General features: G+C 46.6%; 1 protein-coding gene and 1 non-coding gene across 9 annotated transcripts; one reads left to right on the top strand and one right to left on the bottom strand.

Moving 5' to 3' along the window:
* Positions 1 to 37,321: 37,321 nt before the first annotated feature.
* Positions 37,322 to 139,660, bottom strand: NOL10 (nucleolar protein 10). 8 transcript variants are annotated; one of them, XR_015725347.1, is made up of 23 exons: positions 139,483 to 139,660; positions 137,443 to 137,488; positions 135,140 to 135,238; positions 132,031 to 132,108; positions 130,568 to 130,605; positions 129,143 to 129,279; positions 128,364 to 128,429; positions 126,389 to 126,449; positions 123,214 to 123,299; positions 118,452 to 118,530; positions 117,085 to 117,234; positions 114,451 to 114,517; positions 107,291 to 107,343; positions 81,275 to 81,401; positions 79,223 to 79,302; positions 78,937 to 79,035; positions 77,190 to 77,279; positions 68,698 to 68,871; positions 68,191 to 68,438; positions 58,941 to 59,043; positions 55,541 to 55,783; positions 41,929 to 47,410; positions 37,322 to 40,793 (listed from the first exon to the last, which is right to left on the bottom strand). XR_015725347.1 is itself a non-coding variant. In XM_045775962.2 (21 exons), exons 1-21 carry the CDS (start codon positions 139,546 to 139,548, stop codon positions 55,664 to 55,666), a joined length of 2,067 nt encoding a protein of 688 aa, XP_045631918.1. In that variant the 5' UTR covers positions 139,549 to 139,660; the 3' UTR covers positions 48,135 to 55,663. The 8 variants fall into 8 exon arrangements, 2 of the variants coding, with proteins under 2 accessions (XP_045631918.1, XP_087719996.1); XR_015725348.1 differs by having other exon boundaries at positions 37,322 to 40,325; XR_006775943.2 differs by having other exon boundaries at positions 37,322 to 45,733; positions 46,128 to 47,410.
* On the top strand, positions 136,548 to 136,693 carry LOC123778585 (U12 minor spliceosomal RNA). The gene has a single exon (XR_006775954.2). It is a non-coding gene; the product is annotated as a U12 minor spliceosomal RNA (small nuclear RNA).
* Positions 139,661 to 144,179: the final 4,519 nt, after the last annotated feature.

The following is a 144,179-nucleotide window of genomic DNA, read 5'->3' as shown; positions in this document are numbered from 1 at the left end:
AAATTAAGTTGGGCCAGTCTCTGGAAAGTTGTGGAACACGGAGCTAAAGAACTTGTACTCCACTCCCCGCAGACCGATGACGAGTTTCTGGGTATGGGGTGAGCCAACCTCATTGTGCTCAAATCGTTCTGGGGGCCGATGTGTGGTGCTTAACAAAGTGTGTGCAGGACTGAATGGCTGACACAGGGCCCTTGACCCTGAGGGAACCACATGGCTCGTAGGGGACCATGAACCAGCCTGCAGGATCCCATCGCAGAGGCTGAGGTAGCCAATCTCGGGCCTCGAAGTGCGGAATCGCCGTTGCCAGCAAGCACCGGTCTGCAGGCGCTGAGACCAGACCTGGGAGAGGACATCTTTTGTTTTCTCTCTGCTCACCCCCAACCTAACACAGGTCGAGGAACCTATGCTCGGGTTCAGCCCTGCTGCAGCCCTCAGGGTCCCCACTGTCACCGAGCCCCAGGAAGCCTGCGCCAGGACTCCTCCTTTAACATTTATAACGAAAGTGCAGTCAAATAAATGCTCTCGTCCCAGCCAAGAGAGCATAACTGGGTGAAGACCTTCCAGAGAGGAATTAGCATTCACCTGCTTTGACCCAGGAAACTTGTTTCTGAGAAACTACTCTCAAGAAATAATTAGATGTCAGCAGAAAGATGTTCATCTAGGCATTGCTCATGACCATGAGAAGCTGGAAAACCTTCCAAATGTTCAGCAATAGGGAATCGCTAACTAGCACGATGTAATATTGAGCACCCACAAAAACTGAGTTTCAAGGAATGTTTTAATGATGGGAAAAGATTTATGACAATTTTAAGAAAAAAACAGGATATAAAGCTGTATGAATCAAATTTCATTAAAAAATATATACATTGGGGGTGTCTGGGTGGCTCAGTCGGTTAAGCATTCAAATGTTGATCTCAGATCTCGGGTCTTGATCTTGGGGTCGTGGGTTCAGAAGCTGCATTGGGCTCATGCAGGGTGTGGAGACCGCTTCTCCCTTTGCTTGCTGCTCCCCTTGCTTGTGCTCTCTCTCTCTCTGACAAATAAATAAAATCTTTTTAAAAAATAAAAGTAAAGAAAATAAAGATGAAAGTGGACTCTATAAAATAAAAACAGAAAGGAAACCAGTGAAACCAACACTTGACCTTTGAAACAATCGACAACAGTGACCGACGTTTGATTGGACTGACCAAGAAGAAAGGAAAGATGTCACCACTTATCAAAATCAGGAATGAAAGAGCGGACATCACTGCGGACTCAACCAAAATTAAAGGATTGTAAGAGAATCCCATGGAAAACTTCATGCCAAAAGACAACTAAGATGAAAAGGACAAATTTCTAGAAACACAAATGACCAAAACTGACTCGAAAAGAAAGAGATCATCTAAATAGTCTTTTAACATGTAAAGAATGTGAAGTTGTAATTTAGAAACCTCCATGAAGAAAAGTCCAGGCCCAGATGACTTCACATTTAAAGAAGAAATAACACCAATCTGCCACAAACTCTTCCAGAAAATAGAAGAGGAGGGAACACTTAACAACACTGTGAGGCCAAAATCACCCCGATGCCAAAACCAGACAAGGACATCATAAGAAAATAAAACTACAGACCAATATTTCTTATGAGTACAGATACAAAAATTCTCAGAAAAATACTAGTCAAACAAACCCAACAACACATAAAGAGCATTAGACACCATGACCGACTGGGACTTATTGCAGGAATGCAAGAAAAATGAATTAATATAACACATCATATCAAAAGGCTGTACATACGGTGAGGTCCTACCAAAATCCCAGCAGACATTTTTGCAGAAATTGACAAGCTAATCCTAAAATTTATATGGAAATGCGAAGAGCCCAGACTAGCCAAAACAATTTTGAAAAAGAAAAATAAAGTTGTGGGACTCATGCTGCCTGATTTTAAAACTTATCACAAATAAGTTATAATAATTCAGACAGTATAGCACTGATGTAAGACACACACACACACACACACACACACACACACACACACACACAGATCAAGGGAACAGAAGCAGGAGCCCAGAAATAAACTCTTACACTGTGGTCAATTGATTTTCAACAAAGATTTCAAAGGAATTCAAGGGTGGAAAAGAATGGTTTTTCAACAAATGGCGCTCAGTAATTATACACCCACACGTGAAAAGATGAATTTAGAACCTTAATTCACACTGTACGCAGAAATTAACTCAAAATAAATCCTAGACGTAAGTATAAGAGCTTAAACTGTAAAATTTTGGGAATAAACACAGAATAAAACCTTTGTGATCTTGGGCTGGGCAAATAGTTCTCAGATACAACACCAAAAAATGGAAGTAGTAAAAGGGAAAAAAAAAAGGATAAATTGACTTCATCAAAATTAAGAAGGTGCTTCAATAGACACCATCAGGAAAATGAAAAGACAAGACACGGACTGGGAGAAAACATTTGTCAATCATATATCTGACAAAGGACGCGTACCCAGAATATATTAAGAACTCTTACAACTCAATAAAAAGACCAAACAACCCAATTTAAAATTAGGCAAAATATTTGAAAAGACTGTTCACCAAAAAGGGTACACAAATGGCTCATCAGTCATTAGGAAAATGCAAATTAAAACCACTTCACACTGACCAGAATGGCTACAATTTTAAAAACTTGCAGTAATACAAGTCTCCGTGGCTGCTGGGAAGGGAAACCGGAGGCCACCTCAAGAGAACAGTTTGTCAGTTTCTTAAAAGTTACACGTCAGTTTGCCATACACCCCAGGGTTTCCCGTGCGCACGTACCCAAGAGAAATGAAGAGAGGGCGGAACAAAAGATCGTACACAAATTTTCTCAGCAGCCTTACTCAGAACGGCCCAAATGGAGAAAGTCCAAATGCTCTTCAATTGATAGACGCATGAACAAAACGCATTATCTCCATACACGGGGCTGATACTCAACAAAACAGGGGAACAAACTGCCGATTCGTGCTACAGCATGGACGCACCTCAAAGAAATTATGGTGAAGTGCAAAAACCAGATGTAGAAGACTGCATATTGTGCGATCCCGTTTGTAGGAAATGTCCATAAAGGATCAGCTTACCACAAGCAGATCTCGGCTGCCTGGGGTTGGGGGCGGGGGGTTGGGGAGTGAGAGCAAACAGGCACGAGGGATCCTTGGCGGTGAGGGATACGCCCCACAACTGGGTCGTGGTCGTGGTGGCACAACTCTGTAACTTTATTGGAAAGTATTGAATTGTGCACTTGAAACAGGTGACTTTTGCTGTGTGTAAATTATACCTCAGCGAAGCTGTTTAAAAACACATTCATGAAATACACAGAAAGACCGAAAGAAAATGTGCCAAAATGAGAAGTTCTTTTGTGTTTGGGCAGTAGGATCGCGGATGACTTTTCTTTTCTCCTTATTCTCTTCTGTGTTTTCTAAATCTTCTACAATGGGCCTGCAGCTCCTGCATAATCAGAAAAACGGCAAGATGTGTTTGTGTGTGTGTGTGTGTGTGTGTGTGTGTGTGTGTGTGTGTGTGTGTAGCAGGACGTGAGGCAAACTCACTTGCTTGCTTTGGTGAGGGAAGCTGTCATTTCACAGTTCCAGAGGCTTCTCCAGCAAGAAAAGCAAAGCTCGTGCCTGCATTCTGGGCAGGGGCCCCACAGTTGGCCTGCACACTTACACACACGGAAGAATCGCAGCCCCTTCCTGGACATAATCCTTGAAACACAGAGTTCAAGGGTCACGGCAGAGGTGGGCAAATTCATCAACAGTGGGAGACACTTCCTGGAGGAAAAGAGTTAGACACCTGGACCCCTTTCCTTTCCCATTTTCTTTTTTCTTTCTTTTTCTTTTTTTTTTTTTAACTCATAGCTTTTTTTTTTTAAGATTTTATTTTTATTTATTTGACAGAGAGAGACAGCCAGCGAGAGAGGGAACACAAGCAGGGGGAGTGGGAGAGGAAGAAGCAGGCTCCCAGCAGAGGAGCCTGATGCGGGGCTCGATCCCATAACGCTAGGATCACGCCCTGAGCCGAAGGCAGACGCTTAACCACTGAGCCACCCAGGTGCCCCTCCTTTCCCATTTTCGAAGAAAAATTTTCACTGACGAGAACCTACAACAGAAAAGCACACACGTTCCAGGTGAACAACTCGGTGAACTCACAAGCTGAGCCCAGTGCCCAGGGCAAGACACAGAATATTCCAGAAGCCACCTTGTGCCCCTCACAGTCACGAACGCCCCCGCAAGGGTAACCTCTCTTCGAACGTCTTCCATCGCAGACTTGCCTCTCTCCTGTTTTGGAAGTTCACGGACGAAAGCCCGGGGCGTGCTCTCCACGGCTCAGCTGTCGGCCCGCGGCTCACCCACAGAGAACCAGCACTTTGGCCGTGGCCGTGTCCTGTCCCGTGGTGTGACTCTCCCTCGGTTCTGGTAGACTGGTGGATCCCTGTGGGTATTCTTTCACACGCTTCTGTGCCCGTGTGTACACCAGGCCGTTGGCGGGTCCGGGACTAGCGGTCGGCTTCTGTCCGGCTCCAGTCCAGGGGCTGAAAGCTTCCCGAAGTGACTGCCCCCCTTTCCACCTCCCAGCAGTGATGACGGTTCCAGGCGCCCTGCGCTGCCGCCACCACCAGGCACCGTGTGTCTTTTCCGCGGAGCCACTACGGCGGGCGTGCGGCTTTTCCGCGTTGTGGTTTCACCGAGCATCCCCGGAGCGGATGAAGGAGAGCCCGATTCCATTCGCTTCATTTGCTTCCTGGCCATTGGATTTCATCTTTGGTGAGGAGCCTGTTCAAGGCCTTTGCCCATTTTTCTATTGGCTTGTCTATTAGTGGTTTGTGAGAATTTTTAAAAAATATACTCCCAGGACACATCCTTTGTCAGAAATATGTATGGCAGGTAACAGCTACTCTGTGGCTGCCCTTTCCACTCTCTTCATGGCGATGGCGTCTTAACTGATGACGAGCAGTTCTTAGGTTTAGTCAAGTCTGACTCTAGTCTCTTCCCTTTATGGCAGCGCTTTCTGTGTTTTGTTTAAGAACTCTTTGCGAATCCCAAGCCCATGAGGATGTGCTCCTGCTTTCTCTTCTAGAGGCTTTGTTGTTTCTCCTGTCACAGTCAGGTCTGCAGTCCACCTGGAATTGACTTCTGCAAGTGTGTGGAGTGAGGAAGGGTCAGCATCATCAGAACCTCCGAGGGTGGGAGAGACGAGACCCCACCAGGAGGGAGGGGACTTTGCGGGGTGTGACCGGGCAGGAGCTGGTTGAGCTCTCCATAGGCCTCCGACCAGAACACACACACTGCGGGCCTGGCCGCTGCCCCCCGGGACAGAGGCTCTGAAGTGCTAAGGGCTGGGACCCGGGGAGCACAGGTGAACCTGGGCGCACCCACTCTTGGTCTGGCACACGGCTGAGCCGTTGCAAGCAGAGACCACCCCTCCTTGCTGGTACCCTGAGGAGCCGCCGCCAGGCCAGCTGGGATGTCCTTGAGCCCGACGTGGGGAAGAGCACCGAGATGGACCTGTGTGTGGCAACGATCTTTCAAGTCCGCAGTGAAACCACTGCAGAGGGAAACCGAGTCAGCCTCTCTACAGCTGGAGGCAGAGGGTCTGGCCCTTTTGAACTGAGTCCCTGAGGCTTTGGGAGCAATGGTTCAGCTGACTAATTTGAATACTAAAAGGAGAAGTGGCCGAGGCCGTGGGTCACACCAGTAATGTATATAAATAAGTGAATCACTCCTCAGGCCATCAAAACAGCATGTTTACATGTGCTCAGCTGGAACTTCCTGCGGAAGAGGCATTCTCCACGCCCAGCCTAGCAAGGGAACAGCTGCTTTGGAAAATGTTATTCTGGGTGAGTTTCCACTATGCAGTATGGGCCAGTGCTCCTCATTAGTGTTCAGTAAAAGGTTGCCTTCTAGAACTTTCCACATGGTCTACCAAAGGAGTAACAGAGAAATTTAAGCCTTGCTCTCCATTGAACAAAAAGGCCTCTTCCAAGAGCTGTGCTTACCTTCCTTGTCCCACTTCATTTCGACTCTTACAATCTACTAGAAAGGGGGAGGTCATACCTACTGCACGGTCACTGTGGGCACCAGGAGAGGGGGCCCTCTCCATTCACTCTCTCCTCTCCCCCTCATGACAGCCACCACCTGGGTGTCTGCCTTTCTCTTAGCTTACAAAAGCCTAGAGGTCTTCTATTCTGTTAGAAAGTGGGTAGGATGGATTTTCCTGGGATGATTCTTGCCTCTGTCATTTCCTACTAACTGTGAGACTCTGGACATGTTCTTAATCCTCCTTAGCCTCGTCTTTCTCATCTGTGAAATGGGGACAGTGCCGATCTCATAGAGCTGTAACGAGGATGAATCAGTATAATGAATTTCGGAGTCCAAGTGTCTTTCTGGAACACGGTAGGCACTCAGTAATACCAGTTATTACTCCATTTTAAGCTGTCATCCCTGCTGGGTGTAGGCGCAGAGCCCACCCATTAGAACAGTCAAGAGACAACGTGTGGGGCTTTGGCCCAGCCTTCTTTAGAAATTCACATCACTTGCAAAGCTCCATTGTGAAATATCGAAACATTGATGTGGAAGAAAGGAAGACAAAGCCCAGACTCTGAATCAACCGGTAGGTGTAGCGTTTCAGAGACTCAACGGGAGGGTGGGCCCAGTGACTCACTGCGGTGCTCCTTTTACTTTTCCTAGTGACCAATCTGATTTTTCCATTACACGGCAATGATTCACCATTTACTGTCGCGGTTATGTAACCGGGCTGTTCGGAGTTGGGGTGTCCATAGCTATACTTCCATGTCACCCTTGGGGAGCTTTAGGAATCTTCTTTTTCACACGCTCTGTTACATGCTGTCATGACCACTTGTTGAACGCCATCCGTGAGAATGAAATAGCCTGCCTCCATGTTCTTCAAGAAGTGGGAAGACAAATGGCAGAGAGTAGCCTGAACTGGGCATCAGGAGTCCCTGGCCCAGGTTCACCTGACCGCAGACCTCCCTCGTGTGTTCCTGACCTCCTCTGGCCTCAGTTTTTCCACCTGAAAATGAGATGTAAGCTTTGATATTCCAAAAGTTACAGGATTGAACTTTTCTCCATGAGTGTTGCTAGACAAGAGATCCCAGAGTGTTTGTTATCAAATCCCAAGTGCACGGCACTACAAAGGTGGGCATGGAGACGAAGGTAATGGGCCAGCTGGGTCAACAAGGAATTTGTGCTAGACTTCTCAGTAATAAATTAATCCAACCTTGGTGGAATGGGGTTTCCATCTTTTCCTCCATCTCTCTGGTGTTGCATATAAAAAGCAGGAGGGTCAGGATGTTCTGGCCCCTCGGCTATCATTCCGATCATGGCCCTCTGCAGACCTAGGCCAGGAAAGAAGGAGTGGACTTTGCAGACACAGTTATCACACTTGTACTTGCTTTGTTCATGCCCCTGCAGGAGCTTCGCGTTTCAGGATGGGCTGAGTAACATCCGCCCTTGGGACATGTCGCTGGTCTACCCTGCCTGTTAAGAGACAGGGCTGTGATGAGCCCTCAGAGTCTGAACATCCTTTTCACTTTTGATTTTTCATCCTTGGCATTTGTTGGGCTCCTTAAATCTATGCATTGACACCTTTCATCAGCTCTGAAAAATTCTGAGACATTATCTCTTCAAATAATCGTCTGGCCCCATTCTCTCTTGCTTTTCCTTTTGGAATTGCAACTGAATGTATTTGGACATTCTCACTCTCTCCTGCCCATCCCTGAACCTCTTTTTCATGATTTTCATCTTTTGGTTTCTCTGTGCTGTCGTTTGATGATTTCTTCTGACCTGTATTCCAGTTCACTGATTCTCTCTTTGTCTATATTTAATCTGTTAAATCCATTTACTGAATTTCAAATTCCAGGTATTGTAGTCTACATTTGTATAAAAAAAACTACCTATTTTTATAGTTCTGTTTCCTGCAGATATTTTTAAGTTTATATTTTATTTCTTTTAACATACTAAACAGCTTTATGGTTTGCTTCCTATTATTCCAATAGATGAAGCATTTGGAGCTCAGTTTAGCTATCTATCTTTTTTCCTGCTTATTCTTGCTCTCTTGCCTTAATTCCCTTTGTGCTTTTTATATTTTACTGAGTGTGCTTACTGTCCTTGAAAAATTACCTAGAGGGAGTTTTTTGAGGATGGGATGAAATGTGGCTTCTTCCAAAAAGGATCTGAACTTGCTTCTGCTACGCACCAGGAGCACTTCCTCTCCAGAATTGCTGTGATGTACCCCTGCTTCTTGAAGTTTTTTAGACGCTTCAGGTAAACTGTATTTGGGCTACCTGTCTGCACAAGGCTTAGTATGTGGTCACAACTTCCCAGAGCTGAGCTTTTCCCCCGATCTGCTCGATGCCAAGAAACTGTTCTTTGTAGTCTCTACAGGGGGGGGAAGAAGGGAAGATGGACTTCTGGTTCACACTCATCCTGGGCGTGTGGCCCTTTAGAGTTCTAGAATAATGGGATCAAGATCTTCTAGTACAGTCCCCACCTTACATGGGTCTTGGGCTTTGAATTTTGAATCCTAGGTTCATTTTTCTCTTCTATGCATAGTGACGAGTCTACTGGTAGCATGCTAAATCTCAGAAAAGTATGGAAGGACTCGAGGCTCCTTGAAATGAAACTGATGGCATTCTTCCTGCTACACCAGACACGGTACTTGCTGGTGTTAAAGATCTTGGAAATATAAATGTTACAGGACCAACTTTAGAGAATTTTAGGGGAATGAGACATACAAGGTGAATCAGTTACGAATGCTTTCAACTACAAATAGTAGAGACCTAAGAGATAGGGGCTTACTCTTCTTACATAATAGAAGTCTAGGGGTAGACAATTGGGGATGTTGAGGCTTCTGCTCAAGAATGTCTTTGGGTGGAAGGCAGTCCAGGTTCTTTCTCTATGTCTCTCCCGTGTGCTGACTTTTCTTCATATTTATCATCTTATTGTTACAAAATGGCCGCCGTAACTCTAGACATCATACCCTTGTTTGAGGCAAGGAAAGAGGAAAGAGATAAAGTCCCATCTGTCTGTTTTTTTTTTTTTTAAGATTTTATTTATTTATTTGACAGAGATAGAGACAGCCAGCGAGAGAGGGAACACAAGGGGGAGTGGGAGAGGAAGAAGCAGGCTCCCATCGGAGGAGCCTGACGTGGAGCTCGATCCCGTAACGCCGGGACCACGCCCTGAGCCGAAGGCAGACGCTTAACCGCTGTGCCACCCAGGCGCCCCCCATCTGTCTGTTTTATCAGGGAGACCAAAGCTTCCCCAGCAGACCCTTCCCTGTGCATCTCACTGTCCAGGGTGTGGTCACATGACTAGCCCTAGCTATGAGGAACCCTAAGAAAGCAAGTATCCAGCAAGTGGAATCAGATGGTCACGATCACATAAACCCATCTTGGTTCTCCCCTTGGACCGAGCACACTCCTGCTCTGAAGACAGCCAAGGCCATGTTACAGAGGCAATGCGGGGCTTGTCCTTCTCGGAGCTCTCTGCGCTCACCGCCCCCCCCCCCCCAGCAAAGCAGCACAAAGCCAACCCACCGAGCAGAGAGCCTGCTGTGTAGGGGAGTTTCCAGAAGTGGGCTTCCCAGCTACAGGACAGCTCTCCCATCACAGTTGTTGTTGTTGTTGTTGTTGTTGTTTTTAAATCCCCAAAATGTCTGAGAGAGAAGACTGCCCTTGAAGAAGCTTCCGCTTGGATGCAGAAGAAGGCGGGGGAGTCCGGACGTTGTCAGGTAGAGAAAGCATGCAGTTTGCAGGCCAGGCCTCTGGGTGACGAAACCCATGAGGGTTTGCCCTTTCGGTGCCAGAAAGAGGTGTAGACAGTGAAACTGGAACCTGAGGAGCTTCCTGCCTTTTCACAATCCCTCTGGCAAGTTACACCCAAGCATTCTCTCCTCACATGAACATCAGATAGGGCGCACCTGCTGTACTTTGAAAGCGAGGTCTGATAGGCATCGGTAGCTGTCGTCCTCTTCTGGGTAGATAAAGGAGGACCTGGCCTGTCTTTTACAGCATTTTACAGCAGCTGGGCCTATCCTTGGAGACCTAAATCTGGAGCCCACTGGGAAAATATACAACAATGCCCTCCCGTTTCCATATTCCCAACACAGGCAACCAGTCCTAGGAGGCCGGTGAGTGACAGACCGGGCTTCCTGGGGCAGGTGAGTCGCAGGGGGAGGGTATGGAAAGGCAAAAATCCATCCCTGCAGGGACATTCTGGGAAGGAAGGAGCAGGCTTTTTCTGTGCTAGCCACATTTTTCTTTTTATTTCTCTCATGTGTCACATACTTCCCAGACCCAGGACCTTTGCACATGCTACTCTGTCTAAAACGTTACCTCCCAGCCGCAGCCTGATTTAGGTACTTCCACAAAGTCTTCAGATCTCAGTTTTGACATGAGTTCCTCATGGAGTCTCCACATCAGGTGGATGTTGCCATTATTTGGAAAGAGCCGCCTGGCAGCCCAGAGAAGGGAGGGCTGGAGAAGGGGAGGCTGGAGGCCAGGACACCCATGAGCAGTCTTGGGATTGTAGGGGTTACCCCGCTCTTTGGGCTGTTCTGCATGTCTGTCTCCTAGTGAATGTTTGAACCCAGCACCCCACAATTCCTCGCCTGCCGTGAGTGCTCAGCAGGGCTGAGGAGAGCAAGGTCCACTTAGGCCCCTCCTGTGTAGAGCCACAGGGGCCTGCCCCGGTCAAGGCCCCAGGTCGAGGTTGCCCCACACCCTGCTTCCTGTTCAAAGGGCACACCTTGGCACCACCCGGGTAGCTCGGGCCCTGAGGGAGGGCCACGCCCGGTCCAGGTCTTACAAGCTGTGCCGGTGTCAGCCGAGCAAGGGGAGGAGGTGAAGAACCTGGCACCGAGAACCGTGTGATGGAGAGGTGCAGCCAGGAGCAAGTGTTCTTGCTGGAGGGAGGCCAGACCGAAGCTGAGGGATGGACGGGGGCCCCCCAGGCAGCTGTGCACACCCTCAGAAGGAGTAGGAGCTTTGTCTTGGTGGTGCTGGGGCTCTGGGGCTGAGGGGTCCACGATGACGGGTTTGCGTGCGGAGGCAGAACAGAGGCAGGAAGCCTGAGTCTACAGTGACCTGGGTAGGAGGAGCTGGAGGTGAGAAGGGGGAGGAAAGATCCCCCCACACCCGAGATTTCAGAGCAACACTGGGAGGAGCGGTGATGACCCAAGACGGAGCATGGGGGGGCGTGTCCAGTAGCTGCTGCCATAGGCGCGCCCTCTGATCCCTGGAGGGATGGTGATGGTTGCACTGGGGGCCTCCCGCCTTCTCCAGAGCCTCCACCCCATCATATCCGCAGGGCCCCCTGGGCCACATAAGTCACCCTCTGGGGATTAGGGCCACAGGCCTTCGGGGGGCCACTATTCAGCGGACTGCATCTTCTGTCTGAAAAATGGGGGAAGTCAATCTCCTGGGCTGTCGTGAGGGTCCCGGGAATCACAAACAGGGTACTTAGAACTAGTGGCACAGGATGGACCCGGTGACCAGCGACGCTGCCCTCGCAATGCCCTGGGCTTCCTGCCCTTGGGTCTCCAGCAGCAAGTGGCCTCGAGGACCAGGGACGCCCAGCACAGCCGTGATGATGGTCCCTCCCTGCAGTGCCTCTCGGCACCCCGAGACTGCAGCCCATCACTGCGCACGGGGGTGCGGGGGAAGGCCGGGCCGCTCAGACCAGCCCGAGGTGCTGCGGGATGGGTGCGAAGACCCCCAGAGCCGGGGAGGCTCCAGTGCGTCTCCTTCGGGGCCCAGGCTGAGTTACATTTGTTCTGATCTCCACAGGCTAGCCTCGGGGGTTGCCAGACAGACCCCTACCACAAGGGGGTGTTTGTGTCAGGAGGTGGGGGGCCAGGGTGAAGCTGAGGTCCGTTCCTACAGGGCTTCACTGCCAAGTCGAGGGATTGAAATTGAGAGGTTTAGAACAACTGAGGCTTAAAAAAAAGAAAAGTAATAGGTTTTTTTAAAAAAATTTTTATTGGAGTGCTCTTAGGTGCACAGAAAACAGTGTGCAATATGACAGAGTTCCCGTACTCGCCCTCGTCCCCCACCAGTTCCTCCTTGTATTAATATAGGCCATTGGTGTGGCGCGTTTGTCAAATCGACGAACTCACGCGGACGCATTATCAACCAAAGTGCACAGTCTACTTTGGAGTCACTTGCGGTCGTACATTCTCGGGGTCTGGACGACCGTATGACGTCGTGTATCCCCCACGCTAGCATCATACAGAGAATTCACTTCCATAAAAGCCCTCTGTGCTGCATGCGTCCCTCCCCTTGGCACCCACTGAACTTTTTACCGCCTCCGTAGTTCTGCCTTTTCCAGAATGTCATGTACTTGGAATCATACAGTGATACCATTGAGGACTTCTGAATGGAGAGGCTTTAGGAGGGCAGTTTAGGCAGTGGGCCATAGAAGGGACGGGAAAGGGAGAGGCTGGGAGCAGAGAGACCGATGAGGAGCTTGCTGGACAAAGCGAGTGGCGAGAGCCCTGATGAGGAGAGGTGGGTGTAGCCGGCCTGGTGGGAGGGGTGCAAGGGGGCGAGCTGCAGGGTTCTGCCCTGACCCCAGATGCCTGGACCATGGGCGTGTTAGATGATGGGGTGGGACCGCGTGGTCACCTGGGTCCTGGAAGGCTCCAGACTCGCCACTTCTGCCCCATTTGTGGAAAGCCTGCTGCATGCTGGGCCCCGCGCAGCCGCGGAGTGCACTGCCCGTTTAAACCTGACCACAGCCCTACCACGTATGCACTGTTACCCCCGTTTTGCAGATGAGGAAACTGAGGCCCAGGAAGCTGCCCCAGCCAGCAAGTGAGTGGAGCTAGCGTTCAGCCTGCTGAGCCCGGGGCCCACGCTCCGTGTACTACGGTACAGTTACTTGGGGTCGGGCCTCAGCGTGTGGGAGCGACAGTCACATGGAGAGATGCCCCAGGGCAGGGGTACGGGGCCAGAGGGGGAGCCAAGAGTGAGTTCCCTGTTCCCACAGCCACCCTGCATCTTGGCCACATGAAGGAGCCCTTCCCAGACATTTACTTGGCCCTTCCGCCAGGGGCACCCCCTTCTCCCTGTCCCTGCACACCCCTTGAATCAAGGCTGGCTCTGTCTCGCTCCAGGAAGTCATCCGAGGCCGGCTGGGGATGAGCCGCGGGAATGCAGCAGGTGGGGCCGGCAGAGGTGAGGGCCGAGGGTCCCCATGAGGAATCCTGAGGCCGAGGTCTCCAGGTGAGCTCCCCCAAAGCCACCCTTCACGAGCAGTCGCCGGGGCTGGCGAAATGTTGCATGAGAAGGTGGCCGGCCGGCTCCCCTCCACTCACCAGTTTCTCTGAATCGTGCAGGTTTACCAACGGTTAATAACAATAGGTCTGCTGTGCGGAGGGCCGACCTGTGCCGGCCTGTACCTCGCACAATTATTACCTGCATTTTATGTCAGTGAAAACCAGGGGATCGGAGAAGCAGAGTGACTTGCCTAGAGTCACCTGGAGAGTAAGTGGAGCAGGCAGGATTGGAACCCAGGGCCGGGCAAGGAACGCACCCTTCCCTTTTGCCGTGCAGGAGCCCCTCTGCGACCCGTGAGCCTGTCCACCTGAGGGGGCATGCTGCGACTCTCGCTGGCCTGACACACAGGCAGAACTGACTTGAGTCTGAGTCTCACTTGTCCAGAAAACCAACCTGTCCAAGCTTCCTCTTAGGAGAGAAATCAACTGGTGTCCTGGGGGGGCCGCAATAGAGATTCACATCGATCTAGCACTTTCCGTAACTGCTTTCCACATTGAATCTCCTTTGAGCCTCATGGTAACTATTATCCACTTTGAAGATGAAGCATTCAAAAGGCCAAGCACCTTGCCCAAGACCATAGGACAGCAAGCAGGACCCTGACCCAGGTCTGACTTCTCATCCTGGATCCTTCCACCGTATCCCAAAACCCCTGGGGGGGTCCCCTGGGGAGTTGTTTCGCAGTGACATGAGCGGCCAGAATCCCAGCTGGGGCCCAGCCTCGGCCAGGCTGTGGCCCCACTGCCACCCGACAAGCCCAGGGACCCGTCCCAACAGGACCCAGGTCCGTGTGGAGACAAATGTGCCGTGACCGGTCACCCTGCTAGCACCATCCGAGGCACAGAGGGTTGGCTCCGGGGGTGGGGGCTGGGCTGTCTTCCTTCTTGTGGCGCCTGGGTTCCCCATCTGGCCGTTAATGCCAAATTTCAGCTCCAGGTACAGATGTGTCTGAGTTATAAACCTTTGAAGATGCAGGTTCCTAATGAAAACGCCGAGAGAAGCCAATTAGAGTGGCATGAACAGCCATCACTATAATAAGTGTAATTGAGTTGGATTTATTATAGCTGACGACGGGCTTTTTCCCCCCTTAAGTGAAGAAAATAATTTACTGATATTAAAACATGATTTAAGTTTTCCTTCACACCCCTGGGAAATGGTGTGGTTTCTGGAACTTCAGTTCAGACGTGAGGCTGGCAGAAAACAAGACAAGCTACCTTTAGCAACTTCACTTTCTCCCGTGGGAGCTCATCTTGCTGGAAAGCGTGAGTGAATGAACCCAGAAGAGTTTGGGAGGCAGGGAGGGAAAGTGGGAAGGACAGAAATTGGGTAGTCGCACTCTATCATTTACTAGCTGTGTGACTTAACAAGTTCCTCAGCCTCTTTGAGCCTTAGTTTCTTCATCTGTAGGATGGGATAATAATACTAACACTGCAGGGTTGTTGGGGAAATTAAATTAAGCTAAATTATATTAAATTTAATTAAATAAGGTATATAATATGTCTGGCATGTGGTAGGCACTCAATAAATGTTAACAATCTTCCCTAATAGTAGTAAGCTATCTATGGAAAGAGCCCAGGGCTCTAAAAGTCCTGCCATGGCCTTTTAATTTTTTTTTTAACAAGATAAAACTTAATTTTTCTGACATGTGAAGTTCTACAGGTAAGCAGTTTTGAGGTGACAGGGTGATTTCCCAATCTGCAGGCATATAGATATACAGGGATATATAGTCCCCCTTTTTCTCACTGTTCTGCCACCCTTGCAGGAAGCTCTCATCTCCTGGCCCAACATGGCTGCCAAGCTCCAGCCATTACATCTTATTTCCAGCTAGCAAAAAGGAGTAAGGGGCACAGTGGGGTTCTCTGCCTCTCTTCAAAGGGCACTTTTTGGAGTCACACACACGTTAGCTTATAGGTCTTTAGACAGAATCTGTCATGTGGCTCCTCCCAGCAACCAGGAATTCTGAGGAGTGTAGTTTTTATTCCAGCATCCGTGTGTCCCAATACAATTGGGGTCCTTATGCTAAGGAAGAAGGGGGAGGAACACTGGGGGAAAATAGGCCGTCTCTGCCCAATTGTGCCATCTGACAGATTGTCGTGTAAGTTCATAGAATAGTGTACGTAAAACTTCGAACAGTGCCTGCACCATATCAGGGCAGAACCAAGTCTCACCCCCTCTCTATGCTAGAAAACAGGCTTGTCTTCTGGAAGGGTCTCTTCTCCACTATACATCAGTGCCTCCAAATCTCTTGGGCCTGACTTGCTTGGCCCAAGGCAGACCGTGAGGCCAGCCAGTTCAGAGGCGGAAGTGGTGGAATGCAGGGACAAAGTGGCATTTTGTTTTTAGATATTTATTTGGCAGTGGGGATTTACCATGTGTTGGGCACCGTGGATAATTTAACCTCTAAACATTTAGGCTTAATAGGCTTAAATAAAGTGAATTCATAATTTTACTTTTGGATAATGTATATCGATGTGGGAGATTCCACAGAAGATTATATTCAGTTAAAAAAAAAAACTAGCGTATGAAACAGCAGGTGGTGTGACTCCAGTTATGACAACTTTTGCAAGTGACTTTTATACACTGAAAAAAGCCTAGGAAAAAACAGACCACCAAATATCTCCTATGATGGCTGAGATGTGTGATTATGAGTGATTTCCGTCTTCTTTGTTGACTTTTCTCTATTTTCTGAGTTTCTCACGAGCATGGATTACTTTCGTAATCATAAAAAGCAATTCACATGATAAACAAATATTAGCTAATGGTATCCGGGCCATGGTCAGGTGGGGCTGCTGGGGCGGGAGGAGGGGGAGGAGGAGGAGTACTTCTTTTACCTGGGCTGACTTTCAGGTTTGGGACAAACCCCAGGGGACCCAACTATGCCTTGTGCCAGTGGGACAACGAACACAGCGGCTCTGGGTCCCGGGAGGCCACTCACAGGGAGATCACCCCTCTGCCAGGTTCTCGTGAAAGAGGGCTACGCTTGGGCTGTGCCCCTGTGAGCCAACTGAAATCTCAAGCACCTTAGGTTAAACCCTTAGCAAGCGCAACGTGGTGGTGAGTGATTTCTCCATTTTTTGACTGCGGGGCTGGCGCATTCCCTCCCGAGGGCTGTGCTCTGCTCTCTCCCCGAGCTGTGCGTGCATGGGTTCTCATTTCCTCTTGGCACAGGGCCTCGGGGGCAGCATTTAGGGGGCCCCGCTGGGCAGCCTGACGCCGGGGGCAGGGATGTGCCCAGAGACGCTGGGTTCTGGTTCCCGCTCCAGGCCTCAGTCTCCCCACCTGTATAATGGAAGGGTGGGGCTATGCTTCCCGGGTTCTGGCCTGTCCCGGGAATCCGAGCCACTAGATTCAGAGACAGATCCCCTGGCCGGTTCGCTCCAGGTGGGCCCCGTGCCTTCCTTTAATTAGAAGAGCTACTTGGTCACCCTTCTGGGCCACTTCTTACCGACCTTTCTCCAACTGTGAAGGACACACTTCCTTCCCCACAGCCTATTCTCAGGGCCTGAGTCTCTGCACACCCTGCCCCCACTGGCTCCCCCTCCTCCCTCCTCTCTACTCTTCTGCCCCTCCCCGTGCCCCCTCTCTCCCCTCTCCTCCTGCAGATTCCTGGATCCCCCACCAGTCCCCTCAGGTCAAATTGCCTTCTCCCCTCTCTTTCCGGCCCAGAACCCCCAGGCCACTGCAGGCCAGGCTCCTCCCGGGATATGGGATATAAAGCCTGCATTATGCAGCCTCTACCTGCCCTCACCTCCTCCCCGCTGTGCCGCCAGAACATCCCTCTCCGACTCCCAGCCTCACCGTGTCTGTTCCCTTTAATTTACTCAAGATGTTCCTGCCAGACTCATTTTCTCCTGTGCTCACCGGCTGGCTGGCTCCGTCAGATGCGGGCCCCCAGATCCAGGCTTTCCTGGCCCAGCCCCTCCTGCCGGTGCTGCCCCGCATTCTGGGCCCCATCCTGCCCTCTCTGCAGCCCCCAGTCTGGCTCCTTTCACTAAGGCCTTGCCCTTGTCCCGGGTCCCCAGATGCCCCAGCGTGACTCCCACGGTCTCTGGCTGCCCAGAGCCCTGCTGGTGGGTCCTGTATGTGCCTGCGGGGTCTGTGCCCTCTCCGTGTTTCTCCCCTTTCCAGGACAGCCCCAACCCCGTCATGTTCCAGAAAGCCTACAAAGCCCGCAATTTTATACTCATGATCGTGTGTTCTTCTTAAACAGGGCTCCGCAAACTTGAGTAAGCTCCAGGCACCACATCACCCAGATCTGCCCATCTCCTGCACAGGCAGCTTTTGAGAAGCATTGCCCGGGGAAGGTTCTGTTGACCAATATTCCAACTGGATTTCAGTGCAACCGTGTGACAGAGCCGGCGCCGAGCTTCAGAGAGTGCTTCTGAGAACAGGCCTGCTCTAAGGGTGTGTTTTTTCCTCTCTCTCCCCCTCCTTCCCTCCCTACCTCCAAATAGAGGGCTTGGTGGGAAGAAGAGGACCAAGGCACAAACCAGCTCCCAGAGGGCTGTCCCTTGGGCCCCTCTCCTTTGCCTGCCCCCCGACACCCCTTCCTCCCCGCATCATTTCCCCTGGGAAGCTTGCCGTTGGCCTGTTTACTGCTCTTGTCTAATCACACTTGAGCCTTCGTGCTGTGTGTGGCACCAACACCGTCCCTTCTTGCTGGTTTAAACAGAAAGATCTTTACTGCAGGGCATTGGCAAGTTTACCCAGTTTCCGGGTGGCCGGGGAGCCCAGCTTGGCTGGGTCTAGCCTCGCACTATGGATGAGAGCTGCCAGGCCTGCTGCTTGGGATTTCCCTGTCGCCGCCTCAGGGCGAGGCCCCCATGGGTCAGCAGGGCCGGAGGCGTCCTTGGGGGCAGGTCATGCACAGCCATTATGAAACAAGGCTCATACTTTTCGTCCTCAGTCCCCTGGGGCTGTGGGCTGAATTGTGTCCCCCCCCCCCCAAAGATATATGGACGTCCTAACTTCCAGGGCTTCCGAATGTGACCTTATCTGGGAACACGGTCATTCCCGATGGAGTTCGTTAAGATGAGGTCGTACTGGAGTAGGTAGGCCCATAATCCAATATGATCGGTGTTCTTATAAGAGGACAAGAGACGTGGACACACAACGTGAGAACATCATGTGACGACAGGCAGAGATTGGAGTGATGGATGCGTCTAGAAGGCGGGGAATGCCAAGGATCGCCAGCAACCACCGGGAGCTGGTAGAGGCAAGGGAGGACTCCTCCGACAGGCTTCAGAGGGAACGAGGCTCTGGAGCGCCTTGCTTTCCGACTTCTGCCCCGCAGAACTGAGACCTGTGGCTGTTTCGAGTCACCTCATCGGAGGCACTCGGTACAGCAGCCCTAGGACGCTACCCAACTGGCCACAGGGCCTCCCCAGGAGGACGCGGCGTCACGGGCAGCAGGAGCTGGAGCACCGGGAGTTGAGCCACCCGCTCCTTCCATTTACCTGTGCCTTTGGGAACCTTCCTCCCAAGGCCGGTCTCACCCCTACCGGCTCCCCTGGTGATTAACTGCTGGACACCCCCAGCCTGTGCCCATGGCTCAGACACAAATCCGAGATGTCTAGCTCAAGCTCACAGTCACTCGGCGGCGGCCGTGCCTGACAGCCTTGGAGCTGTTCCTCAGCTGAAGGACCGTCGCCTGCTGTTCAAAGTGTGGCTTTTGCTCCTGGAGCACCATCTGCACTGTGACCCCTTCATCGGGGCTGACCTGGGTCCTCCGGTCCACCACCTTCTGGTCTGGCACAGACACAGAGGCCCCCCTGGCTCAGCACACGCTGCCGTCGGGGCTCAGCTCCCCGCACGGAGGCCTGAATCAGCTGGAAAGACTTCACTTGCTCTCGCCATGGCTCTTTAATATGTGGGACCGAGCAGCCCACGGAGATGGAATACCTGTTGTCTCCCAAATCCGCGGGGACTCACCATGCTTTGTACCCCAGTGCAGGCTGCAAAGTTCATGTCACAGGGGCGGTGCCCAGCAGTCCCAGGAAGCTTGCTCAGGCAGGAGGGGTTCTCACACCCTCAGGCACACACAGCTCTTGCAGATGCATTGAGACGAGACCTGGTACTTTCCGCTTGTCAGGTGCCAACAGCGCCGTGTTATCCGTGTCATGGCCCAGGCCGAGGCAACAAGAAGGGGTTCAAGTCCCTGTGGATGACATTATAGCAGCCCTGCAGACCCAGAACCCCACAGACCCAGCCCGGGCAAAAGCCTTCTCCGGTGCCATCTGCGTGGTAGCCTGCAGAGCGGCCGTTCCCACACCCATCCCTGCCCCAACCGGGGATCACTGCCCATATTGGCTCCAGCAAAGGGGCCCTGGAGAGCAGCAGCTGCAGGTGAAGTCCCCACCCCACTAAGCGCGATGACTCCACTGCCATTCTCCAGGACGCTGAAGTCCCTGCAAAGCTCAAACTGATAGGGTTTCAATCACGGTCTCTCCATCTTTTTCGGCTTGATGGTAAAAACAGTATCTCTGATGTCGGCAGGGATATGGTAGTGCTTTTTTTTTTTTTTTTAATAAGGAGAAGGAGCTTTGAGAGAGCTCCGTGTCGCTGGTTTCTACTGTGACGGTCCTTGTTCTGCGAGCCAGGAGGCCTGTGTGGGTGGGGATTCCAGCCACACCGTCTAGAAATTCCCCATGGCACAGGGTCTTGGAGCCACAAGGCTTATGTGCTGGAAGCATTCAAAGTTTATCACTGAGTCCCATAAACCAGTGTTGGGACTGGAGGGCTACGGTCACGAGACCCTACTAACTCGTCCTTGGTCATTAGAGCTCAGGATTAGTGTCAGATAATCCCCTCAACATCTTGCTACTTCTTTGCCCATCCCATAGTTCCCCGTGAAGGCCACAGGCCGCTCGGGAGGCGTTTGGCCGCTTTGCAGCCTTGACCCATGGTGTCATTTACCTGTCGTGTTATCTCGGGGAACTTCCTCTCAGGAATTCCAGGGGCTCTGAGCTCTGCGGGACGGGTGAAGCACCGTGACGCTCCACGGTGATGAATCAAGCCAGGTCTCTGCTTGTGGGCCTGGAATTTTCTTCGGTCGTACAAATCAAGGAGGACTTTAGCAGCTGTTCAGTTTTTAGGCCCCAGGAATCCTGTGATCAGTGGAAGACTTCTGCAGGCCAGCCCCTTTGATGGCCATTGATGGCCACTTGGGTCCTGCTGCCCATCTCAGGAACACCCCCACCCCCCCACGCCGCCCGGCCCCTCAGGGATCCCATGGTTCCCTCTGAAATCAGAGAGCTGGTCTCAGCAAATCCTAGGCGGTCTCAGCAGCCCCAGGGGTGGGGGGGGGGAGGAGATATTCCCTTCATCTCTCTTCAAAGATGCTGCGCTAACCTTGACAACTAGTCTCAGGCAGGTAAAGGGACTGTGTCCGCAGGGAGTCAGCCGGGGTGGGGGAGGGGCTGCACAAATCTGTCCACCCTTTATTTTCTGGATGTGTGTGGCTTCTTCGCTCCCCATTAGTGCAAGGAACCTCGGCAAGCTTCCCTTTAGCTTCGGCCGCAGAGTCCGGGGTCCAGTCCGTGACTGACCAGCAGCACCAGTCCCAGCGCACTTGGGGACTCCAGATTCTGGTCAGTGCAGCTATTTTAATAAAACCAGCCCAGTCTAATATTTGATTTCTTTTTTCCCAGTCTAATATTCTCAAATCCATTCTCACATATATTCCCTGGGTTTGGGATTACATAAATCGGCAAATATTGGGGGTTTGGTAGGGGAGGGGCACGGCCTTCCTCTTTCCTGAGGATTGTGCCCATCTCCCCCACCTTTCGTGGTTGGTGACGCGTCTACAGGCAGCAAGGGCTGGCGGGTGAGGAGGAAACAAAGGTCGAGCTTCATCAGCTGGGAGGGCCGGGGTGCTTTTGCCAGGGGTGCTTTGTGGGCTCCAGGGGCTTGGGAATCCCAGCAAAACAAACATTCCCAAAGTGCCCCAACAATTCCCAAGGTTCTGGCACTTTCCCTTAAGAGGCCCAGAGAGGCTACAAATTCACTTGGTGTTAAAGTCAGACTCTGCTCAGTTTTTGTTTTGTTTTGCTTTTAAATAATGAAATGGCAAGTGAATTTTCTTTTTCTTAGATTTATTTGTTCATTTAGAGAGTGCGCACATGAGCAGGGGGAGGGGCAGAGGGAGAAGCAGAGAAGCAGACTCCCTGCCGAGTGCAGAGCCCCATGCAGGGCTCCATCCTCGAACCCTGAGATCATGACCTGAGCCGAAATCGAGTCGCTTAACCGACTGAACCAGCCAGACGCCCCTCTGCTCCGTGGCGAGTCCCGTGAGCCAAGGCTGCAAAGACAAGCTCTGTGATTCTGCGGGCGCGTCTCGAGCCTGTCATTTCTCTCTTCAAACTGCATAATTAAGAGCAGCACTTGGCACAGCTCACACCCTTCACAGTGGTTCACCCCAGGGGAGCCTGGGGGGCTCAGTCGGTTAAGCGTGTGCCTTCCACCCAGGTCGTGATGTCGGGGTCCTGGGATCGAGTCACGCGTCGGACTCCCTGCTCAGCCGGAAGTCTGCGTCTCCCTCTCCCTCTGCCCACGGCTCATGCGCGAACTCTCTCTCTCTCTCTCAAATGAATAAATAAAATCTACAAAGCATTTCACCCCAGCAGCCATGCAGCCGGCCCCCCTGCCCCGGGCTCCCCAGGCCTTCATTCCAGGTGAGCACAGGCTGTGACCTAGGTCACCGCTTCTCCACGGTGGGCCGCACGGCCCCTTCTAGGGCTAGCGGGGCTGCTCTGCCTGCCGCTGACGTCTGCCCATCTTCCCTCTCCCCGCCGTGTCCCACCCGGCCCCACCCTTGCTCACAGCAGAAGCCCTTGGAAAGAATGCCCCCACCACCTCCTGGCAGATCCCCTGCACAGCCGCGGAGCCCACTGGAGGGCGCATCCAGCTGGCCTTGTGCCATACTTGGTGTCTCCAGCCAGGCGGGCCTGTGTCCTTCCCACGGGGACAGACTCACGGCCCCGAGGCGCCGCCTGGAAGAGGCACAGCATTTCCCGGGTGCGGCCTGCACTTGGCCCACCCTTTACATCGTCTGATGTTCCCCACGGTCCTGGGAGACTTAGAAGGCAGGGACGCCATCCCGACTCACACGTGGGGAAACCAAGGCCCGGGGTCTCGGGGCCTTTGCCAAAGTCACACAACTGGTAAGAACCATGGGCCCTTCCTGCCTCTGGCTGGTCAGCTGGCGTCCGTGCAGCACGGCCCCGCGAGCTCCCTGGAATCATGGGTCCTGCCCAGGCCTTGTGCTTGAGTCCCTGGGGGAGCAGATTCTCTCCCGCTAAATCCAGGTCTCTGGGGTGGGCCCCGGGCGACGGTGTTGCTTTTCAATCCCCAGGGAATTGTGCCTGTGGAGGACGTCTCTGGAAGGACTGGGGAACAATTGGTGCCCGAGATCATTTTGAGATCCTGAGTTCAGCTGGGGACACGGGACTCTGTCTAACCAGCTCAGAAACGGCCGAGCAAGACAAGACACAGAAGCGCGTGGGGCTTTGATGAAGACAAAAGAACTGTAATATTTACACAAGAAAAAACAACCAAAAAAAAAAAAAAAAAAGAAAGAAAGAACAAAGAACAAAGCATCCTGGATGGAGCTGCTGAGTGTGCATTTGCTCCAACGGCAGCCTTGGGAGATTTCCGTTTCTGGAGCGCCTCTCCTTGCCCTGCTCTGTCGCCGTGTTTCAGCAGGAATGTTCTGGATGCAGGTTTCCTGTCTGCCCTGCTCTGGTCTGTGTGCTCAGACTGAGGCTGGGGCCCCCTTCACACACAGTGAATGAATGTCAAGTCCCAGGAGGGTCACGGCCTTTGCTGCCTGCCCAGCCCCCGTCCAGCTGGTGGGGTTCGAGCAATTCGTTACCACTGGATTCTCTTCCTGGGGTCCACAGAGTGACAACCCCCGAGCCGTGCCCTGCAGGCCACTGCCACTGTCGTGGAGAAAACCCATGGCCTCGTCGGTGGTTTACACAGCATCCAGAGCTGCCTCCCTGTCCGGGGGTCACTCCCTGCATCCCCTCCTGCCACCCCAATGTCCTCTGCTCCAGGAAGAAGTCCCCGACTTGGTCTGGAGGGGGGCTGAAGTGCTGGGTGTAGATGCCTAGGTCCCGAGGACAGCCCCGAAACACGCTCATGCCCTCTGCAGAGCCCCTCGGGGCACAGACTCCTGACTTGGTCCCCAGGGCCGTTTCCCTCCTGGGGAAAACTGTCCCTAAAGGTTAGCTTTGCAGGCTCTCAAGGGTACATTGTAACATTCCTCCTAGAAATGTGGGCATGGCCCCCTCTGGCCTCATTAACCCTTTCCCACCTGCCATGTGAAGACTCGGTTTCTGCTCCCCCAAAACAGAAACCGTGCCCCCTCGACCATGGGGTGCAATAACATCGTGCTGTGAAAGCATCCTCCGATGGTAGGGATGGTGGCGGGGGGTGGACGTTGGGGAGGCCACCAGCTTCCTTTCTCAAACGTTCCCAATGAGGTGGACACCGGCCAGTGTCTGGGGCCACACGAGGCTCCTCTCTCACCTCTGACTCCGGGTTTTGGCCCCAACAGACCTCAGTTCAACTCTGAGCCCTGGGCTCTGACCTGCCGGGAGGCTCCAGGAGACACATTTCATGCCCTAAGCTGCTGAAGCCGAAAGGAAAGCTGGCCTGGGGACTAAGAAGGATAACCAGGATGGGAGGCCCAGAAAAGAGAAGGGCCTGGCAGGAAGGCCACAGATTCGGGCACGGGTCACGGTCCCCTGGGGGCCCTGCTGAGCTTCGGGGCTGTGGCTACAAACACGAGTCTGGTGTTTTGTGTCCTTCAGGCCCTCCCTCCAGAGTATGTTCCAAGCTCCACTCTTCCTTCACAGCTGCCCTGGACCCTGACGGCCCTGCTTGCTTGTCTGGCCTCTGGGGCCTGTGGCAGGAGCTCCGAATGGGCCTCAGGTCCCTCAGTCTGCGACTCGGGCAACTGGGCAGCATTCAGGCCTGCCGCGTCTGGTGTCAGCTCAGGCCTGCTCTTGCAAGGAGACGGTCAGAAAGAACTTGCTCACGCCAAGGCTGGGGCGATGGGGCTGACCAGCAGCCCTCAGGAAAAGAAGGCGACGCTTAGTTCACAGTCTGCCCCATGAACAGCCCAGCCTCCTCCCCCAGAGGCTGCAGAACAAGCCCTGGGCCCAACAGTGATTCTCGGCCTTCCCTCGGGCAGCAGTGCGAGCTGAGGACCAGGTTGAGAGGGCAGAGGCCCCAGCTCACAGCCGGAGATGCTGATCCAGGAGGTCTGGGGGCGGGGGTAGCGGGGAATCTGCATTTGGCCAGCCCTGCACGGGTTCAGAGGACAGCGGCTCATCTCTGACCACAGGCTGCGACCCCGGGCAAGGGACTAAGCCCGGAGCGATGCAAGCCGCTGCTGTCACCATTTTGCAGTGTGTCCTCATTTCTGAACCAGGGCCCCACATTTTTCTTCCGTACTAGTGGTGGATGATAGAAAATACATAGATTGATCTCTGGCCCTGGTTTCTTGGAACAGAGCTCCTAAAACCTTTGTAATGTCTTAAGTGATAAGAGCATTAGAAACATCCTTTGTTCAAATAGTTGGTCTTTGACCGCAGTCTGACACAGAGCTCCTAAATCCCTTGGGATTTCCTGGGTGACAGCGATGTCTCTGTTCCAAGGTGCGTCTGGGCCGGCTACTGGATGGGACCGGTCACCAGAAGACCAGGCCGCGATTAGACGGTTGGAATTTCCAGCCTCACCATCCGTTCTCCAGGGGAGAGGCTGGGGTGGAGTTAACAATCAATCGTGCCTATGTCACAAAGACTCCCTAAAGATCCTGCAAGTGCGGGGTTCACGGACCTTCCAGGCTGGTGGCACGTGGAGGTGCTGGGGTGGGGCCGCCATGCACGGAGGGAAGCCTCTTCCCACGTGCCTCACCTTACCCATCTCTTCCAGATTGGATGCTCACCCGTAGCCTATGTCGTATCCTCTTAGAAGGAGCCCGTCAACAGTAAATAAACTGTTTTCGTGAGTTCCGAGAGCCGCTCTAGCAAATTAATCAAAGGAGGTTGCGGACACCTGCGATTTGCCGCCAGGAGGCCGGAAACACAGGTGCCAGTGTGGACTTGCCATTGGCAGCGGAAGGTGGGGGGCACAGTCTTGTGGGCCTGAGCCGCTAACCCGTGGGACTCGATGCTCTCTCCAGGCGGGTGGTGTCAGAGTCGAGTTCAATGCTGGGACATCCAGCTGGTGTCGAGGAATCGCCCAATCCGGGGGAGAAACCCCCCGCCTCTGGTGTCAGAACTGTCGAGTGTGGCAGCGGTGTGCAAGCGGACGAGACACAGGAGGAACCGGGGGGCTTTCCTGAATTATTAAGTATGTTTTTGCAAATTCCACAGCTGGGCCCAGCCAGCGTGGCCAGGGGCCTGGGCAAGCCTGCAACCTGCCACGGGACTGGGCCTGTTCCCTCGGAAATCATGGGAGGCTCACGGAGAAGGAAGTGATGGTCAAATATCTGGAGGACTGGCAGAGAAAAGACGGCTCTAGGGCAACCCTGAGCGGGGCACGGAGGCTGGTGGCTGGTTGCAAGCAGGGAGGAGGCTATGGAACATCGGAGCCGCTGCGCGCTGCAAGGAGCTTTGCCCGCTCCCTTCCGGGGGTGCGCTCCGGGCTGCAGACACCTGGCTGAGATGCAGGGGCGCAGATTTGCCACCTGGAACATCCTTCCTGGCACCCAGAGCCTCTGTCGAAGGACCTGAGCTGTGTCTGGTGGGCGCACTGAGGGACCGCCATGGGGCACTGGGGGGAGTGGTGACTTGCCAGTGTCCTGAGCGTACAGCGGCCCCTGCCCGGGTTCAGACACAGAGAAAGCCTGATCACTGGACTCTTGGTCGTCACAAGTGTCATGTGGCACACGGGATCTTCCCCAGGTGGGAGAGCGGCCCCCGAAGCAGGTGCTGGCTGGGCCAGCGTCCCATATTTGGCACGGCTGCACCTGGGGACTCAGATAGAGAGGCGCCTGCTGTCCGACTCCTCCTCGGCTGTTAAAGGCCAAGGCCGGCCGGCTCTGCCCACCTCCCGGTGCTGCCCCGGCGAGGCCTTGTTAACAAATCCCCGACGGCTGGCTGCTCCGTGCCGCTGCTGTTCGCTTAGCTTCGTCTCCCCCCCCCAGCCCAGAAAAAAAAAAGAAAAGGGCCTTCCCTATCTCGGCCTTTGCAGACACACCAACAATGGAGCCTGCTTGTTTGGAAATTCCTTGCCCTGGAACCTAATATTCTTCCGGCTTTTAGCTTTGATCTTGCGCCTGGAAAACCTTTCTTTCTGAGCCTGGAGACAGTGTTGCAGTTCAGGCGGGGTCCTGGAGAAGAGGCTTCGTCTCTTCATTTCTGGATGGAGTCGGTGCTGGGTTGCCCAGAACTGTTTTAGCGCGAAAGTTCCCCCAGTCGCGCCAGACCTGTGGCCCCCGGAGCGGGGCTCGGGGATGTCAGAGTGGGTGGGTGGGTTACCCCGAGGACAGGCCTCCGAGGCCCTTCTTCCTCTCCCTCCCGGGCCTCCTGGGCCAAGCCGGCTCGGAGGCCCCAGCCCCGCAGCCAGGGCTGCGAGTCTGTTAGTAGCAAGTCAGAAATAAAATCCGTCTGGGGCTCGGCCAGGAGGAGACAAGTAAAGCAATAAACGGCACAGACAGCTCACAAATGGCTCCCTGTATACTCGGGCACTCGCTCTTCAGAAACGGTGGCCCCACAGACACGAGGGAGAGGGGCTCATTCAGAAAGTGGGGTTGAGAAAACTGGTCCTTGTTTGTGCAAAATAAGCCAGACTCCTCCACCTTACAGCACATCCTAAATAGGAGACTCCAGATGAAATAATAGCTTCATCACAAACCCGACACAGGCACACCTCATTTCACTGTGCTTCGCAGATACCGTGTTTCCTACACATTGGAGGTCTGTGTTGACCCCGCATCGAGCAAGCGTCCTGCCGCCATTTTCCCAACAGTGGCTCGCTTTGTGTCTTTGGTTTGTTGTTGCTGTTTTGTTTTTTAAAGAGTATTTATTTGCTTATTTATCTACTTATTTACTTATTTATCTGACAGAGAGTGATCAAGAGAGAGAGACAGAGAGAGAGAAAGCAGGAGCAGGGGGAGGGGCGCGAGAGAGGAAGAAACAGACTCCCCGCTGAGCAGGGAGCCCTACGTGGGGCTCGATCCTGGGACTCTGGGATCATGACCTGAGCCGCAGACGCCCAGCCAACTGAGTCACCCAGACGCCCCTCACTTTGTCTTTGCATCACATTTTGGTAATGAAATATTTGGTAAGTATTTCAAACATTTTCATCGTTACTATGGTTGCCATGGTGAGCCGTGATCTGTTACGTGGTCAGTGATTATGACTCACTGAGAGCTCATAGGGTGGCCAGTGTATTTTGGCAATAAGGTACTTTTCAATTAAGGGACGTACATTTATAGACACAGTGCTCGTGCATACTTAAGAGACGACAGTGTAGTGTAAACTGAACTTTTATATGCACTGGGAAACCAAAAATTTCATTTGACTCGCTTTATTGCAATATTCGCTTTATTGCAATAGTCTGGAACTGAACCCACACTATTTCTGAGATGTGCCTGGAGAAGGAAAATATCACAGAGAATCTGTGTCACCCAGAGATTGGAAAATGCTTCCTAAGCAGGACACCCCCATGCACACACTATGGGGAAAAAGAAAGATAAAGACTCTGCTTCACAAGCCCCACCCCTTGTGCGGACCACAGCCGTCCTCCCCACCCCCATGGCTCAGGACTCAGACACCGTCCCTCCAGCACGTCCCATCTCCAGGCCCCAGACTCCCCACATTCCCACGGCGTCCTGTGCCCCAGTGGTTGTGTTCCGCTTCCTGGGACAAGCCTCTCAGTCCTCAGGATCCTGAGTGATAGAGTGTCTCCTTCTCATGGTGATGAGGGAGTCCTGAAAATTGATGGTAGCAGATGACTCAGGATGGGGGCTGGCCACACCAGAATGACCAGCCCTGTGATTAAAGGGTTGGGGCTGAAGCCACACGCTATCAGACCCGACTTGGGGGGCAGGATGAGGAATTGGAGGTCAAGGTCCATCCCACAGCCAATGGTTCAATCAGTTGTACTTATGTAATTAAATCCCAATAGAAATGCTGGAACCCAGAGCTCGAGTGACCGTCTGTGGTGGGCAATAGTCTTCGAGTATTGTCACACTTGACTCGGAAAGAGTGCCATGACCCCCACGATGGTGGGAGCTCAGCACTCCTGGGTTCTCCCTGTGTACCTCTTCCCCTGGCCAGTTCTAATTTGGATTTTTGGCTGTAATACAGCTGTAACCATCAAGAGTAATACTTTCCTGAGTTCTGTGAGTCCTGCTAGGGAATTATCAAGACTGAGAGGGTCCGTGGGGACCTCCAAATTCGTAGCCAGCAGCTCTAAAGTGCAGGTGGTTCCAGGGACCCCTGAGCTTGTGGTTGGTGCCTGAAGTGAGGTCTGTCTTGTGGAGGGTGGCCCTTAACCTTGAGTCCGACTTGCCCCAGGGAGCTCCCCACCCTAAGGCACCACCCCACAGTTACAGCGCTCCCCCCCCCCAGCTGGCGCCCTGCTTCTCGTATCCCCTTCTCTCTGCGTCATCCTCCAATCTGCTCTCAGAGAGATCTCCCTAAACCTCAAATATTCCTGACACCTCCCTTGAGCCCGTCCTTGGCTCCTGTTACCCTGGGAGGAGAGTCGAAACTCCGTGGCCCCACACGCAAAGCCCTATGACCTGGCCTCTTGCTGACTTCTCTTCTGCCCAGCTCGACCTCAGGAAATTTCTCTCTGGGCCTCACTCCTTCTATTTTCTATTTTCCTGAATCTTATTATCCTAACATTGGTCATCTCTACCTTGACCTTCAAAACTCAGCCCGTGTATCACCTCATTCTGGAAGTTTATGTTTGACCCTTTTCCTATGACTCACGCTGATGTAAGGGGCCCCTGAGTTGCTCCCGGGCACATGTCATCACCTGTGATAGTGATACCTGATAGTGGGATTGTCTGCTTGCCTTTCTGGGTTGATGACCCAACTGTGAGCTTCTTAAAGCAACGGTATCTTCCAACTCCCTGAAACCCCAGAAGCTCCCCATACGTTTGTGGGATGAACGGGTGAATGAATCAATCAGCCTCAAGAATCCTCCCTGACTCACTTATCCCAAGAGAGTAAGATTTACAAACATGTATTTCTCAATCTGACACCGTCAGAAGGTTACTCCTGCGTGCAGAAGACGGGGAGCCCTCGCCCACATTTTGCCTGACCTTTGTCTCTTTAGCATCATGTGACATTTGCAGATCACCTGTACCCAGAACAGTCGGGATGGATCTATGGATTAAATGTCATCTGATTTTAACTAAAGTAACTGTCTTCAGATGGAGAAGCAGCTTCAAAACGGTTCAGGAAAAAAAAGGGTCCTAAAATTGAAAATAACCCTAATATATAAGCCTAAGTGAACAATGAATATGGTATTTGTCCCCAGTCCCCGGCACAAAGCTCCTAAAACCCTGGGAATCTCCTGAGTGTTTTGTATATATGCTAATGAGGTGACCCAAAGGGTGCTAGAAAGTTCCAGGGTAGGTGCTGGTCAACAGAAAGACCCTGCCATAATTAGGGGGTTTGAATTTTCAGTTCCCCCAGGGAGGGGAGAGGAGCTGGAGATTGAGTTCCATCCCCAGTGGCCAATGATTCAATCAATCAGACCTAAGTAATGAAGCCTCCATCAAACTCCTTTAATGACGGGGTTTGATGATTGCATTCATGTTCTGGGATGGGGGCACGCCCCAGTTCCTTGGGAACAGGGTTCCCATGCTCCAGACCCTTATAGACCTGGCCCCGCGCTGCCTGTTTGTACCCATTGTGATAATAAACCGAGACAGTCAGGAAGGCAGTGTCCTGGCTTCTGGGGGTCATTCCTGTGAGTTATTGGCAGGGTGGGAACCCCTGAACTTGGAGGCAGCTGGGCAGAAGTGTGGGTGCCTTGGAGACCTCACCATGGCTAAAGTCTGAAGCGGAGGTAGTTTCCCAGGGCTGAGCCTCTAACTTGGGGGTGTCTGACGCTGGCTCTAGGCGGACAGCATCCAAAGGGAATTGAATAGCTGGTCACCAGCGGGTGTCAGGGAAATGGGAAATCGGTTATTGGTGTGCAAAAGCCACGCACATTTCGTGTCCGCAGTGACGTCAGAACACACTGCACAATGGGGCACAGAGCTGACCAACACCCAGTGAAAACAATGCAGATAGAATCTGCTATGGCAGCAAATCAGCCAGTTTGGCAAACAGACCGAAGCTTTTGGGAATGCAGATGGCTATCTATGCAAATCGAGGGCCAGAAACCTTCCTCTGGGTCTCCTGGGTGCTGGCTTGTGTGACGCCTCTTCAGTTCCAGCACACTGGGAAACCCGGTGCCCGGAGCCCAAAGGACGCCTCCACCCTCTCCGTGATGTTGCTACTCCCTCCGGTTCCGTGCAAACTCTGGCACATTGGATGAAACATGTTTAGAAGCTTCTTCTGCATTCGATTTTAATAGAAAAAGCATAAGAGGCGTTACTGGCAGGCAAACACTGAAGTGGGTTAAATAATGCAATAGCAGGTGACAGCAAACACAAACACGTTTCTTCCCCGACAAATACTGCTGCCAATGCCCGCAGATCACCGGGGAAAGTCTGAGCAATCACTGAACCACTTACTCAGTGGGAAGTTTGCTGTACAATTGGGTAAAACTGCAGATCCTGTGACCGTATCTGGAAAAGATGATGTGTCAATACGTGAAATGCACAAAGAATTTTCTTTCTTTCTTTTTTTTTTTATGAGCCACGAAAGGAAGGTATTTTCTCAACTGTAAATGACCTCTTTCAAACAAGCTACGAGAGCTGCATTTTTACTTGGAATTTTTTTCAAAAAAGTTATTCCGGATCAGGTTACAAGATAGTGAAGCAGGGGATTCATTCCTTCCGTTGTTGAGGAAGGCAAAGAAACTGATGCCAAAACGTGCATGGGAGTATCAGTGGTTACTTTTATAAAAACAAAACCTTGGGGCGCCTGGGGAGGCTCAGTTGGTGGGGCGTCTGCCTTTGGCTCGGGTCACATGATCCCGGGGTCCTGGGATCGAGTCCTGCATTGGAGTTGGGCTCCCTGCTCAGTGGGGAGTCTGCTTCTCCCTCTACCCCTCCACCCTGCTTGTGCGCGCGCTCTCTCTCTCTCTCTCATGCCCTCTCTCAAATGGATAAATGATCTTTAAAAAAAATACCTTTAAACATAGTAGAATCTTTTCCATTTTTTGCGATGACAGAATGAAAAGAAAATCCTTTGTGCAGCAAAGATCTAAACGTGATCTTGCGACGGAACAGTTAAAAGGCCCATCAAGTTGAAGACAAACAAAAATCAAGCGTCCCAGCTTAGTGACCCTTTCTCTGATTCACATGACGATCGCCTGGCAGGCGCCTCAGACACGGCCACACGGGCGTGGGCACGCACACCATCTGTCCCTTCGGAGCGGAAGTGGCATTCTGATAATGCCAAGAAATCGCTTTATCTTGTACAGTTGAGAATTTTGGAGAATATGTTTGGAAATGTTACTGTTGTTTGATATTTTTTGGCGGAGGGGCCCCTGGCAATGTGTCAACTCAAGAGCTTTCATATCTGCGCACTCTAGAATCCCGGGCACGTAATTCTCCAGCCGGTTTACAGACCGTCCCCCTGAGATGCGGTGAACTCTGAACACATTTATTAAAACTATAAAACCTTCTGGTTAGTTTGTACAAACAACAGATGACAACGGCCCAGGTGGGAAGCTATTAGCCAGATTTTCACAACAACAAAAATATCTGCGTAATCGGTGGATTTAAAAGAGAAACATGATCTAGCCTGAGTGAACAATGAGGCTCTGTATTCATTCATCGATTTGTTTTTTTGTTATTATTTCTTTCTCTCGCCGCTCAGTGAAGAAATAATGTGTTCAGGGCTCATCCGCGCTGGGCATGGGTCAGAAGTGAGCCTTCCAAGTTGAGATCCCTCCAGACCCCAGCATGACCTTTGCTGTCCCAGCCAGGCTAAGGTATCGTCTCCCAGTGACGCCCAGCACATGCCTGTCTGACCCTTTCTTTGGGCATGCCATTTCTCCCTTCTGGAAAGTTCTTCCTTTGTTCTTACCTACTCCTGCCCTGCTCATGCCTTGGAGCTCAGCGCAAACCAAACTTGCTTCGGGAAGCGCTCCCCGATGACACCTTTAGCCCAGGCAAGAGCTGTCTGTCTCCTGGGGCCCCACGGCGCTCCTGATCTGACCCAGCACACCAGGCATTGTCCTCTGTGTGCACCTTGCTTCTCAGCCACATGGCCAGCTCTTGAAGGAACACTTGACGTTATGTTTCCCTGGTACCTCGGACGACCTCCACACCAGGCCATGCACACAGCGGGTGCCTGATAAGCCAATGAAAACGTGTGAGCCATAGTATAATTTGTGCTAAGTGTCCCCTGCACATTCCCACCAGCCCAGTCTGGGGAGTCACAGCTCAGCTCTGAAGACCAAGAGGCACCAGTTCCACCGGCCCACTCCTTGGCTGTGGGAACCTTGGTCAGATTCAGTTTCTTCATCTATGAAACAGGCAGACACTATGGGCCCACCAGGGTCAGCGTGAGCCACAGCTGGACACCACGAGTAGCATCTTACACAGGATCTATTATTCCTAAGGTGTGAAGAACACACTGGGGGAGGTACCCAGATGCCGTCCCATGGCCAAGGGTGTGCTTCCCTTACTCACCCTAACTTTGGGTTCTTGCCACGAAGCCAACCCCCCAACCTATGCGGCTTTAGCCTTTTCTTACGGGAGCACAACTTGGTGGCTGCAAGAATGAACTGAGTGCGAGTCCTTTCACCGGCAGACACGCATGTAACTCTTCCCCAGCTCCCTGACCCTTGTGACTACCTGACAGCAACCCCACCAAACCACATGCCCACCACGGCCGCCAGTCTCTGATTACAAAGAAGTAAAGAATTGGAAATGAGACTGAGTGTGGGACTGGGCTCCCCAGTCACGGGGTGACAAGGGAGCGTGCCGGCACCTGGGACCCGCCTGGCGCCCCAAGGACAGGGGTGTCGGATGCCTTTAGGTCAGAACCCACGGCCGCCTGCTTCCATTCTGACGTTCCCCCAAGAGCCGCGTCCTCAGGGGCCCGTGACCCCGTGTCTGGCTGACCCCACAGTTGGAAACGAGTCCCATTCCTAGAGATGGCTGCGAATAGGCATTCCTGGGTTTTTACCTTTCCTTGCTTTTTAAAGAATCGATTTTACGTGTTTCCTTTTGAATGACAGGAGTAGCCAAACAGGCTTTGAAAACAGAAAAACTATCAGATGTGTACAAAGGAAGATAAAAAGTATCCCCCACCACCCCTGGCCAGGAAGAAATTGCTGCTGTCAGGACAGAAGGGCCACAGCTTGTCCACCCAGGGGAGCTACCCCCCACCTCCGACACTCTGTCCCCTTCCATTCCTACCAGCGCACAGCTCCCCAGCGAGGGCGGTTTGGGGCTGCTGCGGCTCCCCAGCTCCGGGGGCCTGCTGTGCTTGTGGCCCCAGGACACACCGGAAGGCCTGCCCCACCGCCAGGGGCTGCCCTGTGCCAGGCCGTTGACCCCAGCCCTTCCTTCCTGGAGGCTTCTCCTGCCCCGGCCTCGGGCCTGCACACGGGCTCCGTCAGAGGCTTCATTCAGCAGCCACTGGGGGGAACTTCCCATCTGGAAAGATAGGATCTAAGAAGTGAGGTCAGCCAGACCTGTCATCGGCCTCACTTGGGTCCAAAGTGAGCTTGGCCCCCTCACAAAGGGCCTGTCTGCAGCCTAAAAGAAGTCATTTTTAGAACGAAAGAGGGAAGTGTCATCGGACAGAGCAGGAAGTTGCTGCCTAGATTGTGTTACTCCCTGGCTAATGGGCGTTTAAAAGGTGGATCAAATCAAATCAAATCAAAAGTTACTATGTGCCAGATGCTGAAAAGAATACAAAGAAATGTAAAACACAGTCCCTCCCTCCAAGGAAACTGGAAGTTGTGGATATTGCCATCAGTTGAATGTATCACTCATTCCATCTGGCAAAGTGAGGCAGAAGGGTCCAAAGCTGCATCATCCAATGTTCCGGAAGGTCAGACCATACAGGAGCTCCTCCCAGCTTTCAGAAACTCATCCCTCCGGTGTATCCTTTGTCCTCACAGCCCAAAATGGCTGCTGAAATCTGGCCGCTGTGCTGGAATCCCAACCATTCGGGAGGAGGCAGGAGATCGGAGAGGACGCCCCCTCCTTAAGAAACACTAACTCCCAGAAACGGTACTTATCATTTCTGTCCTATCCCCTGGTCCAGAACTTACTGACATGGTCGTACCTCCCCAGGGAGACTGGGAAGGATAGTCTTTATTCCTGGGGGTCCTGTTGGAAGAAAGGGAGAAGAGGTGTTGGGGATATCATATTGTACAATCCCAAAGCCCAAAGGAAACAGTGGTGTCTTGGAGAGCAGTGGCATCAGGAAGAAGCTGGGCTCACAGGTCCTTCCAGGGCATATATGATGCAGCCCATGGGGCCTGGGTGCTCCAGTCAGTTATAAGGATTCTTAGAATCATCAGTTGAAAGGCCCTGGAGGACCACTTGTTCCCGTACCTTCGGCCCCCGTAATGATGAACATAGCTTTGTATCATGCAGTTGCCCCTCTTCTGTTTGAACCGACCCCTCGACTGGCAGTCATCACCTGCTAAGGCAGTTTGCATTTCTTTGATTCACCTGGTTCTTCTTTTGGACTTAAACCTTCTGGAAATTTCTATGAAGTAATAATTAATGCAGCAACCCGATGGGGTGCAGGTTCTGTGCCGGTGTGAGGGGCACAGGGGACCACTCTGACGGGGCCCCCAATGTGTGCAGAGTGGTGCTGGACCCGGAGGCTGCGGAAGTGTGCCCAGCAGGTGAGCAGGGTGGTTGCCCTGAGAGGTGAGAGCCCCCCACCCCTGGCAGTAAAACCCTTTCCCAGCTCCAAAAGGAGCTGAGTGAAAGCCCCACATGGCAGCTCTGTTGTGAGGGCAGTGGGGGGCACCCCCAGTGTGGGTCCCCAGGCCCCCACATTACTATAGGCAGTGGGGAGCCCTCAGGCCCCCCTGAAATGACACTGCCCTGTTCTGTGAGGAACAACAGCTCTGCGGGCCATCGGGACAAAAAGGTTCAGGTGGGTCAGATGCCATTCCCCAGGCATTCAGGGGCTGTGGCAGGTGGGCCACGTTCCCCAAGGCCTGGCCACACCTCCAGGGTCAGGCGGCCTGGCCTGCGTGCACCCTCTGGCTTTTTCCATATTTCCCCCTGAGTGTTCATTCAAACAATGAAGAGGAAATACTCCCAACCCCAGCTGTCCAGGATACACGTGTCTGCAGCCTTTTTCCAGAGTGGGAGCGGCTGCTCTGAGGCTGCTGGTCACGGGAAGGAAGCCCATCCCGCATGACCAGGAAGTAATAATGTGGCATCACTGATTTCACGGCCCCTTTATTCTTCAGGCCATGAAAGGGAGGCATTGCTCGCATCCTTCCTCAAACATGGATTTGCGGCAGTCCCCGGGGGCTGCCACTGGGCTCCATCCATTGGCAAACAAGATCCAGCAGAGGTCGGCACGCTGGGTCATGCGAGGCTCGGCGGCGCTGGCTTCCTTTTGAACGCACGCATGCCCTTGCTCACAGCCCGGCTTGGAGGTGTTCAGGCTCCCTCTTGCCCGGGGCCCCTTTATTCTGACCTGATTCATAAGGCAGGCCTCAGCCATGTGGGATCTTTCCTCCCACTACCCCTGGGCGCCACGGGACAGATCACAAGAGCCGCAGGAACCCGCTTGCATCATCGTTGAGCCCCCTGGGCCCAGGGGGGAAGAGCGAGAAGAGGAAGAACAGTGGCTCCAGTTGGGGCTGCCCGCCATGTTGGTTTGCTAAGGCTGCCAGAACACAGCACCGCACGCTGAGAGGCTTGAACAACAGACATTCATCATCATAGGGATGGAGGCCGGGAGTCCAAGATCATGGTGTCGATGGTGTTGGTGCCTGCCAAGATTGATGGGGGGAACTGTTCCCAGCCTCTCCCCCCGCTGCTGGTGGTTTGCTGGCAATGCTTGGTGGTCCTCAGCTTGTAGAAGCATCACAGGGACGTCTGCCTTCATCCTCACACAGCGCTCTCCCCACGCACGCGTCTGGGTCCAAATCTCCCCATTTTATGGTCACTGGGGCCCACCCTCATGACTTCATTTTAACTCGATCATCTGAATGACCATATTTCCAAATAAGGTCACACTTACAGGTACGGGAGGTTAGGACTTCAACATGTGCATTTTAGGGAACACACTCAACCCATAACAGAAGATGACCTACAGGTTCCCAGTCACATGTGAATTTCAGTGAGTCCCATGCAGAAGTTGGGATATACTTAAACTAAAAAATTATTTGTTGTTGATCTGAAATTCAGATTTCACTAAGCAATCTGTACTTTTCTTCCTCTCTCTCCCTGTCTCTTTCTTTTTTCAACTGGCAACCCTCATTAAGCAAACCGCCCCTATGAAAATTCAGATATTCTCAACAGAAAAGTGGACTGATTCTTTTCTTTATGGAAAGATTAATCCTAGGACGCCTTTAAATAGCGAATGCCTCTGGAGACATTAGGAGGTCTGAATAAGGAACAGTCTCTGTGCAGACCAGGCAGAAACCCCGTGTCCGTTCCACATCTAAGGCTGGGACAGGGAGGTCAGCGTGGGGAGAAGAATGGAGGCTGGAATCCTGCTGGATTTGCACTCCTGGGTGTTTGAGCGTGTCAGGGACAAGCTGGAAGGGGGTGTGTGTGTGACGAGAGACCCACGCTCAAGCCCCAGTCCCATCTCTGGCCAGCCGGTCACCTGCCCTCTGAGCCTCGGACTGCTCATGAGCCTTCCATGTGTCTTGCTGCCCCCCACCAACTCTGTGGTGGCTCCCTGCCCCCCCCCCCACAGGCCCACCACATGGCACAGGGCGACGGCTTCCTCCTGAGCCTGGGACAGCTGGGACATCTGTGTTCTCCAGTTAGAGCAAGAGGGAGAACAAACCTGCCCAACCGGGCAGCAAGGGGATGGAGAGACCAAAGGGACGCAGAGGCAGGTGAGATGAGGGATGTTTGGGGGGCAGGTGCTGAAGGAGTCCCCAAGTCTAGCCCATACGTGGGTCCCCTCGGGGAAGTACACACGTCCTTCCTTCAGGTGAGAGGCCGAGAACCTCAGCCCCTCTGACGTGAGGCTGGAGGCCGGAGCCTCCGTTCAGTGGAACATGCCCGAAGAACCCCGGCCTGCACCTGGGGGCCCACCTGGGGCTTCCCCACACATCCAGCTCCTCATGGTCATCGAGAGGCACCGGTGCGGCCACGTCTGCTGCTGCTCTGAGATTTCTCTACTGAGATGATTGGAGGGAAAGTGGAGACCACCAGTATTCTGGAAATCCAGATTTTTCTCTTGTGGTCAACAGCCCACCAGGGATGATGGCAGGACAGTTGTTCAAACAGTTGGTATCAGATGTGGTTAGAACACACCCCGAAGTTCTTTTATGCCGAGGAGCTGAGCTCCACCGCAGCTGTGATATGAAATTAAGGTGTTGATCTAAGGGGCATTACACAACGTGACTCACCAGCAATTCGATGAGGGGCAGTTAGCGGGACCCGGCAGAAGTTTGGGGGAACAGGGTCCTGGCACCTTTGCCTGGTGGCTCAGGGCTGGCCCAGTGCCGTCCTGCTAACATGGCAGGGCTGAGCACAGCGGCGGAGCCAGCATTCACTCCTGGCAGCCACAGAGGCCCCATCACACCTGCAAGCTGTGTTAAGCACTGCGTTTGAGTCCAGGAGCAGGGCCCATCACTCTTGACTTGCATCCTTCCTCCGACGTGCTACTCACTACCTCTCACTTGCCAGTTCCCATGGAGTCTAAGGGGTTTAAATCCAAGCAGTGACAAGGAAGGCATGAATCCTTAGAGCCTGGCTGTGGGTGGCAAGCACCCATTAGATGAGGAACGGGCCGTTTGCACAATTTGAGGAATCTGACAAATAAATTGGGTGTGACTCTGATGGCTAAGTCTACCCTGTCCTTCCAATGCATCACACCTTGTGTAATAATACCGGCGTGGGTTTTACTCTTTTACATAACTATTATTTAATATCCATGCTCATTGCTTCCCTGGATGACGAAACTGCACCCAGAGATCCATCAAGCAGACTAAATCCGTACCCCCAGAGCTGGTTGGCATTGAGGAGCACGCAGGGAGCAGGGGGTGCAGGGAGGGGCTGATCAGGCTGAGCCTACGGGGAAGGACTGGGGGTGTTCGTGAGCGGGGAGCCTGATGCATGAGTGCGCCGACAGAGCGATGCAGGGACAGACTGTCCTCGGGCAGGGGGTCCGGAGCTGCCCTCGATTCACTTTAAAGGAGCTGAAAGCAGGGACTCAAGCACATACTTGTACACCCGTGTTCACAGCGGCATTGCCCACAGTAGTCAAAATATGGAAGCAACCTGAGTGTCCATCAAGGGATGAATGGATAAGCAAAATGTGTCTATGCAGGCAGTGGGACATTATTCAGCCATTGAGATGAAATCTGGGTACATGTTACCACCGTACAGGTAAACCTTGAAAACATCACGGTAAGTGCAGTAAGCCAGACACAGAAGGACAAAGATTGTAGGATTCCCCTTACAGGAGGTAGCTAGAATTGTCAGCGTCAGAGGGATGGAAAGTAGAATCGAGTTTTGCGGGGCTGATGGGAGGGGAGATGGGGCGCGAGTTCTTCACAGGCACAGAGTTTCTGTTTGGGGGATGAAGTGGGTGATGGTGAGGGCAGCACGGCCACGTGAACACACTGAATCCCACTGTGCTGTGTGCTCAGAAATAGCAGAGGAAGTCTCACCCATGAAACACACAGGCTGCTTGTACTTGTATTAAGAATGGTATTCCCAGCTCAGCAAACGCTCCCATGAGCAGAGCGAGGCTTGCCCAGCGCTGGCCGGAGCCCGGGCCCGGGAAAGGGCCATGTTACAACAGAGCGGGAGGCTGGTCCTGGGCCCCAGTGGGCCGCTCGCTCCTTCAGGAGCCGGCCTTGTGAGCAGACGGTGCCAGCGTGGAGGACGGGGAGGGAAATTCAAGTTGACTCATCTGCCGGATATGTGGATCCGGACAGGACCTCCAAACTTGGCAAGCTCGAAGGAAATGATTTTAATTTTTTTTTTTTAGACTTTCATGTAACCTAGACACTCAGCTGGGACTCTGTTTCCTATTTCAAGCCTTTTTCAAACACTTGTGTTTGCCGAGACCTTCATAAACACACGTCCAGGGGAAGGAACCAGAAGGAATGGGGTTCTCCCGGCCTGCCGCTCAATTCCCTGGGCTCGCAACACTGCTCAGGTGTTTGACAGGAAGGCAGTTGTGCGGACGCCCTCGGGGCAGGAAGCGGTGGGGTGCAGAAGCTGCTTTCTGGATCTGACCTCCAGGCATTGAAAAATAGTAAACTGGATGTGGATCAAGGAGGCTTGCGAGCATCTGGGCCTCCCTCAAGACTCCAAGCACGTTGAATGGAAGACAGTCGGGGGATCCTACCTGCACTCCCTCTGGCTTTGTGCTTTGATGCAGCCCTTCCAGCAAGATCTAGAAACAAATGTGTGGCTCATTCACGTACTCGTGCGCCCAGTGGGCATCTGCGGAGCCCTCCCGCAAGGCTGGTAGTGGAGGCTCAGAACCAGGGCAGGGAGGCCCGGCCTCCCCCCTCTGAATGATCATGAATTGTCCCCTCCTTTTGGCGTATTTGCGGGGCTAAGGACCCTGCTTACCTGACCAGGGCTGACAGGCAGGGATGAGGACAGGGGTCCAGACGGAGCCCCTCACTGCTCTCTCCTGAAATATCAGCCTCGCTCCTCTGTCCACACGTGCTGGGAGGTCAGCTGCCGGGGAGGCCGCCCTGCAGGGTCCGGGAGCTCACGCTCTGCTGCTTCCAGCCTGAGGACGGAGGATGCCCACACAGGGCCTTGGCCTTCCTCTGCCTCGACGAGCCACTTACTGTTTTGCCTTATCTCTTTTTGGTTTTGTGTTCTTTTGACTAAATTCTTAAAACATAGACTTAATTTTTTCAAACAGTTTTAGATTAACAGAAAAACTGAGACTATAGTAGAGGGCATCCCCATCTCCCCAGCACCCAGTTTCCAGTCATTACCATCTTAGGTTAGTTTGGAACATGTGGTATGATTCCTGAACCAATGTGGATACGTCGATATCAAGTCCATACTTGCTCAGATTTCCTTGGTTTTACCCGCCATCCTTTTCGGGTCCCAGGATCCCACTTAGGATACACGTAACTTTCAGTCTTCTGGTCTCCCTGGTGTGGACTGTGGTCCTACCTCGTTAGACCGGGCCCCCTCACAGTGCCCGGGGTAGCGCCTCGCCCCCCGAGGGCTCGAGTGTCAGCAGCTGATGAAGGATGAAGGGAAGGAGCTGAGCATGAACTCGCCCTCTCCCAGCAAATGTCACAACACCAATAAACTCTGTGAGGTCCGGTGATGCAACACCGTTGTCTCTGGAGAGACAGGGCTGGGGAGGGGGGTGGTGGGAGGGCCGTGGATTCCGCTTTCCTGGTTACATTGCTGTGATGTTTTAAGCAAGTCTTTTTAAATGATCTGCATGTCTTTCTTTTCCAACTGGAAACAATAAAATAAGCTCCAGCTGTGGGGCGGGGCCAGCGGGTCTTGCATCCTCAGCATCTCCCCCCCCCCCCGCCCCCACAGGAAGAGGCTGCTGCCCACCTAAGATGACCAGCGTAGGAGACGGGCCCAGAGCATGGGTTTCCTGGCTCCTTCCTGTCCTCACCCACACAAGGAATCAGAAAAGGCAAGGGCTTCAAAGCCTTTGGTATAAATGCAATCCAACACACGCGCGAACCACCCGTTTCCTCTTAAAGCATTTTGGGCCCCCAGCCCCCGCCTCGGAAAAGAACTGAGGCTGGATTAGCATCCCTTCTCTGGAGGTGAGGTGATCGGGGAAGCAGGCGGGTTAAACTGACCAAGTCATTCTTGGGCTCAAGAAGCTGCCCAGAGCCTCCACTCCAGGATGGAGGCCCAGCCCCTTGGGGCACCTGGGGCTCACAGGAAGCCCCCTGTCGCTTCCCTGGGCTGGGCCTGGAGTCTGGACGTTTAGGACCACCCTACCCTGTCATTGCCCTGCCCTGCCAGGCCTTTCCAGGCGGAGCTGGAGGGAGGAGCCTGGTCTTACTGTCTCTTACACATCCCACCCCCTCCCCACCCCATCCACTGTCCAGAGGGCAAAGAGCACACAGGGGCGCTCAGGGAAAGGCTTCCTTGTCGAGTCCGAAAAACAATCTGATTGAAGAATATTTTCAAGCATGATTGACATAACTTTCTGGAGGCCCAAGTCCTCTTTAGAGATCATGTCCTAATGAAGGAAGCTGGGAATGTGGTCAGGTGAACGAAGTCAAGGTCTCCAGGCCTGAGCGCCCCAGAGAGCTGAGGGCGGCCGTTTGGGGCCTTCCTCTGAGCCGTCCGCCCTCCCTCCACCCCCAGTCACTGCTGCCCCTCCGTCTGGCTCCTACCTTTAGATGTCATGGTGGTGACCACCTCCCAGCACCGGCACGTCTTCTGGGGGTGCCGCGACACACCGATCCTCCAGAAACATACCAGCCACACAACGTGCTGGGCCCCCCACAGTGAGATTTTGACACCGGAGATTCTGCAGCCTAGAAATGCTGGAAATATTTCATAAAAACTCCTGAGTTATAAGTCAGGTTCAGGTAGTGTGTGTCGTGATTTTTAAAATTTTTTTTAAAAAGATTTTGAGAGAGAGAGAGAGAGAGAGAGAGAGAGAGAGAGAAAGCACGAGGTAGGGGGCAGAGGGAGAAGCAAATTCCCCACTGAGCAGGGAGCCAGATGCAGGGCTCGATCCCAGGACCCTGAGATCATGACCTGAGCCGAAGGCAGACGCTTCACCGACTGAGCCACCCAGGCGCCCTGTGTTGTGATTTAAACCACAGATCTGCTTTCGAAAACAGGCAAATATTCAAAACCCAAGAGATTGGGATTCTGAAACCAAAGGGAGAAAGGATGGGGTGGAGGGAGGCATTGAAATGCTTGAATTGCATTCAAAGCTTGGGGTTTATTCTCATCCAGAAAACTGCGGGGAAATGAGAAGGGATTTTTCCACCTGGGGTCTTGGTAATATCCTAAGCGAAGGGAAGGAAGGTGCCGGCAGACCACCAGGCGGCCCGAGCCAGAAAGGAAGCATCCTCTGTTCTTGATCCAAAGAGATGACTCTGGAAAGATGGAATGTATCTGGCAGGTTGTATCAGGAGGAGGGAGGAACAATCTATTGGAGATTTTGGCTCTAACTGATGAACCAGTGGTGGTGCAAATGGGGCCAGGCAGTGGGGAAGGAACCCTGGGACTCCAAGAACCCTATTTCCACGGTTTCGGTGCCTATGGCCTGAGCGTGGAATAGGGCCTGGGACCTCATTCGGAGCAGGATCTCCCCTGGGTTGCCATCTTGTCACACAGTCAGGTGACTGTTCCGAGGGCAGAATGGCGCTCTGCAGGGCCACACCTGTGGCGAAGCTGGTCCACGCTGGGCAGGGAGGGGGTGATGCTGAACACCCACCAGGAACCGACCATATTCGAGGCACGGTTGGGTTCCTTGCACACTTACACCTCATTAAATGCCCCCACAGCCTTGTGAGGGAGAAATCATCACACCCATTTTATGGATAAAGAAATCCAAGAATTTTTAGTAATATTCCCAAGTTGGCAGCTTTGGTAAACGGCAGAACCGGTCACTGCCCCTGAGCGAGCATGTGCAGGTGGGAGGCCCGGTGCCAGGCGGCGGGGGGGGGGGGGGCCACGGTCCCTGTGGAGGAGGTTGCTATGGTTACCAGCAACCGGAAGGAACTCCATCACTTGTTTGCTAAAATGCACAAAGGGGCAGACCAGTCAGACCTTTTTGGAAGGGCACGCTTGGCAGTGACAGCTGTCCCTCGCCTTGCCCGATGTCACCTCGGTCACCAGGTCCCAGCCAGGAGCCAGAAGTGGGCAGAGGCACACTGTGTACACCCCGCAGTACCTCCCCCCACCCTTCATCTGCATCGGCTGAGAACCAACAGACACGGCTGACCTCCTGGGACCTGCTGGGGCTGCAAGTGGTTCACTTGAAGGTCAAGGGTAAAGCGGATGGATGGCCTCAGGAACGCAAGAGCTAAGGTCTAGAAAGTAGTAGTGAACACCGAAGAACAGCAGAGAGCCAGGAGGTAGGGACAGAACCCCTGGGTGGTGTAGCCCTGCAGACTCCACAGGCCGAGGGCGAGCTGGCCAGTTTTGGCCCCCAAACCAGAGTCTTTTCATCTAATTGCCCGTGGCGCCTGCCTCCGACTCTCCATGAAGTACACGCTGCGTGTTGTCCATGGGGGGCTGTGCTCGACTCCACGAAAGCCAGTGACCCCGCGTGCCAGGCCAAACCCCAAGGGGAAATAATTATTTCCCGCAGACATTTCTTACACGATTCATCAAAGATCCACCCTCCATCCCCCCTCTGCCGAGAGGGGTACCCCCTCCTAGCTGCAGAGAAGCCCACAGGCCTGGAACAGTCTACCGTTCACGAGAGCGGCCAGCCAGCCGGACCCTGCTGCCCCAGGAGCCCTCCCTCTCTGCCTCCAGATGCCCTCTCCCCTCCCCTGGCCCATCTCTCCCTCTCCTCACTCCTTGTCTTCTGCATCTCACCACCGCCTCGGGGCTTCTCATCTGCAAGAAGCCTCTGCTGGGAAAACCGGCTGTGGGTCTGTGGCTCTCAGTGGGGTGTGTCCCCTGGCCCCCCCATCCCAGCCCGGGGGCCAGGCTCCCGGGGCCGCTTCCGCAAGCTCTGGCCAATGGCTCATCAGCCGGTTCCCCGGACCCACTGGGACCCGTGTCCTTACGACAGGAAGGTCCACAGGTTGGTGTTGGCTCTGGGAAGCCATAGCCCAGCAGTGCCGCCTGGAGCTCCGGCTAACCTTAGACCCCCGTCCTTCCTCCTCCACCTCCAGCACCTTCTTCCTTAGTCTCCATTTCGAAGCCTGGTTCTCCTGAATCCATTCCTTTCTGATCATTTGTGGCATGTCCCCAAGAGCTAGCATTTTCCGGTCAGTTTAGGTCAAGTGTGGGAGTCAAGTCCTCATTGTGTGCCGGTAGTTTCAAGTTCTGCCATGTGCAGAGCCCCGCCGGGGACTCTGGACCCGCCCCCCCTCCGGCAAGCACGGGGGACGAGGCTAAGTGGGCGCACATGCCGAGCTCTAAGCCTGGCAGTTCCAGAAGCAGGAACCGGCCTGCTGGACCGCCAGTGAGGCCTTCGGGCCTTGCACACGGTTTGCTTTCCCAGGAGGGAAGAAGAACCCAGCTGACATGGAGACGGATCCTTAGAGCTGGAACGGACCCTTTGCCTCAAACCCAGACCTCCTCACTTTCCCTGTTGCGGATGAATTAGGAGCCGTGTTCTCTGCTCTCCTCCTTAATCTTCTTAGTCTCAGCTTTCCATCTGAAACTTCAGCAGTTTTTTAACATTTGCTCCCAAGCCTTCGCCGGTGCCCCGAAATACTGCCCAGGCTCTATGAAGCACTAGGCTGAATCCAGCAGCTTCCCCACACCCATTTGTCCAACGATCCATCAAACAAGGTTGGACCAAGAGCTTCCTGGGTGCTGAACTCCATGCCTGGCACAGAGTGAGGGCATGGCGAACGCCACTGTGCTGGTTAATGTCCTGTGTCAACGTGACTGGGCCCCGGGACGCCCACACATCTGGTCAAACATCATTCTGGGCGTGTCTGTGAGGGTGTCTCTGGATGAGACTAACATTTTAGTTGGAAGACTGAGTAAAGCAGATGGCCCTCCCTGATGCGGGTGGGCCTCATCCAATCAGTCAAAGACCTGAAGAGAACAAAAAGGCAGAGCAAGAGGGAACTCCTTCTGCCTGATGGCACCGCCGGGACACTGGTCTTCTCTGGCTCTTCTTGAGTCTCCAGCCTGCTGACCGCAGATCTCGGGACTTGTCAGCCTCCGTCACCACGTTAGCCAGACCCTCACAGTAAATCTCGGTATGTATCTCTTCTCTCCTCTGGGTTCTGTTCTCTGGAGAACCCCTAAGATGCTCAGCGTTACCAGTGCCAAGACTGTGTCTCCAATCCATGCAGCCAACCACCACCTAGAGCCTACAGAGTGTCAGGCGCTGTGAGTTCATTAATCCAGAATCACTCGTGAAGCGCCTGCTGTGTGCCCGGGGAGGAACGCTAATGGTGTCCGTGCTGCGGTGGACCAGACGCAGACGTCCCCAGTCGCAGTAATGGCTGGCCGTCAGTGCGAGACTCGCTCAGGAGCTAGACGGTTCTTTATTACAATAGAAACCAGCAAATTAAATTTACTTATTATTGTGAGATTTATGGCCACACCTTTTTTATGTGTTTTTCAAACAAATCCGTCGTCATGGTAACTCTCTTAAAACAAGATGCGACCTGGTTTAAAGAGCCTGAGAGCTAATTACAATAGTGCTTTGTATTTAGTTATACCTTTCTTCTGAGGGGTGTAATGGACCTCACTCATTAAGCTTCACAAACATCCTCTGAAGTCTTTAGGGGACAGATACTATTAAACCCATTTTACAGACATAGACACCAAGGCACAGACGGGTTAAGTGACTTGGCCACTGACTGGCAGCTGAGCCACGAGCAAGTCTGGGCCCGACCCAGGCCTCCCCTGGTTTCCTTCTGCTGTCTCTACTCACCAGACTCCATGCTGAGGTTTGAAAGCCCTTCTTCATGAAAGACTGTTTCCCATAGCGTGGTCTGCTGCCATCCATGTGCAGAGGAGGCCCCAGCGGGGAGGCTGCAGGGCTGAGGGAGGGAGGGGAGCAGGGGAGAGGGGAGGCGGGCTGCCAGAAGGCAGGAGCGCAGGAGGTGCTGAGCTAGGGCCGGGCCCTGGTGGCCACGCACTCGGTCCCATGTTCGCAGGGGTGGAGCGGCCGCAGGGGCATGAGCGGGCACTCAGTCACAAGAGTCTGCTCTTCCGTGCGGCCGCCTGGGGCCTCTGCTGTGGCTCAGTGGTCTCAGAGCACGGCCCAGAGCAATGGCGTCTGCCATGTTCCAAATCCGCAGAATCAGAAACTGTTTCACAAGCCCTCCGGCCTCCAGGGGCTTCTCTGGGATCTCTGCCTGGATTTTCCTGCCCGAGATGTCCTCTCCAAGATTGTCCTTCCCCAATCTCACTTCTCCATGGGCCTGTCCTGACACGGCCTCGCTAACGCAGCTGCAGGCCCCCTCCCGGCCCTGGTTGTGCACCCCACCTTCAGGAAGCTCGGCAGGCACCGCCGTCTCCCCACGGCCAGCCACGTGGGTTCCAGAGTAGGGCCCTCTGCTTGGTCCCTGCCACGGAGTGGTCAACCAACAGCCACACAAACCTCGATTTGTGACCCAAGAGGAGGGCTGAGGAGGAGGAACACGTATTTGGGTGGGTGGGACATGGAGCCCAGGAGTCAGGTCTTGGGCACGTTGAGCCTGAGGTCTCAGTGGCCCACACAGACGAGGACGCCAGTTGTTTGGTGCCTCGGCAACACCCAGGACAGGTGATCCAGAGGAGCTGATCTCGAGGGGGAATGAAGGGGTCAACGAAGAAATCCTGGAGCACGTCAGCACCTGGGTGGGTGGTGAGGCTGAGGAGTGGGCAGCGAGACCAAGGAGGCCAAGGGCCTGACAGTGTCCAACGTGACAAAGGAGTCAAGCAGGGTTAGAGAAGCCTGTTCTTAGATCTGGTAAAATTGGGAGATGCACTTCCGGCCTAAGAGCTACGGTCCTCAGTCCTCAAGTGGAGGCTGGAAGGTGGGCTCCAGCAGGAAGGACAGACTGTGGGGGGGGTGCAGATAAGGCAGGGGGCCACGAGGAGGGTGGAGACACTCAACCTGCAGAGTAGAACCGTGGGAGGCAGAACCAGCACGGGTGGGAGGAAGAACGAAACGGAGCAGGTGCGGAGGAAGATTTCGACTCCCCAGTTTTGAACTCACATCTGGAGCATCTGAAACGGGAGAGACCGATCATCAACGGGGTGTGTGAGCAGAAACGAACGGGACAGTGAGTGCACAGGGACAGGACAGTGGAATTCCAAGCAGGCAGGTGCCATGACTGAACTTGAAGGTTCCTTCGAATCTGGAGTCTGGGACTCATGATTCTGTCCTGGTCTGAAAGAAACCCAAGGCTACTAGAAAAATACAGGTGGCCTCCCCCGCACCCAACAGGAAGGCTTGTGGCCCTATGACTTGGAAGTTCCACCCCGGCACCCACCACCATCAGGGGTTCCCACTCCCTGTCCAGAGAGCCGGCAGAGGCCTATCTTCCACCCAGTATATGGTCATGCATGAGGAAGGGTACATGTTTTGAGTAGGGGACAGCACCCTAATTCCCAAAATAGTTCATTCAAACATAACTGCTAGACTTTTGTATTGCACTAATTAATTTAGGAAAATTCATACAAGCACAAAAACTGACTTTCAAGACTAAAAATTACTAGGACTGGAATTTTCCATGCATGTTCAAGAAGATGCGCAGCATCCTGGGGCGCCTGGGTGGCTCAGTCGTTAAGAGTCTGCCTTCGGCTCAGGGCGTGATCCCGGTGTTCTGGGATCGAGCCCCACATCAGGCTCTTCCGCTGGGAGCCTGCTTCTTCCTCTCCCACTCCCCTGCTTGTGTTCCCTCTCTCACTGCCTGTCTCTCTGTCAAATAAATAAATAAATAAAATCTGGAAAAAAAAAAAAAGATGCACAGCATCCTAAATCGGGTTATCATCCATGTCTAAACAGAAGGAAATTCCAAAGAGAAAATAATTCTGTATGTTCCCAAGGAGGAGAAAAAAAAATATGCCAACTTGGATATGGAAACTTTTTTAGGGATGTTCATAAAAATAATCAAGTATCTATTTACAGTACACACACACACACACACACACACACACACACTGTTTGCTAATGCTCTGTTCTTCTCTTTCAAAGTATCAATAGAATTCAGTCACTCCAAGACCCAACAAATTGTTTACTGTGGACTTTTCTTGGACTAAAAAATACATTACTTTTGGTATTCTCAAATGCAAAAGAGGACAAGTTTCCTACTGAATATGTAATGAGGAAACTGGTCTCTGTTACAAAGTGTCAAATGGTTCCGTGAGGCCTGCCATCTACATTCCCTCAGAAGCAATGAGAGGGTCAACTCCATGATTCTGATATAGTTTCAGCCTCATGGCTACACAGGTAAAGTGAAGTTTACAAATCATTGCAAAACCAAAATCAATCAAGTAAAACCCCTAACTTTTTAATGCATTGAAAATCTGCCTAAGAGCTATAAACTCTTTCACATTTGCTTATAAAACCACAAACAGTTTTCTTCTACAAAATCTCTTTTGCATTTATGGGGCACCTGGGTGGCTCAGTCCGTTGAGCCTCCGGATTCATGGTTTCAGCTCAGGTCATGATGTCAGGGTCCTGAGACTGAGCCCTGGGTCTGGCTCCGCGCTCGGCAGGGAGTCTGCTGGAGATTCTCTCTCCCTTTCCCTCCCCCTGTGCTAGTCCCCTCCCCCCACTCATCTTCAAGGCTCTCTCTCTCAAACAAATCTTTAAAAAAATCTGTTTTGCATTTAAATGATGCTGACGAAAGAGCTTTGAAAAAGAGTTAAATACTCATCTTGTGCATTTAGTTAAAAAAAAATTTCATGGAAGCTCCAGCAGAATGTCTCACTACACAATGTATCACAATTACACGTTGCAGCAACAAGCACACACCTGGGAGATAAAGCTCACTGGGCTCTGCACCACGCACCCCCGGAGCTCAAGATGACAATCCACCTGTCAGGGTCCGCGGGCATTTTCAACTTGGGGCTGGACCCATCGTTAGTGGGTTCTGAAGTCAATTTAATGGGTGTAAACTTATTACATGGATGAAGGTAGGGAGGACGAAGGATCTGCTACGGGACAGAATAGAAAAATCCTGGCATGCATTACGGGTTACGGTTTGTAACTCTGGATATACATGTGTTCTGAGTCACGATGTCAACTGTATTTCTTACCTTGGGACAAAGTAAGAAACATTTGAAAACCACTGAGGTAGGGTTTTGGAAACCCAGAGAGGCAAGAGAACCAGGGGAAAAGAGAAAGCAGAGCCCATGCTTCTTAACTCGATGTCCTGTGTTTTACTTCTTTGAGGAAGCAATCAGGTGTTCTCCAGAAATGATGGCAGGGTGGAGAGGTAGGACGGAGAAAAAGGATCAGGACAGAGGGTTCACTGGGGATGAAGAGACTCAAGCAGAACAAAGGCTCTGAATCAAGAGGGAGCCTGGTATGTAAGTACTGAAGGGGGGGGGGTTCACTTTGGTTCATAACCTTGTTTCTCATTTCAGGGAGGAAACAGAAGCAATTAGAAGGGAATGTCCACCTGCTTCCTGCTCCTTATCGGCCTGCCCGTCACCTACCTACCTGAACATGCCTGAGTACTCAGCCTTTCCTCTCCTTACGATCTGCCCTGTGTCTACGGAAGGTCACTACCTTGATCCATGTGCTACACCGTTCCCTCCTTCGCTACCGTGCTGATTCTAAACTACGTCTACAAATTCCTTCTAGGGTTGCCCGATCTAGCAAATAAAAATACAGGTCATCCATTAAATTTGAATTTTGGATAAATAACAAATAACTTTTTAATGTAAGTATGGCCCATGTGATATATGGAACACACTCTGGTAAGTCACGTGTTTATCTGAAATTCAAATCACACCAGGCATCCTGTATTTATTTCACCTGGCCACCCTACTTGATGCTCCTTCTACTCAAAGATGGCACCTAATTCCTCTCCCGCTGAGCATGGGCTATACTTGGTGACTCCCTCCTAACAAATGGAAAAAAGGGTCAGTGATGACGTAGGACCTCTGCTACCAGGTGATAAGAGGCACTGTGGCTTCCATCTTGGTCTCTCCCATCCTTGGATACCTCTGGGGGAAGTTAGCTACCATGTCATGGGGATATTCCAGTGGCCCCACAGAGAGGGCCACATGGCAATGAACTGAGACCTCCAGCCTACAGCCATGCGTCTGAGTGAGGAGGGGGGTCCTCCAGCCCAGGTCTTGCACCTCCAGCCCAGGCAGTCTTGGTTTACATCTTGATTGTACCCTCATGAGAGACTCTGCATCCGAACAACCCAGCTAGCCTGATCCTGAACTCCTGACCCACTGAAACTGTTAGGTGACTCTGTGATTTCAAGCTGCTAAATTTTGGGGTAATTTGTTACACAGCAACAGATAACTACTACACTTACTTACGGTATCACTCCAGTAATTGTCTTCTCTCTCTGACGTCAACGCTTTTTCCTTTTCCTGGATGATTCCCAGCACCATGCAGACATGCTGGGATTTCTCCTACTTTAAAGAGAACCCTCTCTTGATCTCACAGGTCCTATTTTCTGCTCCCTTCTATCTAAAAACTACCAAGTGCTGTGTACCATCCCTCCTTCCGATTCCTTTTCCCTACTCCGTCCTGAGCTACTCCAGTGAGGCCTTCCAGCCCAGAAACAGCTCTTGTCAAGGGAGAATTGCCGCTCTGGTACTGAATCCAAAGTTTCAACTAACTCAACTATTCACTTCATACAAATCTATTAGACAGCGACTATGTGCCAGGCGTGGTGCTGGATGTATAGCGGTGAACAAAACAGACCATAAAAAAAATCCCTACTCTTACCGAGTTTGCATTCTGGTGTGGGGTGGGGGACAAACAATAAATAAAAAAGGCACAAAAAAATGAGTATTTATGGGCAAAATAATACAGTATCTGGAATCAAAATATTTCAAAGTAATAAGGTCAATGCGTAGGACTAACAATGAGAAAAGATAAGATTTATTGTTAATTACTGAAGTGTGTGATGGGTGCACGACAGATCATGAAGCTGTTTTCTACTTTGGTGTATGTTTGAAACTTTCCATAATAAAAAGTCTTTTATGAGCACACTGTATTGGGTTCCCGCAGCAGTAAAGGCATGGGGAGTGCTGGGGGCAGAGGCATGACTGTTTTACATAGGGTGGCTGTGCCCTGAAGTGTGAAAGACATGCCAACGGCTGGCAGAGGAAGCACACTCCAAGCAGAGGAAATGCATCTGCAAAGGCCCTGGCTTAAGAGAACGCCTGGAGTGTTCTAAAAGCTGCAAGGTCAGTGCAGTGCTGATGAGGGAGTGAAGGACACAGAAGGGGCAGGTCACACTGTGCCTTGGAGGCTGGGAGGGCTTGGGCTCTTACGTGGAGAGTAAGCCACTGGAGGGTTCTGAAGGAAGGGACCTGATCTGAATTAGATTTTAAATACACTTCGTCTGGTCAGACAGATTCTCGCACTACGTCCTCACCCTACACTTGCCCTGCTGGGTGGGGTCTTCCCTATCAGCCAGTGACAACTGGACCCCTGCGTTTGCTAAGACCAAACGCCTCGTGGCCACGTCCGGCTCCTCTCCCTCACCCTCCACAGCCAGTCCGGCCGCAGACCCCACGCGTGAAGTGCCATGGTGCCCCCGCCGGTGACCTGGTACTGTCCATTCTGCTCACGGCAGCTGGAGACTACATGCCGTGGGGCTTTCATGAGATGAAGACCCATACATTTGTCCTAGGAACTTTTTAATAATTAGAGTTGCAGGCATAACACACCCCACAAAGTGTACTGAAAAGAATGTCATAAGATTAGCCCACTTATGTTACAAGATATTTGCTTCTGCGCTTACAGCAAACAGTGGATCCTATGGACAAAGCTAAAACTATATCCTAACTAGAGAACGGGGATTCTCTCACATCCCATACACACACACACAAAGACAAAATGGAAATGACATTTAGAGTGCTTTGCTACATAGAGGTGTTTCATAAAGATACTATGTCCACTTAAAAAATAAGTTGGGTTATGGGGCACCTGCGGGGTTCAGTCAGTCAAGAGTCCGACTCTTGATTTTGGCTTGGGTCATGATCTCGGGGACCTGTGATCGAGTCCTGCGTTGGGCTCTGCACTCAGTAGGGAGTCTGAGTATTCTCTCTCTTCCTCTCCCTCTGCTCCTCCCCCCATTTGCACATACTCTCTCTAAAATAAATCTTTTTTTAAAAAAAGAAGAAAAAAAAAGTTGGGTTATACTTATTATAGATGCCACTTTTTAAAAGGCTCTTTCTGTGGATTTTCAGGCATAACCATCAATAGGGGAAGAGTCAGCTTATGGATCAAGCATGTCATAAGATACTCTGAAGTTTATACAAAAGAAGGAAGTACATCTCTCTGTATGTCCACACTTGAGAAAATTAGTTCTAAAAACCAGGCTGAGGAAAAGCATAAATAGTATGGCCCTACTGGATGACTACAACATGTATATATAGTTGTTTATAAAACAGTAAAATATCTGAACACATATACCTTATACTAATAGGAGGTATATCAGGGGGATTAGATGGGAGTAAGTTGTTATAATGGGTATAGGGGACTTTGATAAAATAATTCTTTTTCTAATAAGAGTTTTTCATTGGAGTATAAAAAGTCGTGAGAGCAGCTCACCACCCAGGTTAAGGGGAAGAACCAACCAGAGCCTGGACGTCCCATCGCACCACCCGTACGCCCCCGCCACTTTCCCTGCCCACTGCCCCGATTGCTGAAAACAGCTTTCTTTTAAATAGTTGTTTAAAAATATATTGAGGCATCAGTCCAGGGATATTAGAGAATGAGGGGGATCTGGAGCAGGATGAAAGGAGAAGCCATCACTCAGGAGCCCCCGGGATGGTCCTGTTGTGAAAACCAAGCCCCCGCCTGTAGGCCGGGCCACGAACACCCTGCGTGTACGTGCCTGGGGGAGATCCACGACCAAGGGCTGGTACATACTCTGTAGCATGCAACCTGGGCTTCCAAGGAAGGTGAGGACTGTAGCGGGTGCTTGAAGAATCTCAGCCTGGAAGAGGTGGGGCTGTCACAAGGCGCTGACAACACAGCCCGGGGCGGGAGCGGGTTTCGGGGCAGCTCTGTTCACGGCGTTTTCTCCGAACGCCCATCATAGATGCAGCCCAGGTCCTCCACCTGTCCTTTCAGGAACCCCCCAGAACAAAAGCCAAGGGGCACCCCTGCCTTTGCAAAACCTCGGCATTGAGAAATCCGCTGAGTTCCGAGGGGCACGCGCCGAGATGAGGGAAGGGCGGCCGGGGAGAGACAAGCTCTACCAAGCACCCGTGAGCCTGCCGCCGCGCTCAGTGCTCACCCAGGTACCTCGTATCATTCTCCTGAAAATCAAGTCTTGGGCCCATTTCATGGGAGGAACTGACACTCAAGGAGGTTAAACAAACAGTCAAGGCTCCAGAACTGGTGGGCAGCAGGGCCGGGACTGAACCCTGGGCTGGGCTGGTTCCGCGGCCAGCGTCCCAGGCCCTCGGTCCGGCGACACCCTGACGCCCGCCTCAGAAGCAGCCCCGTTCGCAGAGCACACGCTCGCGCCCCACTAGCACGCGCCACTGAGCCTGGGATTTAGCTCCATGGCCTACTGGCTCCCCACTCCACCGGGAGGCCCCCTGAGAAGGAAGGAAAGGAAAAGAGAAGGCCAGGTAGGGGCGGGGAAGGCCCTGACCCCGGGATATCGGTCTGCGGCGCAACCGCTCAGCCCGGGGAAAAACTCCGGCCAGGGGGTCCTTCCTTAACTTCTGAAATCCTCCTCTAAGGAAGCCCTCGCTGTGGACACAGAGACCAGCAAGTGCAGAAAAGCTGAGGCCCCTTCCTTTGGGAAGAGTGAAGGGGACAGGACGCCGAAGAGGCAGGGCAGGCGGCACCAGGGATGGAAACAGGTGAAGCCGCTGGTCCCAGACCACAAGCTGGGTGGGCGCCCAGGGAACAAGACTCTTCCTGGTGATGGTGTCTGTCCATACCCGTAAGCCGCACACATGCCAGACATACACACCATTACACACACATCACAGACACGCACACTCACACCACACACACATCACAGACACACCACAGACATGTGCACACACACCAGACACACGCAAACACACACCAGATACACACACACCAGATATACATTCACATCAGACACACACACACATCGGAGACACACCGGACACCACACAAACACATCACAGACACACACACACACACACACACACGCCACAAACATATCTTTTCTTCTGGAAACAGACTGCACCTCTCAGGCCTCAGAAGGGGACACATGTCTGTACAGAAGCAACAGAGATAGGGAACAGGACAGGAAAGACGGCAAGGAAAGAGAGCAGGGGAGCCCTGAAGGGCTAAGGAACAACGTTGCAACAGGAGGAAGAAAATGGGGAGAGAGACCCGGATGAGTCTGGGGCCCGGGATCTGGGTGTCCGTGAGGCGAGTTACACAGCCTGCAGCTGGGTCCTGGCAGCACATTCTCCCTTTGTGCTTAACCGCTTTTCAGTTAGATTCTACCATTTAGAGGCCAAAGAGCCCTGGTTCCAGTTGTATCTAAAGAAACACACCTCCAAAATCATAATACCTGAGGACTAGGGAAACCTAATTCAATTTTCAAATTAACTCAAAGAATGGTTCTTTATCAAAGAAGCTACTCAAATGAAAGTATTTATTCTTACAAATGTTTTCTCCAGCCAGTTTATCTCAAATTGCACTTAAGAAAAAGGAAAAAAAAAAAAAAAAGAAAAAGAAAACCTGTATTTAATCTTGTGAAAAGTTAAAAGAATAACCAGTAGCTTCCATTTCTTAAATTATATTCTTTTTATAAAAATATGTTTAAAAACATCCCCCCCACATAAACAAGCCACAAACTGCCAACGTGGAAGTGCAAACACGGCCAACACGGACACTTCAGGTGAAACAGCAACGGGGTTCCGGGGGGGTCAGCAGTGAAGGGCAGCAGGCACTGCAAGGAAAAAAGTCCCCAGGACATGGTTGATCTGCATTTTTAGCACGGGATAACCTGCCATTTCATGGTACACATTTCACAAGATTGAAAAGCAACACTCTGCTTTACTTGATTAAAACCACGGGGGAAACGGACAATGTTTGTGGGGAACAACTTACAGACCGTGCTCTGGGGGCAACGCACTGCCTACCGCGGGGAAGGGGGGCGGTTTCCAAGTCTGCTGCAGAAGGCATGGGGACAGCTGCCAAACCTTTACCTTGCCCAGGTACCAAGAATTTACACGAACTGTTAACGTGTGTTCCCTGTGTTCGCCGTGCTCCAGTGACGGTCAGTGTGGGCGCTCCTCCCGAGCCGCGTGCAGGCCCGATCGTTTCCAGAGTCAGTGAAACGGCCGGCCGCGTCTGTGTCGGGACTTCAGGTGACCGGCTGAACGACGGAGGGTCTTCCTTTCTTGTCGGTGCAGCTTCTCAGCCTCCTGCTGCTTCTTCTGCTGTTCGGACTGAAGGCAAAAATTACATGAGAGGGAAAGAGCAAGAAAACCCCAACACCCCCTTTCGTAACCAGCACACCCCCAACCACAGCCGGGCCGAGGGAGCAAAGCTGCCCAGGGGGCCCCAGGGCACGCAGTCTGGACCCTGGACTCCGCTCCCACAATGCTGTGCCGTTTATTAGCCAGAGCCGTCATTTCACTTACACTGCCCCGAACACACACACACACACACACACACACACACACACACACACACACACAGCTAACGTGTACTGAAGGTGTATTGTAACCCACCCACGGTTAAGTATCATTCACCAGAATGGGTTCTAAAGAAATTTGGTTGTTTCCAAAAAGTCCAACTCCCCTCAGAAGCCTGAGATTTGCTGCCATTAACCCCGGACAAGGGCTCAGGAGACAGTCGCCTGTAAGCCCCCGGCTGGTGCAAACATGCAGGTTCAAGGGTGTCACTGCTCCGAGGGCATGCCTCCCACGGTGACGCTTGCCCTGGCAAAGTGGGGGCCCCTCCACCCCAAGGAGGCCCGTGGCTGTCAGCAGCAGTTCTCGGAGAGAAGAGAGCCAATGCAGAACCCACAACAGAGGTCAGAGCTGCCTGGTTTTAAAATCACATTTGACGGTTCTGAGGACACCAACTCTTGAATGCAAAGATCAAAAAAATATTCTCAGCTGCTGGAACTGCACAAAAGGTAAACTGAAAAAGCATTTTTGGGGCACAAGTTTTAAAAGCTGAAACGCATTGCCTTAGAGACGCCTGAGGCCTGCTTTACACTGGTCTGTACTATCCTGTGCACCTACAACACTCCGTGTATTTTGCTCTTGAAGAAGCCTCTGTATTCACCTCCAGCGGGTATGACTCAATATTTTAAAATCAAAGAGCTGAGGGGTGAGGGAGTAGTGGGGAAGGAAAGCCATCTGTAAGACCCAAAGCCAATGAGTCCCCCTCCTCTAGGAAGCTCTGTAACCGGGACTCTGAATAATTTCTTCAGTTCTTTTTCTGATTATTACTATTTCTTCAAGAGCCCCCGTAAATCCTGTCCGGTACGTTCCTGCCTAGTAGACCCCAGTGCCTCCGCTCCGGGCCCCTTCAGCCCACTCCTCAGGCAACAGCCACGGTCAGGCTGTTTTTATTTTACAAATAAAAAGGGTCAGTCTTCTGCTAAGTAGAACTTTTCAACAGCCTTCCACGGTTCTACTTAGAATTAAGGGCGAGCACCAGCTGTGGTCTGCTCACGAGGCCCTGCAGGACGGAGCTGCGCAGAGGTGCCACTGTATCTGATGCCGCTCACCCTCGTTCAGACCCTCGAGCACGCCTGGCTTCCTCCCTCCTCACGCAAGAACGCTGCCTCAGTGGGACCCTGTGCCTGGCACTCTGGCTGACCCCGCAGGGCTCTTGCTCAGCTTAGAGACCCAACCTGCACATCACTTACCCTTCCCTAGCCCCTCTGCCCCGGTCAGGCCCCACCGGACGCTCTCCCAGCGCCCCGTCCTCCGCTGGAGCACCCGCCCCCGCTCTGACGACATAACCGGGTGTGTCCTTCCTGCGACAGACTGAGAGCTGTGGAGCAAGCGCCACACCGGTCTGGTTCTGTGTGTCCCCAGCACACGCCACGGAGCAGGTATCTGACACACACTTGGTAATGGGGTGCTCGAAAAACCTGGGGAACCGGCACACTGAACTGTGGTGTCAAGACCCTTGTGAGATCAACAAACACCGGTGATTTAACACTTTGTTTCTTCATGTTAAAAAGTACCCCCAAAAAGGCTTCTTGTCCAAACAATTTTGGAAAATGATGTACCAAATAAAGATAAGCAGGGTGTGTTGGAGCTCATTGGTTAGGCGCTTTTCTACATCTCCAGCGTGGACCTCAGTCCTCGGCATTTCCCCGCGGGTCTGATGGGAGAGCGATCTCCTGGGAGTACGTCTCCCTCTCCAGCAGCACATTTCTGCAGAGCTCTGCCAGGCCTTCCCCACAAAGCAGGAGCCTCCAGAGGAGCCGGTAAGCAGCAGTGACAGTCCCGCAGACAAAGCCCTACCCACAAAGGGACTCTCGCCAGCCTCTCTCCGAAAGGCTGCACCGGACGACACCAGCACCACGTGCCCAGTCGCATACGACCGAGGGGCCAGGCCGCTCATCTCCCAAGTTTCCTTTCCTTCTGCTTCTCGCCCACCGTCGCCAGCAGGCTGGCCCAGAGAAAGGGGGGACGCGGACACGTGTAGCCCCCGCACCTTATTAGCAGCAGCCTGGCCAAGGGTCTGAGAAACTGCAGTACAGGAAACCTGAAAACTGCATCTGGGACCTAATCCTAGTTTTGCCACTCTACAGCTGTAAATAATACTGAAGCATAAACATTCCCCTTACATTTTAGTTACATATTAGAGAGTATATACGAGGGGCGCCTGGCTGGCTAAGTGGGTAGAGCATGTGACTCTTGATGGTGGGGTCGTGAGTTCAAACCCCACACTGGGGGTAGAGTTTACATTAAAAAAAAAGTATACATGAAAATCCTGGGAAAACTTGAGATTTTACCTAAATAAATCACACACCTAGTATCAAAGGAGATTTTTATTAGACACTACACAAATCCCTAATACTCCTAAAAGTGAGATTTAATAGCTAAAATTTTGTTGCTCTAATGATACAAACAGGCAAAATCAAACACAAACGGACACCATTCTCCAAATAGCTTCGCAGCCTCTGCTTGAGTCAGCTGTGAGCCATGGTAAGTAGTTCTTAGTGCTTCTTTGGTTTTTCACAAAAAAACTAGTAATTTCGGAGGCATCTTATTTTCATTTTCCCACGAATTCTAAAAGCCCTGACAGTCAGGGCTTTCTCATTACGAGGCGGCACCTGAGGTGGCCCAGTGACCCTGAAACCACACTGCCGGCTCCACACGAGCCCTGGGTCACTAAGGTCCCGCCTCCGTCAGGACAGCAGGAGCCCGCCTGGCTCTGCTCGGCCTCAGCCAAGCTGTGCGCTCGCTCCCAGCCCGGAGGGGCTCTGGCTGCCGGGAAAGTGCTAGAACAGGAACACAGCTTCTTCAACAGGGGAAAGCTTGGGAAGGCCGTGCGGAGGTCAGGCACATGCACAGCACTACTGGAAGCCTATTTTCCTTTCTTGAATTAACAAAATCACGTTACAAAACTTACCCTCTTTAACGTGAATGTCAACTGTTTGCTGCCGACTGTGGTGTCTGCTACGCTCAACGTGCCATTTTTCGCTTCGAGTTTCAAACGATCTTCAAGGGTTTTACTGGAGAGATTTAAGAGAATGACACAGTAATTAGCATTATGTTTTGATTTAGCATTTGAAACAAGTTTTAATTAGAACGGATCACAGGAAGAAAATCTGCTACGCCTGTGGGGAGAGACAGAAAATGGCATTCACTGAACACAATCGCGGCAAGAATTGGGGGCCGACAGTCATCCCTCACGCTCAACAGATACACAGTAAAAAGAGCAGCTGCCAAAACACCCGCTAATTTCGTGTTTTAAGTGGCGGTTCCAAATCTATTTTCAATGGCTGCTACTTATCTTACTAAATCACATTTCTGAAGCTGACAGGCAAGGAGCGATATTTCCGAAGCCTGTAATTTACCATAATGGTCAGTGGCACGTACGTTTCTGGAGCGTGTTGTATTTAAACCGCGCTCCAGGCAGACAGCAGAGCACGTCACGCTTCCGCAACTCAGTCACCTCTCCAAGGGAGCGGACACCGATCAGGTCTTGCAGGTGAAGCCAGGGAGAAGTGCGGGGCGAGTCCGGAGGCTCCCTTCACCCGCCCTTAGATCCCTGGGCGACACTCACCACCCACAGTACGAACCCCCTGAACATGAGTCCGTCCGACCACAGACAACAAATGAAAGCACCGCAGGTAAATTCTATCCGATTCAGTCTGTTCACTCCCTGCTACTTCTCTTGGTGCCTCTTCCTTCCTCTTTCTTTTTCTTTTCTTTCTTTCTTCCTTTCCTTTCCTTCTTCCCTTCTTCCCTTCTTTCCTTCCTTCTTTCCTTCCTTCCTTCCTTCCTTCCTTCCTTCCTTCCTTCCTTCCTTCCTTCCTTCCTTCCAAGATTTTATTTATTTATTTGACAGAGATAGAGACAGCCAGCGAGAGAGGGAACACAAGCAGGGGGAGTGGGAGAGGAAGAAGCAGGCTCCCAGCGGAGGAGCCTGATGTGGGGCTCGATCCCAGAACGCCGGGATCACGCCCTGAGCTGAAGGCAGACGCTTAACGACTGAGCCACCCAGGCGCCCCTTCCTTCCACTTTCTTACTTGAATTACTCTTCCCCCCGAACTGTACCCCAGATGTAAATTTCATTGCGCTTCTTGATCACATCTGCCCCACCCTGTTCTAGGGTCTCTGTATATAATCTGTGCCCCCGCTGTGGTCTGCTGTGCCCTGCAATTCTCGGTCACCTGCACCAGTAACACCACCCTACCTGGCTTTACAATCAAGACGTTCAGTTTGTACCTTGTACACGTGACCCTTCATTGCCTGTCACAATAATAATGTTTTAACACGTGACCCTTCATTGCCTGTCGCAATAATAATGTTTTATCATAAAATCAGAACAGTGGCCCTTTCCGTGAACTGGGTTTGGAGGAACAAAACGGAATGAAGCTTCAAGACAGACTCGCAGTGAGTTTCCATGTGAGCGCTAATGCTTGGAGAACCGGCGGCCAAGGTGCCCGTGATGGAAACGGGAGGAGGGGGCCGAGGAAGCGAGAGGGAAAGAATATGGTTCTCTCTTCTTTCCTGTTCCCTCTTCCAAAAAAGGTCAACACGCTTCCCTTTCCAATCCTCCTCGTACCAACTAAAGTTGAATGTACCCCTTTCGAGTTAACCTGTAAAAAAGCCTGACTGAATTTAAAAACGGCTGAATTGGGAGAAGGGTTTGCTTTTGCCTGAAATACGATCTTCATAACTAATTACTGAGCGGAATGCGGCTCCGAAATGGCCCGCAAGATAAAGTGATGCTCCTTTGAAATTCTGCGGGAAATGTTTGATGTTCGCACCATGAGAGATTTATCTCCGGTTTATGACTAGTAGTAACATACTGAACATGCCTTCTTTATATAACTTGAGACGTGAAGTGGTTAGCATAAAAGTGGCACTCTTTTCTAAGCAATAATGTTATTAAGAAGCACTTTTAAAGTACTTTTCATCTTCAAAGTGCTTTACAGACGAACTAATTAATCCTTTCAACATCCCTGAGACACAAGTATTTATCCTTTATAGACCCAGGCCACGCGAGGACTCAAGTCTAAAACCAAGATTCCAATTTAAGAGTTTCTGGTTTCCAGGATTGTGTCAGACCAAACTTGATTTATAAAGTTTTGTGTAGGAAATTGCGTCCACGAAGTCTTCCAAATGACAAGCTTCCACACGACAGAAGGAGTGAAACGATCTAGTTTAGTTTGGCTTTTTTAAAGCAGAACTCAAACGTGAAGTGTAAACGGACTCCAGCGCGGCTGTGAATTATGTCAGCCTAAGCAAATTCCTTAGCCTGTTCGAGCCATTCTTGTTCTTCCCTTTCATAGCTTCTGAAGAGCTATGGAGCCACTGAGACAGGGTGGCACACAGCAAACACTAATTTGGGAAGAAAGTGACTTTTCAAGTAAATTGTGGGCAATTACTACTCTTTTAAGAATGACCTTATTTCCTCCATGATAGGGTATATAAATTCTGGTTTTCTCTCAATGTACTTTCAACGTGCACTTGTAAAAACTTGTTCTGTCTGGGCTACTTGGAAAGACAAGCGGAGTTTTAGAACGAGCCGTGGCAGAAGATCAGACACAGGTACTGAGCGTGGAGATTTCTACATTAAAGCAAGTTCCACTTCCCTCCCTTTGAAAGTCGGTTTACGGTATGTGGCTGCTAACCAGCAGTTCTAAGCCAGCGACCTGAGAATGAAGTCAGTCAGAGACGACTGAAGAAGCAGACAGACACCTGAAAACTGTCTCATGTAACAGAAGAACAAAATGCAGAAATCCACGCTGTGTGACATCGATAAATACGGTTAAGAACTTGAGGGGGAAAAAATGTCAGTGTCATGCGATGAACAGCCCCACACCACGTTGGGGGGACTGGAAGAAGATAGACGTGGGCTTCTAACCTTTGCCAACCTTCCAAAGGTTGAAAGGATGGAATTATCCAGCACAGGACAGCGGACAGGGCTACGAGAAGGAAGAACAAGAGTTCTCAGCAAGGCTATCTTAAAAAAAAAAAAAGGCACAAAGTACCAGGGGAAACATCGAATTAGGTGTTTATTATATGCCCCAGGAAATAATGCTCCTCAACTGAGTTTGTTAAAATCCCTTTGTGTGGAGGCATGTGCGTTAGTCCAGCACTCAGAGGATTTAACTCAAAAGAAAGGACTCACTCTTCCTCCACAGTCCACAGCAAAGGGAACAGGCAGGCAGTGGAGAAAAGCGATCCATAGCCCAACGGCAAATGTTAAATACTCTGTTTAGAGCCAAATACCTTTGACAAATATTTACAGAGACTGTGCAGGTCACCGAGAACTCCACCTCAATGCTTTCTGTCAGCATGTGTTCCTCAAAGCCTGTCTCAGGAGATAGAAACTGAAGCAACCAGGGTATCTGGATACCTTATCTATCAGCTCTGTTCATATTTAAAAAGATTCCTAACACCCACGGTTGCTGCAAGTGTGGGGAAACAGGCACTGGTAAGAACTCGAAGAGCTCAAAGCCTTTCCCCGGGCGATATGACCCCTTTTGATCCAGCAAGTTCCAGGACTGGGTCGTACAGTCTAAAGAAATCCCTGCACATGTGTACGGATTTCTAACCGTGGAACAGAGGAAGAGGAAAACCAGAAACAACCTAACTCCCGCACGAGGGAATGTTACAGACGTTACGGCCCAACCAGCTTATGAACTATCCATGCAGCTACTGGGAGACCTATACGTACTTGCAAAGAAAAATTTTCAAAACTTATCGCTACGTGAAAAGAGCAGTTCACTGGCAACAGCATCAGTAGGGCCCCTTCGTGTCCGGGAGAGAACAGCTCACACTGCACACGTGTGAGCCTGCACCCTGAGGAGTCACTGAATTCCAGAAAGGCGCACACAGCAGTGACCTCAGGGAGGGAGTGTGGGGGTAAAAGGGAGACTTTCACCTTTTATTCTACATTCTTATGTATTACAATGAAAAGATGCTTACACGTCACCTGAGTGCATATCAACTTGAGTTGAGATTCTTTTTTCTAAGTGCAACTTTGGAATTAAATTGCTTTCAAAATTAGATTAAAAAATGCTTCTATTAAAATAAGACTGTGTTCCTTCAGCTCTCGTCCACGGCAGTGAGGAAAATTCTCTGAAGAGTAAAAGCGGGCCACAATTCGTCCAGAAAGCGGATACAGTTGTGGGCATGGTAAGCAGCTCCCCGAGAGCTACTGAAACCATCTGGGGAAGAAGGGGAATTCCTCCAAGGCAGGAAATGTCTTTGAAACCTCTGAATTTCCAAGACGGACCACAGGCTAGGTGCTTCAAAGAAGGCTTTCCTCCTGAAGGGCTGTCTGGCAGGGAGAGGAGGGAAGGCAGCCCCAGCTACTGAGCTTCAGGAAGCTGTGTTGTTCTAGACCTCTCTCTCCTCCAGGCTCACCAGTACATCCCCACCAGTGCCTCCGTTAGGCCCTGCCGACCTGCCCACTGCTGCCCCGTCGTTACTGGAGAGGCTGACGTGCCCAGACTCCTGACAGACCCCACTTTCTATCCCTCCCTTCCTGATGGCCTCCCCTTGGGGCTCCGAGGATGTACCCTGTCCTTTCTGAGGCCGTCTCCTGAACCCGTGCCCGGGCCCGTCTCCTCCCGACTGCTTGCTGAATTCAGCTCTGTCCGTTGACTCTGGTCTCTCGCATCACTGTCTGCTTGCCACAGTGAACCCCTCTCTGCCCACTAACACATTCTAGCTCTAATAGCCGAAAAGATCTTCCCCATCAAGTTACTGGCTTCAATGCCTTCCTTTTTCTGCCAGACTTCCTGGAAGAACCATCCACATTAACTGCTCACAATATTTATTATCTCTATTCATTCATCGGTCCACTGCAATCCGACATTTGGGCCGATGCCTGAGAAGCTGGTCCCGGCAAGACAAGCTTCCTAATCGCTTTGCTCTGTTTCATGGAACCCCAGGCTCCCTCCGACATTTGCGCCACACCCTCTGCGTCTCCCTGCTTGGCTCTTTGCAGCTTTCCTTCTACATCTCTGAAAACTCCTCAGTGATCTTTACTACTTCCTCCTCTGTTTGTCCTCCAAATGGGAATTCGTAGCCCTTGGCTGTCAGTTTTACGGGTGACAGCTCTAAAACGACGTGCAGTACTTTGCGTGCAAGGGTATCTGTCTAAAGAGAGGTGTGCAGTTTTTATCACAGACTCAAGAAAAATACCGGTTCCCCAGGGGCTCCCCTCTTCACCCTCACCACACTCTGCACACTCAGAGTCGGTCGCAATCACACAGGGAAGGCTGCTCGCTCAGCCCCAGGTCTCTGGCCCGGGCCCTGGGTCTCGGTTTCTCTACTGAACCAAGAAGGCACTTGGGCACCGCACACTTACTGTGCTGAGAGCCGGCTCAGTACTCGCAGCCTTAAACCTGCTTTTCAGTCTCTTTCTTGACCTTGGCGGCAACATTGCCAGACAGTTCCACATCGCCCGACCACTCTTTTCTCCTTCGCTATTAAGTTAGTAACCAAACAATGTTGTGCTGTATGCCCATTTTCCTTTCTTATTCTTAGACAGTCTTGTGAATAACTTGGCCCTCGGCTGGCCTGGTCCTCTCTGTCCCACAGTTCGGGCTTTTGACTTCTGACCGGGACTACTGAATAGTCTGTTAGCTGAGCTCAGGGGCCCCTCCCTGCACTTTCTCTCTAAAACTGAGGTATTCATTACCAGTTTCTGGGAAAGAGGGACTTTTTATGCTTATGTTTTTACTTTTATTTTCTGTAACAAACATGAGCTGCTTTTATTAGGTAAGCAGCTACATGATTTGGGGAAGGGGTTGGAAACAGATTTGCTCATGGTAATCTCAGAGGCTTAGCAGCACCTGGGGCAGGACCTGTGTGCCGCTCCCCGGTTATTCTCCGGGCTCCCCCCAACGCTTTCACACGGGGCTCCCTGCTCCCACCTGCTCCCTGCTCCCACCCGGCTCTGCGGGAATGCAAGTCTTTCCCACCCTGCTGTGGGTGCTCACCTTTTTGTCTTTTGTCTTTGACCAGTTTCAACAGGACCCCTTAAAAAGACTTTTTAAATCTCCAGAAGTTAAATCCCTTCCTTTCTTATGCACTTTCCCCATGCCTGTTCACAGCTCCAGACTATCCTGAAGGCTGCAGGCCTGCGAGCTGTGCCTTGTGTTTCCACCTGGCTCAGGACTCACACTAGGCAGGCACGCAGCGAATGTCTGACTGCTGAATGGGCAGCCAGAGAGGCCGAGAGGTGGGTGAAGAGACTCACAAAGCACAGCACACTGTAAGGCATACAAATACGTGTCGGCAGACACACGTATCTGTCTGATGCCACGTTACCATGCCCAGCAAAGACAGGACTCACTCAAGCATCAAGTTAGGACTCCTAATTCACTTTTCCCTTTGCAGAAAAAGTTTTAAAGTAGGGCAAGTCCAAGGGAACATCTGAAACATAAAACACTCAGTTTTGATGCTGTGCTTTACTGACTGCCTTGTGGGAACTCACAGAATAAACAGAAAGCGTCACTTTGGTTCTCTGAAGGATAATGGTTCAATGCTTCATTAAATAATACAAAGATATTGCAAGTTCAGGGTTTGCCAAAATAATCCAGTCAAGACTAGAACTCAATAAGCAGTTTGTGCCAAAATGTCAGCAAACTGCAGGCTGTTCATACCAAAGGGTTATTACCTTAAGCAATAGGACTCTCCTTTTCAGCTCATGAAGTATTATCACTTCTATAGTTCCTCTTCTCAAAAAAAATTTTAACTTAGTAAAAATGTTTAATTGTGGTGTATTAACTTGGCTATTATTTATCCATTCAATACTAAACTTCCATCCCTTTTGTTTCTCTTATTAATGTCCTGCTACAACCCACAGGCAGAACAAAAATGTCAGAAAGTTTAGTCATGCCTCCCACCCCCAAATCACCATGTTACCAGGCTTACCTAAAGACAACTGTTCCCAGGTTTTCCTGGCCAATGGCTTGGGAATAATGGGTTCTTTCTCAGCAGACCTTGAGAGGGTAACTTCCTGAGTTGCCTGACATGTAGCCACGGCACAGGAGAGTCACAGTTCCACAAAAACTTATCAAGTGCTTACTTGGGTCTAGTACGGATTCAGGAGCCAGTAGTCAAGGAAATAAAGCAAGACAAAACCAGCAGATAATCTAACAAAGAAACTCACTCTACAGAACCAGAAAACTACAACTAGTCTTCCCTCTGCTTCTGAGTAGGACTCCAAGTTGAATACCCAAGACTAACAGGTACATAAAAGGTGAGGCTGCATGCACTGCTGGTGGGAACGTGAAATGGAGCAGCCTCTTTGGAAGACAGTTTGGCAGCTTCTCAAAAGGCTAAACATATGCTACTGTATGGCCAGCCGTTCCAAGCCTAGGTATACAGCCAGGAGAAACGACACCTGTCTGTGTAAGATCTTATACACAAACGTTCATAACAGCATTATTCATCATAACCAAAGTGTGGAGCAACCCACATGTCCATTGACTGGTGACGGGATGAAGGAAACATGGTCTATCCATACACCAGAATAGTTTTTGGCAATAGAAACGAGTGCAGTACCGACAGATGCGACAGCACGAACACTGAAGGCATTTCGCGACGTAAGGGAAGCCAGACCAAATGCCACATGGTGTGTGATTCCATTGATATGAAATGGCAGAACAGGCAAATCCATAGAGATAGAAAGTAGATTAGTGGTTGCCTGGGGATGGGGTGGGCTGGGGGCAGATGGCAGCGAATGCTAATGGGGCATGGGGCTTCATTTGGGAGAGATGAAAATGTTCTAAAATTAACTGTGATAGCCGCACAACTCTGAATCTACTAGAAACCAATGGACTGTACACTTTAGGCGAACTGTATGTTATGTAAATTGTATCTCAAGGAAGTTGTTCTTAAAAAAAGTGGTAAAGATATCTTCAAAAGATATCGACCCTATTACTAGATTCTTTTCACCAGCAGATCTTTTGTTCATTAGAACCAGAATTTTGAGATGCTCCTGGATTCTAAGTTGAAGGACTCACTCAACATTTGGTGTCCCAGATACCTGCTAGAAGCCGGTGAGAGGACAAGGACCGGCTGTTATCTCCATTCCAGAAACAATTCAGCCTGTCCATCGATGTCTTCTCTACTCTTTCCCCAATTCCCGCATCTGAAAAACCCCATTTCCAAACAGGAAGCTGGGAGCTGGAGAAGTGCAGGTACAGAACTGGTACTGTCTCCGACCTACCTCATCCATCCCGCCTGACCCCTCCTCCTCTTCTGGGCTCCCCAGGCCCTCCAGCTCTTCTTGCGAGATTCTCTACTATGACCCTCTATCACATTAATATTCAGCCCAGGAATTTTCAGAGCAGAGATTTACATAACCTATGGCTTGTACACGATCTGGAATTGAGGACCTAGCTTCTTCCTTATTTAGCTACCTACAACTGAAACTCTCCAAATATTCTTTTTAACACTGACTTTTTTATTGCGGTAAAATACCTTCACGTTGCTGTGCAACCATCACCACTAGCCATTTCCAGAACTTCCTCACCATCCCAAACTGAAACTCTGTACCTCATTAAGTGGCATCTCCCCTTTCCCCTTCCCCCAGCCCTGGGTAACCACCATTCCTCTTTCTGTCTCTATGTATTTGACTATTCTAGAATACCACTCTTTCTCATCTCTCAATTTTCCTGCAAAAGGCTTAAAATTTCTGGCAAATTTTCCAAGGAAACTTTTCAGCAATCAGGCAAGCTGAGATACAGATAATCATCACTGAAATTCTAATTAAGAAAAATAACTTTTTGTTAAGACACGAAGAATTTGTTGCCTCTCAATTACCATTATACAGAAAAGCGCTGATTGTAGGGCACAGAATAAAACCGGTATCTGTAGGTCAGGGCAACGGAGGGAAAGAAACAAGGACAACACAAGAAGTGACCTGCGCAGCATAAAAGTGTTCTTGCGTATATTGGCCAACAGTCCCAGGGCCTGCCCTGGGCCTGACTGTATGTAAACTTCACCCCCGGAAGTTGTTGAAAGCCATCATAATAAAGACCAGTGTATTTCCCCTCAAGTCTTGTGGTGCTTCCCTCACATTAACTCCAAAGAGCAAAATGTCCTCCTCAGGGCAACGTGGCCCGAGGAAGAGCGAGGCCGCGGCAGCCCGGCGAAGCGTCACTGACAGCAGGGTTACTCACTTCAGCAGCTTCTGCTTGGTGGCAGAATCTTTGAAGCTCCTGAATTCCTCGCCTGCTTTGATCTCATAAAACTGGGGCTTGAGGACCGTCTGCTGGTCCTCCCTGAGCCGCTCCTGCCGCTTCACCTTTTCCTCCTGCTGGAGCAGTCTGCGCTGCTTCCTGACCTCTTCGACCCAGTCTTTCTCATCATCTGAACTCTCAGAACTTTCTGCATCACTTGGTTTTCCTTCCGGTTCTTCTTCCTCTTCCTGAAAATAAAAATAGTAAGAAGCAGCTTGTTTCCCCCACCAAACATCGACCTGTTACTCTCTTCTAACTAGCCGTCCTCCACGGAGTACGTGACCTTGCACGCATCGGGGGAAAACGCCTTTCATTAAGTAAGATCTACTTCCAAGCTGAGGTTCAAACAAATTACACCTCCAGTGTCTCAAAGGTTCTTCTAACTTACACAGACAACCTTACGTTAAAGAAACAGCAGCAGATATAAAATGATAAGGAGTACGTTACTTGTTCACGAAGCTCTTGTTGCTCTAAGAGTCTTAGTTTCTTCTTCCTTTTTTCACTTATTTTTGAAACAAGTGGATTCAAAAGCCTAAATTCTTCACTCTCTTCGTCTACTTGGAAGTCAGGGTTCTCAAACATAACTTTGAATCGATCATCGGTGAGAATATTAGGAAGGCTCTGTGACAAAAAGAACACAGGAATTTAAAGTTAGTATGAATAAAATCTAACCAGAAAGTTGGCCTAAAAACATTTCAGTCAATTATAAATTAATTAGCTGTATAAAGCATAACACTAAATTATTAGGAAACTTCTTTAGAACTAGTTTCCAGACCTTTCTAATTGCCCTTGGGTTTTATCGCCCACTCGCAAACAGATTCTATTAATCTATTTCACAGACGATCTGTATTACTTGGCCATTACACATAATGAGCTAAGAATGAACCTTTTTGGCTTAACTTTATGCTAAATACATTGGAAAGAATTTTCTCCAATTAACATTTCTTTTTTTTTTTAAAGATTTTATTTATTTATTCAACAGAGATAGAGACAGCCAGCGAGAGAGGGAACACAAGCGGGGGGGGGGTGGGAGAGGAAGAAGCAGGCTCCCAGCGGAGGAGCCCAATGTGGAACTCGATCCCGGAACGCCGGAATCACGCCCTGAGCCGAAGGCAGACGCTTAACGACTGCGCTACCCAGGCGCCCCTCCAATTAACATTTCTCATGAAAAAATACTTTTCAAGGAAATACACGTTTTTGAAACATGGCTTTTTAAGCATAGCTACTAAATTGAAATAAAATTAGTGAGTTTTCCAAGTTCATATTCCAAAACTGGGAAAGGAAATATAGAACAACAACAAGGCAAGAACTAATGTGGTAGGGAGCTGCGGGTAGAAGCTTCCTGACTCGGAGTGAGTTATTTGGAAACATAAGGGAAGCTTCCATCTCTTACAGGATGGCCTCATCAATTTTTTTCCGTAGGCTATTTAATTGTTCACGAAGGATACAGCGTAAACCTTCTCACACAATAAAACTGATAATGAGACCCATTTGAACAGGTCAGGGCCAACAGTAAGTTCCTTTTTAGTTGTACCATTTTCAACAGAGAGTTTTCTAGAGTGTACGACAACTCAGCTGTTCACATAAACAGATGACAATCTTCTACACTCAGGGATCTCCCACGGTTTCTTATCTGCTACAGGCTTGGACACCAGATAAATCAACCTACTTCACAGGGTTTGTAAATTTAACAGCCTGAACACGGGCATGAAAAGCTAACCTGTGTGTGGCTGTTTGTAAGCAGTGGAGTTCTGAGTGTGGTACCTGGAATATAACTTCACAAAAACGTGGTAAGTCATGAGACATTATGGAACTTGGGCTGTTTATTACTGGTATGTACCTAAAATCTAATAAACCCTTATCCTAAAATTCTATGACATACTGAATATATATATTTAAGATACACTGAACAAGCCTTCCCTGATTAAATATCATTTCCAAGATAGTTTTGGGTTCAAGGAAGAAACAAAGATAAGATCTAGTTCCTGATCCCAAGGTGCTAGCTCAGAATCTAATGAGAAAGAAAAAAACCAAAAACCAAAACAAAAACCTGGAGGCTCCAAGGCACCGTATGAAGGATGCTAGGCTGAGCTGAAAGTGCTCTAAGAGCAGAGGTAAAAAGTAGCTGCAACAAGAGACATGCCAGAAGGGCTTACTGGGGGATGTGGCATCTGGCATCAGGACAGACGAATAGGTTTCAACAGACAGAGAGGGGAAGAGCATTTCCAGCCCACTGAGGAGTGAAGAGTCTGATGACATAAGAAGGACAAAATCTGAAAAAGCATTTTTTGACCAGGCCAGACTGTAAGGGAAACCAACACCATAACACCATGCCCTTTATTCTACAGGTGAGTGGGACTCCGAGGGAAGAGGACAATGAAGAAGGGAGAAGGTAACAGCTTGAGGTGTGATCCAGGGCCCTCGATGACAAGGCGAACTCTGCTGTGAGAGGCCTCAGCAGCACGGTAGCTGATGGACTGCTGAGGGAGAGACCAGGCATGAGGAAGACTACGGGGCCCTTTAGGAAACCGGGAAAAGAGCCAGGGCCTGACTCAGGGCGGGAACGAATACGGTCTGAAGAAAGGGTGACCATGAGACACACTTCCACGTTAGAACTGACAGATGCAGCTACAGAGGAACTGGCAGGAGGGGGGAGTGAACAGCAGGGTGCGTGGTCCAGCTTAAGTGACTGGAAAGTTGGTGCTACCAGGAGTTAGGCCCCATCATTGAAGAGCATCAGAAAAAGAGGCGTAGGGCAAAGGATGAGAAGTTCCAAGAAACCAAGATGATCTCCGGCAGGTACACAGAGAAGCTGTGGCACATTCAGACAACTCCAGAGGATTCTGCACTAGAAAGAAATGAGCCAGAAAGTCATGGACAGACATGGAGGAAACTTGCATCCATATTACAAAGTGAGAGAAGCCAATCTGAAAAGACTTCATATGTATGATCCCAACTCTACGATATTCTGGAAAAGGTAACACTACGGAGACAGTACAAAGACCGGTGGTCGCCAGGGGCCAGGATGAGGATGAACAGGCAGAGCACAGACAATTTTTAGGGCAGCGAAAATACTCTGAATGATATTCTGATGGCAGATACATGTCATTATATCTTTGTCCAAACCGACAGAACGTACAACAGCCAGCCTAATGTAAACTGTGGACTCTGGGAGATGATGATGTGTCGGGCGTAGATTTACCAAGGTAACCAACGTCCCCTCAGGTGGGGGATGTGGACAGGGGGACAGGCTATGCATGTGGTGTGCAGGGGGGGCGCCCAGGAAAGATCTGTGACTTCCCCTAAGCTCTGCTATGAACCTAAAACGGCTCTAAAGAAACGAAGTCTTTAAGGAGAACGTCATCTGGATTCTGAAGAAAGCCATTAGATGCCTGGGAACAGCACGCCCGGTCTCAAGCGGGAGGAGGAAGCTCGGCTATATCAATTCTTACCGTATTTATTAAATAATCACATTTAGTAATAGGGAAACACGTTACAAAAGAATATGCTGCTAGTATTAAGTTTTTTTTCTTAATTTTAAACAAATAAATTGCCTAAAGACAAGTATGTTTTGGATGAACAACTATAAAATAGTAAGTCTTCTGACCTAGCTATATAAATATTTCCCTTGGAGATTTTTTCTAGTCTAATTGTTTGTTTTCACAGCTGACTTAAAAAAGGGAGCAGGATCAGACGTAGTCAGTGATGCTCTCCAGTAACGGAGAAGTGTCTGGCCAGCCAGCTACCCTAGAAATACACATGCGCACATGCCATACCTGCCATTCAAATCTGGAAAAACATCTCAAAGCACTGTTCCTACCACAGCCCTACTGCAAAGAAGTATTATCTGTAGATATGAGTGGGATGCTTACTATGAATATTTTGTCCCAACATAGTAACATACAAGGAATGCTTAACATTTGCAACAAGTCAATTCCTTCAATGCTATGATATCTATGAAATTAATGTTAGATGTCTGTGGTGCGGACTTCTGGGTAAGGATGGTAGTCGGAACACAAGCATCTCCTTCTAATCTCTGCTAAAACCCCAGTAAAGCAATAGAAAATGGGCTTTAAAAAGACACGACCCTTAAGGATAAGGAGGACAAGAAAGGAAACAGGAATAGTGAGATTCTGGAAAGAAGAAAAGGCAGACCTCAATTCCGCCCTGTCCCACGAGTCTTCCCTGGAGGGGAAGAGGTGCCCGCTGGGGCAGCAGCACCCTGAAGGCACGGGAAGCATTTGACAAGAAGAGGCTGCACACTGAGGGCTGCAATGTCACCCCGCCCCCACACCCCAAGCCCTCGTGACGACAGCTCTCAGAATGCTGGGAGCCGGGCCATCACCCTCCAAGCCAGGGAATCTGACCAGCCAAGAGAAAGGCCAAAAAGATATTGCTATTTGGAGCTTCTCCAAGTAAACAGTTTGGCTGGGTCTCCACATAGTGAGTGGTTAGTCCTTGTCTCCCCATCTCAGAGCTTCCATTAAGCTTTTTTAGATCCTTTACTCTGAAATATAAACAAATGACCTGAGATCACAGCAGGGGAAAACTACTTAAAATTTTTTTTTCTCCAAGAAAATCTGCCAGCGCCTAAGTTTCTGGACTGAATGGACCCACGTGGTGGCTGGCACTGTGGGCTGGATTAACGGAGGGAAGACCAGCCCCAGCGTAGCACTGAGCGATCCGTGGGGGGTTTCCTTGGACTCTCCTCTTCCTTGCCTTACTCTCTTATTTTGGAGGAGAAAATCCTAAGGAACTTCCTGAGGAAAATAAGCACATAATGTATGGTTGTTGCTGAGAACCTATATGTCTGAAAATGTCTTCACTATACCCTTACACTGACTGCCTGCTTGTCTGGATTAGAAATAATATTCCTTCAGAAAACGAAAGGTCCTTTTAATTCTGCATCCCACACAGGGCAGAGGTGGAGTGTGTCCCCAGGATGCTGACTGTGGACCAGCACCTGGAGGTGGCGAGTCCAGAAAGCAAAGAGGCCGACACATGCAGCAGAGACTCCGTCAGGAAAAGAAAAATTAATGTACTAACCGATATTCACAGAAACGTCTTGAGATGACAGTTAGACAACTAGCAAAGGATTGAGGGCTAACCAGTAATCACCATATAGAAAACAAACAAAAAGCCAACCACTAAATCCATGGAAGACAGAGGCTGGATGGGACACGTAATCACAGGTGGCCACCTGACTCCACCTGGAATGCGAAGAGCACATTCATAGCCCCAGCAAGGTAAGTGCTGCACGCTGACTGTCCCAAGCTGCAGAACTTATCAGGAGGGAAGGTCATCAAAAGATGAAAGATGGGGGCGCCTGGGTGGCACAGTGGTTAAGCGTCTGCCTTCGGCTCAGGGCGTGATCCCGGTGTTATGGGATCGAGCCCCACATCAGGCTCCTCCGCTATGAGCCTGCTTCTTCCTCTCCCACTTCCCCTGCTGTGTTCCCTCTCTCACTGGCTGTCTCTATCTCTGTCAAATAAATAAATAAAATCTTTAAAAAAAAAAAAAGATGAAAGATGATTGGCCTGACATTTTAAAGCCAAGAAGGAGCATTATAGGCAGTATTAAGAGACTTGGAGCTTTACACCAAAATAATCCGCTAAAAGGGCCAAAGTGTTTGTCTCAGGACAGGTGAAAATGGCGAGGGTGGGGGCAGGAGAGAAGGACAGAGGGACAGCCAACTTTCCTAACAAACCCTGGAGAAACATTTAGTTTTTAAAACCACGTGTTTAAAACTGTAATAAAAGCCAAAAACAATCTTTAATTGGTACTAAAAAACATTAAAAAGAGTATTTGGCATGTTGAAACTGATCTGATCCAACCCAGTGTCTATGCATGGCTCTATCTTTTCCCTAGAGAGATGAATTATTACTTTAAAATATACTCTTAATGGTATCCAATAAACCCGCAGGCTAAGACATCTCTCCATGCATGGCCCAGGCGAGAGTACACTCGGCCTGGAGATGCTGTGCAGGACCACACGCGACTGAGCTGAATCCAAGAGAAGGACGTTCATACAAGACTCAAGACTCCAAGGCAGCAATGAAGAACTGGTAGAAGAGGCCAAGAGCCAGGAAATGACACTTGTAAGAAAAATGGCTCAAACCCTTTCAAACCCAGTGAATCACCAGTGTGCCATGCCTCTCCAAGATGCCCGTGCACACAGGAGTGCAATACGGATTCGGTGCAAGAGTGAATGCATCAGCTCTTAATTAGAATTAATACCACCAAATGTCTAAGTTTGAATAAAGTCCAGATAATGCTCTTTGACATTAGAGAGTGGGTCTGTTCGCACTGCAGGCCCAGCATCAGTACTGAACAGAATAAACCTTATTACACTTCAATGATGTTACTAAAGTGGCAGCAATATTCGGGAACAGATTTCACTGTCTGCCTCCAAGAAACTCCAGTTGGGGCCAAAGCAGAACTAAACCATACTGGCTTTCACATCAGAAGTCATCAGAGCTATTAAAGCTCTTAGGGTTTGAAGAACTGAGTTCAAAAGCAAGACTAACGAACTGCTGATAGATGGGACAATTCTTTCAAGTATTCTTTACATTGTGAAGGGTTCTTTCCTTAATCCGTGAGTGATTTTTAAAGTCTTCATTTTACTTAGATAACAATGTTAAAAAATAAATCATATAAACTTTGTCTAATAACAGCCTGAGATTTCTAAAAAAACTTTAAGTATTGTTGGAAAGAAACCGAGCTCTGATGACAGGCCCGGAATTGGGACAGCAAGCTACCAAAAAGCAAATCAGGGACACATTTTACAAATACCACTTTGTAGCAGAATTTTATCAGGGGACATAGCTTTTACAAAGATAGCACTTCCAGCTTCCAGGAGCCAAAGAGACAATGCTGTTTGATGAAAGAAGATAAGAATTTTGAAAGCTGTTCCTCCCAGTACTGCAGAAGCAGGACGTAGCCTGATGGAAGATTCTTTACAGGATGACCCATCAACGTTCTGACAAAAACTTTCAAATGCTCAATCATGATTTTTCCCATTGACTACTAAGATCACTTTGTGCATTTTCAGCTCACACAGTCATTTTTACCGGCCTGCACCCTGTGCACAGGGAGGGCCATCTGTGTTAGAAACCTTCTCTGGCTGTCCCTAACCCCAGTGAAAGTCTGCAAAAGAAAGGGGATGGGAGGCGAGGGCAGGATACCTTTCCCACATCTTCATAAACATCAGGGCCTTTTTAAAAGGCTCCTGAACTGGGTACACCATACTGCACAAGAATCGAAGTTACAATTTAAGTGTCTTACGCTCTGTACTATTAAGGTATGTATCATTATAGGTGAGGACTCATAAGCATAAAACGTAGATGGGAATGCGTACGTCTGCATCCTACACCAGCCCACACTCGTCCCCCTGAAGCTTTAGGGCATGTAATCCAAAGACTGCTTCCATTTAACTGTAAAACGACATTATGAAGTTGAAAAGTGACCTCCCTAACATCCTCAGGTTGGGCTAACAAGAAAACCAAGGTGAACACTCTGAGAGTCCACACAGCAGGAAGCACCGCCGTTCAAGCACTTTACCATCGAATCCCTGCACACACTTAATGCCCTGATGTGAATTAATTAGGAGGGGCCACAGACACAGCACCTGGATATAAATGTATGTAATATGTTTAAGTAATTGTTTCCATGTTGGTACACTATTCACATAAGGAAAATGGAAACAAAAAAGTCATCTATGGATTTACTTAAGAGAGGCTTCTAAAATCAAGATTTAAGTAATACATTAAAAACCCTACTAGACCAGGATGGGAAGATGCAGCCAGGACGAGGAGGCAGAGGGCAGTGAGTGGTGTGTACTCCACTGAGAAATCACAGCACTCCAAGAACACCCCTCTCTGGTCCTATCTTTGCATGTGATAGAAGAAAAAACTATGCCCCAGTAACGCCCAAGTCACCGAGCAAGAAGCTAGTGAGAAACATGCCCCTTCAGCTGCAGTCCTCAGGCGTTAGGGAAGGGAGAGGAACAAAAATAAACACACAAAGAGCTGGCTTATCTCACACTCACTTACCTGGTTAGAAACCAGCAAGAGAACAGAGAAAGAATAAACAAGCAAACAAAAATCTCCTGCGAGCATAACACAGCTGGCCCGAAGTTCCAGGGTCAGGCCCTTCACAGCAGTCGGGGCCTTCGGGCTCCTGAGAGAGCGGATCTTTATAACTCATTTGAGTGAAGAGCCAGGCCTGATGACCTGCCTGCCTGCTCGTCTAAGCAGATGATGAGAAGTCCTCGCTTACGTGGGAAAAGTAGAAAAATCTCCCCATCTTGATAATATCAGCGACATGAAACACTAACCCTTACTTATTTCATGACTGATCTTCATCCATTTCATATTAGTAAAGGAAGGTAAGAAGCAGTTACACATAAGTGTGCATACGCCTGATAACGTCAAGTCTAAACAAAAATTAATTACTTCTGGAATTATAAACAGATCTAGTCAGAACAAAGAAAAACAATAAAAAATTTAAATATTTAACAACAAAAGGATTAAATAAATTATACATCCTTAAGCAATACATGCAGCTCTCAAAAGTATTTATGAAGAATATTTAATGAAATGGGAAACCACTTGTGTTATTTATACGACCAGGATAACTATCTTATATATACAATATTATCTCACTGTTATAGCTCCCAAATTTAAGAGAAATGAAACAGGAAGGAAATTCACTAACATATTAATGATGCCTTTCTCTAGGTAGAATTAAATAAGTCACACTCTTCATGTTCTTTTCTATTTTCCAAACTTCGCATATTGAACATATACTATCCCATAAGCAAGAAGGGAAAAAAAGCTACATGTATTTTTCAAGAAGAAAGAAAAAAGATAATTGTAAGTTACTACTAAGAAAATATAGAAACAATTTATCAATGTCTTCACTGCCTTATAAAATCTTACCTTAACTTTCTTTTTCCAGGTAGATTTTTGCTTCTCCTCCTCTTCCTCAATTAATTTAAGTGCCAGTTCTTTGTTAACTTTTGGCAATTTCTAGCAGAAGAAAAAAAAAGGTGCATTAAATACCTACATTTTAGCTTTAAAAGTTAATAGTTCTGTAAGGAGTATAATTTCACAAACAGGAAATTTCTTACTTACTTATTTTTTAAGTAGGCTCCATGCCCAGCATGGAGCCCAATGCAGGGCCTGAACCCATAACCCTGAGATCAAGACCCTAAGCTGAGATCAAGAGTCAGACGCTTCACTAACTGAGCTACCCAGGCGCCCCTCCAATTCTTATTTTGGAAATTTCATTATCCCCAGAGGAGGAAATAATGTGGACACACGTGATGTTATCAGGTGGGCGCGATGGGACGAAAACCTCAGCTGGGAGTACCTGCCCTCACCCAACCTCTTTCCTGGCGTACTGACAAGCGAGCTGGGAGAAGCTGTGTTTAACTGCTCTTGTAGCCACTGGCTGGGGTTCAGGGAACCCCTGCAATGCTTCTTATAACGGTAAATGCACTATTCGCTGCTCCTGAAACAGCAAATTTCTACGGGGAAATTCTAGATGTGAGTCTGACAACTCTCGGGAAAAAGTTGTGAGCTCTTTATTGTCCTTTTCCACTTAGTGCTTTATGTTCCACTGTGAAATACAACTTCGGCAAGTAATGCAAAGAATGGGACAAAAGTACTCCACATCCTAGTCTCCCCCTTGCCAACACACACACATTCAACACTCCTCGAAAACTTCACAAATAATCTGCAAAAAGGGAAAACCAGTCACTAGTCTTTGGTACTGTGTGTGCATAGATGTATATTTACGGGTATAAATATATGTATACGTACATATTTATGTACGTGTGTATCTATTTATTGCCAATGTCCAGTTAGAAATGAGTGTGTCACCTGGTAGTGAGGCATAACCCAGTGGGGCTGCCAGGGAGACCGGGAGGCAGAGGGGACTTGGCTTCCCTGTCTGCCTGTCATTGGGCCGGCAGTGCAAGTCAACAAACAGTTCTTCACCCTGGCAGCAAACTGTGGTTCCAGCAGAGAGTGGGATTCCAGAGAGCGGTTTTTTGACACTTCCAGGAGCAGACTCACTCTAACCCCAGGACGCCAGCACCAGCTGCAGTCTCCCCAGAGGCCCAGATCCTCAGGGCCGCCTCCTCCGTGCTGCCCAGCCCTGAGGTGCCCCCTGCTTCCTGCAGCCACGCCTCTCCATCGCTGTCCTTATGGTTTTTGCCTCAGTTCACTAACACCTGGCTAACAATTCTTTACATTAAATTCTATTAATAGAATTAGGTGATCTGATTCCTTGCTGGACCCTGACCTAGTCTAATGACCAGGACCCAAGCACACAGCCTCAGATACTGCCAAATGTCAGAAAGAAATGGGGATTATCAAGGTCTCAACACTTCAAACATTGAAAACCCATCCGAAAATTCCGTCACATTTTCTTAGAAGAGCCGGACGATCAGTCCCTCTGGCATTATTTCCCACAAAATCATTGCCATAGAATCTATCATGTTCAAACTGTAAAGAGTATCCTCCCTCATGACCAATAAAATAGATCAAAACTATTAGTAAAAGATGTAAACGAAAAATGGGAAAACAAAGAAATAGATGGCAGGTTTCTTAGGAATAACACAAAAAATGAAAATGTAGTATTTTCTGGTAAACTCAATAGTGAGTAGAGCACAATATCTACCTTTAACTGAACTCTCTGTGCACGGGTTTCTTCTATTTTCTGTCGGATCTTATCTTTCCTGTATTCTTCATAAGCAAATGGATTTACCATCAATTTCACCTTTTCAAAGTGGAAAAAAAAAGTTCAAAAATAAAAGTCATATTTAATAGCATGTTTCATCGATACCATGACTATTCTGCCAAACAGGCAGATCTCTTATAAATCATAAACATGTTCTGCAAAATGCAAGTAAATAGAGAAGAAATGGCTCATTAATCACCTAAAATAAGTGTACTCTTCTATTTACCTTGTGATAGAGTCTTATATCCATGAAAAATCCATGCATATATGCCCGGAGGAAAGGTGACCCGATGAGATGTGTGAGCCCTGGAGGGAATTAATCAGGAAAGAGCAGGTCCTTATGAAATCTTGATTACAATTAAACCATTTTTTTGGATTATAGTAAGATTTCACTTCTGATTTGTATTTGATTATAAGATTTCACTTTGGAGTAAAACTATAAGGACTAGAACCACTAGTATTCACAAAGTACGGAGAAAATCTACTTTAAGCAGCATCACCCTCTTCTTTTATATGTCATATTAAGCATGAAAATGATGAAAAAGTCCTTATGAACTATGAAAGACTGGCAAAGAAGGATTCTTTATACTAGTTGTTTTCAGATTTTTGGATTTTATGAACCAGTTCAATTTAAAAAATAATCCTGGCATCAAACAGTGACTTGCCAACTTTACACCGCCAGGTAGGAACAGTGGTGGTGGTGGGGGGGCGGCATTATGTCCCATAATTTCCAAACACAAAGCGTGCTATCACAATAATGTAGGAAGGGCATATTCTTTCCCATTATTAGTCTCATTTTATAGATGAGACAACCAAGGCTTAATGAGGTTCAGTAAACTGGCCAAGTCATGCAGATACAAAGCAGCAGATGTGGGACGTGCACCTGTCAGTCTCCCCCTGACGCCCATGGTGTTAGCCATGGCGCGCTCTGTCCAGCCTTCTAGCACTAGTAATATTCCATGAAACATGTTTTGGGAAATACCATGCTTTATAACTGCCTTTCTCACCCAAAATAAACACAGTAAAAGAGACTAAACGAGCACCCAAAATGAACTAAACACAGTATTTTTAAAAACCCTGCAAAATAGCAATGACTTTCACCCTCTGATTTAAGAATGGAGGTGAGTGTGACACAGCATAGTGTAAAAGTTACACCGGAGACATTCAGGAAGGCGCGTCAGTAGGAAGATCCCACTTCACTGTATTTCATCCTGGCATCATTTTTAAAAGGCCGACGGCAAGTCTTTTCTCTTTAAACTTTAAAATGTAAAGCGCTGTTCTGGTGTAAGTGGTAGAAAATGCATTCTGCCTGGATTAACTGCTATGAAATAAAGGTCAAGGACCTCTCAGTTTATTTACGACATGATTCTATTTTCTTTTAACATTCAGCTGCTGCCGTGTATCTGTCTGTCCCACAGACAGCTAGGTTGCCTGGACTCCTGGAGAAGGGTCCCCAGGGTTTGCCCACTCTCCACCATTTCCTGCGCAGCCTTTCTCCAACGACAGAACTAGATCGGCAAAATCTCCCCTCCTTATCCTACAGAGTAGCACCGTCACCTGAGACACATGCACTCTTCCCCTGGGGCGGGGCGGCCGAGGTGAAGCGCAGGCGCGCTGGGCGTAAACCCCAACCCTCAGGTTCATGACTCAAGTCCTTGGCAAGTTAGTGTCACCTTTTAGTGCCTCAGTTTCCTTATCTATAAAATGGCATCATAATCATATCCACTACACCGAGTGGGGAGAATTAAGAGTGGTATGTAAACATTCAGAATATTACCTGGCACGTGATAAGCCCCACAAGTGTTGGCTGCTGGTAAAAGGCATTTCTTGGTCTGTGACCTTTAAGCCTAAAGTAACTATAAGGTTCTACATATCTGAGGATTCAGTCGGGTTCCTAAGTTTTGGATGGGGTCTTCTATAAGCAAACTAAAAAAGGGAGCCAGAAATCATTTATGTGCAGTCTCTGGGATATTTCCAAAACGTTATACTCAAACAGTCCTTGAAGAAAATCATCGCTTTCTTGACATTTTTTCTATACATAGCTAGTATGCTAAAGAAAATTATTCCTCATTTAAGATACAAAAAAGCTTCAGTAGGTTGAATTGATCAACCTTTTCTCTAAGCAGAGATTACAAACTTGAAAATATGCATACCAAGTTTAATATCTGAGTTGGCAGAAAGAAAAGATTTGGAAAATCAGATAAATGTGACTCGACTACCTCTAACGTTCAACACTCAACCCCCAAATAACTTTTTAAAATTTTACAATTTTTTTTACCTAAATTTTCAAGGTCTTTCTTGGTGACAAATTTGTAATCATCGTAAACCGTGCTTTCAGGATTCTCTTCTAATTCTTCTGTCAAGTTGTCCAGGAACGAACACCACCTGGGAGCAGGACCCAAAACCTACCGGTGTTGATCAAAAGGTCAGCACACATGAAAGGTCAGTACATTCTCACCACATCAACTAAGAGTTAGTTATTTTACACCAGATTTTCTTAAATATAGTTTAAAAATCCTTGTTCCTATCAGAAGTATCAAAAAATAACTGCAATATGCATGATCAACAAGTATATAATGGAAGAAAATAAAGTAGGAAAAATTTAGGCCTGCAAAGGAAAAATCTGTCTGGGATGCAAAGATATTAATGAATATTCTTACATTAGCACTATCAAAATACAAATAATTCAGGTACTTAAAACAACATCCATTTATCTATCACTTCTTTTCTTCAAAAGATTACTAAAATCTATAAAAGCACATTTGGTATAAAAGATTTTTTTTTTTAATTTGCTATTCGTGACAAACGGAAGTCTAAAATGAGAATCACCTTCTTTTTAGGGGTTTTCAACTAATTACTTGATAATTATATGCTTACGTGGTCCACTTCATTTAATTCATTAAAAATTAAAATTCTGTATATAGAATCCTTCAGACTTGAACTAAAAGGTCGCCAGGACCCCCAAGTTAGTGAGAAATAAAAGCTGAACAGAATTTATGACTAATAAAATAGGAAGAGTGCAGTCTGTAATCCAGCTACTTCCATAAAATACCGTGGCTGCTTTTTACTTTTTTGCTGTTGATACACATCTCTTCCAGGTCTCACCCACCGAGGTCAAAGCTTATCCCAGAGGAAGCAATGCTGCTCAGCAGGAGGGCCATGTGGCCGAAAGCCTCCCTGAACTGCAGGCTTTCACAAGGAACAGCCCGGGCTCTGACAAAATGGAACTTCCCATGACTGCTTCCCTGTCTATTGTGATAGTAATCAAACAGGAGAAAAACAAAAATCATAATGGAAATTATTAAATCCAGCTTAAACCTTTTGGGGAAGGGAGGTGGGAGGAAGAGAGTTGTAACAAAGAAAAAAGGTGCCAAACACCATCTCCCATCAAAAACAGGTAAATGTCAGACATGGCCATATTAATGCAGTATTATTGTGCCTGATTAGAAGGGGTGATTCCCCCCGCCCCCTGACTCCAAAGCCTATGGCACTCAGGGACATGAAAAACCATGCTTAGGGGCACCTGGGTGGCTCAGTCGGTTAAGCGTCTGCCTTCGGCTCAGGTCATGATCCCAGGGTCCCCCGATCGAGACCCACGTCCGGCTCCCTGCTCAACAGGAGCAGGCTTTTTTCTCCCTCTCCTCCCTGCTTGCACTCACTCTTGCTTTCTCCGTCACTATCTGTCTCTCTCAAATAAAAAATACAAAAATAAAAAATAAAAAAATTTAAAAAACAAACTATGCTTAAAGAGCATAAAAGGAGTCCTAGCAAGAAGTTTCATATAAGCATCATCTATGCAATTATTTTGAAGTAAAGGTTCTGGTGCACCAAATACCTCCCCATAAAACTACTGGATATGAGAACACTTTATGGTGAAAGTCAGACCATTCTGCCTCCTGGGCGAGGGGGACAGGCGAGGGGGCGATGGGGACCAAAAGACCTCGTAATGAGGCAGTTTCACTTTGAAAAACCTTCAATCAGCGATAAACCACTGGCCTCAAAGACAAGAAGAAGATTATACTATGTTTACTGACTTTTCTTGGGGGCGAAGAGCAGGAATGTCAAAATATCAGGCCGGATCCGAACGGACTTTTCCAGAAGTCCTTTTTTACAATGTTCCACAACATTCGTCTTGATTAGTTAACTGGATTCTAATGGAATTGTTTTAAACTGCCTCTCAGGGGACAGGTCTGGTTACGGTAAATAAACTCCGCAATCAAATTCATGGCCATTAAATTTTACAGGAGGAAATATTTCCATCAAAAACAAAATGAAATCTAGTGGGTTGATTTTATTAATCACATTTCCCTAGTTCCTCTTCAGGGAAAAAAAAGAAACATCAGAACAACCATAACAAAGTCGAAATTACTGATTGAACTGGCATTAAACTGCAGGTTTTATCTACATTCCAGCTTTCCTCCAAGGTTGCAAAAGCGGTGGTCGGCTTAACCAATGAGGAGGGTGTAACCCCACGCACAGCTCTCTGAGGTACCTATAATGACCACAACATTAATTAATGTGTAAAAAGTCCTTGTTGTCCTCACTCATAAAATATGTTAAACCTTCAATTAGTCCTTAAAAATATGTTAATTTACTTCCTAAATTCCAGGCTTTACAACTTGAAGAAAGCATCCTTTCTAACCACTGGAATACGATTACTACTCTATCGAAAACTCCTAGGTTTCCTGTATCATCATTATATTGCTATATTCTGTACTTCAGCCACAACTGAGTATTGTTCCTTTATCTACATTTTTATGTACCTTAGGAGTTTTGTTTGTTTCGGAAAATTAGTGGAGACTGTTCTATTTTAAACTTCTATTATCTATTAATGAACTTCTACTTTTAATTTATAAGAATTTCCTGAAGCCACAGGTCAGCACAGCAGTGAACTGGAAACTGATTCAACCACCTGCTATGAAGGGATCCCGTGGGCCCTTCGGCAACTTTAATGACCATCATACCAACCAATCTAGATGGAAACAGGTGGTCCTCCCAAATGGGAAAGAAGCTTTATCACATTGCCCGGGGAAGGCCTCAACTCCAATGCAGCCAAGTACCTGCTTGCTCTCATCCACTTGAACAGAGGAACCAATTTTAAAATACATGAAAACACATGCTATGTGCCCGAGATCATCTGCCTCTATGGCTACAAACTACCTTTAAGACGTTACTTATACAGGCTTAATTTTAAGACCCAAAGTTCTCGTATATTCCAGTAGTGGACAGAAATGACAGAATGGGGAGAAAAGAGCATGAATATTAAAATTCTCCTGGAGTCCACAGAAGAGGATGGCCCTCCCACCACTCTACTTTTGAAACCACTGTGCCACAGCCAGAGCTGGGCTGGGGCAGAGATAAAGACTGAAGATTTACTAAAGGGATGGCTTTTAACAGATCACGGACAGTTAAAATAGCAACAGTGAGGTATTATTTGTATTATTAGAGACAAAGAACTAAACCACTAAGTCGGTATAAATCTCATTTCTTCCACTTACTTTAATGCTACTGAACACAACCGAATAATCTCATTATCTTCCTACCATTAATATATGAAAATAACAAACAGCAGTTAAATTTGAAATTATTATTTTTTATTTCAAGTTTTTATTTAAATTCCAGTTAGTTAACATACAGCGTAATGTTAGTTTCAGGTGTATGATATAGTAATTCAACACTTCATACATCACCCGGTGCTCATCACAACAAGGGCACTCCCTCCTCAATCCATCACACATCTGGCCCATCTCCCCTGCTCCACCACCCTCCTCTCTGGTAACCATCAGTTTGTTCGCTGTAGTTAAGTGTCTGTTTCTTGGTTTCCCTCTCTCTTTCCCCCGCCCCATGTTCACCTGTTTTGTTTCTTATATTCCACATATGAGTGAAATCCTATGGTATTTGTCTTTTTCTGACTGACATTTTGCTTCCCATAATACACTCTAGCTCATCCGCACTGTTGCAAATGGCAAGACTTCATTCTTTTTGATAGCTAAGTAATAATATTTCATTGTGAATATACATGCACCACACCTCTTTATCCATTCATCAGTTGATGGACATATGAGCTCTTTCCATAACTGGCTATTGTTGGTAATGCTGCTTTTAACATCGGGGTGCATGTGTCCCTTCAAATCGGTACTTTTGTATCCTCTGGGTAAATAACTAGTAGTACAATTGCTGGATCCCAGGGTGGTTCTATTTTTAACTTTTTTGAGGCAATTCCATACTGTTTTCCAGAGTGGCTGCACCAGTTTGCATTCCCACCAACGTGTAAGAGGGTTCCCCTTTCTCTGCATCCTTGCCAACACCTGTTGTTCCCTCTGTTGTTAATTTTAGCCACTCTGACAGGTGTGAGGTACTATCTCATTGTGGTTATGATTTGTATTTCCCTGAAATTATTATCTTGAATTTTTAGTGCCTTAAAAAAAACTTTAGCAACTAAGAAAATTCTTAATTACTCCATTTGGTAGAACTCTATCAACAGACAATAAATAACTTTGAACGAAAATGGGTTTGTAAGCTGGGAAACTTCAACTGATACTAGCACGCACAGAAGTATATACTGTATTCAAGTACAAACGGTTCACTTGTAAAAATATCCTCTTACAAAATTTTCAGAATGCATTGTGGCATAGTGTGAAGTAGGATATCTTTTTAATGATAACTGGAGAAAGAACCATGACAATATAAGAGAGCATAACATCACATGGAGAAATGACCTGAGTATATTCCCTTAAGTTTGGGGAATAAAACTAGCTCCATTAAATATCAGGAAGTAGATTTTAATTCAATTTTTATTCATCAAGTATTCACTGAGTTCCAGGCTTATTAAGTTCCACTTTACAAAAACAGGTAGCAAAACGAAACCCAACAGGAAAGGAGATTCACATATAATGATACTTCTGTGGTATCTATCTGATTCCTAATTTCCTCAGCTTCATTGATTCATTCAAAAGGTTCACTAAGCATTTATCAAAAGCTAAGTGCCAAATGTCAAATATATGTAAAAAGCGTTTGGAAAACAATGAAGTACGATATAAATGTGACTAGCGTCATAGCAGACAGATTTTAAAATGGTGCCGGGCAGCCAAAACAGCTTTTAAGGAGACATCTGCACTAGGCCTTGAAAAATTCGAAACTTAATTGCCACACTAAATATTTAGAATTTAATGCTAGCAAAATTAATGTATATTTTACTCATTATTAATTATACAGAAGATGCTTGGCTAGAAGAATTATCGATTTACCCTTTAGTGATCTTCTACTCCTCGAAACTCAACTTAAACTTGACGTTATAATGACACCGCTGGATAAGAACTACACTTACAAGCAACAATGGACGGCGAGAATATAAAATTATTTTACTATCTAGCAACCAAGTAAATTATCTATTATTCTGTTACAGAACTATTTTCAGGACATTCTAAAGTAGATATAAATATCTACTTCTGGAACTAGAGCAATAATAAAAACAGTATCAAGAGCAGCAAAAGTAATCATCACAGTAGTAAACCGACTCTAAGGGGGGGGGAGTTTCATCCCCCTGAAGAATTAAGTCGCGTCCAGCCAGAAATCTGTTATTCTTACCATGAGGCCATAACTCTTTACCAGAAACTACTGGGCCCAGAAAGAACTTGAAATTCAAATTTTTTGTGCATTTTATGAAGGCAACATATTATATAAAATCTTCGGTGAGGTCTGGTCAGTGGTCCATACTCAAACATGTAACTATTTCCGCAGCACAAGCCTACACACATTCACACCAGCGATTTGGGATAAGTAAAGACTGAAAAGAGCTTCATCACTACATGGCAGGTCTGAGTCTCAATGAAGCAAGTCAAGTCAGGTTTTCCCACCAATGAATTATTAAAACAATTTCAGGGCTTTCTGGATTTCAGAACTGCAGACTGAAGATAATGGAGGTATATTATACTGTAAACATCACTGACCACTATGATGATGATTAATTTTTCTCACTGCATATAGCCTGTATCTCTAGTGGCAGAATGGGATTTTGCCAACTAAGACCAACTGTTCAATACATACACCCAAAGGAAAATTTCCTTTCGAACTTCTCCTCCCTTATTGGTTGAAAAGCACCACGAGCACCAGCATGTACTTTCAAATTCTGACAGCTGGGGCTTAATAATAACCGATCACAAGCCTGAAACAAGAGACGCAGCTGGGTGAGCCGAGGGAGTGGCCATGCACTTAGGCGTGTAATTGCATCTGCAACGTGATGAGCTGCCTAATTGCACACCCAAGTTCACATGCATTTGCGTGAGTAACTGTGAGTCATTTAAAGGTACTCCTAGCACTTTGTTTTCTCATTCCTAAAAATCAGATTAGCAAAGGCGCAATTTAATTTCAACATTTTAAAAGGTTTATTTCAAAAAGGAGTGAAATTACTATCGACCATGATTTCAATTTTGATTTGGTTTTTGAAAAAGCAGTTTTAGACATTGAAATGAAATGATAAGAAAATAAGACCAAGCGGAAAAAATGCTCCTGCCACTGTCTCACAATGATCCAATCAAACCATAGTTAATCTATGCAAGGCTCTGTGAGCTCAAATAAGCACAAGATGGAATGCCTATACTCCAGGTTCTGGGGGAGACGGGATGCCTCAAGCAAACATCTAAATACAAAATTAAAACAACCGTAACAACCACTGAGATTTCAGTTAATAAAGGCACACTAACTGTATGTTTTTATCTCTTCTCCCTCCCAAGCCTACTCGAAATTCATAGTCCATCAATATAAAAAGGTATTAACCTCCAAAGACGAAAAGAACAAAAGAAGAAAATGCAGTAGTTGAGGGATTTAACATGGTGAAAGGCAGGAGTCTGCAGAAAAAGGAGAGAAGATTCTTCCCTGGAGCCCTCGAGACCCAGGACTTCGGGGCTCCATTCATCTGGGAAACCGGGCCTGAATGGAGGGGAGGTGATAGAGACAATGAACACCTAAGTTCCCACCACCCTTTAGAAGACCAGAGGATAACTCTCCAGAGAAAGTGAACAGGGCAAGAGACAGGATACCTATCACAGGTGACTTGCACCGTGCGGCTGAAATTAGCACAGGGAATTGGCGGCCTGCGTGTCCAGAAGCGGGACCTCCCCCAACCCCTTCCTTTTCTCATCTTCCAGAGTACCAAAAGCCACGGATGTGTTGCTGTGCTTCCACTCCTGCCAGCCTAAAACCCCAGTGTTCCCATAAGGAAGTGGGGGGGGGGGTCTTCTCTGCAGGAAATGAAAGATCCCCCGAAGGCAGATGCTGATCTCTGAGAATCCCCCAACAGTCATTAGCTGAACAGTCAGCACGAAAACTGCCGTGGACAAGACTACTGCGTACAAAGAGCCTCCAGCTGGTATCTTAGTGCCTCATTCTGAAATAAGAATAGACGGCTGAAGAACACCATTCATTTATTCAACAAACAGTTACTGTCAGACACGGATGCAGCAGTGAGTAAAACAAACGAGAATCTCTACCTTTAAAAAGCTTACATTCCAGGGGCGCCTGGGTGGCACAGCGGTTAAGCGCCTGCCTTCGGCTCAGGGCGTGATCCCAGCGTTATGGGATCGAGCCCCACATCAGGCTCTTCCGCTATGAGCCTGCTTCTTCCTCTCCCACTCCCCCTGCTTGTGTTCCCTCTCTCGCTGGCTGTCTCTATCTCTGTCAAATAAATAAATGAAATCTTTAAAAAAATAAAAATAAAAATAAAAAGCTTACATTCCAGAAAGGAAAACAATAAAGGAAAGACAGAATCCATAAAGAAGTCGTAACAACTCAACAGTAAAAAGGTAAGTACTCTAATTTAAAACTTGGCAAAGGATTTGAATAATTTCTCCAAAGATATAAAAATGGCCAACAAGCATATGAAAAGCTGTTCCACATCATCAGTCACTAGGAAATGCTAATCTAAACCAAAATAAGGTATCACTTCACACTCACTCGAATGGCTATACTCAGAAAAACGGAAAGTAACAAGCCATGCCGAGAATGTGGAGAAATTGGAGCCCTCATCAATTGCTGGTGGGAATGTAAAATGGCGAAGCCACTGTGGAAAGCAGCTTGGCACTTCTTCAAAGAGTTAAGCATAGAGTTGTCATACGATCCAGCAATTCTAATTCTAAGTATATATATACCCAGGAGAACTGGAAACACATGTCCACACAAAATGTTTATAGCAGCATTATTTCTAATAGCGGCAATATTTATTTCAAAGTGAAAGCAACCCCAACATACATCAACTGATGAAAGAATTAACAAGATGTGGTCTACCCATAGAAGGGAATGTCAGTCAGCAACAGAAAGGAATGAAGTACCAACTCATAACACAACAAGGATGAACCTTGAAAAGTCAAAAAGCCAAACACAAAAGGCCACATAGTATACAACTCCATTTTTGTGAAATGTTCAGAATAGGCAAATCCAGAGAAGCAGAAGTGGCTTAGGGCCTGCCAGGGGGTGGGGAGGGGGAAATGAGAGGTTCGGGAGTGACTGCTATGGGGCTTCCTTTTGGTGTGATAAAACGTGGAATTAGATAGTGGTGTTTACCACATAAAACTCTGAAGACACTAAAAACTACTGAATCGTATACTTTAAAAGGGCTATAACTTTATGGCTTGTGAATTATACCTTGAAAAAGCTGTTATTTTAGAAAATCTAATGAAGGATCACACATTGCATTAGGTTACTATGCCTCTTTAGTTTCCTTTAATCCAGAAGAGCTCCCCTGCCTTTGAGGATGTTTATGCTTTCCGAGTTCAGGCCAGCTGATCTGCAGAGGTCTCAACATCTTACAGGCTGTTTCTCAGAATTAGATTCAGTTAAACATTTCTAACAAGAATGCACAGGTGATGTGTGCCAAAACAACTTTTTTTTTTTTTTTTTAAGAGACGGAGAGAGGAGGGGGTGGAGAGGGGCAGAGGGAGAGAGAGAATGTCAAGCAGGCTCCACACCCACAGCATGGAGCCCAACATGGGGCTCGATCCCACGACTCTGAGATCACGACCTGAGCCGAAATCAAGAGCCAGACACTTAACCTACTGAGCCACCCAGGCACTCCCAAAACAACTCTTAATGCTGTTTCTACATCAAGCATTTGGCTTTGTATGATTAATATTTGTAATGTCATATGCTTACAGTATTTATTTTCATGTATTTTTACACTTCTTTTTTCTTTGTTTTTTGGATTTGGCGTATAAAATGAGTTTCTAGGAAAGAGGGCCCAATAAGGGTTGTCTGGGGACCATATTCCAGGAGCCAATGAGGCTACACTGGGCTACAGAAGGAGAGATCAGAAAGATGCAAGGAAAACATATCACACTCCCTCGCCCTCCTCCCCCCCACCACACATACAGAAATAAATTGGAGAGATGAGTAAAACTGAAGACAGGGACACGCTTCAGTTCTTTTCGCAAGGAGCTGGTATCATGAAATTACCCTTTGGCAAACTTAGGCAAAAAGACCGTGCCTACAGACAGACTATCCTGTCTCCTGATTTTACCAAATGAAAAGACTTACAAAAGCATTCCACTCCTTTTCTTTTCGAAACGATTAGTATTTATTTGAGGTGCTAGAATGTCAAGAAAGCTTCTGGGACACTAATGTGATTAGTTTTTAAAAACCAGACATATATATCCCCTGGAGGTGTACTGACTTTGAGCTTGGTGGCATTCAGAACATGTAAGCTTAGTGAAAACCAAATATTTTTGCTAAATTTAAGAACAGGATTACACTCAAATGAACCACTGCAACTGAAGACGGCAAAAATTTTATTCAAAACCGTGAAATTCCTTCATAAAGCAAATCTCTTAAATTTCTCTTTTAAGCATTCAAAACTGTATTATAGTTAATCTAAGCAATTCTAATTTAAGGTAGAATGAAAAGCTTTACATTTCTTTCTGCTTTTCATGAAATGATAGACGATGCTCTAAATTCTCAAGAGAAAGGAAAGACTATCTTAATATGGTCCCTGATTTCTTCAAAGTCCACTGCGAGTTAAACAGAAGCACCTGCTTCTTTTAGGGCCTCCCCCCCCCCCCCGGCTGCTTCTCTCCCGGACAACCTGGCCTTGCACCCAGGTCACCATTTTATATTTACGGTCATGCTACCCTTGCAATCCCAGGTCGGCTTCCTAGAACTCACGTCCAGAGTCAGTGTCAATGTCCTGCACTTCCCGCTTCTTCCTCTCCCAATTTCCTCACCACGCTAAAAATGCTCAACCTTGATGGCTCCGTCTGCACACACACGCACACACACATGCCCCACGGGGTGCTGAAGGCACGAGGCCAATTTTACCATATGAAAATGTATTTATCTTTTGGGTCCCACACCTGGTAATGAGCACTCTCCCAGACCTTGTTTTGTCACTTGAGTCCTGCCAAGGGTCGCACACACGGCTGTCGTGTGTTATCCTGGTTACCACATCAGGAGTTTCCTGGTTCCATCCCACTTCCTTGCAGGCAAGAGAATTTATTTTTAATTTTTCAGCACATTCTTATACTTTCCAATTCTTTATTCTGAAGTCTGTGTAAAAACTAACAGCATGTTAATATTTAAAAATAGCCAGGGATGGAAACTTGGCAGAAACAAAGGAAGAGTAAATGTTTTAAAATCCTATGTGCACTTTTTCTCAAGGTTATACACCCCAACAGTGCTATGCCAAGAGGATCAAAAAATATTTTGCCACCATTTAGCAGTTACTGTTTATCTACACAGTGCCACATGTGGAACTAGGAAATCCTGAAAAAGACATTTCCAATTCAACCAAAATAAGATTTCCCATATACCCCTCAAAAAAGTCGAAGGACAACATTATACTGGCAGAGCAAAGGAGAGTAAAGAACCCAATATGGACTCATAATTGAATAACATGTGACCAACCATGAAGTGTTTCGGTAACTTTCTACAACCCTACGTAGAAGGTTTATTTTAGAGTTTAAGTATGTATATTTCCCACCGAGATGATAAACAGGAGTCACGTACACATGACAATATTAAAGGTCTTATCAAGGTCTATGCTATGGTGGGAGGGAAGCAGTTGTGTATACAGCATTAATCTTTTTTTAGTGAAGTCAGGAGAGATTCTAAAAACTTCATGTAAAACCTAACTATCTGCAAAAAGAAGAGAGCTTTATAAGAAAAACCCTACACATAACAACATCTTTACGCTCAGAATGAAAGGAAAGCTATGCGGTTTGGTGGGGGGAGTGAGGAGAGGAAAAATAGCACCTTAAGTTTTTTGTTTTTATGGGCTTGACTACATAGTCTGTGTCGGCTAGTTTTTCGTTTGAGTATTTTGGGGGGACTGGGTCATTAAACGAATACTCAGTAGGCATCTTTCATGTGCCTGCCTTAAAGCCTGAGGTATCAAAGACATTTTCAGATCTGGGCATTGCCGCTTCTCAGCTTACTGTTATGGAAAGGAACAGACAGTCCGTGTGCTAAGGGACTTGTACACAGGATCTTAAAAGAGCACAGAGAGAAGTCACTTCCGCAGGTGGGAGGCTCCGAGTCAGTACTGATGTCTGAGTTGAAATGTGAAGGACTTGTAGGATTTAGCCAGTGAAGAGGTAGATAGAAGGGTGATGGAATCAGGGAGCTCTTTCTACATGCAGTGAATTGAGAAGAGCTTAGGTTTTCCAGGGGCAAGAGATAAACAAAACCAGGGAGGTACTGGGGCTCAAATCTAAACCTTGTATATCATGTTAAAGTCTTTGTTTTTGATTTTAAGTAGAGTGGCATGCCTTTAAAGGGTTTTATTCAAGGGAATGGGATCAGTCGTTTGTGTATCTGATTATTCGGCTTTAAAAGGGGAGTGGCTTTGGAAACAGGCTAGGACAGCTTACAATTAATTAGGAAAAGTCAGGAGGGCTCCATTTAAGCCAGTGGCAGTGGGTGGTGAAGGAGGAGACAGATATAAGGAATATTCAGGAGGTACGTCCTTGAGCCTGGTGATCCTTGGCAGCAGAGACTAAGGGAGATAGGGGAACGGAAGGAACAGTGGTACCATACACAAAGGTAAGAGCTATGGAAGGTGGGGTGGATGCTAACTTCAGTTTCAGAAAGCTCACACTGTCTTGTCACCTGCGTGTGTGAGTTAAAACTCTGAAGCTTCAGGCTGGAGGACAAGATGACTTTTGGGGCAGTGAAACTATTCTGTATGATACGTAACTGTGGATACACATCGTACATTTGTCAAAACCCACAGAATGTACAACACCAAGAGTGAACCCAAACAACTTTAGATAATAACGGTGTGTCAGTGTAGGCTTATCCATTGTAACAAACGTACCAGTCTGGTACAGGGTGTTGACAATGGAGGAGAGCGCATTGTGCGTGAATGTGTGTATGGAGTTTGTGGGAACTCTCTGTACTTTCCACTCAATTTGGCTGTGAATTTAAAACTGCTCTAAAAAGTAAAGTCAATTGTGAATGAATGATACAACCATGTGCAGACATACAAGAGACAGACAGGCGGCTCTAATCTTTCTTTCAATATGCCTCACCATTGTTTACACATGATTGTTTCCACCCAAGAATAATGTTCTGTTCTTCACGCAGGTCAACACACAGCCTGAAGATATGAGCCAGTGAAGATCAAATATTCATTTCCATTTAACAATTTTTAACCACCACCTTCTGGAGCAATTTCAAGTGCTAGTAACATAAACCAACCCTACCTCCCCCCCCCACAACGGAAAATAATGAAGCAAGGAGGTAAGTAGATGGTGGTACACTCTCTTTCTCTCCTCTTTTATGCATATTTGAAAATTTTCCATAATAAAATTTTCAGAATGAAGTGCCAATACTATCTATTCCTTCATGTCAGCATGTATTCTGTGAGAGCCTATTAGCCAGCAGACACCACAACATAAAACACACAAAAGTCTTGCCCTTGCAGGGCTCACTCCCGAGAACACAGCATCAGGAGACGGACACACTTTCTTGGGATTTGAGAACACTGAGCCAAAGTAAGGACTGTGCGAGTCTCAGAACTTTCTTACTATTTTCTGTATACGTGGAGCCTTTTGAATGAATGAGGCCCCAAATTCTTGCCTATTTGTATAACTTGCCTTCTATTTTTAAGGAGAAAACACGCCCAAAAAATCAGAGTACATAACGCGCACATTAACCAAAGAAACTGCCACACGATTTGAGCCATCAGGCATACTCAGAAGCTAAAACCAATCCCTGGTTGTGGCTGCTCTATTCTGTCACCACTGCCTACGTGACCACACCAACAGGACAAGGGAATACTCGAGTTACTTCCAACTCCGTCTTGTCCGGAAGAAGTATGATGTCCAGAAGACAGCAAGCTGCTAAACACCAGGATGACCTAACAGCCAGAGAGTTGGGAGACAAGTCTTTTGGTCAAGATCTGATTCAAACTGAGTGACTAGCACCTGAATAGGAAGTTGTCATTTATTTTCAAGAAAATGTGCATGCCAGACAGGTAACCATTTAAGCAAAACCAAATACCATCTGACATATTAATGTAATAAAGCATATGTCACATGGGTATCAAACATTTCCATACAAAAATGACAGGCCTCTCGCCTAGCCAGAACGGAAATTAACTTTCGAGAATGTGACGGGATGCTCCGAAAGTTGCTTCCTGAGTGTCGCACATGAATGCTTTCTATCCGTCTGCCATTCTTATGACCTAATAAGCTGTCATCAGAAATGGAAATGGAGAGGATTTCCATTGTTGGGAAAAATGCCTCACATACTCTGTTGCTGCCTGAAAGTGTTTAGCTTAAAATAGGAAGCCCACATTTCCCCCTGGTAAAGATGCAAACAACTTGTTTGTATTAGGACCGAACACTTGATTAATCACCTGACTTCTGCCTACACTTCCCATTTCATAGTGATGAATACATAACTGACAAATTACGAACAGCACACCATGCCTTATAAAACAATTTCATGCATAAAATAAAATTCAATTACAACAGGTTTGCTGTGAGCTTGGGTTGGAAAGGAAACTCACCAAAAAAGGGGGGGGTGGGGAGCATCTGCTCTGCATCCCTCTCCTTCTGTTCACCAGGAAAAGGTGATGAAAATACACAGGCTTTGGATCTTACTCTTCCACTAACCTGTAAGGGCCTCACACTTTTGTTCTCCATAAAATTAAGTCTTCTACTTTTTATAAGATCACCTTCTAGATCTTAAAGGCTTATTAGCTTTGTCTCTGAAATGCTTTTCTTGGAAAACAAAATTAAGCATATGTCCCATTTGCATTATTATGAATCAAGACATCTGTAAAATATGCATCTTTGGTCTGAAAACTGAACTCAGTTTACAATGAACTGTGTTTTTTCTTCAAATTTGTCTTTTGCTTCCTCACAGAAGCTCTGAAAGTCCCGTCCTCCCCCCTCATTCCAACAGCTTTTCCCGTACTCTCAACCCCAGACATCTTCCCCTGCAGTCCGACACCCCACCACTCCCTCTGCCTCACGCAGGTACCTTTCTTCCATGATCTTACTCCACCCCATACACCCTAAAAACATGCCTTCCCTAGATGTGCCTGACGACGCAACCCCTGAACTCTCTTCCAAGCTTGCTCTGACCCTCAGCCTGTAAAATGTTTCTCATTGAACATTCCTATGTTAAGAGCCCCCAGATCACCCCTTCACTGGATCACCTTGTCCTCCACCCCATTTACAGATGGCGTTATGCCAATATTCTGCTGGACATTCACCCCTCGGATTTACAGCTGGAGAGAACTCCCACATCTCTCTCTCACAAAGGCTGCCGCTCAGCCCTCTTGCCCCTTCTGAACTTGCTGACTGTATTTTTAAAATCTTATTCCTTCTCCTACTCCACCCATTACACGTAATATTTCTGAAGTTCAATTTCATTGGTTTACTCTCTCTTATAGAGATCAGGTTCTGAAGTTAAGCAGGTAAGACTAAATGGAGTATAACCAACATTAATTGAAAAGCCCTTCGGGATATCCTTCAGAAAGTGAAAGAGCACATTTTCCTCAGTGTTGGAACAGGGCAGATACACTGGGGGACTCGCATCTAGTGGCCTTGGCATGCCAAAAAAACCCCATCTCTTAAATAATCAGGATCGCACTCAGTGTGGCAACACTAAGAGAGATACGAGGGGGAAACAGCTTTGGAAGAAAACAACAGATCCAAGCAGTCTTTTTCTAGTGGCATTCCTCATCTCATCCATGTAACACAAAAACTAATGGACTACTGTCTCTGTTCTCCCAGGAATGACACATATCTAGCACCTTCCTCCATGCACAGGAGAAAAGGTAACCAACTGATCACATACAGTGGGCCCTTCAGGGTTTAGGACTGAACTCTCCTAGTTGAGAAAGGCTCTTCCCCCGATAGTTCAGTCCAGGACATGTGCCTGCCATGTGGAAGGGCCACCACATAACTGCCACTGTGTGCTCTACCACCCTAGCCCCCAGCACCCTGAAGGACTTCTATTTATATTTATGTAAGCTAAGTGAACTTAATTATGGGATTGTGCTATAAATTTCGTCAATGGCCCCTCTAAGATATTCCCAAACGCAAAGAAAATATAACAAAATATTAGCAAGAATGTCTCTGACTAGTGAGACCATGACTGGTTTTTTCCATCTTTTTTCTGACATTTAAACATTTTTAAAAATAGCTATATATTACTTTTTTAAAGAAGATTTTATTTACTTACTTATTTATTTGAGAGAGAGAGAGAGAGAGCACGCGCACGGGCAGAGGAAGAGGGACAAGCAGACTCCCTGCTGAGCACAGAGACCAACAGGGGACTTGATCTCACAGCCTTGAGATCAGAACTGAACCAAAATCAAGAGTCGGACGCTCAACCAATTGAGCCATCCAGGTGCCCCAGCTATATAATACTTTTATGTTCACACATGAAACCCACTTTTTAACTAATCTCCAAGAGTCTATAATGACACCGGGAAATATTAATTAACTGGGGAAAAAGGAACGTATGATACCACATAAAAAATGTTTCAGATTAAAACAATGGAAAAAATACAGCAGAATGTTAATGCATTTGTCTTTGGGCGGTGGAGAGATGCTAGAGTTTTCTCCTGCTTCTCTCTATGTGCCATTTTCTATAAAGAGCATGCTCTGATTATAGAAATGGACTTCGGTTTTAAAAATCAGACTTCCTATTTTAACAACCAGATTTCATCACTGCTTTCTGTTTCAATAATTAACAGCAAAACTAATGGCATTCAACTGCTCTTTCTCAACCTGTGTTTTATATGATCTGTTAGAGACTGGACAATACCAAGTCCTATTTCCAAAATCATTTTCCTAGTTCACACGATTTTACCACAAACTTTTCAGTATCTCTGTTTTGCTCAAAGTACATTCCTTCCAAAAGCTACATAAAGGCCCATGTCCACATAATGCCAAGTATCCTCTGGCCCTGGCCTCCCTGAGTTTTGCTACTGTGAGAAAGGCTAAGAGTCTTCACCAGCTGAACGTCCACATGCACCTGGCACCATGGGACGTGATGGAATAAATACACCCACCCCACACAACTGCCTCCCAACAGCACTCCTCTCCCGTAGTTCAAGAAACTAGGGCTCAGGCAGGGTAAGTAACCCACTCAAGGTCTCAAAATGCCTAAGTGACAAAGCTGGTATTCAGACCCAGGGTAGACTACTTCCCAAATCTCGCCGTTTCCGCTCTGCAACGCGGACTGAAGAAATGCCTCTCAAACCAGCTCTGCCACCAACTTGTCATCTGACCTTGAACAAATCATTTGAGTCCTCAGCTATAAATGAAGGAGTTGGACGAGATGACTGGAAAGTTTCCTTCTTTCTCTCCTGTTTTGTGCTTCAAAAGCTTCCCCCGTTCCCTTACGGCACACTGAAAATTCCTCTAGTGAGACACCAATTCAGCAACTACTTGTCCAGTTTATGTTCTGTCTTGCATATCCTTTGTATGCTAGCAAACTCCCCAGGGGGATAGTTTTCTTTGCATCTGGCACTACCTCCCTCAATCAAGAGAATATGTTGCTACTGGCATTATGAAACAGGAATTTCTAACAAAATTACTTCTGTCACTGTGTCTAACAGCACTCTGCCTAAATGGGGCATTCTAGCTGAAAATGTGTCTTGCCACTTTTAGGACTGAACATGGACACTGGTGTATTCAGGGCCATTTCACCACACACCAGTTGGCCAGAGAGATCTCACATCTGGGAATCTCCAAATATCAAATGAGTGGACACAAAAGGGATTTCAGTACCAGCTTTGAATTGAAATGGGTCAACTGGACCAGTCACGGTCTAGATTCAAACCCACATCTTAGGAACACGCACGGCACTTCCAGCAACACCTGCTTAAAAGCACAGGGACGCACAGGGAGAAAAACGAGGGCATTATTTCCAATCTTTAAAATGGGTAAGTCTGCGTTACCCAGATGAAAAGCCGACTTTTGCACAAATTTCAAAAAGGGTCCAACAAAAGCTAAATGCCTGTACTTTCATATCTTCCTCTTGTATTCTTCTAGGAAAGAGTTTATCCTCTTAACAGCATCACTATTAAATCTTCTGGACAAGGCATTACTTTTATAAATCTGTCAGCACTCCCAAACACAAAGATTGCATCACTCCAAGATGTTCTGATCTGGCTGATTAGAGCGTACTGTCAGAGCAAAGGAACTGATCCTTATCCTGCCGCATAAAAATTACGAGCCATGTTCTCCACTTCCGTGATTCAGTAGTTGTAGCAGAAAAAGGCAAATGCAAAACTCTAATTTGGTATAATAGCTAAATATTAACACTGCCAACCAGCCATCGTGAAAGCTGACAATCATTATCTAAGATTCTCCAAATCGCAGTCATCAGAGTACCCTCACACGTATTTGTTTTATTAATTTTTCCACACACATTAATTGAATGTCTATAGTGTAACAGGCACTGCTTTAGGTGCTAGAAGTGTACAGCGAAAAAGCCAAAACATGACCCCAAATCCATGTTTTATATTTATAAATTTTATTTTTATATTATTATGATGAGGAAACACATAACTTTTTAAGTAGATAAATAAGTGTAGGGAAAACACTGTGCTTTCATGGAAAACTATGCATGGTCTAGAGCAGGGGTTGGCAAACTTTTTCTTAAAGGGCCAGTACATATTATAGGGTCTGTGGGCCATCAGGTCTCTGTGACAACTATTCAGCTCTGCCATTTTAATCAGAAAGCTGCCAAGGACAATACAGACATGAAAAGGGTATGCTGTGTTCTAATGAAACTGTAAAAACAGGTGCTGGTGTTTAGTTTGCCAAATCCCTGATCTAGAGCACACCCTTTGAGATGATCGGATTCTGATTTTACGGAATTTATTTTACAACTCTGTAAATGTAGGTAACCGGGAGCAATGCAAAATACTGTCTACAGACATGCATATGAATTCTGTTCTGCACAAATAACCCTCCACACCTTTGAAAAAGCTGATTTGTGTCCATTTGCACACGCCCAATTCAACATAACTTTATTGCACGTAAATGTGTGCTTTTTTAGACTTTTCCTTTGATCTGGTATAGCTGTGTCTGGTTCCCTCATTTAATTAACAGGCTAAATAAAAATTTTAACACGTTCCGGGCGCCTGGGTGGCTCAGTTGGTTAAGCGCCCAACTCTTGATTTCAGCTCAGGTTATGATTTCAGGGTCGTGAGATCCAGCCCCATGTCAGGCTCCATGCTGCACACGGAGCCTGCTTGAGATTCTCTCTCTCCCTCTGCACCCCACCCTCACCGCCCCCCACTTGCACTCTCAATCTAAGTAATTTTAGCACATTTATTTGATATATCTATGTGAGAGTCACGATTTAACTGTTTTCTGAAATTATCTTTTAAGTTTTGGAGGTCTTACCAAGATGCACGAGGGATTCACCCGACGGAGCCCGGTAAACTCCACCACCTGAGAAGTACACCTCACACAAGCTACTTAGGCCCCAGCCCAGCTTTGCCCTTGGCTCCCAGAGGTGAATGGGGGTGGGGAGGGGGGAGAGGAGAACTCTGCTGACTGATTTTCTAATTTTACTTTTAATTTTCCTGTCTACTAATTTCATGTGCTGGTTTTGGTTCATTTATGTTATTCTCCCTTGGTGGCAGCAATGGCTGGGGATTTGGTTTCATGCTCTATTTGGTGATCCCTGTAAACGGATTAATGGGTTATAGAGACCTGTTCTCTGATAGGTGAGAGCAAATGGGGACTCTGGATTTTTGGCCTTTTTCTGCTTATAGGGCATTTTAAATTATGAAAAGAGTGATACTAAGCAAACTGATAAGCCTCTGATAGGTTTTAAGCAGTAGAGTGATATAATCTTGTTTTGTTTTTATTTTTATATTTTAGATCATTCTGGATGTTATATGGAAAACAGGCTGCAAGAGAGCTAACAGAAAAAGAAGAAAGAACAGTTAAGAGGCCATTCTGGCAATCCAGACGTGGGGCAGGAGCCGCAGCACAGGAACACAGCAGGATTTGAATCAAACTGGAAACAGAGTCAATGTGACTTGCTGACAGATGAAGGAGGAGGTATGATGTGGAAGGGGGAGGGGAATGAGGCTGGCTTCTGTGCTCTGGGCCCAGGTAACTGGGTGGATGGTGAGTCCCCTGCTGAAACGGGAACACATGGTAGGTGTGGGGGTAAGGGTGGGGAGCTGGGATCAAGAATTCCACTGCGGACCTATCAAATACAATGTGCCTATTAGATCTCCAAGTGGAGAACTCAAGTGGATTATGTAGATCAGAGAAGGAAAGCCCAGACATGGAAATGTGGAAGTTATCAGCATTCAGGTGTCATAAAGAAAGCCTAGGGGCAGACAAGCTCCTGAGCGAAAGAATATAAACAGAGGTGACAAGGACTAACATTTGAAGGTCAAGAGGAGAGAGGTGAGGCCCAGGCCTTGCACCACATACAGAAGGAGCAACCGAAGAAGACTGAGAAGGACCAACTGGACGACAGGAGGAAAAACAAGAGACTATGGTGTTCTAGAAGCCAAGGCAGTGCTTCAAAAGGTCTGGTTGGCTGTGTCATGTGATCTGTATGTGAGACCCACGTTAAGGAAGCAAGGGCACTTGATTATTCGTACAACTGACGCTCCAGGAAAAGCAGCACTTTCTTGGTTGGCCAAAATTCTCTCTGCTCTTTACTGTTTCTAGAGATTATAAATTATGGAATAAATCCATCATTCACCATTTTGCCCCAGGTATACACTGCGATTGTAAAGACAGAAAGAAGACCAAGTCTTTAACCCTGAACTTTAAGATTAAAACAGGGAAGATAACCTCTATATAGAAAGGAGACCTGCAATATCTATATAAAATGCAGAGTGATCATTGGGGCCCCGATGATATCCCTCTATCATTGCACCTGGTCCTTTCCTCCACAGCACTTAGCTACACACTTGTTTACCATCACCCTCCCCTAGATTGTGAACTCACAAAGGCAGGGTAGGAAGCCGGTTGCATTCAGGGACACATTCTAGCGTCCAAGCACATGCTCAGTATAGTTTGGCTGAATAACCAGAAGCACCGGTCAATCTCCTCCATTTACCTTTATAATACAGAAAAAGACAAAAGGCCAACAGACAAAAGACCAGAAGAGTCACCCACCTAAGAATTTTAAGCATTTACTTTGCAGATACTGTCAAGTGTAATGTAAAATGACTTATTTACAATTTGGATGGCTGATAAAAATACGCTGTCTTCTTAAGAGGTGAAGGTTAAAAGTAATTGTTAGAAAGCACTCTATGGCTATGCTCCTAAGTCCTCTGGAAAATTATGCCAAAGCACCCCAGAGCAGTAATATTTGAAATCCTGGACATAAAATAAATAAATAAATAAATAGATAGATAGATAAATAAATAAATAAATAAATAAAAAGATGCCCTATCTGAGAGTGGCCACATAGCAAAGAACAACAAATTCCTGGAAATACCTCTGTGCCAAACTGACAGAGTGGTTGAGTTCAGAACTAGGCTAACAAATTCAATCTGCCACAGACGGAGGCGGCAAAAACACTGATACCGAAACTTCTTTGTTTTGGTCACAAAAGCCTATCAAACAGAAAATACTGAGGAGAAAATTCCAGTACCCATTTTTAATCCTTTGTAGGAGGAACCACCCAAGGCGCCCAAACACAAGCATCCATATAGTGACTACAACGTTTTCGCGCCACCTCCTGAAAGTGACTTCCAAATGCTATAACTGAGTGACTTCAAAAGCACGGACTCTCCCCCAGACCCCCAAACCAGGCAATACTGACAGTGTGTCTCCCTGAGGACCACCGCACAGACTTTGACCCAAACCAGTGACTAAGCCCCTATGAAGACAGGAGCACAGGCACCCAGGGACGGTATCAGAAGCCCTTGGCTCTACCACAGGCCTTTCCAGATTTGTGCTAACTCACTGAAGTGCAGAGACTTACACTCACTCTTTAGTCTGAGCCTTTTACTACATTTCACGACTAAAATATGTTTGCATTTCCTTTGGCTTTACATGCCTTTGTGAGGATGTGTGTGTGTGTGTGTGTGTGTGTGTGTGTGTGTTTTATAATTAATGAAGCAAGTATTCTTGAGCGGTTAGGCTTAACACCTAGTTATCTCTGTTTGCAAAGACAGAGTTTTGTGCGTTTATGCATTATGCTGGCTGAGTTCCAGTGCTATTTCCCAAAAGAAACAGAAGTGCTAGTGCAGGTTAAATATAATCCTTTATGTTTTTATTTGAATATCGTTTTTATTTGTAATATTTGAAGTCGTGGACTCATAATACTTGAAATCCGGCCCCATTTTTCAGGTACTTTGACTCCAAAATACTTTCCAAATTTAAAATGTACTTTTAAATAGTGAATGTTAAAATGTTTAATGCTTGGCTGATTTTTGTTACAAACAATAAAAACATTTCAATAAAAACAATATAGTTATCTTTTTCCCTAAAAAAATGTTTTAAAATAAAATACTTAACTACCAATATTGACTATTGGGTTCAGTGACACTGAATATAATCTTTATAGCGGCTTATTTTTTGGTTTTTTTGTTTGTTTGTTTTGAGGGGGTCTGGTGGAGAGAGGGAGAGAGAGAATCTCAAGCAGGCTCCAAGCCTAGAGTGGAGCCTGACGTGGGGCCCAGATCTCATGACCTTGAGATCATGACCTCAGCCAAAATCAAGATTCGGACACTTAACTGAGGGAGCCACCCAGGCGCCCATATGTGTTTTAAAAGTAGATCTTTAATTGACTCTTATTCTTCTAAATCAAATAACTTTCTAAACAAATAATGACTGCATTTTCCTTTTATATTTTTCCTCAAGGTCATACAGTCATACATATTATCAAGCGTGCAGGCCGTCAACTCTCCAGTCGTGAGGGGTTTTGGGAGCTCCTGACACACTGGGGGCTTGGAACTCAGGGTCATGTCCAACAGAAACAATACTGACCACACTGGCTAGGTTCCGAGTTGGGTGCCACAGGACACTTGGACTCCCTCTAGAATCCACACAGTTGCCAAAGGTTTAATTATAAAAGAATTACCCTAAGATTAAATTACACTGCAGAGGAAAACCAAACCTAAAAAACTATTTCTGGCATTGGTCTCAGGAGCTGCAGCTGAATTAGAGCCTGGAGTTGAAAATGCAAACAAACAGGAAAAATCACACTTCCTGGTCTCCGAGAGGGGAAAAATCAGAGAAAGGGCTGGAGAAAACCCACGTGGCCACGAAAGACGAGTCAGTTCTGGGGCTCTGCACACGGCAGAGCGCACATGCACATCAGGAACTGCACGTAATCTGTGAAGACTTCAAGGATTCAAGAAAGATGGGATCACACAGAGAGGCAAAACTTAAACTAGAAGAACATTAAGCAGTCTTCCTTTTTAGTACAGGCCCAAAGTGGGGGGAGAAAGAGTTTTCATACCTGATTTATAAGATGTTAAAACATCACAATGTAAACCTCCTAAATTTGGCATGAATCGTATATTAAAAACACACTTCCCCGGTTTTATAGGCCTCAAACAAACCATTGTGCCAAATATCAGCTTGGTAGGTTTGATAAAATCTTACAAAAATGGCAGGCTTTCAGACCCCTGGGCTCTCTCCTTGCTCTGAAGGAGTCTTACAAAAGAACAGGTTCCAAGGAAAGGCAAGGGCACTATAAAACCTCACGGGGCGCAGGGTGAAAAGGCAGGTGAGGAAGGAGCACTGCGTACAAGTCCCAGCACAGCGCTGAGCTGGGCGAGGACGCCGTGCTCCCGCTGCCGCCACACGCAGCCACCTGGGAGCGGCCCCTGTGGGCTTTCTGCACAGCCTCGGTTAACTCCGAGCTACAAAGCAGACGCTAAAATGGTCTTGTAAGATGGGCTCACATCCATCAAGAAAGCAGTTTCTCACCACCTGGCTAGCACTGGCCCCTCTCATTCATGTTGATTAAAGTCCCTGTTACTTGGAACGAAAAGAAAGTCCACCCCAAGAGACAGACAGAGTGAGAAGTGAATAATGGTCTCCTGCAGTTCTGATGATATAAATGTCACGAGCCGGGCAATGGAAACGAATGCACATAAGCGGGGGGTCGGGTGACAGAGGGGAAGGGGACCGACGGTGCGTCTGTGGGGAGCACGGAGCAACGGACGGGAGTGCAGCTCGGCGTACTGCAGGCGCGCAACTGACGTCACACGGTGTGCTAACAACATTGCCATTAAAATGAAGCAAAACAACTAAAAATGCGTGAGGTGATGTTAATCCCTTGGAATTAATATTTCTGAAGTTAACCTGAAGAACCCAAGATACAAATTTATATATAAAATATGACTTCACACCAGTTTTGATGTTTCAAAACTGAAAAATATTACATCCCAGTATTAATAGTATTTATAAGACTATCAAGGGGGAATGGGTGATTTTTATTTCCTTATACCTTGTAGAACACTTGGAATAGAAACATGCATACATTGTTCGTCTAATCAAAAAAGCTGTGTGCTTGTTCCTTTTAAAGATCATTATAAAATGTAGAGGAGGATACCAAAGGGAGAATAATTTTTACTATTCCTTGCCACCTTCCTCCTCATCCACCCATTTTCCAAGCAGAAACAGGGCTGCAGTCTCTGGTCTCTCCTCTCCCTTACTCCCTGCGTCCTACCAGTGGCCAAGCCTATCATCTAATCCTGTCCCCACTGCCACTAGCGGAGCACAGACAGTGAGGTGGCCTTAGTGCCCAAGCACTCAGGACGGCCCGCCCTGCCTCCGCAGCAAGCGGCTCTGGGCTCTGCGGCCTGTGGTTCCTTATGCACTTAGCGGGCCTCCTGATGAGGCCCTCTGTGCCCTTAGACCTCCACACCCTGCCACTGGTTGATTCTCCATACAGTTGACCTGGGAAAGCCTCCACGGTCCAGGACGTCAACACCATATAGGCAAGCGCTACAGGCCACAACACAGTAAGCATTCTGAAGAGGAAGATGAAGATAGACCTCTCTCAGAACAAGAAGTAATGTTTAGGAGGCGAGCTGACTGATTCTGTCTCCCTACGTCACACTGGACTGAGGCAAGGCATTTCTCACGATCTGTACAAGCCTTCATCAGTACGCTCCTCTGAGACAGGCCATGTGACAATGCAAGGATAACAAACCTCTGAAGTTACTGCCTGCCAGTTCAACCTCGTCTCAAATTATCCCAGAACTCAAAAGGCTACAACCACTGAAAAGGGAAGGCATGGGGGCACGGGCACCATCATCTCTCCTGTATGTGGCTATGGCATATTCTTTGGAGAACCTAAGCCATTCTCCTTGTGGCAGCCAAAATAATCCTTCCCAAATGTAAATCTGATCATATCACTCCCCTGCTTAGAGCCTATCCAGACCTCCCTGCCTACATGTCCGCCTGGCTTACAAGACCTCCGCCATCTGGCTCTTGACCCCCATCCCCCTCTCTCTGTGCCTCAGCCATGCGGGTTACTTTCCCCCTGATGTTTGCACACTGTTCCCTCTACTTCTAAGATCTCTCTCCCACCCTACACCCCACCCTCTCCATCTGGTGTATGTAACCATCCTTCAGGTCTCTCCCAGGCAGTCCAGCCCCATGGGCAAGTTTCTGAGTACCCTCCGCACCTCCCCCCGGGTCCCAGTCCCACGCCGGGTGGTGCATCTCCCCTCCTGAGCACTCCAGAGCACCCTCCTTCCTTCCGTGACAGCCCTCCTCGCACTGGACTCGAACTGCCTCCTTTCTTCACTGCCTGCCAGTGAACTCCTTGAGGAAAGGGGCAGTGTTCTACACACCGTCACCCTGCCGGCATCCAGTATCGGGCCTGACCCACAGTTGGTGCAATCAAGAGACATAGTCACTGAATCAACGAAGACAAGGAAAAACAGACAAACTGACAGGAATCCAGCAGTATTGGAGAGGCTGGGGAAAATGGAACAAGTGACAACTTAGAAAAACATAAAAGTTTGCTGCTTGAATGGCCTTCGTTTCACTGACAACCAAAAGAAGTATCTCAAAGTGCTTTCAACAACCTACGAGTTTCCTGAAACCACAGAGAGTCGACAAGCACCAGAATACTTTTTTGGGGAAATACACCGTTAAGCTATTTCAAAAGAACCATACCAAATATGAAGAACTTTCCCAACTGGAGGCTGACAACAGTACAGAGTTCACCTCCCCAAAGTCCTGCTCTGCAACACTCCTCACCCCCACCCTCTTCTCCCCAAATCTCAGAACAGGAGCTGTCTGCCGGCTGTAAAGTAATCGAGTGCCAACTCTGTCCTACATGGTTTTCTGTTCAGGAGATCCTATTTCCCTCTGTCTCTTTCCTACTGTAGTCTGAAAGGTAAAGTAGGGAAGCTTCCGTCATATGCAAGAGAATTCTTGCAGGACGAATAAAAGGCCAGGCCTGTGGCTGCAGGCCACCACTGACCAGGTCCATCTGAGCTCGTTTCCTCAGGCGGGACTTACTTGTAAGAGCAACAGGATGACCGAAGAGAACCAGGCTGTTGGTTTAGAACCAGACCTCCTGTTCACTAACGGTTTAAAGCTCTAGATTCTGAAATACTTGGAAACAAAACCCAAATGTAAATTTGAAGAACAAAGACTAATTCCTAACATTTGTTTTAATGTGACAGGAAGCACTTTCTCATAAAAGAACAGTGAAGCATTATTTTACTGGCTCCAGGAAGCAAAGTGAAACTGCAGGTGAATCCACTAAGTTTAATTTATACAACCAAACACAGACCCAAAGGCCTTCAATACGACCAGTTTAAAAATATATTGTCTTTGCTTATCCTATTTTTACAGTAACTAGTATTCGTATTACTTACCGGAATGTAATAGATGCCCATCTTGGGGGTTTCGTTGGCAGTAAGAAGCATCCCTAAAAATAAACACAATGAAAAAGATAAACACATGGGGAAGAAAAGGGCGCCCTTTTCCATTTGTTTTACACTTTGAAATGTTCCGGGTACTCAGAAGACGGTGCACGGCAGAAGAGCTGGGCCTGGAGGCCGGGTGCCCTGGGAATCAGGTCATGGGCTTCAGTCTCTGATCCTCCTAGATGGGGCGCCTTACGGATCATGAAGACCAGCTTCCCCCCTGCAAAATGCTCAGGCTGTACTAGCCAAATAAACAGGCAGTTTCTACCACTGCTCAGGTCTCCATCAAGTTTGCCATCATTTTTAAGGGGGAGAGTTTGACACTTCAGACACATAGACAAAAAGTAGTATGGGTGCGCTGTTTATAATAATAATAATAATAATGATAATAATGAAGAAGTTAAGAAAAAGGGCTTCTTTCTGTTAATCAGGAATCAAAAAACCAAGGCAAAGCATCTCCCACAAAATGTCACAGCAAAGTAGTTCATAAGGTTTGCATTAAGCTTCACACGTGAATTGTAAACAAAACGACGGACTTAAGGGGAGCGCTAGGGCTGTAGCTACACCAGGAAACCCCTATACAGCATCTAACAGCCCTTCCTCCACCCAATTAATTCACTTGCCAGGGAATCTGAACAGACTCAACTAACAGATCCGCATTTTAAGAAAGCAGAACTGAAGTGTGGGAAAGTTGCCGGCATTCGGTGAAGGCACCCCCCACCCACAGGAGCAGCAGCACCCAGTGACCCCACGATTCTGTTCCAGTGTTGTTCTCTGCTCTCTGCCACACCTGCAACCTACTCCTCCCCACGAGCCTCCCACAGGAGCGCCAGTCCTCCCAGACCCTGTTCCAGAATGACGCACTTTCCATACAACTGAAATCAGCAACCGTCTAGGGAGTTCTTTACAACCTACGAAGTGTCTTCACAGATAGTACCTTGGTGAACATGTAACAAATCTCTGAAATAAGAAATAACAGCATCCTTATTTTACAGATGAAAAAAAAAAGTTCAAAGGGACTGAGTGCCCTGTCACAAGCTAGAGAATTTTAGAGCCAAACCTTCTCCTGGACCCTTTAGACAAGATCGAAGAGGTCATTCTGGGGACTGAGGAGACAGATTACAACCACAAAGAAGGTTCTTGCCGAAGACATTCCCCGAGCCTGGCTTCACTGGCTCGACTCTGAACACGGATCATTCAACAGTGAGCATTCCGCAAGGAAATGCAATCACACCTACCCAACAAACCAGACAGAAAGCTCTGATCTAATTACCCAAAGAACCCAGACTAGACAAAGCAGATTGTTTTCACAGTGGAATAAGATCTCACTTGACCACATACGGACAATGATACAAGCTGACCTTCTACCAAACTAAAGTGGGGAAAGTCAGGACTGAAACCAATTATGAATGAGAAAAACAGGCAACCTCACAAAGCCCAAGAACAAAAAGCCGAAAAAAAAATCAAATTAGTAAAAGAAAGTTAGTTCAGCAGAAATTAAAGATGATCACAGGCAAGAGAGGAGAAGAATGTGAGGCACTGTGCCAGGAATTATACTTCCAGATGGACAACGTGGCCTCACAAAGTTAGATGATTTGCTCAAGGTCACCACATAGCTAGGACGAGAGAAGTTGGTATTCTACTGACTCCAAAGCCCATGGAACGCAGGACTCTCCAACCACAATCACAACTAAGAAAAAAATGGAAAGACTTCTTGCATGGTCAAATAATAAAAAATTTCAAAAGTGGAAATATAAACACCATAGAGCAACAGGAAAAATGTTAATATAATGTCAACTGGAAAGCAAAAGACAACTGTACATATAGCGGGAGGACCATGACTAAAAACACATGAACACAAGATGAATATAAGAATTTCTCTCATGGGGGCGCCTGGGTGGCGCAGTTGTTAAGCGTCTGCCTTCGGCTCAGGGCATGATCCCGGCGTTCTGGGATCGAGCCCCACATCAGGCTCTTCCACTGGGAGCCTGCTTCTTCCTCTTTCACTCCCCTGCTTGTGTTCCCTCTCTCACTGGCTGTCTCTCTCTCTGTCAAATAAATAAATAAGATCTTAAAAAAAAAAAAAAGAAAAGAAACACTATTAAAAAAAAAAAAAAAAAAGAATTTCTCTCATGGATGGGGCGCCTGGGTGGCACAGCGGTTAAGCGTCTGCCTTCGGCTCAGGGCGTGATCCCGGCGTTCTGGGATCGAGCCCCACATCAGGCTCCTCTGGTATGAGCCTGCTTCTTCCTCTCCCACTCCCCCTGCTTGTGTTCCCTCTCTCGCTGGCTGTCTCTATCTCCGTCGAATAAATAAATAAAATCTTTAAAAAAAAAAAAAAGAATTTCTCTCATGGAAACAGTAACAGTACTTGGGAAGAGATAGTGGAATTATGAATGGTTTTTCCTCCCCCATTTCCTTTGTAGTGATGCTTATTATAGTTTCAACAATGACAATATCAATTTTGAAAGAGAGGGAGTTGATCATTAGTGCCTAGAGTCCAAAGAACCTGCCTCGAGTCTGACTCCTGCTGTAGCGAGCACTACCCAGTGTGCTGTGCGGCCTCATGGGGCAGCCACAGAGAATCGGATGGAACAGCAGGGCCCTTCCAGGAAGCGTACACACATCGTTTTTCACCTGCGTGTGCTTCAGGGGCTAAAGGATCCACTGAGGCTCAGAGTTCAAAATCCGAAACCGTGCTCTCTGCCAGTGCTACTCTGTCGGCTCCCAGGGATAATCTGCAAACTGGGCCCCTCGGAAAGTGTAGGAACAGAAGGGAGGAATTTAGACATCCATGAAGCCTTGTGACTGTCTTTTCCTTGTAATTCATTTTTATTACATTTTACAAAAGTATCAGGCTGCCATGGCTTGAAAATTTAAAAACAAGGGAAAAACAAAATCTCAGTCCTTCAGATACATTTGCACTAGACACCAGCAACGGCCACCGCCGTGAACAGCGCAGACAGTCTGTGAGTGCAGAACGTGCCGGAGAAGAAAGGCCAGGGCATTTCTTCCCATGTGCTCCACTCGAGATGCAAGCGTGGGGCAGGGGTTTTCCCAGAGAGGCACCGAGGGTAGGTACAGATGTCCCAACCCACTCTTCTTGATGCTGGGAGAGGGCACGACACAGAAGGGAAGCCTGCCTCCACCGCACAGTACAGGCAGTCTCCAGCAGCCTGGAAGGCAGGTGGGGAGACCCAGAACTGGGTACTTGACATGACTACTCAGCCGCAGTTCAGGCTTTGAATGGAAAGTGCATCTTCTCTTCTCTCTCCCTGTGATTCGAACCCAGCGATCCCGACTCCGGTTGCAGCGGGGTTCAGCTACCCGTGAGCCCCACCAGCGCCACAAGGAGCCGCCTCGCGGCCTCCCCGGCGCCACCGGGCTGCACGCAGCTGCCCAACGACGCGGAGACGCTGGAGTTGGGCTGAATGAGCAACGCGAGCAGGATGGAGGAAGGAGCCAGGAAGGCGGGACCATTTCTCAATATTCTGAGCCACCTCCGTATTAGAAAAACATGACAAAACAGTAATCGTGATTCGGCTCTAATTACTTCAAAATGAGTAAGTGAGAAAATAAAGAAAGAAGAACGTTTTAGCTTTTCTAAAATATGATTAAGCTCATGATGATTAAGCACAAAGCAGCAAGAGCGGCGTTAAAGGGAAAGGAGCAGAGCGAGGGAAAGCAGCGAAGCGCGTGAATCAAGCCTGCTCACATCCAAACCCCAAGGCGGCAGCCGAGCGTCTCGTCTGACCGTGCTTGCCAGCAGGAAATAAAGTATTTGGCTATTTTTTGTGTTTGATTCATTTCTTATAAGTTATTTGACAATCAACTTGTTCTTCTGTCCAAAACATCACTCTTAATGTGTTTACCTCTCAGAAAAGTGTACTTTACAATGAAGAGACCTCATGGTCTCCTTAACCCAGGGACCACGTTGCCCCTCACTGGCCCAGGAGGACTATGGGATGGGGTCGGACATGGAGAAGCCAGCATCTCTTGTCTAAAGTCCATCACTTGAGAAAAAATACACAGGCTGGAGGCACAAGGTAAACGACACTATGAAAACCAGCCACACAAATCCAGGGTGAGGGACAGGTCAATGTCATGGAGAAGGCAAAAAAAAAAAAAAAAAAAAAGGATGGGCGGTGGGGACAGGGCTATTACAATTGAAAGAAACTAGACATGGCCACACCTTGAAGTAACACACAGCCCTGGTTACAGCCTGGTTCCAAACAACAGCCTACAATAGGCGTCTGGGGGACAAAGGGGAATGCGAGAAGGGACTGGATGTCTACTAGCGAACGAGAGTTATGAGATGGGCTGGCGGGATGCAGAGTCCTAGAGGACGTCCCTACTCCAGTGTCCTACTCCACGAGATGGACGCCGAACGCCCGCAGCCGACTTCAACGCCTCGCACCTCAGCAGCATCCTACCCTGGGAAAGATCCCCAAGTCTGGGCCGGCACCGTGCGACAGAAATATCACGCAAGCCACACGTGGGATTTCACATTTTCTAGTAGATACATTTAAAACAAATTTTTTTAAACAAATAAAATAAATTTTAATGTATCTCATTAACCCAATATGTCTGAAATATTTATACATAAAAAATTAAAGATCTATTTCCCTTTTCTTTTTAAAGAAAGAGAGAGTACCTGCATGTCTACAGGAACATGCATGCAAGCAGGGGAAGGGTCGGGGAGGGGGGAGGGAGAGAGAAAATCCTAAACAGGCTCCATGCCCAGCATGCAGCCCGATGCGGGGCTCAATGTCACGACACTGAGATCATGACCTGAGCTGAAATCAAGAGTTGGAGGCTTAGCCGATGGAGCCACCCAGGCGCCCCTATTTCACCTTATTTTTTTATCTGTATAACGTCTTTGAAATCTGGTCGTATTTTACACGTACAGCACATCTCAGGTGAGCCAAGGCACACGGCCAGCTCTCAAGGGCCGCAAGCGGCCGCACAGCTTCCTGCTCTCAGCACCAGCTGCCCCTTCAAACACTCTCCCCAGTCCAGCGAAACCTGCTCGCCACCCTCGTTCCGACGTTAAGTCCGCCTGGTTTTGCTCATCTTGCTGTGCAACTTGGACCCCATCTCAGACCATCTAAGACTCTCTAACTAGGACCCCACCGGCGTCATCTGCAATTTATTCCTGAACCGGTCCAAATTTGACTTCACCCCTGCTCCTGCCATGAAACCCTCTTAATGATCACAGCTACACAGCTGATCACAACAATGCAGCTCCCCATCTTTCTTGGGAAAGCAGCGTGGAACTGGAAAGGGCAAGTGCTCCAGAACCAGGAAAGGCTGGCTGTAGCTGAGGCGCTGCCCACACCGCCTGGGCGACCAACTCCAGCCCAGTGACCCACCTGTTCTCCCCTCCTAAGATGGAAGACCAGCAGACAGACAAGAAGAAAGAAAAACCCGTGGGCACCACTAACGACACCAGGTTCTGAAAAGCTGAATGATCCGTGGTTACCACGGAGCCCAGCAGCACAGGAGCATGAGAACGTGTTCCTTCCTTCCGGCCTCAACCTCGGTGGTCCTCACACGTGCCGAGCAGCGCCCACCCGCCCGCCCTCGCAGGAGCTCCTGCTCTACTTCCAACATGGTCACTTCTCTTACTGGTGCTCTGTCCGCTCCTGTGAAGTGTCTCAGCTGGCTCTTCCTTCTCCTCATTCCCCCTCTACATGGACTCAGCTCCTGCTCTCTACACTTCCCCATGGTGATCTCACCACTCCCACCTCTCCTGATATCACCTCAGCTTACACGTCTGCAAACGTCGTAAGTGCAGACCTGCTTCTCTCGAGACCACACTTCCTCCCGTGCGCTAGACCTGGCTCCCGCTGCAAGGCTGTGGGTCGGGCTGGGGCCTCCCGAGTGCTTGGCAAGCATGTTACACACGCACACACTTCTGGGTCCTGCCATTGGACACTCTAGTCGGTACCTCAGGGATGGGGCCAAGGGATCTGTACTTTTTAGAAAGGCTCCCTGGAAAGAGCAGCCAGGTGCGAGATGCTCTGCCAGACACTGACCTATCGCCTCCTGATGTTCGCGAACAATCTCTCTCTCTAAACTTGCTCATTCTCTTGTGCTCCCAATCAGCTTAGAGTCTCCCTTCCTACTCATTTTATTTCAACACCAATTCTACCCTTTACACGATGGACAGAACCGTCTTCTGAAAGCACGGTCTGAACAGGTCCTAACCAGAGACTGAGCCCAAACCATTCCGCACGTGATTCCCGGACCTCTGCCACCTTCGCTCCTTCGAGAGCCACCAGGGCTCTGGCACATCAGCCCCACCCCTTCCCCAAACAAGCCCCACGAACGGTACCCTATGGTACCTATTGTACCTTTCCTTCTTGTCCTTCCTGCAGCGCTCTCTCACATGGAATGCCTCATCTCCCCACCCCACCTACCCAATCTCACTCCAAACACATGCAAGCAACCAGCTCCCTTCTGTGATCTCCCCAGTGGTGCTGGCTGAAACCCCTCACTCTAACATGCTGTCAAAGTGCTGTTTGTACATAACAGAATTTTTCCTGCTTTGCCCTGTATCCCTCTATCAAAATTATCTGTGTACACCTGCCCTCAAAATGTAACACTGCTTGAGAGTGGGGACTGTTCTTACTTTCGTACCCCAAAATTCTTCACAGATTTGTCCTGAAAGTATTCTAAGTCTTGAAATCCATGACGCAAGCGGAACAGCATACAACACAGAAGACGCCAAAACCCACGGCTTCATGAGCCTTGTGGATTATCAGGCAATCCCAGCCTTCCCCAAATCCTTGACCTCAATTACCACACACTATTACGAATCACATAAAAGAGTGGAGAGCACACTAAAATAGCATCTCACCTGCCACCTGCCTATGTATTGTTGGTTTCTACTAATAGCTAGGCTGGCTAAGGACTGAGTCACTGAGAGTGCCATTTTCTGAATCATCCGCACCACTTCCTGCTCTTGATTCTTCCGGTAAATATAATATCCAAGAACCGTCCTGACCAAGCCAAACCCTGTCTGAGGAAATGAAATGAGTTTAAAATCCCATAAAGCACAGCCTAGATTTATCCCACCAAATGGCCTACTGCTACCTACTGCATACCTGAGTTGGGATAGAGGCAGACATCATTAATGTCATGTTCTGGCTCCAAGGAAGTAAATATTTTTCCCTAAAAGAATAAGCAAAAAGGAATTATTAAAATAGTTAAAGGCAGACAACTTTTACCAACGTTGAGTAAAGAAAATAAACCAGAGATCTGACATAACCACCTATTGCTATGTAAAGAAATAACATCACCTAGTTGAAAGAACAGAATTTAAGTTTCAGAAATGGTAGAGAATTCATTTTATCAATTTATCAAATGCTTTCACTTCAGAGATGGGGAAACTTGAGGCCTATGGGGGAAAGGTGACTTATCCAAGGAAATACATACAGTTTCATAATGTTCACACAGCGGCAATGGGTAAAGTTTAAGATACAGTTGTACATCAACTTAGAAAAATTCTCCTAATCTGGAAGACACACCCCAGTTAAACTTGTACTCAAAGAAACCAGAGAATGGGAGATGGTCAGCGGGGTCAGATGAGGATGATATCCGCCACATCTACATCACAAAGCTCTGAGCAGGATCCAGTAAGAGCATCGGTGGAAAATAACTTACAAAACAAAATCCTATAAACACGTTAACTTGTTAGTTACACAGGAGAGGCTAACACACTTTTTATATTCAATGTGGAGGTAGGGGGAGAATGGGGCTGTATTTTAAAAAATTAAGAGAAGGACAGTAAAAAAAACAAGGGGCAGAAGATAAGAAGACGGGAGGGGAAAAAGGTGATGAGAAAGGTAAATACGGAAAGCAAGTCAAGCAAAACCAAGCAATCTGGGTGTTGGTCGAGGGCGTATTTAGTCATAACAACACCGCCAAAATAAAACGCATTGCAACAACTACAGCAAGGTAATTTCAAGAACTGATGTTGAAAATGTCTGCCAGCTCTTGCATTTATTAACTCATTATCAGAGGCTCCCATGGCCAAGGAGTGGGGTAGAGCTAAGGCCCGGGGAAGGTGCTTACTGCACGCTCAGTGAAAAGCTGCAGTCAAATTCTAATTCAAGACACAACAACGAAAGGCCAATACTTTGGGAGTTAACCAAAAGAATATTAAAAACAAAAGTTATGATCCAAGCAGCTGGGGGACTCTGGGACAAAGCTGAAGTGTGATGGGGCTGGGACAGCACCTCTGTCCTGAGTGCACGCGATCCCGGTAAGGACTGACGCTTGCTCAACTACCGCTGAGGCCACTGGACCTTCCACCCCCCTTCACCTCCAAAATGAATTTAAAAAAAAAAAAGGAACACTTTTTGACTAAAGACACTGACGTTTGTAATTAATTAAATATAATTAATTAAATACAAAGAACTCTTATAAGCAATTAATATATTGGGGCACCTGGGTGGCTCAGTCCGTTAAGCTTCCAACTCTTGATTTCAGCTTAGGTCATAATCTCAGGGTCGTGAGATCGAGCCCTGCATCAGGCTCCACACTCGGCAGGGTGTCAGCTTGAGCTCTCTCTCCCTCCCCCACTGGCCCTCACCCCACTTGTACTCTCCACTCTCTCTACATAAATAAAAATCTTTAATAAAAGCACTTGCTATACTGAATTTTTTCCCATTTTGTTGACAGACTGATCTTTACTCTCAAAATACCTTAGAGTTTTAAAACAAAAAATGAAAAGCATAGGGCAGATGAAAACGAGAAATGTAGGCTTTTGTTACTTTTACTTTTTAAATGACACTTGGAATTGAGGAGAAAGAACAGAAAAATATTCTTTTTTTTTGAGAGAGAGAAAGAGACAGCACACAAATGGGGTGGAGGGGGGGCAGAGGGAGAGAGAGAGAGAGAGATCAGCAGATACCCTGCTGAGCACAGAGCCTGATGTGGGGCTCAATCTCATGACCCTGAGATCATGACCTGAGCCAAAATCAAGAGTCGGACATTAAACCGACTGAGCCACCCAAGAGCCCTCACATCAAATACTCTGAAGAAAATACAGTTTTTAAGAAAAACACTAAGAGGGATGCCTGGGTGGCTCAATCAGTTAAGTGTCTGCCTTTGGCTCAGATCATGATTCCGGGGATCCTGGGATTGAGTCCCACATTGGGCTCCTTGCTCAAGGGGGAACCTGCTTGTCCCTCTGCCTGCTGCTCCCCCTGCTTGTGCTCTCTCCCTCTCTCTTACGAATAAACAAAAATCTTTTTTAAAAATTAAAAAAAAAGAAAAACACTAAGAAATTATTGAAAGGGGGTCATATGCAGAAGCCAATTATTTGAGATGGGTTTTAAAAGGTATGAAATTGAGATACATAATAACGTTGACATGGAAAGATAATTAGTAGCTCATAAAAACTTTCCCAAGACTGTGAGAGAGCCTCAGGATCTAGGAGGTTCTCATGGAGCAGTGTTTTGAAAACGTGATTTACTCTCTACCTAACTGAACATGTAGAAAGGCATGCCGGTTCTAGCAAACCAGGACACCTTCTCCACAGGAAGGAAACAGTCTTGACTATTTATCTACATATGAGTATTATCTTGGCTTAAGTAACTGACTTCCAACTAAGCTCTCAGGTGGGTACTTAGCCACTCTTTCTCAAAAGCCCACATAACTCAAAAAAGGCAACAGAAAGAAAAGGAACATTAGGAAAATACACTAACAAGTAACTGCAACAAAACAGTACGTACTGAGTTCTTATTCCACATTTTGATGATGCGTGAGTCTGCAGACAAAATCAAATCTAGTGAATCCTGGAAGTGAACTGACTTAATGGGCAGCCCGTACTGGTGATCCTTAACCAGCAATGGCTTATCTGATCGAAGGTCATATAACAAAATCTAAAAGAAAGAAAGCAAATTATTTCTGTTGAAACAAAATTAAATATTTTATCTTAAAAAGCAACTTTGAAAACTCAGAATAATGGCTGTCATTTGTTTTACTGCCTTTTTATGAGCTTAATAAACACCTTACTCAGGGCGCAAAAATTTTAAAGTCTGACAGCAAAACACTCCAGAAAAATCTCTTAAATTACCCTTAGAGTACATGGTTTTATGAATTTAACCGGAGAGTAACTTTTAGGCTCACTAAGACTGAGAACGACTGAGCTATCCTACGAAAGGAGCAAAAAGAAAAATCTGTAAGAGCTGGTGTCATCTGTGAACTAAAACAAATACATACACTGAGGATCTACGATGTGCCAGGCACTGTCACAGCGGCTGACAGAAATAAGCACAAAATGCGTAATGAAGATAACCTGGCAGATCTGAGCAGACAGTGGCGGCAAGGCTGTGACTGCTGTCGGGCGGGGGGCCCTGGGGGTTTCTTCTGAGCCCTGTCACTAGAGGCAAGTGGCCGGAGAAGCTAGATCTCAGTCCCTGGCGACAGATCCTCGGCAGCCCATAACGAGAGGTAGTAACCCCACTGGAAGTAGGCTCTCAGACCGGATCTAGAGGAGAACAAACTTACAAGTGTGTGGACCCTGCCTTGAAGGAAAGAAGGGAAGAAAGAAAAGGTGAAAGTAACCCTCTGCAGCTACTCAATCCATCCCTGTCAGACCAGCATTGCTAAGGTACGTCACTGCGGGGCATGTGGTCGATGGTGCTCGGTAAAAAAAAGGTTCGTAGGACAAATATATTTTGGAAATACTTGCTAATGCATTTCTTGTCTAGAGGAATTCTCAGAGCCTTCAATATATATTTAAATCCACTATGATCCTCCAAGAGTAGAAATCTGGCAGAATTCCAAACTTTGCTGACCACAGAATTCTGTTTTACACACTCTGGAAAATGTTATGCTAAACCACAGTCAAGACAATGTCGGAGGCATAATACCCCCAAGCTCAAGAACCTCTCAGACCAACCCGCACGGCCAGAAGTGGAATTTCTCAAGGTACTAAAAGAATACAGCATTCCGGAGTACCCCTCCACTCTAGCCAAAACAATAATGCCTCATCTTCTGTTCCCACAGTGAACAGATCTGTGGATATTTCCCACAATATATACATGCTTCTGAGATACGAACTTAAGTGTGAAGTTCCCAACTTAAACATACTCACCTGCCCTGTGGATGTTCCCACTGCCATGGTCAAGGCACCATTAAATTTCAAAGCAGAGATTGTTGGTAAACTGTTTATCCTGAAAGGCAAAATATTCATGTTCCATGTACATATGGCCAAACCTTCCAAGTAACAAGTTCATTATTAATCTTCAGTTGTAGTAGGGAAAATCCTATCTAGCTTTATGTTTAAAAGGTCACTGTAGGGGCACCTGGGTGGCTGATTTGGTTGAGCGTCTGCCTTCGGCTCAGGTCATGATCCTGGGGTCCTGGGACTGAATCCTGCATCGGGCTCCCCGATCAGTGGGGAGCCTGCTTCTCCCTGCCTGCCGCTCCCCCCTCCTTGTGTGCATGCGTGCACTCTCTCTCTAATAAATAAATAAAATCTTTTAAAAAAATAAAAAATAAAAGGTAATTGTATCCAAACTTTCTTAACCAAGATAAAAAGTAAGCTTTTATGTAAATGTAATCTGCATTTAAAAGTCTGTAGATTATCTTCTTCAAAACTGTAAGAAACACTCTCAAAGTATCTACCAAAAAAAAAGTTTCTAAAGCTCTAACACCAATTGAAAAGGATCAGTATGACATTGTCTTTCCCTTTGATCAAGCCAGGATAAGGTATTTACAAAAATATCCCCTCTTTTGCTTAAGAGGAAATGAGTTTATATTTGGGCAGGTTATACCCATTTTCATTTTTAAAGCTGCCATTGTCAAGCTAAAATAAAATACTAATCCTCAGATGGGGACGAGAACCTGGGAGAGTACAGAGACGGTATGACGAATGGTCACGGCCACAAATCTGGAACATGCTTCTCACTCAGCAACCAGGAAGAGGCTCGGCACACAACAACCATCTATGGTGGAAAGGGAGCCAGACAAAACAGACGAGGACAACGGTCCTGACCTCAGTCCCTACTGTCGCCGTGTCCTCGGGACCAGGCCCCCCAGTCCAAGCCATGAACTGTCGGCACCCTCAAGGCTCTCAGGCCCCCTAAAGTCTCAAGCTGTAACCGCACTGACACATCGGTTTGCAACCTGGAGGCCTCTCACGTCCATCCTTCCAGTGATTTACTCTTCAAAACCAACTCCAGGAGCACGTGTCAGTGCCGTGGGACGTTGGTTTTCTTTACTTACTCAAACTTCTTTAATTCTTAACAAAACTCTGTCATCTTCTCCAGGGAGATACTAAGTTTATCCCTCAGTATTTCACAATTTTTGTTGTTGTGAGAATTGTTTTTCATTGTATCTTTCTAACTAGGTTTTGCTGATAAACCTCAAAGCCACTGATTTTGCACATTTCTTTCATCACCAACTTATTTAGCTCTCGTATTAGTTCTTACGATCTTCCAGTGGATTCTAACTGGGTTTCTCAGGAAGGGATTCTCACTGGGTTTCTCGGGGAGACAATCATTATCGTCTGCAAATAAAGATAGCCTGTCCCCCCATCCGAAAATTACACATACTTCTTTCTCTTTATGGTATGGACTCCACCTTCCAGAACTCCACCTCTGTAAATAACAGAGGTGACAGCTTACAGTGCTTGCACAGAAAATAATGAAGCTAAGGATACAAAAATTAACAAATGAAGTCACCTGAAATGGAAACAGCAAGCAAACCGACCTGTACCATTTTGGTACACACCCAGATTTTCTCCCCACAACTCCACAGCGTGTTCACACTGCTTTTCTTAGGAACATGTGCTAGAGACCTACAGACAACCGCATGATATGCTTTTCCACTTCACGGCATGTTTGGAACATCTCCCCTAGAATTAAATGTACTTTTGCGACAGAATTCTTAACAGCTTACATATGCCATTGGTCAATACTTCCCTCATCTGTAAAATAAATACATTAAGAGTACCTGCCGTGAGTACGAAGTTAGTAAATGTAAAGAACTAAGGACACTAGCCGGCAAACAGAAAGCACTACCTGTTAGCTAGCTGTATTTTTACCAAAGCTGTATTTAATCAATATTCTCAGGCTACTTCTGACATTTCAGTATTATCAGAACGGGATGGACACCTTGGGTGACAGAGGTGGGAGAACTCTGTACAGGCAGGGAGACCCTCAGACTGATGCTACCTTTTCTGCCAGGCACTTTAGCAATGGGTACAAAAGCTATTTCACCCAGAAATCCAGGTTCTCAATATGTCCCCTCAGGAAATAGTCACAGAACTAACTACGAGGATGAACAACAGTGAAAATCTATAAACACCATTCACGAACCAAGAGTGGTCTGGTTACTTGAATTACTCCTGCCTGTGTGTGTGCTGAGGCCATTTTTACTTTCTTTTGTTTATTTTTGAAACTGCTTAATATCTTTTTATACTAAGTATAAAACAGCTTTACAAAATAAAATTATTTTTTAAAATAAACAAAATAGAGGCGCCTGGGTGGCTCAGTCAGTTAAGCGGCTGCCTTTGGCTCAGGTCATGATGCTGGGGTCCTGGGATCAAGCCCTGCGTCAAGCTCCTTGCTCTGCAGGAAGCCTGCTTCTCCTTCTCTGCCCCTTCTGCCACTCATGTTTTCTCTCTCAAATAAATAAATAAATAAATAAATAAATAAATAAATAAAATCTTTAAAAATTAAATAAATAAACAAAATAGCCATCATGATAGCTAAAAACACCCCACCCCCAAGGACAAAAGAGGCCACCAAGTAGTGTTCATGAACTGGGGCACCTGGGTGGCTCAGTCGGTTAAGGATCTGTCTTCGGCTAGGGTCCTGATCCCAGGGTCCTGGGATCCAGCCCCGAATGGGGCTCCCTGCTCAGCGAGGAGCCTACTTCTCTCCCTCCCTCTGTCTGCTACTCCCCCTACGTGTGCTGTCAAATAAATCAATAAAATTAAAAAAAAAAAAAAAGTCTGTGAATCAATATTCTACATAAAGAAGAACCAGAATAAATACTCCCATATTTCTAAAGACCACAGTAAAGATTATCTTTTCACATCCCTTCCTTAAATTTTCTATAGTACTACTTCTATTACAGTCATTAAATTTACAGTAAAAATAACCGTAAGACATAATACAATGAACTCCTGCTGGCCTGTTTTCTCAAAAGACTTTTCTAAGAAGAAACTGTTAAGGACAGAGCTTATAGCAGAAGGCAAGTCTCTCTATTTTAATTCAAAAACAAGTTAATGTTAACGAGTAAGAGAAAATTAAATTTTCTGCTTCCTAGGGAGTGGGAAAATAGTTTCCACTTACAACTGATTTCCTACTTTCTAAAAATAAGCAGACTTCTCTGATTCAGTTCCTTTCATACCAATGTAATAAAATGTTGAGAAGCATTTCTACTGGTTTCTTCTATTGACCAATGTAGAGCTTCGGTAGAGTAATTCAGTAATCCGTACATATATGCTTTGAGATTTTCTGTATGTGTATTACATTTCACAATAAAAATGTCTAATTCTAAGAACAAAACAAAATGAATGTAGAATGAGTAACTTCCACTTTAAAATTCTTTACTATGCTCCATAGCATGAGTTATGAGGTTGTTTGTTGGTATTACTTTAGTAAAACTCAATAGGGAAAAGATTTCCTACACTCCCTTTATTTTTTAAATTCTTTTCTTTTTTAAATTTATTTTAATTTAATTTACATTCAATTAACATATAGTATATTGTTAGTTTCAGAAGTAGAGTTCAGTGCTTCATTAGTTGTATATAACACCCAGTGCTTGTCACATCACGTGCCCTCCTTAACATCCATCACCCAGTTACCCCATCCCCCCACCCACTACACTCCAATTAAATGTCGTAATTAAAAGATGAAAGAAAATTAACTTATTCTTTACTTATCACATAGGGAAGAATGTATACTTTAGGAAAAAAATGCCCTTCCAATTCAGCGATTCTTAACTTTTCTCTGAGTCAAGGATGCTTCACATAAGCTGATTTTTCAAAAGAAAGAACTACATAAATTCTTTTCACCCCCAGAAAAATGCAAATCACACAAAACTCAGCAATAATTTAGAGGGTTCACATTCTCTCTGTAGCCGACCCATCAAACACTCCACCTCCCACAGGATACAACTGCAGGTAAGCGTCTGGCCAACTGAAATGAGTAAATGCTGGTAAAGTCACATTACTACAAATATGAAAAGCCCAGGGAAAGGATGTTTCTAAACTGATTACAGCAAATACTCCCATGTCAAGAATCTGACCGAGCGTCTAAGGCTGCATATGTATTAATATGAGCACAGAAAAATGTCTGAAAACATGTATACCAAACAGTCAACAGTAACCACTGTGGCGAGTGGAGAAAGGACGGGGGGGTCTGTACTTCTTACTGAATTCAGGCATGTAGAGGTTTCCATCCCCCGAGTGTGGATTACTTTTCTGATTATTTTAAATGCAGGATTGGCAAACAGGAACCAGAAGATATCAGAAAACACTTGCCTCCCTCCACCTCAGAATTCAAAGTACATCTTTTTGCTTATCAATGGAGTGAACTCCTGGTTCTAGCACTCGATCCTACAGAACGGGAACTACATACTCCGGCAGTTCTAATAAAATTCCACAGCAACTAACCAAACAAAAAAGACATTCTATGTAGCACCTCAGAAAGGAATTCTGTCTGGCTTTCCCACTTCGTGAACTTTCCCAGAAAAGGATTTTTACGTGAATGACAAAACTACCACACCTCACATAGAAGTCTGAGGGGTTTCATCCTTCAGCAACTGATTTGAGCCCAGTACTGATACCTGTGTTTAAACCACAAGCACATGGATATTTAAGCAGCACGGTAACTCCCACTTACTCTGAATCTGCTGTGACGCTACTTAACGCACAGTCCAGCAGGCCGACTCTGCCGCGAGTTCTCGGGTCCCAGCACTCCACGCGCCCCTAAGCCAACAGAATACGGTGATTTCATGTAATAGCTGCTGCTAGAAAAGTTTAGACCAACACTGATTATCTCATGGGGGATAAGAATTTAATTTTTCACCTTACCCCCTTTTTAGTACTGTCGAATGTTTTACTGTGAGCTGAATCTGTTCTTAAAGGCAAAAAAACTGGTTAAGGAAAGTCCAAAATACAATGCCTGAATCTTGATTGGACCTTGGTCTGGGTGGTGGGGTGGAGTGCGAGGAGCTATGAAAGACTTTGGTAGAACTGAGGATATTTAAATATTACTGTATCAATGTTAAGTATTTAATACATAATATTATTGTACCAATGTTACATTTCTTACGGATGATAACAGTATTATGATTTTATACAAGAAATTCTTGTTTCTTAAGAAAATGTTTTTAGGGGTGCCTGGGTGGCACAGCGGTTAAGCGTCTGCCTTCGGCTCAGGGCGTGATCCCAGCGTTCTGGGATCGAGCCCCACATCAGGCTCCTCCCCTGGGAGCCTGCTTCTTCCTCTCCTACTCCCCCCGCTTGTGTTCCCTCTCTCGCTGGCTGTCTCTCTCTCTGTCAAATAAATAAATAAAATCTTTAAAAAAAAAAAAAAAGAAAATGTTTTTAAGAAAAACATTCAAAACTATTTAGGGCTAAAATGTCATAATGTCTGCAAATGATTTTCAAATGGTGCAAAAAACATTTTCTAAATACGCATACACATTTTAATAGAAAAAGAAAGCAAAAGTGTGAAAAATGTATATAAATTCACTCATTGAGTGAATTGTGTTTTCAACTTTTCAGAAAGTGACATTTACAGCTTTTCAGAATTTTTTAAAAACAAAAACCTGGAGGAAAATAAAGCAAAAAAAGAAAAAAGCAAAGAAAGAACTATAAGCAATAGAGCAAGAGAGACACTGGCATAATCCATTTAAGAATACTCTGCAACCATTAAAAAGAGTGATTTAGATATACATATGCTAGAAATATGCCCACAATCTGGTAGGTAAAAAGCAATTTGTTTTTTTTTTAAAATAGTATGATCCCATTGTCTAGTTAAAAAAATGTTCGTGCCAACATAGAAAACCCCGAGAGGACACAGAACAAATTATTACCAGTGTTCAGGAAACAGGACTTAGAATAGGGCAAGAGGGGACTATACTTCTCACTTTTACTCTTCTGTATTACTCAACTTTATAATGATAAAAAACATATACGCAAAGATTTTTTTTAAATTGTTTACTATATTAACCAACTTAAAAGACAGACCTCAAATGTACTTAGAAGGCTTGATCTCATCAATCATTTAGTATTATTATAAATGTGTCTGTCACAAAGATAAAGGAAATCTTAGATATCAAGCAGCAAGTAATTACAAATGGTATGGTCTTCATGTCTTCTCTAAATGAGTTAACAGACTTTATGGACATAAAAAAGAAAAGTCACATTTCAAAAACAAAAAATAGGTATGCAGATAAATTCCAGAGTAAATAAAAAAAAATTTTTAATGATACTGATTTTCTGTGACTGAAATTTGACTATTTCTATTGCTACAGCCTGCACTCTATTGTACTTCAAAAAGCACGAAATGCACAAAATGTAAGCCCTTACTATATGACTTTGACAATAGTAAGTAATGTAAGAATTGTCACAGACAAAAGCAAAATCCAACATATACCATCAAAATTATTGTAAAAGTGAATTTTTAAGGTCTGGTCTGACTATGCCTATCAAATTTCAAGCCTCCAGAAATGCAGGAATTTTAGGAACTCCGGCCTTTAGGCAAGAAGGGGTCTAGTCTCCCCTCAGGGATGGTCTGAAAACAGCTGGTGGAGAACAGCCTGCTCTGGTACGCAACTGCTCGGACAGAGCACATGTCTGTAAGGGTTAGACTGCTCCGGAAGGACTCCACTTAAAAACTATTTTTCCAAGGAAACTGTTTTGAAACTTTCCCTTGGTAATCTCAAGAAAAGTACTTACCAAGAGAATGCTTCATTAGCCCAATTTAGGCACAACAGTATTATAATATATTCAACACAGTTTTACATATATTTTCATTAAACCAACTCTGTGTCTCATTTCAAATCTTAACCTCTTAACATAAAAATAATCTGAGTAGAGACCTAAACTTCATCCCTCTGGGATTGGTTTAATAAACTACAGTACGTTCAAACAACGGAATCCTACCCATCAGTTTTAAAAAATTAGTTTAGCATTATAAGTCATTATAAGTACCAACGTATAAAGATGCATATTATATACCATCGTGTTAAAAAAAAAGCAAATAAAGTATAATTTTACTTTTATAAAAAACTTTCTAAAAATATATGACGAACACATAGGCATATTTGCATATACCTAGAAAAAAACATTAAAGAGTTAACTCCGGGCTGTAGGATTTGGTGACTGGAAGGCACAAGAGAACCCTTTTTCAATAACACACATCTGACTTCTTTTTTTACTATGAGTATTTATTGTAATTTTAAAAAATGCAAATCTAGGATAATTCTTGACAAGTATGAAGAACACGGATTCAAAAGTACTGCAGTTTAAAAGGGAAATGTTAGGTATTCATTGAACCCGACCACACAGGATGTACGGATCCTGCTTCTCTACGCCCTTCTCCGTGGGGCTCTCACCAGCACCTCTGTAAAGCTGGCAAGCTGTCATCATCTCCATGTCACCAATGAGGAAACTAAGCCTCAGGGAAAGTAATTCAGTCGTAAGGCCGGTAAGTATCAGAGAGCTGGGACTGCGTGACACAGCGCCTCCTGTCAGGAACAGGACTGGCTGTCGTGCTGCCACTGCTCCCCGGAGGCTGGCGACGCTCACCCAGCTCCCGACGATCCATGTCAAAGATGAACCATGTCAAAGCGTGCCGGACCAGACGCACCAAGGGGCACTCTGCAGCAACAACAGGGCTCTGTCTGTGTGTGGAGCGTTACCAGGGTTCCTATGAAAAGCAAGCCAGTGGCTTGTTGCTCCTTTAGCACTCTGCTCTTAGGAACGAGCAGCTCTGTCTTTAAGTAAAAGTCTACTCGTTATCAAATGCAAAACAAATAAGTTAAAAAATAAAGGCAACGTATGCTTACCTCTACCGTTCCTGTGGCAAACAGGCCATGTACAGAGTTTATGTCACACACATTATTCTCCCTGGGACAGTAAGGCAGTAAGGGAGAAAGTATTATTATCTATTTAGGCTGGGGGGGAAGGGGGGGGAGAAGATACTACGTGGATTTTCTAAATAAGTAGTCAACCCAATCCTGTGCAGAAAGACGGGCAGGTGCTTCCTTACTCATCCACGTGTGAAAAACACCAGAAATGAAAGAATCCCCAGAATGACACTCAGTCTGCCAGGGGATGAGACAAGAAAGGAATTCCTTCTGAAATTCTATCCTACCACCTTGAGAATAAAGGTTTATTCTACTCTCTCAATAACATCTTCTCCCACGGCAGAAAGAACACAAGCTATTACTAAGCCAATCCTGAGGCCGGACAAGCTTGAGCTGGGCGTACTAATCGAAGCGTCACCTTCTTTTTCTGTAAAATGGATACTTCACCTCTTTCAGTTGTTGTGAGGATTAAATGAAAAAATGACAAAATGTTCAGCATGGCATCCAGAGCTTACAAGACACTCAACAAATAATGCTATTACAAACAGGAATGTAGGCGGCTAAAGAGCAGATAACTCTTTATTATTCAACAATACGTCGTGAAGTTACTCTAGGTTTTTTTTTTAAAGGTAGTAAGAACATTTCAACCTAATGTGGAAAAAAATACTGACGGTTTATCTGGTCTTTATCACTACATATTCTTCCAACCTTTAAAAACTCTTTCAAAGCAAGAAGGAAAATCCAACAAGCTCTTTATATATACACTTAGATGAGAAGTAACCTAGCTTCCACCCCTTACTAGCTGGGTGACTGTGGACTCACCCTCTCTGCACCTCAGCTGTCCTATCTGTAAAATGGAGATGATAATAGTAAAATTGTTGTAAGTTTAAAATGAATTAATATGTATGAAATACTGAAAAATATCTGGCACAGAATAAGCGCTTTCACTATTATTATTGTCATTATTACTCAGTATTATTATGCCAAATTTATTCCTAAAGGATTTCTCTCTGAATAAAACAAAAATGTAGACTAGAATGTGAGGAAAAAAAGGGGAAACTTGAAAAAAACCTTAAATGTCTGCCAGCAAAAAAACATAAAAAGTAAAATTTAAAAAGTGATACCTCCAAGTTAATACAAAATTTCTCCATGAGAGATAATATCATAGAACAAAATCAGAAATGAAAATTTAAAGAACGCTGCAAAAGATAATAAACAACTTTTTAGTAGTCATAAAATTTTCGAGTATATTAAAAAAAACTAAAATTTTAAAGAGATCACCAGGTCTTTTAGTGAATTTAACGTTTAAGAAAAAACTTAAACGGGGGCGCCTGGGTGGCACAGCGGTTAAGCGCCTGCCTTCGGCTCAGGGCGTGATCCCGGCGTTATGGGATCGAGCCCCACCTCAGGCTCCTCTGCTGGGAGCCTGCTCTTCCTCTCCCACTCCCCCTGCTTGTGTTCCCTCTCTCGCTGGCTGTCTCTATCTCTGTCGAATAAATAAATAAAATCTTTAAAAAAAAAAAAAAGAAAGAAAGAAAGAAAAAACTTAACGATACTCCTTTGAACTAAGTTGCCCCAAGCTCCATTTAAAAGAAAGGGGGGGGGGTAATCAGAAGGGGGAATGAAGCATGAGAGACTATGGACTGAGAAACAAACTGAGGGCTTCAGAGGGGAGGGGGGTGGGGGGATGGGATAGGCTGGTCATGGGTAGTAAGGAGGGCACGTATTGCATGGTGCACTGGGTGTTATACGCAACTAATGAATCATCGAACTTTACATCGGAAACTGGGGATGTACTGTATGGTGACTAACATAATATAATAAAAAACATTAAAAAAAAAAAAGCTTAAAAAAATAAATAAATAAATGCAACCCGCCATCTGATAATTTGAGCTTCTGGCTCCACCTCCTGGCCAACAGAAATACAGCAGCGTTCCCACCACAGAACACTCACGCGGCATCCGTCTGCAGAGGATTCAAGTACCGGCCTTGTTCCAAGTTTAATCTATAAACTTCAGAGCTGCAAAGTAATGAGTAAAGTTAGCAATCTGGTAAACTGCCATGAACTTTGCTTCAAGTAAATATAAATTTTACAAATATACACATATATCTCTTGCTTCCAGGGCATGACTTCCCTTTGTAAAACTTACACCAAAATGTATTTTAAAAAATAATCACCTTACTTTGTGAGTTTGTTCATACATAAAAGCGATTTAAATCAAGGAAGTATTATGAAGTTATTAGATGGAATACTATTTACAAATAACATAGAGAATACAAGATCCAAAATGGATCTATATGTATATAGAAGAAAAGACGAGAAGGAAATACAACAAAATATCATTTTTCTCTGGGTGGCCTGACAATGGGTGGTTTTCTTAATACCTTTTAATATTTTTCCAACTCTCTAAAATGGATATGTATTGTTTTTATCATCATATAGAAGGCAGCTTTTAAAAATGAAAAGTTTAAAAATGTCATGGAATGGGGCTAAGAAACTGCCTTCACCACCGGTATGACCCTGGAAGGCACCCATGTCGCACTAGGTTCAGCGCACCACGCTAATAAAAGTCAAAAGTGTAATTCCTCAATGAGCAGCTACTCTGGAACTGTACCCTTTGAGCAACTGAAAGGCAGGGATCATGTCTTACTCCTCTTTTAATCCCTCTCCTCGATTTCAACAGAAGCTGTTTGAGGGGTGGAAAGGAGAAAACAAAGGCTCAGACCCAATACCTTGCGCCAACAAAGTACAAGTCACAGGAAGGATAGTGGTAGGAGAAATCTCTCCCGAACTTTGGTATTCTGGTTTTGTAGTAAAAACCCGATTGTGAGTGAAATTCGATGTATCTGTCATTATGTAAGAAAACAATCTGAAAATGAAACAAGAACATGAGTTGGCTGAGGTTTCTAGGAAAAGCGCTTACTTCATCACCACTAGATCTGACAGAGCAAGAACACCCTGATCTCTCCCAGCCTCTTTCTGTAAGTGCGCACGTGTGCACACACAACTCTCTATCACGATGAAGAATCAAACCTCTCCCTGCTTTCTTTTTTTTTAATGTTTTTTTTATTATATTATGTTAGTCACCATACAGTACATCCCTGGTTTTTGATGTAAAGTTCGATGACTGCTTTCTTAATGCCTTCCTGAACCCGAGGTAGTTTTTCTTGCCTTCTAACAGAGACTTGAAACAAATACCCTTCATTTATCCGGCACCAGCACTTGACAAGGTGGAGCTCTGCTCAGCAACCACAAGTGATTTCCTATTTTACTTAAGAACACGTTTTAATAATCTCACGATTACCAATCAGGGTTTGATAAACCCTCTAATGTATTTCAAAAGTAGCTTAAAAATCTGCAGATGGTATTTAACAGCAAATTTATCAATATCTAGAGAAAACACATTATAAAATTACATGTCCCCAAACACACGATTAATGACCACTATAGGCAAAAGAATAAACTGTATTCCATAGTTTCCAGAACTGAGACAATATATAAAGTCATGTTAGCTCAGAAAATTCCATTTTCCTTCAAGATGACATCACTAAAAATTTTTTATTTTCATTTTTTAAAATTTATTTTAAATTTTATTTTAAATTGAATAAGGTACTTCACTAACAATTTTATAACTACTGAAAATGACATGAGTTGAAGGATGGACTAATGGCACCAAAAAAAGAAAAGAAAAAAAATATATATATTTAGCTGTGTTTTGAACAGTTTCAGAACCATTCCACCAACCACCTATTTGCAGAGTTAAGAAAATTAAACATACAATAATGCTATTTTACTTTTCACGTATGAAAGCAACACGGCAAGTAACACTTGTTTAAATGAAATAATTAAAAGTCACAAATCTACACTCTAACGTGGTCTAAAAAAGATGGCTGCTCCCAACTCCCGACAATACAGATAAGGTTTCATGCATGATATAGAAAACCGATTTTGATATTAGACTTGCCAAAGTCTATCACCGTTGTTTTAAAAGATATTCTATGTATCATATACATGTGTCAAACTAAAAATATATTAATAGAAAATGATGGTTTTTATTTTACTATGCAGCCATTTTTAATGTAACAATGGAACATCATAAAAATTCTTCTCATGACTTCTTGAGGACAGTCAGTACCAGCCAACACTATCAAGCATACCTTTGAATAGTCATCAGACAAAGTTGCAAAGGTGACAACTGAAAAACAGAAAATAGTAAGAAAAATTACAATTATCAATCCACGTTCATAAAAATGCAAACTTGATGCAAAGATTCTAACTCAACACAAAAATTATATGCAAATACCGGGTTTTTTCCCCATTCTTGTCCTTTCGTTAAGACAAAAATAAAGTTGCCGTATTATATTGGCCCCAAAACACCAAGTGGAAAATTAAAAGCTTTTTAATTTCTCAACACAGATCAATCAGATTTTCTGCAGAACTAAAGCGAATTAAATAGATACTCTCACAAAACGTAATGACTTCTAAACTCTCCCAGTTTCTCTGAGAAGCTCAAAATAAAAGACATTAAAAAACATTCAAAAATTCTTTTTTAATTATTTATTTAAAAAAGAGAATAGTAGCTTTTTACTCATTCACCATACATCTGCTAAACATAAATAAAAAGTGAAAACAGTTGTTATTAGCAGAGTTATTAGTGGAGTTTGTCTTGTTTTTAAAAAGGAAAGGGTAAAACCAGTTGGAGAAGACTTAGCCCATTAACTGCTTTTCTCTCAACCCCAAACACCAGGCACCTGACAGAAAGACCTCCACTCTCCCTGCCCTCCCCCCGAGACAGTGACTTCTCTGCCGAGAGGGCGGAGTCTATGAATGCCGGTGGGAGGCACATGTGACTATATGGACTCTATCGCATTAGAAGGGGAAGGGGAGATCTATAATCACATGAGCCCTTTATTTTTTTTTTAAGATTTTATTTATTTATTTGACAGAGAAAGACAGCCAGCGAGAGAGGGAACAAAAGCAGGGGGAGTGGGAGAGGAAGAAGCAGGCTCCCAGCGGAGGAGCCCGATGTGGGGCTCGATCCCAGAACGCCGGGATCACGCCCTGAGCCAAAGGCAGATGCTTAACGACTGCATCACCCAGGCACCCCTCACATGAGCCCTTTAAAATCAGAGTTTTCTCCCACTGGTGGCAGAAGGGGAAGTGAGAGAATGGAAGCAGGAGAAGGACCCAATGAGTAGGTGTGGCTTACAGATGGAGAAGACCAGGTGACAAGGAGTGTCGCCAGCCTCTGGAAGCGGAGAGTGGCCGCAGCCTGACAGCTGGTAGGAAACAGGAACCCCGGTCCCACAAACACAACAAACTGCATTCTGCCAACACCCAGAAAGCTTCGAAGCTGATTCTTGCCCAGAGCCCCCGAATAAGAGCCAGGTGGGCCTGGCTGACAGCTTGAGGTCAGCCCTGAGCACAGAACACAGCAGAGCCTGGATGAACTTCCCCTACAGAGCCGTCAGTTAATAAATGCCACGTTTTAAGCTGCCACATTCATGGTAATTTATTACACAGCAAAGAAAACTTATACACAACCCATTCCCATTTTTAAAAAGCAGAAAAGTAGCCACATACAAAAAAGCTATTTTCATGAATTGCATCTCTTACTTACCCTCTGAATCTAAACACCTTTCGAACTTCAAGGATAACTGATAGGTGTCATAACATCGAACCCGAGGTTTATATGTTCCTATAAAAAAATTAATGTGAGGTAAAACCTAAAAGACATCCTTTTCATTGTCAATATCCTGCAGATATATTAAGTATACTATTTGTTCAGAGGTAAACAGGATTCATTATAACCACATGAAAGAAAAAGAATTGAAAAGCAGCCCTCCCCAACATCCCAAGAAGAAAACCAGCAAAGGATACAAACAAGCGAGTCATAGAAAATGAAAAACTACTAAACTCCACAAATACTCTAGCAAAGTAGATGAAAACAATGAAATAGTTATTGTTCATCAGAATGGCAAAGATTAAACTACAGTTAATAACTGTGTAGATGAGGGTGTTAAAAAAAGAAGTATTCTCACACACTTGGTGATTAGTATAAATTGTTACAACTTCTTTGAAGGATAATATGGCAATATGTGTAAGATATATGACGTTTATACACCTTCAATCTGTACTGCAACTTATACAAATTTATCCCAGAGAAACCCACTCAGAAGCGTACCAAAGACATGAAGAGCGTTCACTGCAGCACTGTTCACAGATGGCCAAAAACTGAATGCAAGTAAAATGTCTACTGATACAAAAATGGTTAAATAAATGATGGCGAATCATCATATAGCTCATGAAGCGGACGAGGCAGACCTGTACTGACAGGGAAAGCCGCCGAAACACACCACCAAGTAAAAGGGAGAGTACAGAGAAGCGGGTGAGTGCTGCAGAGTGGTGCCTATGGCCCCATGTTTGTAAAACACTGATCACACAAGCACTCTGTACAGAGAAAGTGCGAAAAACAAGCACAGTGATTGTCTATCTCTGTGAAGGGCAATTTTAGGGCCTTTCCCATTTTATCTTATGCATTTCTGTAATGTCTGCATGTTTTATAAATGTATCATGTTTGCAATCAAGAAAAAAAAAAAAGGCACGGGGCGCCTGGGTGGCACAGCGGTTAAGCGTCTGCCTTCGGCTCAGGGCGTGATCCCGGTGTTATGAGATCGAGCCCCACATCAGGCTCCTCTCCTATGAGCCTGCTTCTTCCTCTCCCACTCCTCCTGCTTGTGTTCCCTCTCTCGCTGGCTGTCTCTATCTCTGTCGAATAAATAAATAAAATCTTAAAAAAAAAAAAAAAAAAAAGGCTGATTTTTAAAACTAATGGATAATTTTTTTAAAAAAAGGAATGAGGTAGTCCCTGAGTCCCCAAGACCTCATTTAAAAATAGTATGATATACATATATACGTTTACTACATTATCAGATATATATTATATAACTTTTTATGTATATAAAACTATATAAGGGGCGTCTGGGTGGCTCAGTCAGCTGAGTGTTTGCCTTCGGCTCAGGTCATGATTCCAGGGTCCTGGGACTGAGCCCCATATTGGGCTCCCTGCTCAGCTGAGAGTCTGCTTCTCCTTCTCCCTCTGCCCCTCCCCCTGCTCATTTTCTCTCTCTCTCTCTCTGTCTCCCAAATGAATAAATTTTAAAAATCTTAAAAAAAAAACACCTATATACAGGGGCACCTTGGTGGCTCAGTCAGTTAAGTGTCTGCCTTCAGCTCAGGTGATGATCCCAAGGTCCTGGGATCGAGCCTTGTGTCAGGCTCCCTGCTCAGTGGGGAAACTGCTTCTCCCTCTCTCCCCTGCTGTGCTCTTTTCTCTCACTATCTCTCTCTCTCAAATAAATAAACAAAATCTTTAAAAAAAAAAGCTATATATAGCATATACAGTTCTTACATATGAACCGGAGGCTAAAAAATGTGGATAGTGTTAGTACTGAGACAACCATTAACATAAAACAAAAGAGACTGGCATGTTGATGCATAAAAGTTCTGTCAAATAAGAAAGTGTTTGGAAAAGGGATACAGATGGATAACGTTAAGCCAGCAAAATAAAAAAAAGTATATGGACAATATACAGGATATATGTACCAAAATCTCAGCCAAACCACACACTGGGTAAGGCTCTTCTAAATTATAACATGTTGAAAGTTCCCTATATGTTATGGCTTTTTGGAACCTATGAATACTTCTAATATAGTATCTTAGTAACATAAAATATATTAGTCCATTATGCAGAAAATTATGTTAAAAGTGACCCTTCCTGGAACTCTCATTCATTGTGGGTAGGAGTGTAAAATGATCTGAACAGGTTGGAAAAAGTCTGGCAGCTTCCTATAAAACTAAATAGATACCTACCCTATGACCCAGAATGTCCTCAAAACAAGCCTGTATAAGATTGTTCATCATGCTTTATCAGTAACAGCCCCCAAAATGAAAACACTGCAGGTGTCCATCAAATGGAGAATGGATAAATAAAGTCTAGTATATTCTTATAAGGAAATACTACTTGGTAAAAACAAACAAATAAACAAACAAACAACAAAACTACTGGCGCACATAAAAACATGTATGAATCTTAAAGCCCTAAGAAAATAAGTCTCACATAAAAAGAAACCATAGTGTATGACTGCACTTACATAAAGTTCCAGAACAGGCTAAACCTGTCACCGGTACCAAAAACAAAAAAACAAAAAAACCCACAACAGAGCAATGGTTGCCTGTGCATGGGTGGGAGCAGGATTGACTGTGAGGGGCATGAAAGACGTTTCTGGGTAAAAGGAATGTTCTGGATCTTGACTGGGGTTTGGCTTACACCAGGTGTATGCATACAGGTGTATGCATCTGTCAAAACTCCTCAAAAGATCTGTGCATTTCACTGTATGTAAATTTACCTAAAAGAAAAACCACAAATAAAACTCAACTCTAGATAATGGTATACGTGCTGAGTTATTTATGGGAAAAGTACCTGAAACGCATCAAAAAACAGGATGGACTCAGGGATGGACAGAGATGGACAGATATGATCGAGCAAATACTACTGAGAATCTAGGTGGTGGGCAAAGGGATGTTCACTGTACAATTTTTTCAGTATTTCTGTATGTTTGAAACTTTTTATAGTAAAATGTTAAGGTAATAAAAAAAAAGTGACCTTTCCCATCCTAGCACTTCCTGCTATGAAATGTATGGAAATCATGAACCAAAAAGATGCTTACCAGTTGCTAAGATATACTGTCCATCTTTTGACACCTTAATAGTGGTGCAAACAGTAGGCATTTCAAAATCCTGAATAAGTTCAATTCTCCTGCGGACATCTACGAAGAGAGGAAACACATAATGGATTTAACTACCAAGTGCTTATTTTATTTCCTAAAAAGACAAAGCACACAGAGCAGTCACTGCGAACAGGTCAACAACGTCCCCATGCTTCCAAGCCTTGGGAAAGTACACCCATACAGCCCAACCCATCACACGGGGAGGTTTTTTCTTAGCTCATACATTAGTTTTTTATTTTTATACGTTAGTACTTTATTTTTACTTTTTAAAAAGAAAAAAGTATCATAACTAATTGAAAAGAAAAATGTTCACAATGGTGTATCAAACATCCAGTTTCAAGACCTGGATAAAGAGGGAACAGAACAAACATCACACCACTATCGCTACTCAGTCACAACTAAGACAAAAATCTTAGCATTTTTTTTCTCCTAAATAACAAGCTTAAAATCGTCAAAATCTTAAGTTTATATAAGAAACTGCTACCAACCTGACTTTTGTCTCTGAGCCAAGAGGACCCAAGCTAGAGTAAGATTTAGAGCAATCTCTCTGGTTCAAAACTGGCTCTCACGGGGGCGCCTGGGTGGCACAGCGGTTAAGCGTCTGCCTCCGGCTCAGGGCGTGATCCCGGTGTTATGGGATCGAGCCCCAAGTCAGGCTCCTCCCCTATGAGCCTGCTTCTTCCTCTCCCACTCCCCCTGCTTGTGTTCCCTCTCTCGCTGGCTGTCTCTATCTCTGTCGAATAAATAAATAAAATCTTTTAAAAAAAACAACTGGCTCTCACAAAACCTAGTTGGCTTCTATAAGACTGGATTCTTGCTGGCTGCTATCATAACAATGGGCCTACCTCAAGGACGGTTCATGACTCTATGGCACATTACTGCCTTTATTAAATTAAACCCAAACATAAGATTCAAACAGAGTAGGAATGGTCTACTTGATATGGAAGACACTCGATAAAAGTTTTGAGATGGGCTGAGAGAAAGAGTTGATGAACAGTTTTTTCCTCTAATTAATCCAGATCTGTCTTCCTACACACTAGGACGCTGACGTGGATGGGAGGCATCAGAAGAAATCCTCATCCGGGAACATTACTAAGGCAGCAGTTCTTGTTTTCCTTTGATTCAAAGTTTTCTCATCTAACTTCAGTATTATCTAGACAAAGCCTTCTCTTCCAAGATGCTTCTCTTGGGGTATTTCTCTCACACCCAGAAGAAACCTCTTCAACATCTTAGTCTTTGATTTTTAGAGATGAATTTAAACAACATATATGGAAAGAAAAATCATCTTTCACATATGACGAGTTGTGATGGAGAAACTGAGTGAAAATTTGTTTAAAAAAACCGATCGATGCCTTAAAGTTGTAAGGAAAGTAACAATTCGGTGTGACACCTGAAACCTCACTGTTAGCGTGAGATGAATTTTTAAGTGGGTAAAGGTTGCCCCTAAGGTGACTGGCCTACGTTGCAGGATGCCTGGGAGTCACCATCTGCCTGTACCCTTAAAAAAAAAAAAAAAAAAAAAAGAACTGTTCTTACATTTTTCCCAGCCACCATAAATTAAAAAATTAACATCTTCTGCAATGACCTTTTAGTAAAAAGATTTTGATACAACGGAGAACAAAGCAATTACAGCACTGTTAAGACAGACTTCCTCCTCGGGTCTCCTGCACTCTATACAGCAACCCCCTAGCCATACCTAAGCCATTTCTCAAGGTTACTGGTGCAGCTGAGAACCTGGACAGGTAAGGTAACATGTCTCCTCTGGACAAAGAGCAGGCTTGCTTGCAGCCTGCAGCCTGCTATAAAAGCAGCGGACTTCCCAAGCTCAGTGTTCGTCAGCTGCAACACAAGCCCCCCTGTGCGCCAGCCGCCTCGGGGGCTCTGCTGAGCGCCCCTGGGGGACTCAGGGCAAGGGGAACTGACAGCAATATGCTGACACTCATACCACTGAGTAAGGGAGTCCTCATCTCCGACCCAGGAGCTGCGTCTTTCACTATTACCCATGAAATAGTACCAGGCTAACTTATTAGTTTCTAAGTAGGTAGAATTAAACCCCATATTCACCAGGAACATACCAACCACAACAAAAAGTTTCTTAGGAAGGAAAAAGGCAAAAAGTATATTTTCCACTGTATTAATTGCACTGTATTTTTGTAAACCTCCACTTAAATATAATAACAAACGAGTGAAAGCACTGTAATATGGATCACAAATTAGGCCAAGTGGGAAAAAATAATACTCACCAACATCTTTCTTCTGTAGTGCTCTCTTCTTCCTGTCAGAAAGCCACTTAAAGAAAATAAAGAGACTTTATTTCAAATCATATTTACTTTGTTTTTCTGCTTACAAAAATGCTCATATTAAAAAATCAAAACCTTACAGGAATATATTAACATAGGAAGTGAAAATAGTCTATAATCCCAACCCTGTTAACATGTCCTCTGGATTTTTTTCTGGTATATATTTATACATTAGACAGTAAGTTTTAGAACTGCTATGTTTTACACAAAAGAAAACGAATTCATCCGGAAGGCAATAAGCCTCAAATATTATGGGTTACAATTAATATATGGAATAACTTTATTTATTCAAGTGAAATATTAATAAGTAAAACATTAAAAGGAGAAAGTTTCTAAAACATTTTTTTTTTACAAAGAACAAAACTAGATCATTAACTAACCAAATAGCTGATACTTGATAATGAAGAAATGTCACTCTTAAGTCCTATTCATTGACAGCAGACTTTATTCTGAAATTAATAAAGCTCAGTGTGGTAGGCAGGGTAATTCAAAGCCCAAGTCTCTCACGTGGCCTATCTACCTCATCCCCACTCATCCTCTCCCCAGCTACAGTCATCTGCACGCAGCAGCGCAGATTAAAGCCCAAAAATGGCTCCCAGAAGCACTAAGGATAATACCCTAACCTCCCACCTGAGCCTTCAGGGCCCATCTTTCCAGCCTTACCTGCCCCCAGTCTGTCCTGTCAGCATACCACAGTCACACCCGTGCCTCTTCTGTTTCTCCAGCATGCCAAGTGCACTCCTACCTGGAAACACTTACACTTTCTCTTCTCTCAGCACTGAAAACTCTTCCCCCATCTTCACATGACCGGCTCCTTTCCATTATCCAAGCTTCTGCTCCTAACACCTCTTTTAGAGAGGCCTTCCCTGAAGGCTTTATCCAAACCACTTTCTCTGACCACTTTAGTCCCAACACTCTCTTCTAGTTACACATCATTCAAAGCACTTATCATTATCTGAAGTTGTCTTCTCGTTTGTTCACTCAGCCTTTTTCCCAACAGGGAAACTTATCTGACACGTTCACCATACATCCCAATCTCAGAGCAGGGCTCCCAGAATGCAGTTACTTCTTAACAAATGTGTAGAATGAACAAAATGAGAAAGATCATGCTGTGTGAAGAATAACTGCAAGATAAGGAATTATCTAGCCTGAATTCTGAAAAGGATGAATCTAATCACTGATTCCAAATCTTTCAGGGGCAGACACAGTGAAGAGCTACATTTATTCTGATTTCTAAGGGCAAGAGTCAAACCAACACCAGGATGCTATAAAACGAAAGTTTTAAAACCAATATCTACCCAGTAATCTAAAAATGGAAATGAGCTCCTGCTTGAAGTTTCCTCTCACTGGAAGTGCTTGGACAGAGGCTTGACAAAGACTTATAAGAAATAAAAAACCCAATCAAGGGTGAGCTTGGATAAGTCACCCTTCCCATCACTGGATCTGTTGCCTATTTTAAATATGAGAAGGCTGTAAAGGAATCACTATTTTCCCAGCCCCTTCCAACGCTGAGGTCCTAAGTTAAGGTCAGCAAGGTTCAGAAATACTGCCCTCTACACCATAAATTCTGCAGATGCATTTTCTTGCTCACTCATGTATCTCTAGAACTTGGCATACAATAGGCATCCAACAAACAGCTGATGAATGGGGGAGAAATGTCTGTAACCAATCTGTCCACGCTTTCCTCCTCTGTGTGGCAGAAGCTGTGACCACCCCGAGAAGCCCAAAGGGACGCGTCCTCTGTTCTAAAGAACTTGACAAAAGTTCCAGAGAAGCTCATCGATCCTGATCACCCTCGGCCCCGCTTCCGGCGCGAGGACAGCAGTGTCCTCGTCTACCAGCACCGACCAGCTCCCCCTGGGCACCGTCACTCGCCTCTCGGCCTCCCGAGCCAGGGGCCGGCCAGGGCGAGGCTGACACAGAGGCCAGGGCCGAGGAGAGGGGCGGCTGCCTTGTCAGGAGGGGGACCCCGAAGTGCCTCACCTCGGGCAGCGACTTGCCGCAGCTGAGACTGTAAATCTTCACCTCGTTTAGGCTGGACACCTGCATGGCCGAGCAGAGCAGCTGCGACCCGCGTTCCTCCCCGGGCCCCTCTCCCCGCGCCGCACGCGAGCATCAGAATCTTAAGCGTGTCCCGGGTGCAACTGGGCGGCGTGCGGCGTTAGCGCCGGCTGATGACGCATTCCCCGCGCCGGAAGAGCGCCAGTTGCCGGAAGAGGGAAGTGGAGAGGAAGGGGCTTTGGCGAGGCGACGCCGCGACGGGGGTGTTCCGGAGCCGCTCTCTTTCCCCTCCACATCCGAATGTTAGGAAGCCACTAGGGTTGCTGTCCTGGCCGAGGTGTCACGGTCCCCAGTGGGGCAGGCGGTGCTGGCCTGGGGGCTGGATCAAGGGAATCAGAGTGGATTTGTATTCTTTTCTCTCCGGTGTTTCAGCAACGATACATCACAAATATATGCTCTTTAAAGCTAGTGTATTAAAAATGTTACTTTCGTCGGATTTGTTTGCCGTTCATCCACTAAGGAGGGAAAGGAAAAAAGCATACTAAGGAAAGTGGTAACGGAAGTGGAGATCAAGGACGAAGTGCTTTTGAAACTGACGTATTTTGAGACGGGTGTGTGACAGTAACGACAGACGCCGCCCCTCACTACATCGTTTTCAGAAAGTTCGCAGACTCTCTTGATTGTCCAGTTACATAGAAAACAGCCTTTACTGTTGCCTAAAGGTGCGGATTGTAGGATTTTCGGCATAAATGGAAAGTTAAGTACGTTAACAGCAGTCAAACGCGTCCCTTTGAAATGGTAACGTCCCTTACATGTAACTGAGGTGGGTCATTTTGAGCATAGGCGGTATTAGTCTTTGGCAAAGTGAGGACTTCTGGGCTTGACAATTTTCCTTTTGTTGTAACTGTCCTCAAAGTTCTGGTCCAGAGTCTTACCTTGTGCTTGACCGTTTCTTTGAGGAAGTATGCAGGACTGTCATCCTCCTTGGGGAGGCAGTGTGCCACAGTGGGAAGATCATGGGCTGCATAGCAATAGTAAAATAGGCCTTTTAAGCAAGTCATAAAAATAGAAAACATTTATTTTCCAAAAATATGCAGGATGATTTCCAAGAAATCTTAAATACTTTTATACAAATAATACTACTTTTATTATTTCCACAAATGTATTGTAAAAGCCCACTGACTGTAAAACACAATAGTATCTGTCACTTATTAAATGCTATGTGCCAGAAGATATGTAGATCTAATTTTTTAAAAGATTTTATTTATTTATTTATTTGAGAGAGCGAGAGAGAGAGAGCACCAGCAGGGGGAGTGGCAGAGGGACAAGCTGACTCCGGGCTGAGTGGGGAGCCTGAGGCAGGGCTCCATCCCAGAACCCTGACATCATGAACTGAGCGGAACCCCATCAGCCCTATCCTACTAATTTTGATAATTAAGGGCCCTAGGCCATTTCACTTTACTTTATTCAATCCTATTTCCCACCCGCCCCTAAATTTGCCTTCTCATTCGTTAGCATTGGTTTCATTATTCTGGGTTTTTTTTAAGATTTTATTTATTTATGTGACAGAGAGACAGCCAGCGAGAAAGGGAACACAGCAGGGGAGTGGGAGAGGAAGAAGCAGGCTGCCAGCGGAGGAGCCCGATGTGGGACTCGATCCTGGATCTCCGGGATCACGCGCTGAGCCGAAGGCAGACGCTCAACGACTGCGCTACCCAGGCGCCCCTCGTTATTCTGGTTTTGAATCTTTACTCGTGCTAATCTGGATTCTGGAATGCCCTCCCTTTCTCCTTATGTCCAAATTCCACCAGCTCCACAAAATTCACCTTTTGAATATCTTGCTTTCACTGTACTGTATAAGGACCTTTATGGCAATTATATATTTCTGGTAGATTTTTGTTAGCAACAGACATCGTAATTTAACATACTGTACAATGACAATAATAATGAACTTAGATGTAATGCTGTCCTGGAAGCCTAGGCTTGGAGGTTTCCTTCAGGCGTTCTGGTTTCCTTAAGTCCCCACGACCTCTCAAGGCTAACTCAAATGTCATTTTTCAAGAGCCCATAAAGCATCTTCCTTTATTAAACTCGGAACGGTCTCCTTGTGAACATGTCCTTCACTCTTTTATCTTCTTCCTCCCTCATTTTTATTACTATAGGAAAGTGTTAATATAGTTGAAAGTATAATAGTGTATTAAACTCATTATGTATCATCCAGCTTCAACAGGTCACATGTGATGCCTCATGCTTCCATTATACCCTCACCACTCTCTCATCCTTAGGTTATTTTGAATGATTTTGAAGTAAATCTGTGGCAATTATCTTTGTGGGTTGTAATGTACTTGTCAGACCACCCCTCCATCTAGACTCAGTGGCAACATTGGGCCTTTTTAAAAAATATTTATTTGATTATTCTTTTGTTTACAAACCCTCGTGTTGAGGGCTGAGCCCTGGGCCTTAATTCATCTCTGGGTTCCCTGGGCCAACCAAGTGCCTAGTATGTAGCACACTTTCAGTAAGTACTTCTTCATAAAAATGAATCAATTAATTTATCACTGCTCATCCTGACCCAAAGTCCTAATTCTTTGATCCATACATCATAGCCTTTGGTAATACTAAGAACAGCATATCCCTATGCCAGGTGATTATTGTTTCAAACACGCCCATTTCTACATCTTATGTCTCCAACAAGAAATGTCAGAGCTTCAAGTCAGGAACCACACACGAGGGAACACCGTGTTTTCTGTGAAATAAAACAAGGTGTTCTTGGTTCCTCAGTGCCAAGATAGGTCCCTCCTATGGCCTGAGGGTTTGACCTACTGCTCTCTAGGGTTGCTTTCCACTGAGGACAAAACCACAAAGCAGGGCGCCTGGGTGGCTCAGTGGGTTAAGCATCTGCCTTCAGCTCAGGTCATGATCCCAGGATCCTGGGATCGAGCCCCACATGAGGCTCCCTGCTCAGCGGGGAGTCTGCTTCTCCTTCTCCTGCCCCCCCCCCGCTTGTGCTCGCTCTCGCTCCCTCTCTCTCCCTCTGTCAAATAAATAAAAATCTTTAAAAAAAAAAAAAAAGAACTGCAAAGCACAGTGTGGTTTCTCCAGTGTTTCTAGCATCGTGTATAATACAAACAGTTCTGAGGTTACAATGAACTTTGAATGTAGTGCTTATTAGTTGCCTATGCTTGGAGAACAGACTCTAGAGCCAGATTGCCCAGGACCAAATCCTGATTCCACCACTGGCTACCCAGAGAAAGCCTGGATATAGTGAGTTAACCTAATCTCTCCCTGCCTCTGTTTCCTCATTTGAAAAATGAGGATAATATGAGTACCTACATCAGAGGGCTGTTGTAAAGATAAAATGAGCATATGCCATAAATCATTCAGTCCAGGACACCTATTTCTAACATCCCCGAAATGAGGGTGTGTCTTGTGTGTCATGCGTGTTTTGTTGACAGTTTTTTCCTTGAGTGGTACTTGAGGTAATGGTGCATCTTATAGTTAATGGGCATTTATTTATTTATTAATTTATTTATAAATAGGTTCCATTCCCAATGTGGAGCTCGAACTCACAACCCTGAGATCAAGAGTCACATGCTCTACCGACTGAGCCAGCCAGGCGCCCCCTTGGGCTTTTAGATTCAATAAAATAGAGATGGAGCACTGGAACAGCGCCTGACCTGGTGAGCACTGTGCATTAGTTGCTATTATTTAGTCCTGGGAACCAAAATATTTAAAACTGTTTAAGAAAAAAAGAGCCAAATTTAGGCTCCAAATACTTTAAATGGTCTGTTACGAGTTGCCATTTCAGAAGCTTGCAAGTACTATCCAAGATTCCCCTTCCAATTCTCTCCCACCACGATTGATCTCCAAACCCTTCTGATTCTACTTCTCAGACGTCAGATTCATTCTTCTCTGTTCCCACCGCTGCAGGAGTTCAAACCTTCATCCTCTCACCTGACCCATTGTAATCCTTTTCTCCGGTCTCTGTTTCCTGCAGGGGACAAAATCATCTCTAAGGGGAAAATCTGATCACATCACACTCCAACTGAAAACTCTTGAGTTCTCCCCAAACCTGAAAGAACACATCTGTCCACTTTTGCTGGCCTCTCTGGCCTTGCAGTCACAGTATCTGATGCTGTCCCTCCTTGCTCCTCTCCCACCCCGACCTTCGCCCCTAGACTCTCCAAGCTGAATTACTTACAGCTTGAAAAATACAAGACCCTCTCTTATGTCTTCATGCCTCCACACCTGCTTTTCTGACTCCTTTCATCTCCCTCTCTCCGCAAACCTTGGTCACTCCCATCCATCCTTCTTCATCTCCCGGAGGCCTTAAAATATCTAAGTGCTCATCAAACACTGTATATAATCTCACTACAGTTTTCTTAAACTGGGGTTTACAACTGTATTCTCAAAAAAAAAAAAACTCTTTAGCGTTTTTTTTTTTAAATTTCAATAATAGTCTTTTTAACAATTGGTATAGGCAACTCTGATTATCTGGTTGTCCATCTTCTGAAAGCAGTTCAATGTCAAGGCCGAGTTTGCGTTTCATTTACAGTTCACTGATGCCACGTGTCACTACTTTCATTGTCTTGGCTCAGTGATTAGAAGGAGAGGAGGATGGTATGAAGTAATGCGATAGGGACAAGTTTAAGTCAAGTGAAAGTCCAGCGATGTCATGG

This window comes from Ursus americanus, chromosome 7 (assembly GCF_024610735.1).
Source record: "Ursus americanus isolate L20-20 chromosome 7, mUrsAme1.1.p, whole genome shotgun sequence".
Lineage (NCBI taxonomy): Eukaryota > Metazoa > Chordata > Mammalia > Carnivora > Ursidae > Ursus > Ursus americanus.
This window is presented reverse-complemented; position numbering and strand designations above follow the sequence as displayed.

Excerpts from the sequence above, each read along its gene's own strand:
- NOL10 (XM_045775962.2), bottom strand. The coding sequence starts at position 139,548 with ATGCAGGTGTCCAGCCTAAACGAGGTGAAGATTTACAGTCTCAGCTGC. Across the intron at positions 128,430-129,142 it reads TTGTACTTTGTTGGCGCAAG|CTCTGAAGTTTATAGATTAA; the intron begins GTATTGGGTCTG and ends ATTACTTTGCAG. Across the intron at positions 68,439-68,697 it reads AACAAGAGCTTCGTGAACAA|GAAGAGGAAGAAGAACCGGA; the intron begins GTAACGTACTCC and ends TTTTATTTTCAG.